Source organism: Canis lupus, chromosome 24 (assembly GCF_003254725.2).
Source record: "Canis lupus dingo isolate Sandy chromosome 24, ASM325472v2, whole genome shotgun sequence".
NCBI lineage: Eukaryota > Metazoa > Chordata > Mammalia > Carnivora > Canidae > Canis > Canis lupus.
The window spans coordinates 11,103,122-11,247,300 of record NC_064266.1 but is presented as its reverse complement, the minus strand read 5'-3'; the positions used below and the strand labels follow the sequence as shown (position 1 = coordinate 11,247,300).

At 37.9% G+C, this 144,179-nt stretch overlaps 2 long non-coding RNA genes and 1 pseudogene across 7 annotated transcripts; 1 reads left to right on the top strand and 2 right to left on the bottom strand.

The window, feature by feature from the left end:
• Positions 1-33,373: 33,373 nt before the first annotated feature.
• On the bottom strand, positions 33,374-33,503 carry LOC112674306 (U4 spliceosomal RNA; annotated as a pseudogene).
• Positions 33,504-36,109: 2,606 nt separating this feature from the next.
• Positions 36,110-137,740, bottom strand: LOC118352252 (uncharacterized). Of its 2 annotated transcripts, XR_004809099.1 has the most exons (4): positions 137,610-137,738; positions 50,278-50,334; positions 37,160-37,307; positions 36,110-36,306 (listed from the first exon to the last, which is right to left on the bottom strand). It is a non-coding gene; the product is annotated as an uncharacterized LOC118352252 (long non-coding RNA). The 2 variants fall into 2 exon arrangements; XR_004809098.2 differs by lacking the exon at positions 50,278-50,334 and having other exon boundaries at positions 137,610-137,740.
• Positions 55,509-89,560, top strand: LOC112673361 (uncharacterized). Of its 5 annotated transcripts, none has more exons than XR_003144747.3 (5): positions 55,509-55,561; positions 56,302-56,499; positions 59,159-59,260; positions 85,680-85,721; positions 87,152-88,071. It is a non-coding gene; the product is annotated as an uncharacterized LOC112673361 (long non-coding RNA). The 5 variants fall into 5 exon arrangements; XR_003144750.3 differs by lacking the exons at positions 56,302-56,499; positions 87,152-88,071 and adding exons at positions 88,272-88,327; positions 88,855-89,560 and having other exon boundaries at positions 55,514-55,561; XR_003144749.3 differs by lacking the exons at positions 56,302-56,499; positions 87,152-88,071 and adding exons at positions 88,272-88,343; positions 88,855-89,559 and having other exon boundaries at positions 55,514-55,561.
• Positions 137,741-144,179: the final 6,439 nt, after the last annotated feature.

Genomic DNA, 144,179 nt, shown 5'->3' with positions numbered 1-144,179 from the left:
GGCATTGTGATGCCCCCAGATATGGTTTTCTTTTTTAAAATTCCCCTGGCTATTCGGGGTCTTTTCTGATTCCACACAAATCTTAAAATAATTTGTTCTAACTCTCTGAAGAAAGTCCATGGTATTTTGATAGGGATTGCATTAAACGTGTATATTGCCCTGGGTAACATTGACATTTTCACAATATTAATTCTGCCAATCCATGAGCATGGAATATTTTTCCATCTCTTTGTGTCTTCCTCAATTTCTTTCAGAAGTGTTCTATAGTTTTGAGGGTATAGATCCTTTACATCTTTGGTGAGGTTTATTCCTAGGTATCTTATGCTTTTGGGTGCAATTGTAAATGGGATTGACTCCTTAATTTCTCTTTCTTCAGTCTCATTGTTAGTGTATAGAAATGCCACTGACTTCTGGGCATTGATTTTGTATCCTGCCACGCTACCGAATTGCTGTATGAGTTCTAGCAATCTTGGGGTGGAGACTTTTGGGTTTTCTATGTAGAGTATCATGTCATCGGCGAAGAGGGAGAATTTGACTTCTTCTTTGCCAATTTGAATGCCTTTAATGTCTTTTTGTTGTCTGATTGCTGAGGCTAGGACTTCCAGTACTATGTTGAACAGCAGTGGTGAGAGTGGACATCCCTGTCTTGTTCCTGATCTTAGGGGAAAGGCTCCCAGTGCTTCCCCATTGAGAATGATATTTGCTGTGGGCTTTTCATAGATGGCTTTTAAGATGTCGAGGAATGTTCCCTCTATCCCTACACTCTGAAGAGTTTTGATCAGGAATGGATGCTGTATTTTGTCAAATGCTTTCTCTGCATCTAATGAGAGGGTCATATGGTTCTTGGTTTTTCTCTTGCTGATATGATGAATCACATTGATTGTTTTACGGGTGTTGAACCAGCCTTGTGTCCCAGGGATAAATCCTACTTGGTCATGGTGAATAATTTTTTTAATGTACTGTTGGATCCTATTGGCCAGTATCTTGTTGAGAATTTTTGCATCCATGTTCATCAGGGATATTGGTCTGTAATTCTCCTTTTTGGTGGGGTCTTTCTCTGGTTTTGGAATTAAGGTGATACTGGCCTCATAGAACGAATTTGGAAGCACTCCATCTCTTTCTATCTTTCCAACAGCTTTAGGAGAATAGGTATGATTTCTTCTTTAAACGTTTGATAAAATTCCCCTGGGAAGCCATCTGGCCCTGGACTCTTGTGTCTTGGGAGGTTTTTGATGACTGCTTCAATTTCCTCCCTGGTTATTGGCCTGTTCAGGTTTTCTATTTCTTCCTGTTCCAGTTTTGGTAGTTTGTGGCTTTCCAGGAATGCGTCCATTTCTTCTAGATTGCCTAATTTATTGGCGTATAGCTGTTCAAAATATGTTTTTAAAATCGTTTGTATTTCCTTGGTGTTGGTAGTGATCTCTCCTTTCTCATTCATGATTTTATTAATTTGAGTCTTCTCTCTCTTCTTTTTAATAAGGCTGGCTAATGGTTTATCTATCTTATTAATTCTTTCAAAGAACCAACTCCTGGTTCTGTTGATCTGTTCCACAGTTCTTCTGGTCTCGATTTCGTTGAGTTCTGCTCGAATCTTTATTAACTCCCTTCTTCTCTTGGGTGTAGGATCTATTTGCTGTTTTTTCTCTAGCTCCTTTATGTGTAAGGTTAGCTTTTGTATTTGAGTTCTTTCCAGTTTTTGAATGGATGCTTGTATTGCGATGTATTTCCCCCTTAGGACTGCTTTTGCTGCATCCCAAAGATTTTGAATGGTTGTATCTTCATTCTCATTAGTTTCCATGAATCTTTTTAATTCTTCCTTAATTTCCTGGTTGACCCTTTTATCTTTTAGCAGGATGGTCCTTAACCTCCACGTGTTTGAGGTCCTTCCAAACTTCTTGTTATGTATACAATGGAATATTACTCAGCTATTAGAAATGACAAATACCCACCATTTGCTTCAACGTGGATAGAACTGGAGGGTATTATGCTGAGTGAAGTAAGCCAGTCAGAGAAGGACAAACATTATATGTTCTCATTCATTTGGGGAATATAAATAATAGTGAAAGGGAATATAAGGGAAGGGGGAAGAAATGTGTGAGAAATATCAGAAAGGGAGACAGAACGTAAAGACTGCTAACTCTGGGAAACGAACTAGGGGTGTTGGAAGGGGAGGAGGGCGGGGGGTGGGAGTGAATGTGTGACGGGCACTGGGGGTTATTCTGTATGTTAGTAAATTGAACACCAATAAAAAAAAAAATCTTTAAAAAAAAAAAAAAAAAAGCCCCAGGGGAGGAGGGCGGGGGGGTGGGAGTGAATGGGTGACGGGCACTGGGGGTTATTCTGTATGTTAGTAAATTGAACACCAATAAAAAAAAATAAAATAAAATAAAATAAAAAATAAAAAAAAAATAATAAAAAAAAAAAGCCCCAGGCATGATCATGACCTAAGTGGAGGTCTTAAATACCTAAGTATTTATTACAATTCTCATGAATCCTATGCTTCTTTATGGTCCCTGCTCTCTCCTGCCTTGCCTTGGAAATCTAGGTTATTTTCTTCTCCAGATTGTGAGATTTTTACCTAGGGTGCAACTCCCACATTACTCACCTAACAATAGCATTTCTTTTTTCATCCACCATCCTTACCATCATGACATATACCCAGACATCTGCACGTCGCCCCTGATATATCCACCATTCAGCAATCAGAAAGGATTTAGGTGACTCATTAAAGAAGATCCAGTGGCTCAGTGTGACAAGGATTTGCATTTTAAAAGAAACAATACTCAAAAGTAGGTGACATTTGAAGCATTTAGGGAAGGCCACTGTGAGTAGATTTTGTACAGGAAACTGTTGGGTGGTTAAGTATTGATCAGAAAGGAAATGTAAAATAGGCACTTACTGTGTCAGATCAAATAAAAGATATCTCATTTAGTTAGTGTGGGTTTAAAAAAAAAAAAAAGTGAAGGAACTCTGCCAGTCAGACTGTGGAGAGAGAGAGTGCCCACTAGGGAAGGGAAGAAGAAACAGAATAGTGAATTGTTTTGCATTTGTGCAGCCACAATTATAAAAGGAGCCAAGAACAGAGTCTGAATCTGAGCAGAGTAGAGTGCCTGGCAAGAATGAACTGTACACTTTCACTGATGATAATGGCCTGAAAATGAGAGCATCACACCCAAAGGAAGGAAGCAGCAATCAGAGATGCTGCTATGCACCCAGAGGTGGGACTGAGGCCCAAGGCCCCACAACTCTTCACAGAGACCTCTCTTTACCCATCACTTCTAAGCTTAGCTCTACTCTCTGATCCTTCTCATGTCCTTCATCTTGCTGAGTGGTTGCTGAGTGGGGAACAGGCCTTCATAGCCATTTCCTTTGAAACTGGACACATGCTGGTTTGGCTTCCAACCAACAGTACCTGAGCACCTTTTTGGTTTTGCCACTAAAGAGCTGTATGACTACAGTCACTTAATCTATTCAGACCTCATATGTAGATGAGGGCGCTGGGATGTAATGAAGGACACTTAGATCCCTTCAACATAGGATATATGTTTAACAGATTCCACTGTTTAGAACATAAAAATACTTGAAAAATATCTGGAAAACATAGATCTGTAGCAACCAGATCTATGTGACAAACCCCGAGGTGGTCCAAGAAGTTCTGCTGCTTTGACTGAAATTTGTCTTCAGCCATAATGATTTCTGGGTCACTGGAGATCACTTGCCTCTAAGAATCAGACTAAGCCCTATCATTCAATATGTTCCTGCTATGATAGCATCCAAAGACGTCAGCACAGGGATGACTGAGGACGAGCAGCACTAGCCAGCAAGAGAGAGAAATGGGTGCCAGTGATAAAGCATTTGTCTTGATTTTCTCAACTTGTAGGGTTTCAGTTCACACTAACAAGCAATAATTTTAACCTGTAACCTTTTTATATAGCACTTATAGTGTGTCAGACAATGTTCTAAGCACTAGACATATAGGAAGCTCATTTAGTTTTCCCAGCAACCCTATAAAATAGGTGCTATTATATCCCCTCTTTACAGATGAGGAAGCTGAGACACAGACTAGTTAAGTAGTTTGCCCACAATTACACAACTATTAAGAGATGGGCCTTGAATTTCAAACCAAGAATTCATGTCTTTTTGTGATGGGCGTGAGACAACATCAAGGTCACTTACTTCTAAATCTCTTGGTCAATATATTACCAGGCCAGCAAAGTTTCTCCTACATGCCAGTTCCATTCAGATCAGGCTATTGAGCCTCCAGACTAAATTCCCAAAAGACACTAGAAAGAATCTGGATCTCTAATTAATCTAAGAGTTGGCAGTATGTGGGAAATTAATGAAAAGAGTTCTGGTAAATTCCACTTAACTTTTTCTGCTCTTATAAGTACCTTGGCATGGGAAGTGCTTATAGAGAAAACCATTTCACAAATCAGTAATACACGGCATTTATTAATGCTTTTAACCTTAACAAGCACCATCCTTCAAAGGATTCCCTTTGGACAGAGATGAAAACTGAGGCCAGAGGGTTGCAGTTAAGTGACTTATTCAAGCTCCAAAGTAAATGATGTCAGAGAAGGATCAAAATTCCTATTTCCAGATTTCAGACCAAGGATTTTCAAATGAGACCAGATGGCTCCTATATTTCAATCTCTGTCTTTTTTCTCTCTCTCTCCCTCTGAATTTCAAATAAATTTTATCTTAGCATTTGTATAAGCTGGAATACCCACTGGACTTGAAGCGACTGCCTAAACAAGCAAAGGATTAAACAATCATGTCCTATAGATTCCCCTTCTAATGCCTAGAACTCCATTTCACTGTCGTCTTGACTTACCACTTCATCAATTCACCCCTACGTTGTTGCCTCTGGTTTCCCTGGCTCTTTTCTTCCCCTTTCCAAAATCTATGTCCCTGCTACTTGTGATTTTATCTTTTCAAGGCTTCATTTAAAAGCCCAAGTCTTTGTTTAAAATATTCATGGGTTTCTAGTATCCTGAGGGGTTACTGCATAGGTGCCTGATGTGTGTAAAGGCATCTGGGGGTTCATAAGCAAGGGAAATTTCTGCCTGCACTTCCTTGTCTGCCAGGCAGTCTTTGTAGATACTTTAACAACTATTAGCCTCATCAACCTTCTGAGAAACAGTATACATTTTAGGGAAGTCAGTACAGTGTTACTATTAAGGATATAAGCTGTGAATATGAGAACATGGGCCTGACTCCCAGCTCTGCTCCCACTAGCTGGGAAGGCTGGAAGGTTGGCTGGAGGATGCATGATCTAGGATCACCTCTCTCACAGGCCTGGGAGTTAACAGGTGATTGGCCAAGGGCTGGCTGATTCTCAGCTGCTGTTCACCTTGGATCTCTGCCATGTGGGATCCTATCTTCCAGCAAGGCAGCCTGCTTATTCATTCGGCACCCAAGGATCTCATGAGTAGCAGGGGAAAAAAAGCCTTAATGTCCAAGTGTGTTTCAATCTTTTGCCTGCATCACATTTATTATGCCCTTGGACCAAAGCAAGTCACCTGGTGGAGCCAAGATTTAAGGGATGATGACATAAACTCTACTTCTTAATAGACAAAGAGAAATCTTGAGCAATCTACCTTACATTTTAAATTCCAATCATATCACATTAATAAGGTAGATGCTAATGTTCACTGGTGAATCATAAATTCACAGTGAGGATTAAATGATATGAAACACATCAAATGTGCAGTATAGTACCTGGCACCTATAATGCACCCAACAGATCTACTTCACTGTTCAAGTTCAAATACAAATCCTGTAACAGTTATTAAAACATAGGGAATATTCTCTGACATTTTTAGGGAACCAAAATTTGTTCCTGCATTCCTGCTGTACAGTTTTAATTCATGTAACCTTTCTTTCTTTACCAGATGTATGGTAGAATACCAATGTGTGAGCCTAAGAGATATTACTTGATTTCCAATAGAGAACAGGTTTAAACAGCTCAGGAGAAAAAAGGGGGGGGGGGGCTCCTACACATGCAGCATACACATTACAATAGACCACAATAAGTTAAAAACTATGCCTGGACCATGAGGATGAAAAGTACTTCATAATGCCCTTTGGAATTCTTGACTTTGTTACAGATTAACTATCTGGATGGGGGTTTTGGTTGAGCTCACAATGCCCATATTTTAATTTAAATCATTTCATTAGAGTTGTGGGTGTCTGCAACTAGCTATGTTCTAAATGTTGTAGAAGACATCAACCAGTTTTCCTTATTTCAGAATGGAAACATGTCTCCAATCATTCTTCTTTCTGTATCCAGATTCTTCCAATGGAATTTTGCAATTTCCTTAGCAAGAGAGGCAGTCTATTTCCCCACTCCTGGAACTGAGCTGGCCTTGTGACTTGCTTTAACCAATAGAAAACAATACAAACAATGTTGTGTGAGTTCTGAGCTTCCATCCCAAGAAGCCTTGCACACTGTTACTCTTGGAATGCTGTAGCTTCCACATGAACAAACGGATTCCACTTGCTGGCAAATAGAAAGTCACGTAGAACAGAAGCAAGGCTTACCAACCAGTAGTCAGCCAGCCCCTGGCAAGTGGCCTGCCAACCACAAGACATGTGAATAAGACCACCCACACCAGTTAAACCAGCAGTTCAACACAGACACATGAGGCAGCACAGCCAGGTCAGCCTAGACTACTGAGACTGGAAGAGTTACCTAGGCAACTAAATTTTGGGGTGCTTTGTTATACAGCAGAATCTGACACAAAACTAATGGTTGCAACGTTTTGCATCCTCTTTGGCAGGCTTCCTGAAAAGTCTAACACTTCAGGAGATCCAGATAGCCCAACAGTCTATTTGTTGGACTCCATGTGCCTTGGTAGGTGGGGAATGAAAATTTTTGCTAAAAAATTCTCCCATCTTTCTGTCACAAGCTGGGAGAGGGGTTTCCACTCATTGCCTTCCTTTCCCATGGATGTACACAATATATCTGTGCACTTATTACATAGATGCATTCCATCTGTGAACAAACCATGAAATGCTTCTCTGTTGTCAACATGGCATAATGAAAATGGCATAATTTTCACAGACCAACTTAAGCTTTACCTGAGCTTTGATATTAGTTGTGTGATCTGAGAAAATTTTCAACCTCTCTAAGGCTCATTTTTTCAACTGCAAAATGAGATAGATTTATTTATTTATTTATCTGTCTATTTATTTATTATTTATTTATTTATTTATTTAACAAATTAAACTACAACTTGTGGTTACTACGTTAAAACACAGTATTTGTGTTGGGGTTTAAAGTCAGTCTCAAGTTTTTTTCACATTCCTCCCACTGACAAGTATAGTCTATGTTCTATTCCCTTTACTCTGGCCGGGGTTTGTGACTGCTGTGACCAACAGAATATATCAGAGGTGACACTAGCAGTTTTTATGCCTAGATGTTGAAAGACTAGCTTCCTATCCTTTAGCTTCTACCACCTGTCTGCCAGAACTCAGAACCCTGAGCCAGGTGAGGAGTTGGACTGCCCTGCTAAAAAGAATACCTGGAAAGGATGAGAGACTATGCAGACAGGGATAGGGGCCCAGCAGAGATCAACCTTTTAGACATCTTCACTGATATGCCATGCATGGAAATGAAGCCATCCTGGACTCTCCAGTCCAGCCCAACCACCTACTGAATACCAAGGATGATACCAGGGGACATCACATGGAGCAGGGAAAAAAAGCCAGAGGAGCCTTGCTTGAATTTCCAACTCTAGAGTCATTAGATACTATGACTATTGTTTTAAGACACTCAGCTTTGGGTTAGTTAAGGACAATCTGCACATGGTAGGCACTCAGGACACAGGCTGCCTGGGACTGAGAATTTTCTGGGGTTCAAGACATCAGTGTTCAAACCAGGAAAGTCAGACTTAATATATATGGAGATTATCATTGCTATTGTGTACTACAGCAAAAAAAAGAACAGTATTGTGGAGATTTCATTTCTTAGTAGAACTACCCTAAAGCCACCATGGGATTTCATACCTTCACAGGACACAAAAAATGTTTCTGGATGGAAACACTGCATGATGCTCTTTTATAGAAGACAACGTGTTGAAAATCAGTTCTAAATGATTTTCCTTATTTATGAGACATTTTCTTTTATTTAAGAAAGGCTTTCTTTAGAATCCTTCTACAGGTGTAAAAAAAACAGCAATGTGAGCCCCAGAGGCATTTCAAACTTCATTTCCAACAAAAGCATTTTCACTGAAGTTTTAAAATAACTTTAATTATCAAAGCATTGATAGATATAGCCCACATCTTACTAAAATTAGTTTCTTTTTCAATTGTTATTTGGGAAAGATATAAAATGTATATAACTACAACCTTAATTTTTACCCTAAGTGTAAATTGTAAATTTATTCATATTGTAAAATAATCTAAATTGGATTTCTTTTCCTAGTGGAAAAATAATGATCTGGGTTGAAAATTTAGAAAATCTAAAATAGAAGAACAATGTGAAAATATTTTTGATAAAATAAAGGCATTTTTCTCTCTAAGAGCTCTTGGTTATCACGTACATAAATGAAAAAAAAAGAAAAGAAAAGAAAAAGAAATGAAAAAGGAATCTGCACTGCCAGTGATGTCAAGAGTTCTTAACAACCCAAAATGAAGAAAAATGAACAACAGAAAGGCTAGTAGAATGATACTTGAAGAACATGGAGAATAGAAGCCGCATACCAGCCCCCACCCCATACAAAATCTAGAAGCAGGTGCACCTGAATTATGTGCCAGTGTCTTTTGACTGGAAAATGGGAAGTCAAAGTTGTGAGTGGTCCAGTCACAGTGTTCAACATCCCTGTACACCTGGTTCCACACTGCTCAAAGGCAGGGGGCTGAAGGTGAGACCCTTCTTCATAGTAGAATTACTAGGTACAAGTATATAAATATTTTTTATTCCTATCATCAAATTGCTTCTCAGATGGTTTGCAGCAATATATATTTCCATTAGCCTTATTTTATGAATTGCATTTGGTATTATCATTCTCTAAATTTGCCAATTAGGGAAAAAAATGGTACTGCTCTTTTTCTTTAGTGTTTTAAATTAGTAATGACTAAATTAATTATCCACATGTATGAGATATTTATACACTTTTTTGGATTGGTCTATTTATAACTTTTATTTATCTTATTTTGGGGTATCTTAGTTACTTTTTTGTTTACATATATGCTATTTGTTCAAAATTACTTCCAGGTGGATTTTTTTCCACAATGAGTTTTATATATTCATATTTATAAATCCTAATTGCTCATTCTTTTGGATGATTGGAGAATTTGGGAGAGTAGTAAACTCTTCCAAATGATTTACAGAATGTTAAGGGATTCTGCAGTCTAGGCCTCAGCTCAAATTTGTGACAGGTGTCTCTCTTGATGTCAAAACAAACAAACAAACAAAACCCCTCTTGGAATTACTATTTTCCTATTCAATCCTATTATTTCAAATCGCCTATTTCTGACCATTGTCATTACAAGGATATCCTTTTTTTCCCCTCTATTACTTAAAGTATTTCACACTGTTTCAGCAAGCACTGCCACCAGGCCTTTTGAGTTGGTGCTGCGGCGCTGCAATGCACCCTCTTTGGTTCTGACCACAGGATCCCCCCTTCTCCTCTATCCGTGCATATTCTAAATGCCACGAAGCAGGGTGTGGGACTTTGGTACTGAGGACCTCCGACTGCAGCTGGATTGGGTGTGAGGGGTTAGTGAGACTCAGCTGATGTCTGGCTTTATCTCCCCTTGAGTCCTGGGCTGCACATAAACATTACCCAGGCATTCCCAAGAAACAGTTGGCCCAGCTTGCCCGACCCTAGGGGAGTCTGGCGAAACCGAACCCCTGGCGGTTGCTAAAGAACTACTTGCTTTCCCACCTGGGTTCCCCACCCTCAGCTGGTAGGGTTTGAGGGTGGGTATGTATTTCAGTTTGTCATAAAGAGATCAGTTCCTGTGCTGAAAGGCAAACCTGGGGCAGTGTTTGACAGAGCTGGGGGACGCCAGGAGGGACAATTACTGCGTAAGTGGTTCTCACGCTGGGGCTGGCATTGGGTGCCAGCTTGCACATTAACTCCTTTGACACTATTTTCCCCAGTTTACTCAACATTCTCAAGGGATGGCTTTGTCGATTGTTTCTCTGGCTGCTGTTTGGACAGTCGATAGCCCCTTGATGCCAGGTTCGGCTGTCTAATAAGAAAGAGGCCAACGTGAAATTTTAAACTCAACAACCGCTGGTCCTGGGATGGGGTGGCTCCAGCTCTGTTCTTTCTCTCTTCTCCCCCTCTCTTTAATGGTAATGGGCTTTTATCAAATGCCTGTCTTTCCTCATTCTCCCAGGCTTTGGGGTAGGAGGATCATTAGCAGGGATGGGTCAGAATCAGGGGGAGTTGAAACTTCCAACGGAAATTAACAGGAGATGATGCTAAGCCCGAATGTAAGCAGATATAATTTATGATATTAAGGTGATTCCAGACAAATGCCTATGATTGGGATATTTTCGGTGTCAATTTCCAACCCGAGTCCACGATAGACTGGACAAGAGTCAGGCTCTGACCTAAAGCAAAGTACGTGGCTTAGAGAGCAGAGGGGGGGTGGATTTATGAACACAATCTGGTCCTACAGCCACATCAATAAGACGTGTAGACATCACAGCTCCAAGGTATTTGTAAACAGTTGCAAAAGAAAGGTACAGAAATAGGAATTGCTTTCTCCTCTAAATCCCCTGGTTAGCATTCCAGCGAAAGCACATTCCTGGCATCCCTCTAGCACCCACCTACCAAGGTGTAAATACAGGTCAGATGCTCTTTTTAAGAACAAATCTACAGTCTATAACTAGCTATCTTGGTATTGTCATGATCTTTCTATGTTGCTCATGTTACAAGTTCTGTCCAACTTGTAATTTTAACCTATTAAATCAATTTCCCTTTTAGCTGCCACACTAAGCACCTTTGAATTTTACCAACTGAAACAACTTAGAATAAGCAAAATGTTCGATTTTTTTTTCATTGACTCTATCTTTAGCCCAAATTAAAGTACCAAAAATGGAATAAATTTTTACTTAAAAAAGTTTTTGCTCTTTCCAAATCAAATGTGCTCATTTCCCATGCCTTTATTTAGTAACGAAATTTCTTAAAAGATTTCCAACTTGGTTCTATAGAAAGTTCTTTCTAAGTTCTCTAGAAAGTAAAAAAAAACACCAAGTGGGACATTTCTGTATATGATTATCAAGTATCATTTCTATTTCAATTAACAGAATTGTAATTTTTCCATAAATTCTTCATTAGTTCAGAAATCCCAACGTCTTAATTTTTGTTTCTCACAAATACAAAAGCAACAGAAAAGTAGAAGTGAGATGGTGACTCCTTCCAGAAATTAAAATGTCCCTCTTAATTGGTCTTCTTAATTGCCCTGACCACACCCTCTTTTGGGGGCAGGGGAGGGATAAGAAGAATAACCCACAAACTGGAGATTGAGTTATAGTCATCTGATATTAAAGGAGAAGAACATTTTAAAAATGCATTTGCTGATCATTGCCACTTGCTTTGCAGAACCTAATACATCCCTCCCTGATAACATCAAAGGAATTAAGGCCCTCTTTATGTAGCAAATGCTTTTCACAGTTCAATAACCATTCCTGTTGCTGCTATAATGTTTCACCCACATTTCCCTGTGCTCAGAGGGGGCCTCGGAATTGGAACGGTTTCATTTCTATTGAAAGCACCTTCAGCTCTTCTTGCTGCATTTGACCACCCCTCTCCAAATATTTGCAGGTCATAATCATTCTATTACTCAGCACAGAGGAAAAATAATTTCTCTGCTTTGGAGCCTAGTTTCCGAGACAGAATAAAAATGTCCTGCCCTGGAGTTATCACTCATTTTCCTCTGACTGTCTAAAGAACTGAACCAAGAGGTAGTGAGTGAGTGGCTTGACACATGAACCAGAAACAAACAGCAAAAGACAGGAATCAAGAGCCCTAATGTGCCTGCAATAGAAACCATTGTGCGAGGCACTTCCTGGGAATTATTTAGGGATTATGGTGTCAAAATTGCTTAATCTGTAGGAAATACCCCAGGCCTTCAATTCACATCAGCAAAAGTGTATTAAGTGCTTACTCTGTGCTCAGGACTGAGTTAAGCACTTAGGGGAACAAAAAGAAAATATAAGTGTATGGCTGTATAAGCAAAAGTGTGAGTGGATTCTATTGAAGGAGGTCAAAGGTGGGGGGTGTATATGCCTCTGTGCAAATAGTATTTTCTTCACACCTTAATAACACTGGAGGTGGGGCTTCTCACCTCCTCCTTAGATCTCTCTGAAACAAAACAAAACCAAAAAAAGTTTTACTGTGGATTGGTTGTTTTAATTTTTAGTTACAAGAACAAACACCCTGATGGTTTTGAAACCCAAGAAGGAGGAATCATTAAAATCAACATCTGTCAGAGAGCAAAAGCGGGAGGAGGCAGCACTTACAAAGGCTCTCAGATCCTTAAAAGGCCTGCTCTGAAGACATCAGGGGAAGAGGGATGAATGGGAAAGAAAAACTAACTGGGATGTGTTCTTTAGCATTTATTTTAGCAAGACCAGAGAGACAAATTTTGAGGGAGACCTCTGAGTCTCTAACATTTAGGAATGTTTTCACCTCTTGTTTTTGTTTTACTTTTTTACTTTGCAAAATGAAAAGACTCCAATTTAATTTTTTCATTAACTCACCTAGATAGTTCTCAGGTTTCTCAATCCACTCTGAACCCTCTTTTAAGGAAAGATTCGGCCATGCTTGTTGTTTTAAAAAGGTTTCTAATCACAGGAGAACTACATTCAACTCTGCTCATTTCCTGTGCCAATTAACAGACAGGAGCGGTTGTCTCCCCACTGTTACCACAAGGAATTCCGGGGACTGACCCTTTCAGACTTCACTCCCAGTGCCTGGGAAAGTGGCATCAGTTTGGGAAAGAGGCAGGAAGTTGGAAATCCTGAGAGTCACAGTCCAAGAGCCTGAGAACCAGGAGGGCAGACGGGCTCATAGGCAAAGAGGGTGGAAGCCCCAGGAGTGAAGGAAACTTTATTTTTATTTCTAATTGTATTTGGTAATGAAAGTCTAGGTCCTGGGAATTAAACAACAGCAAAAAATACCTTGTTTTATTGGGCACTCAAGGAGATTCCTAGGTCTGGTGAGCACTATATAAATCTGCCAAAAAGGTCCAAGTGTTCCTGTCCCCTGAGTTTAGATGAAGGGAATGGAAACCACTGAGGTTGGCCCAGGAGGCTTAGGGTTCTTGTGGACTCTGGGATCCGGTGCTTATAGCCGCTCTGACTTCCTCAGAAACCAGGAGGCTGGATGGCATGAGAAAAGGCGCCAAAGAGAGAGGATGAGATCTATCTAGGAAAACTGGGACTGCGATTGATCAACTGGAAAGGCTGAAACCAAATCAGGAAAATCTCCTTCCCCTGCCTGGAATGATGACCCAGTCTTCCCTTCTTAACTAAATTTTTGAAGCCCCTCCTCCTGCAAGAACCTGATACATTGACTCTTCTCCTGTATTACCTACTGATATACTGACCTTGTAGAACGGATTACCATAAAACTCAGTCAGTAGCTTAAAACCACCACCACTTATTATTTTCCAAAGTCTGTGGTGGCCTGGGAAATTCTGCTGGTTTGGACTAGGCTTGGCTGATGCCAGCGGAGCTCCTACAGATGATGAAGGTCAGCAGGAAGTGGGCTGGGTGCCAGCTGGTGTGGGGTGGCCGAGTAGGGAAGACACAGCTCTGTGCCATGTGCTGTCTCATCCTCTGGCAGCCTAGCTCAGGCCTGTGCTCATGGTGGTGGAATAGTTCCAAGAGAGTACCAGTGGACGGGACCTCTTGAAGATAGCCACTCCCCATATCAGGTTCAGCAGCTAAACTCTGTGCAACTCCAAGAAACCACATGGGCTTGAACGGGGACAAAATAGAGCCCAGAGACCTTTCCATAACTTTCCACAGATACCTGAATTCCCCCAGGAGGGTACCAGAACCCCAAAAATGGCTCTGAAATAATTTCAACAGCTCAACAGGATAGGGATACAAGGATTAAGACTCTTTTAAAGAAAATTATAAAGAAATGTACTGCTGAGTTTTACACATCAAAATTTCTACATAAGTTCATGGTTTCTTAAGCCCAGGAACATATTTCTTAACTGTAAGTAAACCCAGATAAATAGTAACTAGATACATAATGTCCCAGTTTTGTGGGCATCACTTTTTCACCTCTAATCGTAGAAAAAGAATTATGATTAGTATGATACTTACTTCTGCAAATGGTGCAGGAATAAAAAAAAGCTCTTGTCCTCCAGGTATTTGTGTTTAACTTGGACATAAGTTCAAAGCAAGGGGCACCTGTGGTCAATCCAATACAGGAGTTCTGGCCTCAACAAATCTGCAAAGCCTCCATGTATTACATGGATAACTGATTGCAAAAATGGCCCCCATCTTCCAGGCCACGCTGTATGCATGCCATATGCAATATCACTTTGTAGCTTGCTTCTCTTAAGAGGCATGGTCTACTTTAATACCTGTTGAATCTGGGCTGGCCTTGGGATCCATTCTTACAAACAGAACATAGTGAAAGTGTCATTGTGCCACTTTTGAGCCTTGTCATCATCAAAGGCCTGTATTACTGGTTGCCCCCCCTCCACCCCAGGATACGCAAGCTCAAGAGAGGAAGAATCATGATCTTCCTCTAAATGTTGCTGTCAGCCTGGCAAAAACTCTTGAGGCATGCAACTACACAGCACAGCTACCTGCTTACAGTGTGGGAACGAAGAAATATAGGAAGAAAAAAAGATCACAATTTCTATCCCAAATTATCTTGCCATGGCTTAATTGTTTTCAAAGAAATTTTGGGTATTCTTCAAAGTGTGTACTAGATCTAGATCTTGTTCACATCTCTTTAGCTTCCTTCCTCCCATAACTCTGCTCAGAAAGAGGCAGATGCATTCCAATCAGCATTGGCAGCTACCAAAGGGAAGGTCACAGACGGTAATAATATAGGCAGGCTCAATAACAAGATGTTTGAAATATGCCCCAGAGCTATTAGATGAAGTTGTGGATACTAAAATTTACTCCTAAACCCAGCTCTTTGTGTAACGTCAAGTACAAGCCAGCTGTTCATCAGCCTTAGGAAATAAATGCAAGAATAATTAATTAAGGGAAGATGTTTCAGAGCTGAACAAGAGGGGAATGGTGTTTTGATGCATAAGTAGTTGGCCTCCATTGTAAAATCTTTCTTCCTCTCTGTGTGCCATAACCATATTGATCAGCTTCACTCCAATGGAATTTCTGTACCCACTCAAAAATTTGTGAGGTGTGATTCTGACTCGGTTGTCTGGGAGTCCTTGAAGCTGACCTGGCTAGGGATATATGTTGTAAGGAAAGCTCACACATGATGGTACTGTGGCTTTCACTGCTTCCAGGAACATCTCTACTGAGGGCTTCCCATGTACCATGGCCTTACCACTTGCCAAACACTAGTAGAAAAACAACATCTGGCCATTGCCCTCAAGAGCTTACAGTCCAAGGAGGACACAGGTGGTTGAACCATTTGTACGAAACTTACTTGCCAAAATAGTTTGAAAGTTTATTGTCAAAAGCAGACATGAAACTGGGATCCTGCTTTTAGACCCTCAAATATTGAGAAAGCCCCATCTGCCCTTCTCTTCAGGATAGTTTATCTCCCCATCGAAGACCCACACTCTGACACTTCTGTCATTATGAACTAATGGCTTTTATGCCTATCATCATTCCATCAAATTACTACAATATTATGATGGAGAAACAAAGAAGCCTTTGCCTTACTTTCAGCACTATGGACCAGACTGTAGTGGTCACTGGATGTATCCATCATGATGACATCACTCCTTTTGTTATTCTCAATACTGGGGGAAAAGAAACTGGGTGACAAGAACAAGATAATGATTTAAAGGAGCAATCATAAGAATCAATGCCTACAGAGGCCAAACAGGAAATGAGACTAAGTAAGGTGACTAAATGAGACGTAACAAGGGATGGTGGGGGGGCGGGGGAGGGTTGGGCACAACAGGGGGCATGTGCCCATGTAAAGAAATCATGTCAAGGCCCAGCCAATTGTTGCCATGATGGAATGTGGTGGTATAACTGCCAGAGCTTTTCTGAGAGCATGCAGAAATCCAGGTTTGAACTGAATTCCCTCAATCTTGCAATTATGAGTAGTTGGGCTTTTTTTTTTAAATAATGTGAGGGCCATACACAGTATCACATTGGGTAGAATGTGGCTTTGGGGAAGCCAATTGGGTGTCCAGAACAAGGAATATAGAGCTACACTAAAAGAATGCCACCACACTGGGGATCCACGTCAGCTTAATCAAATGTGAGGTTCCTTCTCCAAAGTTTAAAATACAGAGAAAAGCCCCTGTAGCTTTATCATCAGTCTACATAAATCAGTGGAGGAAGAAGCGAACCATCCCTCAGGTGCAGATGTCAATATGCCAAAAATCTTGCCTTGGCCCTGCTCTGCATGTTATGGTTTTCATTGAAGCCTTTGAAGCTTATGAGAGTACATGCACCTTGGTCCTGGACAGACTACCTGTGTACCCTGGGTTGAACCACCACAATGTGCCTCTGGAAGTGGGAGGTGCCTGGGTCTGTCTTCAGTAAGGGAAGCAAACAGAATCAGTTTTGCCAGAGGTGAGCTGGGGAGGTTGGCTGTGCCCCAAGGAGCCAGGCTTCAAGCTGGCTTCTAATTCAGTTTTCCAAAGCAATAGATCTATTCAAAGACTCCTTCTGGTTCAGTTTAATGAAACCACAGAAAATTTGCAAACTAAACTCACCAAGATGAGACACTAATAGAAAGCAGATTTTTCTTCTTTGGATGCCATAGCTAATGAGAGCATCTTCAGGGAGGCACTGGAGTAAACCCATTCTCTGTGTCCTCAAGGTTTGAGGGGAATATGGAGCTGGCAAGGCTCTGCTTTGTGGAGCACACAACATGCATGCTCCAGGGCCTTTTATAAAATGCTCTTTTAGTCTCATAATTATAAAAACTTGCTCCTTCAAGTTTTTCAAATCTCCACATAACCTCTTCACAGAGAGCTTCTTTTACCAGCTTAACTGCATTAACACCCACCATTACTCTTCTTTCTCTCACTGTCTCTAGTTTTCTCCATAAAACTTCTCACTGCCTTTTACTGACACTATACATTTATTTATTGTCTTCTCCACTAGAATATAAACTCAATGAGGGCAGGGATTTGTCCATAAATTCACTACTGTTGCTGTTGTCTAACACCTAGCACAGTGTGTGGAAATATTTAGATGCTCCAAATATGTGCTGAGTGAATAAATGACATGACTTTTACATTAAGGCAAGATGCACTTTAGGTTAGAGACGCTGGCTGGATCTCTCCAAACATCCTTACTAATACTCCAAACCTGTAGTCCACTGGAAATCTTTTAAACATACTTCTTTTTAATCTTAAATTTTGCCATTTTTATTCAGCTACTTTTGTCAAAATGATGTTTCCCATATATAAACAAAAAAAATATTTTTCTCTAAGCTGTTTAAAATATACTTGGGCCATCAAAAGATCTTTGTTCAATTAATTTGATGGTTTAAGTGTACATGGATTGAATAATATTTCCTTTCCTAGATAAATAGATCCAAAAGAAGAGGGAGAAATTTGTAGTCTCTGGTTATTATTTGGAAAATAACAGCTTTGGGCATTGGATCAGCTTCCTATCTGTGACAACTCACCAGTGTCTAATACTGACACTTAAAAAATTTGTGTCATTTATTTTACCCATTCACTGGAGCACCTTTAACACAAATTCCAGTTATTTTTTCTTCTCTTTTATAACTGAGGTATTTTTTTTAAAACCTCATTAACAAACTAGGAAGAAATATTTGTCCCCTGGCACTGGCTACAGCTAACATTCCAAGTTACTTGACCATTAGGCTATGTGAAAAGATAAACAAGTGTATTATCCCCTTCACTTTATCTTCCATGTAAAAGTAATTTTTAAAAATGAATATTGCATTCTAACACACTGCAGAGAGGTGGTGGTAGGAAGAAGGGAATCACTGGGTAGCTGGAATTAAGCAAACATTTGACTACTGGCTTGTGGACACCCTGTGTCAAATGATATTGATCTTTGGTTACAATCTCTATTTACTAAAGAACCAAACTAGATACATTTGCTTCAAATGACTCCCCTTGTATTTGCATGAAAAAAGGAGAGGGACTGGAAAATATCCAGAGATAATTGCCAATTCATTTCAGTATGTGTTTGGCCCTACGATTGCACCAAAATAGTTCGTGTCAGGGTGACTAAAGACCTCCTCACTAAATCCAAAGAATATTCCCAAATCTTCATCTTTCTTCTCGTTTCAGCATTATTTGACACTAATGACCCCTTTTTCCTTTTTGGCATCCTATCTGCCTGTGGCTTCCAAGGCACAATATTCTAGTTTTCCTCTTGCCATCGTGGAACCTTTTCTGTACCTTCAGTATGGGAAGCTGTTCTACCTATTCACTAAGTGGTTATTACAGGACATAGTCCTAGCTCTCTTCTTTTATTCCATAATATTCTTAGAGGGTCTCACCTATACGCCTTGCTTTAATCACCCACTCTGTGAACTAGAGTCTAATAGCCAACCCACATCCTTAAACTTTTAAACTTGTAAATAACCACTCACTTTCTCTCCTCAATGTCTCAAAGATATCCTAAATTCAACTGGCCCAAAACTAAGCTCATGATCTCATAATCTGATCTTCCTCTGGGCTTTACTTCCCAGATCAAGATACTAGCATTCATCCCATTATGCAAATCATCCCTGAGCCTGCTCTTTCCTTTATCCCCTCTCCAATCCAACTCCAATTTTGTGTGCTAATAAATCTCAATTTTGTTCGTTTCTTTTCAAAATTCTAACCATTTCTCTAAGGTACTATTTTCTCTAGAAAACTGAAAATCCCTCTGTACCCATTCTAACTACACTGCCCCCCTCCCCCCGCAATGTACCCTCTTTAGAGTAGTACAGAAGAGGCCCATCACCAGTAGCTTCAAACTCTTATGTGGCTTCCCATTGGTTTCTTAGCAAGTGGAACATATTAACAGCCCACAGAGCCCTTCTCTCCCTGGTCTCCACCCACCCCTCAGGCTTATAGTGCTCCATATGGGCCAGCCATACCTAGAGATCTCTTTTCCTGTTCCCTAGGGCTCCCTCTCAACACAAGGTCTTCCATGTGGTGGTCTATCCTCCCAGAAGGGTTTTCTCCATTTTACTTAGTTGACTTGTACCCCTTAGATCTCCATTCACTGGCTACATCCTCAATGAAATTTTCCCTCATTTTCCTGACCAGATCAAATCTTAGTCCCTTTCCTTTTAGCACTTAAATCAAATGCAATTTTATATTTACTTAGGCTATTAATTATTTGTATTGTTTCTCACTTATTATTCATGTTTACTGTCCTCATAGCTGCAAGTTCATAAAGGTAGGAGCCACATCTAGTTTGGCCACCATTGTATGTTTGCAGCTTAGCAAAGTGCCTGTCAAGTGACAAGCATATCATTAATATTTGTTGAGTGAAGGAATAAAAGGAAATGCAAAGTGGTATTTACCTCTGAGCTACTTGTAAAGGTCAGATTTGAGGTGTGTGTATATCTTTGGGTCCTTTAAAAACAAAAGAAAGAAAGAAAACTAGGTAATGGTTGCAGCCTGGAGTTAGTGGCTCTAATTTCCCAATTTGAAGATGCTCTGGAGCTCCAATCAGCAGACTCCAGATGAGAAAGGAATGAAGCTTCAGAAGGCAAGGGAACTGAAGAAGGACACTGCAAAATGGCCTCCACCTTCTTCTTTATCAGGAACAAATAACCCTCATCTTCCAGGTAGGATAAAACATGTTCTCTTATGAAAAACTCTTCTTCTGACAGCAATGATTATAATTTTAAAGCAGGAAACATATAGGTTGGTGGTATGGATGGAAAAAGGAAAGGATAGAGAAAGGGAAACTTTGTAAGGAAAACTCATTCCTGTATCCAAAAACTGGAAGAAAAACAGCATTTCACAAAGGGAAATATGAGAAATAGTTCCCCTGAAATCTTTAGTATCTAATGTATAAACTCTCTGTGAGCACATACACACACAGCCACCATGATTCTGGATTCTGCTGTTCCTGTAAAACCATCCCAGAATTTCCAAAATCACTGGCATTCAGTGGCATTCAGATGGGCTCTCCCAGAGTATTTCTCACATTCAGAAGTGATATAAGAAACCTCTGGCCGATTACGTGTTTAGATTTTTGGCTCAAAATATAAAGTCATTACATATGCACTGCATTTTCCAATTTTAGATAAACAGCAGTACTGTTAATCTTAACCATAATAAATTGAAAGCAGTCCAATGTGTCAAAATAGGAGCATGTCAGTACCCAGAAGACATTTTTAAAATGTAGAGAGGTGTGGAACCTTAAGCTAGGGCTAAAACTCAGAATACAATCCTTCTCTACGGTAGGACTACACATCTTGAAAGCTTTTCACAGAAGTTCTATCTGATACTATATGGATTCTGATAGGACCAAAGACTCATTTAAGCTCTAGCACTAGTCTCAGTAAACGCCCCTTCACTTAGTGTTTTTGCTTTCGACCCACTTGAATCACCTTGATAAAAGGGCATGGTTGAAATAAAAATTACACTGAACAGCTGGAACATGTAACCTTAAGTTCATAAAGTGGTAGATGGTAGCCCAAATTTATTTCAAGGTCATTTTTTATTTAACTGGTCCAATATTTATAAAGTGCCTTTTTATTTCAAAAATAAAAAAATAAAAAAAAATAAAGTGCCTTTTTAGCTACCAGTATTTAAAGACTAAGTGATTTAACATAAAATTCCAGATTCTCAGCCTCTTTTTAATAATTATCCTGGTAAGGGACACCTGAGTGGCTTGGGATGCCCGGGTGGCTCAGCAGTTGAGTGCCTGCCTTCGGCCCAGGGCATGATCCTGGGGTGCCAGTATTGAGTCCCACATTGGGCTCCCTGTGAGGAGCCTGATTTTCCCTCTATGTCTCTGCCTCTCTCTCTCTCTCTCTGTCTCTCATTAATAAATAAGTAAAAATCTTTAAAAAAATTAAAAATAATAAATAATAAAAATTATTCTGGTAAGAACCTGGGTTGGGTTGTGCGTTTCACTAGGTATGTGCCCCTCCAAGGATACTTCAGTCCCCACCATGCCATCCACTGACTTATTTGGACTACCAAATTGATCTCTGTAGGCAGATGAGTTACCAACCCTTACCTATAATACCCTTAGGAGTAATTTCAATCCAGACTCAAACTCTCTTCTAGCTCTGTTTACCACCATGAATACTACTTCTTTTGGACTGTGAACATTCATGTTTTGGTTGCCCTAGGACTAGACTCTTGCCTTGAAAGTCCAGTCCCCATGAGTGTGTATGCACTATTTGAATATTCCTGAAAACAATGTGTTCCACCCATGACAGCAGTTCTCAACCTTAGCTACATATTAGAATCACTCAAGTTACAGTACAGACCAGTTAAGTCAGAATCTCTGAAGGAAGGCCCAGTATTCAATATCTTGTAAAGTTCTCCACATAAATGAATGTACAGCCAAGGCTGCAATCCATTCCAGGGCAAGTGAGATAGATTATCTTGTTCCTCCTATTAACCTGTCAGAGTCATAGGGTCTGCCTTTATTTTCATAACCATCTGTCAATGATCCCCTGTATATGATTACTTCTTCATATGTTTCAGTGATTCTTAACTCTGGTTCTACATTAGAATCACTTGAGGGCTTTTAAAAATACCGATATCTGGTCCCTAATTAGATCAATTAAATTAATGAAATCAGAATCTGTTAAGATTGAGAACTATAGCACTAAATTATTCAGTCTAACAATACGAGCATTTCTAAGAAGGTATATCAGTCAGCTATTGCTAAAATAATCTGTGTAACAAACAACCACAATAATAGCGACCTACAGAAACAATCAGTGTATTATTGCTTATGTGTCTGCAGGTTGACTGAGCTCATCAGGGCAGCTCTACAGATATCAGGTTGGATTGTTCACACAACAGGGGGTGGCTGGTAGTTCACCAATTTAGGCTGGACTTGGTTGGCACAACTCAGCTGTTTCACACAGCTCTTCTCCTTCTCAAAGGACTAGCAAACAAGCTTGGATGTGCTTTTCTCATGATGCTGGCTGAGGTATAAGTACGCAAGGGGAAACATGTATGCTCATTTTGAACCTTTGCTCTGCCATTTTTTTAACATCCTATTGGCCAAAGTAAATCACATGGCTAAACCAACACCAATGGAGCAAAGAGTTCTTTTATTCCTATGGAAACGAAGGGAGACAGCTGTTTTGGAATAATAATCTAATCTATCATAAAAGATATTTGTATCTTTTTTTCTTGAGTGATAAATAGCTTACAATATAAGATATAGGGAATATGTTCTAAGAATTCTTAGTTGACTTCACAATAGTTTTTGTGGTCTTTTCAGCATGCAGCCAGTGCTGAACACTCCACTGATCTACTGCTATATCATATCTTTGATCCCTGACTGGATCTCTAGATCACTGGATCTCTGCTTGAAGCATGTCTTACGAGCAAACAGTTCTCTTGTGCTGCCCATCACTGAATTTAGAAAATAAAGCAAAGGGATGATAACCAAGATAACAACTGTCCATTTAAAAGTGGAAATCATGGGCTTGTCCAATGGCATAGAACATACTTTTCTCATTGTAAATTTAGAAAATCTCTTATATAACAATAAAGAGTATAGCTACCATAGAGAACAGAATTACATACATCTCAGGCTGCAATCTCAAGAATTTATCTAGCAATAGTAGTCAATGCAATCTATAATCACCTTTAATTTGTACCTTTTTTTAGACTAAGTTCTCTCATTCTTTGGTAGATTATGTAGGGTAAATGGGTATTTGCACAAAAGATATTCAAAATATCTAGACTCTTCTTTGAAATTAAGTGAAGGAAGCATCTGATCATGGAACTTCGGTAACTGGGCATAAGATGATACACATTCTTTTTTAGTTGCAGCCAAAATCAGGTTTGGGGTATTTCTGAGGGCTCTTTTGATGGTGGTGGTTGTTACAGAAAAATGGATCTTTTGGGTGCATGCTTATAAAACCAGACATTAACACCATTTGATTATTCACTTGCTCATATCTCTTGTTTTATTCATTAAAGACAAAGTTAAAAATTGGATCTATGCAATCCATGTCAGTGACTTTATGTGTTTGTGAATAATAAACAGACTTCAGTGTTCAGGGCTGATGTTCTAAGCTATAAACTTGATATCATTTGGATTTCTCCTTTGATGAGCCAACGGCATCACGAAGTTTTTAGCTTTAAATAGGGAAACATTTATGGGAGGAGAAGCAAATGTTCCCTTTGGAAGCAGTAGGGGAGGAGCAAAGAAGGGGAGGCTTTGCTCAGTCACACAAAAAAATGGACATGTGTTTCACGGTGGCCACAGCTTAAGTAAACATAAACTCTGAACCAGAGATCATACCCATCATTTCCTCAGTGCTAGCAGCACTAAACCAAAATATAGTTTTATTTGGCTAACCCCAAAGTAGGATGTGGGTGCCAGCCTTGAAAACCACATGATCAGGTTTCAAGCAGACACCACTAGGATTGTGCTTTTGTCTTAAGCAGGAAAGTCATAAAGGCATCACTACTCATAGCACCATCATTGTGTTTAGCAAACAGATGCAACCATAACAACAGTTAACTTCAAAGAGGTCTGCAGGGTCCTTGGCCCTTTTAGAAAATGTGATCCCTCTATGTTTTTCAAGGACGGGAAGAGAGACGGTAGGATCCCAGGGCCAGGCTGGTAGAGGAAGAAAGGACGACATAGTTTCCCGTCCTCCTATGAGCTCAGTTCTGGAGTCAACTGACCTAGAACACATGTTTAGAAGCATCATTTGGACTTCTCCAGACATTCATTTTTTCAAAATGGTGACCAGCAATGAACAAAATAGCAACCTGTGCTTTTGACATGCCACCATTTTATCTTTCTTTTGTAAGGAAGATTCTTCAGGGCCCAGGATCATTCCATTTGTCTCAAGTTCTGCAAGCCTCAAGCTTGGGCTTTCTGCTTCAGAGATCTTCACAGTGTGGAGTTTGATTTATTTATTTACCATGGAGTTGTTGTCCCCCCCACTCTAAAGCCCAGGAGGGATGGGCAGATGACAGACCTGAGTGCCCCAAGTTAATGGCTAGCCCTATATTCACAAGCTCATTTACTTTTGTTCTCACCTGACACCTCAATGCTGCCAATGAGTGGGAATTAATTTTATTGAGGACCACTCAGTTCCTTAAAAGAAAAACTGCTCACTTGGCTGGAAATGCTTTGACAGAAGGCAGAGCAGCCGGTCACACTTGAACACTGTCTTCTGGATTTGGGGGCAGAAGGGGAGTGGTGGATTTAGATAGGGGAGGAGACCAAGCAGTTATTTCACATGAGCTATTATGGGGTGGCCCAAATCACAGCAGAGTCTATCAACAGGCTCTTGTGCTAAAGACAGAGCCTGCTGCCTCCTTTTATGATACTCCCCACTGAATCTGTACGTGACCCCCCAGCACCCTTCCCAACAATCAACTGCCCATAAGAAGGTAATCATCTTATGGTGAATTGGAGAAGAAGAAAAGGCACTCTAGGAAAATGTTATGATAATAGAAAACTCTTCAGTGTTGTAACCATCTGGTGTACTGCAGTAACAAAGAGGGTGATAATTGAGTGCCCAGTAACTTCTTTTGGCCTCAGATAATGGGCACTCACCCTGATTTGTATTCTTCACAAGAGTAATTCACCATCATTTCACATCACATCTGTACCACATTTCCTCCATCAATACAGCCTTACACATAAGTTACCACACTTAATTAAGTCCACATCATTCTCCTCCAAAGAACAGAAAGGTTTGCACGGAGGCTCGAGTGGCAAAGAGGCCCAAATGAGATTTTAGTGACTCTCATTTTGTGGGAGGGATTGAGATGGATGGGGGGGCTCATGCCACCAAGGTTCAGCTCCGGGGTGGGGTGGGTGGGGATGCTCCTTGACAGCTTTAGGCTGGGCAACAGCTGTGGATAAGCTTAGGCAGGCAGCCTTGCGGCCAGGCCTGCTTACGGAGGGGCTGGCGACCCCATTGTCACATAATCTTGCTTTTGAAAATTTGCTACAATGGATTCGATCTGATTTCTAAGGTGCTGTCATCAAAGCATCATTAAAAGTCCTTTAAGAAACTAGAGAATAGACTAGATCACCAAAGGCAGCTTTGTCCCCTCCTCTCGGCCTTGCTTTGAGGCGCTTTCCCTTCCAGCTGACAGAAGGGGCACAGCCTGTAAGCTCTAAACAATTAACACGGATCATTTTGTTTTTCTTTAATCAAGACCAGGTTACTAGGAGAAGCAAGGCAACACTCTTTGGAAGACAGGAGTTTAAACTCTTCTACACCACCTTCTTGGCGTGAGAAGAATACTTCAGCGTTGCTCCAGTTAGCCCAAAGGTTCGCTTCAGGGAAGTGTGCTAGCTGGTATGGGTGTGTGGGGTGTGTTTCTCCCCACTCTTCAAAACTACTCTTAGAAGCTTAACAGTTCGCTCTTCCTAGAGGCTGTGCAAGCAGCAAACAGAAAGGAAAGCGCAGCCTAATGAGAAGGACATTAATCAACAACCTAAGTACCAATGGATGAAAGCAGAGACTCCCCCAGTCTCCCCACAATCTTAGTCATAAGTAAATTAGCAACTCTTTTTCCTCTCTTTAAATGATAAGGAGGGAGCCAGTGTGGGGAACTTGGAGATATTTCTCACAACAAGTGTCAAAATACCCTGAAAGCTCTGGGGGTGGAGGGAGCCCACCTCCCACACACAGTATGCCCTTCATTTGTTTATCTAAATGCTGACAAATTGCAGTATTTTAACAGCCTATCTTGGGTTTGGCTTCATTTGCATGGCGTGCCCTCTATCTCTGAGCCGATAATGAGGCTCAACATAAAGCCCTTTTGAGGGCTCTGCAGAGCCTGACAGTGATGAATACAGAGCGGGAGAATTAGGTGGTTAGGAGAAGAATATGCTATTGTGCACAACTCCTATCCTTTTATCTTCCCTGCTGCTCATTTTCAGGTCTTTCAAGGAAACTGCCTCCCTACCCTTTTTGGCCAGTGTCTTTTACCTCTCTTTCACTTTGAATGGGCACCATCTTCCAAATTGTCAGCTCAGCCTGGTGCTATTTTAGTCACATAATCATCGCCCCGTCTTATCCTATGAAATGCTAGAGGCTTCCTTTCACTATGTGAGCCACTGAGAAAAGCGGTGAAGCATTGTCCTGGGAACAGTCGGTCCCTCCACCCCCCCCACCCCCCCCACCCCCGGATTCTCAGATAGTCTCCTCTGCGATGTAGAACCCAACCAACCACCTTTTGTCGGAAGCACTCAGCTACCGTTACCAGAGTTGTCACTGACCACACCAGCTAAAGTGGGGAAATTACACAAGGTCAGTATTCTTCAGAAATTCAGTATTTTGAGGATTGTGTGCTCAAGCATCTATAATTTCATTTGATGGTGCTTACACTTTAAAATTGAACAGAGGGGACTTAGCTTGGTCAGAATGAGTGATGTTACATTGGGGGTTTCTCCAGCAAAGAGTAAATGCTTTCCCAGCAAAAGGCATTCCTCAGCGTGATACGTGGGAAAGCAGCTTCTGCCAATGAGACAGCGAGCTAATGAATGTGTTTGGAAAGGATCTTGTAGATGGATCTGGCTGATCATTTTCAAAATATGGGAAGAGACACAAAAGGTGAAGTGGTTTGTCCAATGTCACGTAAGTCTGTGAACTAATCCCATCTCATACAGAGGTCCAGGAAAGAACACAAACTACCTGAGTGAGCTCACAGGAAAACAGGCTAGTGCATTCCACTCTGTTTCAATTTCCCTAAGCAAGGGCTCCCAATCCATAAAATGGAATTTTTTTTTTTTTTTTTTGCTAGGATTCCTTACAAGGATCATCTGGAATTCCCAGACCCCAGACTCCCCCCACCCTGGTTCTTGGATCCAGGATTCATTCTCTGTAATTCTCTGAAAATGAAACTGATAATTCTCATTTCATCTGCTTTCTGCCTGTTTTCCTGGGTGAGGTGGCTTTTCAGGTACACCCCGAAGTCCTAGCTTCTTGGGTTTCACTATTTTCTTCTACATTCTATTCAACAGAATAGGCAAGACCTTGGATCCACTGGAAGTAAAGAAATGATCAGAAAAACTATCAAACTGATGGGTAAAGAGCCTGCTAGATAATGACTGAGATTCCACACAATTATTTTGTGATGCCATGAAATTCTGAAAGCTTTTGTTAATGCTTAGATATCTGATAAATTTATGTCTAGGTCCTCACCTTTCATAAATGATACATTTCATTCTCTTCACTTATTAACTTAATACTTGCTTACCATGGAACATATAGAAACTAGAAAAGTGTATTCCCCACCATCTCTAGTTCATCCTTTCTTCATTATTAATGTATTGCTAAATACGTTCTTTGTTCTTTCAAATACATTAACATCATGTTCTTCTTTTTTAACATCATGTTCTAAGTTTCAGGGCCACATATTTCTTTCCATTGACATATCTTATTTTTAAAAAGCAAATAATATTATATTTATATATAAATATAATATATATTTATTGCTCTCTATATATAACAGAGCAAAAAAAACCAGGCCCAGGGACTCATTCCATATATATAATGATATATATAATGGTCCTAAGAAGTGCTGTTTACATAACTGGTAATAAATGGCTGGTAAGTCCCATGAAAGATAGTGAATGATAATAATTTAACGTGTAATGACAGGTCATTGTGCAAAAGAAATTGTGGATTGTTATTACTGAAAAGTACTGTTATATAATCTATTAAGTTGCAAGGTCAAATGTTTTCCTTGTTTATATTTTCTGGATGCAAAAATCCATAGGACATGTATAGGACAGGGTTGAACAGGCTTTCAGATCTTGATTCCATTCTTTACTATCTGTGTAAGGTAGGAAATCTGCTTTGCCTTTCTGAGTCATCATTTCTTCAACTGTAAAAGACAGTAACAATGCCTCTCTTTTAAGATTGCTGTAATAAGATAATGTATGTTAGCCATTTAGCACAGTACCTAGTAAACAACTGTTTCTTTAGAAGTAGGGACCTAATAAAGATACTTATGAAATCTTCTGGAATTCATCTCTGATATATTCTCAGGACTCTGGTAGTGCATGTGTGTACTCTGAATCTTCCTGGTAGCTTATAGGAGGAGATCAGCTGACCAGTTTCTATTGTGAGGATATATTTGCCACTCCTCTGTATAAAAAAACCCAGAGACCTTCCCCCGCTGCTGCTTCAAGGCCCATTGAGTGAATGGTGGTAAAAGCCATCTGTTCTGCTGGGATGGAGAAGTGATTGATAAAATTTTATGTATGTGTTCCTTGCAAGTCAACAATTGGGTCTGTCTGAGTCTGGATATGCTGTCCCTATGGGCATTTAAGAGGACATATGTAGTGGCATTTGAGTGCTAATTTTTGCTTTGGAAAGAAAAGAAGATTTGCATTGGAGACCTTATTAAAAACACTTATTGAGTCTGTAACATATGGAAAATAATAATAATCCTCACAGTTCAGCATAATAACACCAGTCTTCACTGTGGAACTCAGGAGAGTATGTACATTTACTGGTCCCGGTTTAAAAAAATATTCAAATTATGTGAGTGGGCAGCAGGGCAGAATGCATTCTAATGGTCAAAAAACTAGGGTGTTAATTCAGATTAATCCTTCATCAATTATGTAATAAATCAATCTACTTTGAATTTGATTTTTAAGTAGTTCACTTAAATAGCATATTTCTAATGTATTTTGCAATAAAATGAAGCAAAGATCAACAACATATTTATGACAGCTTGAATGGCAAAGTTTTTTTTTTAATTGAAGTTCGACTTGCCAACATATAGTATAATCCCAGTGTTCATCCCATCAAGTGCCCTCCTCAGTGCCCATCACCCAGTTACCCCATCCCCTTACCCACCTTCCCTTCCACAACCCTTTGTTCATTTCCCAGAGTTAGAGTCTCTCATGGTCTGTCTCCCTTTCTAATTTTCCCACTCATTTTCCCTACTTTCCCTTATAATCCCTTTCACTATTTCTCATATTCCCTGTATGAGTGAAGCCATATGATGATTAAGAAAGAGGCTTGAGATACAGCTCTGTTCCCCTTAATTACATTTGTATGAGACATCCACATTTCAGATGGCAGACACAAAGTCTTGGGCAAAAAGAGATGCCTTTTCCTGCTGAATCAATTCTACCAATTTCCCCTTACTGTTTTCACCTTCTTCCTCAATAAGAGAAACCCCATTTTAGCTAGGCAAATGATTTCTTGGATAAAGACTACATTTCCCAGCCTTCCTTGTGGCTAAGTGACCATGTGACTCAGCTCTGCCCATGAGATGTAACTGGAAGTAGTATGTGCCCATTACAGCAGTACCTTTTGACCTGCCTTTCAGCATGCCAGCTGGAATATGACAGGAAAAATGGAAGCTCCCACAGTTCCCATTATGATTGTGCAAATGGCGTCCATATATAACAGAGGAAAAAACCAGAAAACTCTTGAGTCTCTGACATGATGGAGCATCATACTATAAGGACTTACTAATGTACAAAATTTATAAATGTTGAAGAAAAATATACACATATATATACACAAATACATATACATATATCCTATGTTTTTAAGCCACTGTTTATTAGGCTTGGGTTTTTACAAATTGTACTAATCTTACTTTATGCATCCATACCCTGCATGCCCCTTTGAAATTCACATGATTATCAAGTTTTCCAGAATCTTCCTGTAGCATATCCAGAAGTATTATGGGGATATATCTGCTACTGCCCTGCTTGAGGCCCAGGGACTCATTCCCAATATTACTGTCAGAGGGATGGGAGGTGCAAGGAGGTACAAAACCAATTACCTTATGGTTTCCAGCTTGTACGAAATTCCACTGTGACCCTGAGTTCTGCACAGGGATTAGGTATTTAATATTGGTGCTATCCCAAACAAAAATGGCAGAAGTTCAAATCACTCCTCACTAACTGCTCAGTTAATAAGCACTGTTTGGAATTCCTGGTTTCTGGTGAGTTCTTTGATACGCAGTAGTCAAAATATATAGAAGACATGGTTTCTGTATTAATGGAGCTTTCACTGAGAAAGCCAGATAACAAGACTTAAACTTAAATTGAATAATAGGATGTAACTTGTAGCAGGAGCTTCTGAAGTAGGCAGATATGGGTGGGTCACAGTTGTTAGGAGTGGTCCCAGGCAGAGGAGGAGACACGATAATGGGATAGAGAGAGCTAATACAATAAACTGGGTAAAAGACAGTAAAAATATAAAGGCAGTATGAATCTATTTATTCAATAGCCACATGTGTGTGAGGCTGTGTCAGGTGCTAAGGATGACAAAATTAACCTTGGACAATTAAACTGACTTCATTGTAGTTTAGTTTCCTCATCTGTAAAACGGAGACAGTAAGAGAGCTCTATTCAGGACTAAATTTGTTACTGCATATAAAGCACTTAGAATAGTACCTTGTACATGGTACATCCTCAATAAGTATAATCACTATTTTTTAATATTTATTTATTTTAGAGAGAGATGGAGACAGGGAGAGAGAGAGAAAGAGTGAGTGTGTGGGGGGAGGGCATAGGGTGAGAGAATCTCAAACAGACTCCACGCTGAGCTCAGAGCCTGATGCAGGACTTGCTTTCACAACCCTGAGATCATGACCTGAGCCAAAATCAAGAGTCAGACGCTCAGCCAACTGCACCACCCAGGTGCCTCTCTAGTTATTATTTTTAAAATTTATTTATTTTTAGCAATCTCTACACCCAACATGGGGCTTGAACCGGTGACCTCAAGATCAAGAGTCACATGCTCCCTGTGACTGAGCCAACCAGGCGCCTATTATTTTTTTTAGAGGGGCTCAAAGTTTAGTAGGAGTGACAAGATGTAAATATTATTAATGCTAGTACAGTGTAATAATTAATGTAACAGAATGGATGTAGCACTCTGAAAAAGACAGGAGGAGGAAATAAAGAGCTGGGAGAAGGCAACTGTGAATCCTCCCCAGAAAAATCCTACTGGAACTCAGACATGAAAGAGGACCTGAGAAGTTTCTCCAGATATAGAATAGAATTACAGGCTGGGGCACCATTTGTGCAAAAGCAAGGTGGACGTGCTGAAGTTTGACAGGTTGAAGAATGCTGCCAGTGCTTGGAAGACCGCCAGAATGGGGTCTCCCGGCACACACTGGCACAAACACAGCAGTCATTTACAGCGAGCAGCCATCCTGAGAGGGCCTGTTCTGTTCGACTGCCTAGTCCCTCTCTATGCCAAACTGGTTATTATTTTGAATATCATCCTCCCTGTCAATGGTGTGGGAGATGATGTGGGAAGTGTCAACACAGGCTGTAAATGTCGGTAAAGAATCAAAAATAAGCCCTGCTGGTTAGTTCACTACTCCCTGAACATCAGACATCTACTTCACAGAGAAAACTGCTACAGTTCTCTGTTCTCCTTATTAGTGATACTCTTGTGTAAAATTTTCAGTATCATCTAATTGATATTTAATAAGCAATTAGTACTGGTATATACATATTATATTTATATATATATTATTTCTATGTAATTGCTGTGTTACAGAAGGGTGTAAACTAAGTCCTATGCCACTTAAAAGATGTGGATGCACCTTATACAAATGTGACAAAAGTGGAGGTGCTCATGGGATTCCCACACACTTTCCCACATTGACTAGCCCATACCTGAGCTGTTTTGACTGATGATACATATGTAGAAGTGATGAGTATCACTCCAGCCAAGTATTAAGAGCTACTGAGTGTTCCATGTACTTTCCTCCTCCATTTTCCACCACCATGGGATGGTGTGTCATGAACTCCTTTGCTGGACATGTAGCATGAGTAATAAAGCTCTTCTATGTTAATAAACTGGGTTTTAAGGATTAATTTGTAACAACACAAGCTAGCACTACCCTAATGTCAGAATTGTTAACAGAAGTGGAGGATTGCTTGCTCTTATGGACTGAATGCTTGTGTCCTCCCAATTCATACTTCAGAACTTTACCCTCCAAAGTGATATTAGGAGGTAGGACCTTTGGGAAGTAATCAGGATTAGATGAGGTCATGAGAGTCGAGTCCTCATTCATGAGATTAGTGACCTTATAATTATGCATCAGGAGAACACTTGCTTCCTCTCTGTGCACTCTGCCATGTAAGAATATGGAGCAGTCAGAAGTCTGTGGTCCAGAAGAGAGTTCTCACCAGAACCTGACCAAGCCCTAATCTTGAACTTCCAGAGCTGTGAGAAATAAATTTCCTCATTTATAAGCAACCTAGTCCATGGCATTCTGTTACAGCAGCCCCAACTGACTAAGACATACATCAAAATCTAAAATGTGTAGTTTTGGTTTAGTGACTGGTGGTATATAGTGATGAAACATATCAGAGGCAGGACGCCTGGGTGGCTCAGCTGTTGAGCATCTGCCTTTGGCTCAGGGTGTGATCCCGAAATCCCAGGATCGGTCTCACATCAGGCTTTTTGCATGGAGCCTGCTTCTACCTCTATGTCTCTGCCTGTGTGTGTGTGTGTGTGTGTGTGTGTGTGTGTGTGTCTCATGAATAAATAAATAAAATCTTAAAAAAAAAAAAGAAAGAAATGCATCAGAGGCAACAAACATGGCAATCTGTGTTTCTCAGGAACAAAATATTGGTAAAACTGTCATCTGAGGAAGCCTACTTGGTACCAGGCCATTTGGGTTCTAAGCCAGATACTCAGGAAAGACATTGAAAACCTGGATCTTAATTTTGCTATTACTTTTCTGTGTCCAGATTTGGCAAAGGGTCAAAGATTTAAAAGGGGAGATTTCAGAGAGAACCACAGAGGTGCACATACAGAACTGAATGATAGAGAACTAATGCAGAAATCTGGGGCCCTGAACTGTGGGAAGAGTTGGCTTTGAAACCCCCTCAACATAGGGGTTGGGATTTAGAAGGTTTTTTTTTTAATTTTTTTTTTAATTTATTTATGATAGTCACACAGGGAGAGAGAGAGGCAGAGACACAGGCAGAGGGAGAAGCAGGCTCCATGCACCGGGAGCCCGACGTGGGATTCGATCCCGTGTCTCCAGGATCGCGCCCTGGCCAAAGGCAGGCGCCAGACCGCTGCGCCACCCAGGGATCCCTAGAAGGGTTTTTATTGCCAGTTTTATCTGTAAGATCTTTCAAAGCAAAGCTTTGTTTTCTTATCTTGTTGTTGTTTTTGTTGTTGTTGTTTAATTAGCAATAATCGCGCCTCGGACAAACCTCATCGGCTATGATACTGCCACTCTGCAAAGCTAAAGTTTTTTTTTTTTTTTTTTTAATGTGTAATCTTCTAACTAGAGCCAATAGCCTCAGTAAATTAAAAGCTAGAGACATGCTGAGAAGGTGAGGAAGTAGACATTTTAGATGGCATTTAAAAGAACTGTATGATTACTGATATGTAGAACTTATTGGAAGCAAGTGAATTAGAGGCCTACTGAATTTTTTAGAAAATTTTGCTGCCAAAGACTTATAAATCCTGAAGTTTAAAACAACTCTTGGTCTCCCAATCATTCATGGTCGGGAAGCAGGCTGAAAAAAATTGTGCAAGCTCAAAGGGCAGTATATTCCCCAGTGCCCATTAAATGTGGCCAAGGAATATAACGGACAAATAAGAATATCCTGGAAAGAGATCCAAGCATCTTGGAGAACAATGGGCAAGGAGTCTCCCAGAGAACAGAATGAGTGTCTAATCAAGTAATATTCTTCAAGTCCAGATCCTTAAAAGTGTCCCCAGAGAGAGGAGACAAATGGCTGTTATGTGTCTTCCATTATTCCATTTATTGTGGTTAATTTTATTTCTTTTGTACCATTATATAATGGGGGCAAGTAGAAAATACATTTAGTTCACAAGATTCTGGACTAAGAAAAACTATATTTGGACACAAACAGTTGTGTATCATATGGATATTCTGTATTTTGAGCAGGATACATGACAGATGGAATCTTAGATAATTTCTCTTGGGGAATCATTGAGTATTTTCTATATGTGAGAGTATCAAGAGGGATTCCTACAGGAAACAAGGCAAATCTCAACTTAGGAAAATTTAAGTAAGTTTATTGATAAAGGAATTAGTTCTAAAGAGGTAGGTGATGTGTTGAGGGAATAGTAGGGATGGTGCAGGAACTTGGGGCTGTTGTCATCCGTAGGCTCAGAAGAATGAAGGGAGCAAATGGTTTCTAGGATCTGGAAGGAGAGCAAGAATGAGTCATTTAGGTCAGTTCAAAAGGCTCAGAAAGCCAAGGTGATCTCACAAAGAGAGACTCAGGAACATAAATATCCTGACCTAATTTTCTACCTCCTCTTAGGTCTCCTGGGCCTTCTTTTTTAGTCATCCCAGCTGGAAGCCAGTGGATATTGAAGCCTTTGGACATAGTCCATGTATGTTAGCTGCAATGGGCAGGGAGCTGGCTAACAAAGGGGCAGAAAAGATGTGGAAGGGCAGACAAAATACATGGAAGTGGGAAAGAGGGAAAAGAGGGTTATTGACTGACCAGAATAGAAAATTCAGGCATGTAGTCCTACTCCAACCCCCTTTCACATATTCACAATTTGGAGTTTTCAGTGAGGGAGGAATAAATACATGCTTTGAGCAGCAAAGCCCTCATGATGCAGTTGCAGATGGGTGAAATTCATAGCTTCAGCACTAGATCATTGATCTAGACCAAAATTCAAAGTTCATGACTCCTTGCAAGGTGCCATGCTGATGGCCCAGGACTAGTCATAGCCTGATTAAAAGTAAGTACCAGGGAAAAAAGTTCATGAAGCATGGCAGTGTATCACTACCAGGAGATGATAACCACATTCTCCACGGATGACTCTACTTACCTCTTGATTGATACATGGCCTTAATGGTGCCAATCCTTTTTTTTTTAACGGTGCCAATTCTTTACCTCTCTCTATTCCCATGTCCTTTACCATGTGACTTTGCAGTTCCTTTCACTATAGAGATGGAGTCTGTTTTTTACTGATCTTTGAATATAGCTGTCCTTGTGATTTGCTTTAGTTAATAGAAGTATATTAATTAGAAGAGATAATATGCCAGATCTAAGCCAAGGCTCAAGAGGTCTTGTGTCTGCTCATGCTCTGTGCCTGTGTTGTCATCATGAGAACAGGCTCTGGTTAGTCTGCTGGAAGATAAGGAAAATCTAAAGCACAGCCAAGTCACTCCAGCCAATGGAGCAACAGCCACCCAACCTCACACATGGGAACAATCCCCAGCAAAGATTAGAGATTAATCTGCTTGCTGTTGACTCAAGACACTTGAACATAGTTACTGTTGTATGCTACTGTGGTTCTATGGCTGTTTATTACAGCAGCTGTGACAAGAGATAACTAATACTCTCTCTCATTTCTCTCCAGCCATACTATCGCTTCATTGGACTATTATTCCACTTTAATGACAGCTTTGACTGCATAATGACTGTAAGTCCAACTCATGAACAGCAATTTTCACAATGTCTTTGACCTCAGTCCTTGTAAGAATTGTGTTAGGCCTTTATTTGGCCTCAGTCTCTTTAATCACACTTTAATCTAAATCAAATTTCCCTGAGTTTAAATTCTAGCTTTGCTTTTTAACAGCTGCAATCTTGGTAATTAAACTTGCAAAACTTCAAACTCCTCTTCTTTATAATGGGAATAAACTGTCATCAGAACTAAATGAGAACATATGAAGCTTTTAGTATTTAGCATAGCGCCTATGCTTTCACTCATTGGTAAGATTAGTCACAAGAGAAGAGATCCCATCTACTCCTTGTTATTATCACTTAGAGCTGAGGTGTGGCATGTAAATCACAAAACTGGATGGAAGGAATGAGATGGACTGTCTACAACCACAGTTTTAACTTCTATCTATTGTTTATTGCATCGTTTTTTAGGGAAGAAAAATTTTAATGAGGGCCAGTAACTTTATGAATAAAAACCAAGAGGCCAAGAGTCCTCAGCTTATATGTGGTTTGTGTTTACATATTCCCATGAGGGCTGCACTGCAGGTCACTTAATTAAATCAACAAAGTCTGGAGCAGATGATTCCCGGTGGCGTGCTGAAGCCAGTCTATACCTGTTGGTGAGAGTCATTCATTCAATTTTCAGCATTTTTAAGCCAGTTTTTATATACAATTCGTATTAAAAATTAAGCTTATCAATTTACTGTGCAACAAGTTACATTGGATACAAAAGTAATACATACTCAAACCTAATTAATTTATTATTTGTGTTCTTGGGCTTATTGACGTTGATTGTATGGTAGAAATACTACAGTGGTGTGCTGCTGCACATCTCTTCCCCACATGAGTACAGTGACACCACACTGGCTCACTGAGGTTGGCCAGAGTGGAAAGTCTAAGTGACTACAACAGGGCCAGCATACAATGAGTGACTCCATTAGTACCTAGAAGGCACTGCTGTGTTTGTACTTGTTTAGAATGACATCCCCTGACTACTTTTGCCGTGTTATAATATTTTGTTATGATAATAGGAAGTTGCCTATAGCTTTCAGTATTCCTCCAAGGAAAAGTTTTCTTTTTCAACAATATACTGGTGAGTCAATAAACTTTAGAACAAACCATCAGAATTAACTACAGAATGTGGTCAATGTCATTCTTAGCTACCTCATGCTCTGGCAAGGGGTAGAATGAGAAAAGGAGAGCAAGGATGAGGCAACCTTAGAAACCCGGGGCAAATATTTTCTGAGGATTCTGTGACTGATCTGTTTTCCTGGCTGACTGTGGTGTGTGGAGAGAAGAGGGAATCGTGGGTACGGGTGAAGGGGATGAGACTTTCAAGCTCAGCTCCATTGCCTACCATATCTCTGACCCTGTTCTAGTCACTTAGACTCTCCTGGGCCTCAATTTTACCCAGAAAATGAGAAGATTATATGAGATTATATGTAATATCTAACTTAGTTCTCAAACCTGATGGTGTTCAGTTCACAGAAGAAAAAGGAAAAAAGAGGAAGAAACAGCTCTGGAAGACGCTCCATTTTATCTCCTCCATTCTTAATAAATCTTTGGTGGCCAGGACAATTTCAGAGAAGTGTGTCCAGTATGAGTAGAGCTCTTCCTTAAAAGGAGAGAATTTAATGCAATGAGAAACAGTTTTCATAGGGAGATTGAGACCTGTACTTCACAGCTTCTGATTTTGTTACAGGTCATGTGAAGAAAAAACTTGGACCCTTCATGTACCTGGATAATTTTAAAGGAATGTTACAGGCTGTCCTGGAGCAGGTACCAGAAATAGGCTGCTTTGTCCACTTTACAGATAGCTGGTCTCTGGAAATACACCCCAGTGGGGAGGGGTAGGAGTGGCAGACAGGAGATATGGGGCCTCAGATCTTGTTGGGTAAACAGACCCTTTGGAACTGGTCAGCTCTGGCCATCCCCAGCTCATTTGTGGAGTCCTCCACTGCCCCCAACTTCTTGCTCTGAGGCCAGCAGCCACCTCTGCCTCTGCCTCCACTTTGGTGAGTGGGAGCTAGGCTCCCACTGCCACTGAGCAAAGCAGGGGACACTCATCACCCTGAGTCAGACAAGCTGGAGGGTATGACCTATTAGACCACAGCACCCTCACCACACGCACACTGAAGTCTGACTCAAGACCACAAAAGCAGGACAGTCAGACTTCTGCGGCTAAGATCCCTTCACCTCCTCAGTTCCCAAACTCCCTGGGTGTCAGTCCACCCATCCTATGAGCATTCCTGGTGGTGAGAAACCTCAGGGCCCTGGGAGGATTGCAGGAGAAAAAAAGCAGTTTAGGGCAAAGTGATTTATGCTTTTAAGAGCAAGCTGGCACTGGGATTCCATGCTGGGTATGGAGCCTACTTAAAAAAAAATAAATAAATAAAAAATAAAAAAACAGAGACCAAGCTAGCACCATACCATCAGATGAAAATTTTTTTCAGAATTTACAAACAATTCTTTACATTTAAAGAGGGCTTTGATCTCTTATAATTTTATAATTTTGTTTTCCAACTAGATTTTGAGTACTCAAAGCCTCCTTAGTTTATGCTTTTTCCAGTGCCAGTCATAAGGGGCGCCTGGGGTGCTTATGATTTGATGAATGTTTCCCCAAGGAGGGCTGTCGTTTCAACTCTTGACCCCTCTAGAAATGGCCATTACCTGCCTGGCAATATGACAGCTTTGGTCAGTGCTGCCAGCTCACCTCCCCACCACAAATTATATCTTGTCTTCTGCAAACTCACTTGACAAAACAAAAAGCTTTAGTGGCCAATATAACCCCTTTTCTCTATTTGCTTTAGTTCTATGGTGGAACATATTCCATATACATATATATGTGATTTTTTTTACATAAAACCTATCTACTCCTGAAAAGTATTATTAGCTGATCTACTTGTTTTGATATGTAGATCGATTTTGAGGGTCTCTCCTAATCTAAAACTGATTTTTTCCTAAATACTTCATTAATAGTTCTTGATCAAGCCAGATATAAAAGAAATCAATTAATCTGAGCAGTCTTAGTCCCTTACGATGGATTTGAAGAGCCACTGTATTCTACTCCTACATATACACTGAAGAGGAATGAAACATATGTTCACATAAAAACCTGCACGTAAATAATCACAACAGCATCATTCATAATAGCCAAAAGGTGCAAAACCCCCAGACATCTACCAACTGATGAAAAGATAATGAAAATGGGGTATATCTATAAATGGAATATTATTCAGATATGAAAGGCAATGAAATACTGATATGCTATATAGCACAGATGAACCTTTAAAGCATTATGTAGGCAAAGCCAGACTCAAACAGCACATATTCTATTTATATGGTGTCTAGAATAGACAAATCTAAAGAGGCAGATGGTAAATTAGTGGTTGCCTAAGGGTTGATAAGAGAGGTCAAGGGATGTGCAAATTAGTAAAGGGACACCTCACTAGAGTCCAGAGGCTGAAAGTGGGAGCCCTACCACTCAATGTCAATTAGAGGAAGAATTGTTACAGACTTAAAAGAAGAATCTCAATTAAGAATGAATCATTAATTATAGGCCCCCCAAAGGGAAAGATGTACAATGTACCTCCTATAAGAAACTGACTACCCCTACAACTCAGCCAATGAGAAACCAACATCACCCTGAACTGGTGTTTTTCCCCCATTGGATTTTAGTTCAAAACAACTCCTCTCAACTCCATTCTTTTTCACCGTAAAATAACATTTCTCTCCTTTGTTGTCCTTGCCTATGGTTTTGCCATAGCTTGCATTTCCTGAACTGCAATTTTCTATTCCCAAATAAACCCATTTTTGCTGGTAAAGTAAATGATTCTTATTTTTAAATCTGACAGAGGGGAAAAAGGCCAACATGGGAGATAAGGACTGATTATTAGTGGGTATAGGGTTTCTTTTTGGGGTGGTGGAAAGGTTCTAAAATTGATCATGATTATGGTTGCACAACTCTGTGAATATACTAAAAACCACTGCATTGTGCACTTTAACTGGAAGAACTGAACGGTCTGTGAACTAGATCTCAATAAAGCTATTATTAAAAAATTAAAGTTAAGAGCCAATCTTTAAGCCTCAAATTTTTTTTATTTTTTCCTTTTTGTATTGTCAATAGTAATACTTTACTATTGTGTAATTAAAATTATGGTAACAATCATCTTAAGTAACAATATAATAATTATCAAAAATAGTGCTGACATACTGTGTTTTCATGGAATAGCCTTTTATATGGAACAATCAGGAAATACGATTTAGTTGAATGGATTGGCAACAGCTACTATTTTATCGCCTTCTAAAAATTATTGGCCTGTGTGAAAATCAAAGTTCTTTTAATGCCTCCAGGGAACTGTGTGACCTACATTGTGTTTCTTCTAGGTATCATCTCCTATCACTCTTCCTCCTTGCTCCTCCTTGTTCAGTGGCCTCTGACTTCCTATGTCCGTGCACAGTTGGCATGCTCCTTCCTGTCTCAGACTTCTGCCCTGGCTATTGCATGAGCATGCCCTGGAATGCTCTTCCCACATATATGAACATGGCTTCACACTCAGTCATTCAACTTTTGCCCAGAAGTCAGCTTCTCAATGAGGCCTTCTATGACTACTCTAGTGTGTCCTTCAAACATACTAAATAATTTCCTTATTTATTATGTTTATATTTTCTTCTGTTTCCCCCTTCAAAATATAAGCTCCATTAGGTTAGAGATATTTGGCTACGTGTTTTCCAATTGATCCCTCGCATGTACCACAATGCCTGGCATACAATGTTAAGTTTATGTCTGCTGAATGGATGAATGGACACAGATGCTAGTAGTTCACTTTGGGGTGCACATTGTTCTTTGCCACTTTTTCAATCAGTCCATCTCCAGTTTTAGACATTCACTTGGGACTGAATACCAAAGGAAAACAACAACAATAACTGTAAAACAGGGAATATGTATCTTTGGAGAGTAAGGGGTCAATCCTTTAAAAAGATAAGAATCCAAATATAGAAATAAACAATATAAAACACATCTGGACTACATATTAATTATTATTCTGGTGAAAATATTGATAGATCACTCTGAGATCTTTTTAAAGTTAATATCATATATTCAGCCAGCCAAACAGTTACTAATTGAGCATCTTCTGTGTGCCAGGCACATGATGACAGTGAAGTAATGGTGGAGTTTACATAGTAGTGGGAAGACCAACAAAAAACCACCAAAGTAGTACATGTGATGTCAAGTGGTGCTGACTGCTATAAAGAAAAACCAGGGGATCCCGGGTTGCTCAAAGGTTTAGCACCGGCCTTTGGCCCAGGGCATGATCCTGGAGTCCCGGAATCGAGTCCTACAATGGGCTCCTTGCATGAAGCCCGCTTCTCCCTCTGCCTGTGTCTCGGCCTCTCTCTCTTTCTCTCTCTGTGTCTCTCATGAATAAATAAATAAAATCTTAAAAAAAAAAAAGAAAATTCAGTAAGGTAGGCAATAAAAATTAAAGGGGTGTTGGACTGGCTGGCAAAGGCCTGTGACATTTGCACAGACTTGAATAAATTGAGGCAGAGACTCAGGCACATCTGCAGAAGAGTGCTCCAGGCCCAGGGAAAAGTGCTCCAGGCCCAGGGAAGAGCTAGTGCTAAATCCTGCAAGTGGAATATGTTGCCATTTTCTAAGAGCCAGGAGTGAAAAAGAGTGAGAGGAAGTGATGTTGGAGTGGTCTCTAGGAATCAAGTCACCATGAAACCTTGCAGACCATGGTCAAAATTTGACAGCTATATTCTTAGGGCCAAGGGAGCTTATGCCAGGTTGAACGGACATGATCACTTCTACATCGAGTGACATGATCTGACCTACATCTCAGGAGGACTGTTTTGACTTTGGCAATGAGAATATAAGCAAAGCAATAGGATGCATTGTATACGAAAACCAGAGGGAAATCTGGGGCTATACTCTATCAGGAAAGCAGAATTAGGCCTTATGGCTAAAAGAAGTAAGTGGGGTCGTCTTCTCCTTGGAAAGATCAGAACCCCACAGAATGCTGACTTCCTTCTGGGACTGCTCTGTATGATGGACAGGCTGGCATGTGTGTAAAGGCAAAACAGGACAGTGAGGAGGATGTATCTCCTGTGATGAGGAAACAGCCAGCTGTGTTGTGGTGAGTTCTGTCTCCTCAAAGGCAGGACCCAAACATACCATGGGATGTACTCCCAGTCAGAGTAGAATGTCAAGATGTTCTACCAGTTCCCCCAAGTTACATAAAACAGAGGGTCTTAACTGAGTTTGCTCCTCTCTTAGAATGGGTTCCCCAAAGGCAATCCCCGAGATAATAATTCAATGGCAAATAGATTCGTCTACGAATCTGCTGTGAGACTTAGTCCTACTGGAGACCACTGGGAAATGGTGTGAATCTATGGCTCTCTTGTATCTCACCTGAGTGGCAGCAAGGGCATGGCGGAGGTATGTATGTACCAAGTCCTGTGTGTCATTCACTGAGCGCTGCTCCTAGGAAGTATTCATTCCCCTTCACTTCCAGCCTAAACTGCTGTTAATGTTATGTCTGAGCTGCTGGCTGTGGGGGCCAGAGGAGGCCCTTAGGCAAAGAGGAAGTTGGGATTCTATGCCCTGAAGGAGTAAGGGTAAGAGGTGTGGATGGGATATGCACAATATACTCTAAGCACTCCTCAGGACTAAGCCATTCTTGGAAGCTACACATAGTGGCACCCCTTGGGGATTTTGCAACCAGACTCATGTTCATCCTGGCCTCCCCAAGTCCAGTTTCTATGCCTGGTAGTGCTGGGAGGGAGTACATCCTCTTGTGTCTAAATCTATGGGTCATCTTTTGCGGAATTCATAGTTTCTGCAGGGCTGATGGTATTAGCAGTGATGAAAACTTACAGTGAACTGATCATGGGTCAGTGGTAATACCCTAAGTGGCTCTTTGGGGAACTCAATCATGGAAAAGCAACAGTTTATAGATTATTTTCTATTTGCGAGTATTTCCTTAGGGAAGAAGCTTATGAGGCCAGCGGCATCTTTCCTGGATACTAGCAACCAACATTTTTGTTTCTGTCCTCATTAAATAGTGTGTCCAGGGTACATGTGTTCTACAGGATTTAACAAACAGCACTCACTCATTGGCAGGCAATGCAAATACAGTATGATTAGCTTAAAGCATTTTCCTTCAGAGCTGAAATTTTTATCTGATGCCAGCATTAATCTGGGTGAAAATGATGTATGACTGAGTTTTAATTAGACTCTGAAATGTGTGTGTGTGTGTGTACGCATGTGCACACACTTGCATGGAAATGATGACCTGGTTTTAACTCTAGCGGTTAAAGCAAGGTTGCTGTAAAGCAGAAATGACATCATCAGGACCTCAGGAAATCCTCATTCAAACTTCCAAATATACAAATAGATTCTTTTTATTCTGCTATGAATCAAAATGATGCCATGTCCTGTAATAAAGGATGTTGTTGACCAGGTTGAATGGGAGCCAGCCATGCTTTGCCTTTGTTTATATGTCATTTCAAAGTTCAGCATCTTAAGGCTAGTGATCACCTTATTTGGCAAACATTCAGCAGTTCTGTTTCCAGAATTATTCTGGGGTGACAGGATTTTCATTTAATCTTTACCCCAGTGTAGAAGACATGTTAACTGCTTGAGGCCAGATGCACAAATATTTGTGTACTTTACTCAGGTTACTGTGCAGCCAAAATTAAAACAGAGAGTAATAGCTGAAAATAATTCCTACCTTAGTGACTTGAGGTAAACTGTCATTGAGCCAAAGAATTTTTTTAGTTGTCAAATGCAAATAGATGTGGGAGTGGGTCAATAGATAACATGGGTTTATTATTTCTTTCATGCAGGAAACCATATGCAACTACTAGATTCTCTAAATATTAACTTCTCAAACTGACCAGGTAACTCACTCCTGGGGATGCCAGGATGGAATGGTCTATTGAACAGGCACACAGGGATGGAAGGGAGTTAGTTTAGCTGTAGTGCAGTTAGGGCAGTGATACTAACACTTCTGAAATCAGCTACTCTAGAAGGGAGAAGAAATGGGTAGGAAATATCAGAAAGGGAGACAGAACATGGAAGACTCCTGACTCTGGGAAACGAACTGGGGGTGGTGGAAGGGGAGGAGGGCGCGGGGTGGGGGTGACTGGGTGGCGGGCACTGAGGGGGGCACTTGAAGGGATGAGCACTGGGTGTTATTCTGTATGTTGGCAAATTGAACACCAATAAAAAATAAATTTATTATTAAAAAAAAGAATTAAAAAAAAAAAAAGAAAGAAACACAAAGGTGTAAGTCCCCTATCCAGCAACATAGAGCCCATGTGGTATCTCCCCTTTGAGATTTCAGAAGGGGGCATGCAGCCCAGCTTCCCCAGCTGCAGGAAAGGAGAAATCACCATAAATGCTGAGATAATGCCTAAACTTGTAGTGTCTTCTGTACCGCCTTCTGGTCCACCCCCATCACATTCTATCTTTGTTTCAGGCCATGACTCATGACCCGCCCCCACCCCTCAGTCAGCTGTGACTCACAGCTGAAGCCAGATAAACTCAAACTCAACCCTGAATGATGGCAGGAGTGGGAGAGAGCTACAGTGTTTTTTCCTTTTTTTTTTTTTTTTTTTTTTTGGCCTAGTGAGAAAAGTTAGGTCAAATGCAGGTGGTGGGAATCATCTTTGAGATTGATTATTTATTTATTTATTTATTTATTTATTTATTTATTTATTTATTTATTTATTTATTTATTTATTTATTTTGGTTCTGTCTTTTTCTGTTTAATTTGGGGGAATTCCTGCCTGCACTGAATGAGGGATTCCATTGGGTGTTCCCTTTTAAGGTAACTCAGTAATACTATGGCTTACACTTCTACCATTGGGAATAATCTATCTTTGAGTGTGAAAACAGTCCCACATTTTTTTACTGCTCTCTGTATCCCTGCTCTTTGCAATGTGACTTTTCTGATACTCCCATAAAGGGTGGGGTGTCTTTCCTCACTTTCAAATGTAGGTTTGGACACGTGGCTTGCTTTAGCCAACAGCATGTTGCAAAAGTGATCCTGTGCCAGTGTAGGGTCTGGGCCTCAAGAGACCATACACTCTCTGGCTCTCTTTTTACTCCTTTGCTTTCTGTGATGGGAAACACAGGCTAGCTTGCTAGTGAGTGACAACCATGTGCAGCAGAACTGAGTCAACCAAGTGGAGGCCGTCCTAGAGCTATCAGACCCCAACCCACCTGCCAGCTGACCACAGACAAATGAATACATCCAGCAGAAAGCAGCCAACTTTCGTCCAAATTAACAGAACTTCTCGACTGATCTGTAGCTCCATGAAAACAAAAACAAAAAATTATTGTTTTGGGTCACTAATATTTGCAGTTTTTTGTTGTTGGCAGTGCATAACTGACATACTACCTTTGTGCATTTTAACTCAACTATATGGACTGACCTTTTTACAGTAAGAGAACTCATGCCATATGTGTTTTAGGAGACTATATTTCTGAATACTGAGTCCTCTTAAAACACTGCAGCTTAAAGGCCCTTCCAAAATTGGAGAAATTTAAGGTCTTAAAGTATGTTACAAGAATTCATTAAGAGGAAATTTTACCACTATCCTGCAGTACACAGGTAATCAAATCTGGATGCAATCAGTGCCACTGCATTAGTTTGCTAGAGTAGCAAAGTACAAAGTATCATAGACTGGGTAGCTTCAACAGCATAAATTCATTTTCTCATAATTCTGAAGGCTAGAAATACAAGATCAAGATGTCAACAGGCTGGGTTTCCTCTGAGTCCTCTTTTCTTGGTCGGAAGATACAGGTCTTCTCCCTGTGTCTTCACATGGTGCTTCTTCTGTTTGTGTTGGTGTCCTAATCTCTTCTTCTTATAAGGACACCAGTCATACTCTGTTGACCTCATTTGAACTTAATGACCTCCTTAAAGATGGGATCTCCAAATACAGTCACATTCTGAGATACTGGGGGTTAGGACTTCAACATATGTATTTGGAAGAACACAATTCAGCCCATAACACCCATTCATGTGCCTGTTATATTCCTAAAACACAGCTATGATTATTTGAGCTCTACTTATTCAAAATCTTTCTGTGTTTCTGAAATGTATGTAAGAATAAAGTTCCATTGCAGTCCACCCTCACCCCTACAGTTTCACTATTATGCAAATCTAATATTCAGAACTACCCCAAGCTTAATTCTCTTTTAACTATCTTTCTTTCCAGTTATTCATTGCACCCTAACCCACACATATTTGGGACCCTAGTCTACTCCCAATCCCCTAAATACACACAGTTCTCCTATTTCTGTGCCTGGCATGCAGCTCTTCGCTAAGTCTAGAATGGCTTTCCCCCCATAGTCCTGCTTGTTAAAATCCTTTCAAATTCTATAACCTCCAAAAATTCTTCCAGTTTAGTACTCTAATCAGATTGAATCTCTTGCAAGCATTCCAGCCACACACTGTGCCTCTATTACTCCACTTTTTATAGTCTATGTTGTGACTATGTCAGTTGCCCACATTAGCTGAAGTGACAGTTTATTCACTTTTGTATTTCTTACAATGGCCACTATGGTACTGTCTGTAATGTAGTTGCCTATGGTAGAGACTGCCATGGCCACTATTTTCTATACTACCTTCTTCTTCTTGGGCATGCAGCCTCCCTTATAGATAAGGGGTGGGTGGTGGCACATGACTGAATTTTGGCCTGTAAGATATGTGTAAAACAAATGTATGAATGATCTCCTATGTGTGGAAATGCAAGTCAGCTTCCTGTCTACTCCAGTAGATGTATCTACTGCCTTTTTCCTTTTCTGGTATGTATTACAGGACTCATTTCCCAAGTTCCCTTGTCTTCTGTGTTCTAGATGCTTCCAGCCAATGGGAGAAGCCAGATGAAAGATGAAGTGTGGGAGGGAAGGGGAAGCCAGGATCAGTATTTCTTTCCCCATAATCCCCCTATTTTACCCCAATTCTTTCAGCAGTCATGTCTCCTCCATGGCTCCTGGTCCATCAAATAAGATCCTACTATGAATTTCGCTCCTGTTGGGTATTCAAAGATTTGAGGTTCTTAGTCTCTGGCAAAAGTACCATGTCCCCATTGTCCCACTAGCCTTAGGGTAAAAGCAACTTCCTGATGTTGCTCTGTTTGGTCACTTCCCTGTCTCCTGATTGACATCTGTAGAATAGAAACCATAACACCTGCCACACAGTGCTATTATGAAAGCAAATAAGCTAAGATATGCAGCACTAATAACTGACCCAGCACATGATAGAAATCAAACCTTGAGTCTCTCTAGCATTTCATAGTCATATATCCTTCTTGGAGTCCCCTCCTCCTTCAGCTTCTGAAACTCTACCTCGTCTTGTCTTCCTTCCTACCCCTCTGGCCACTTGTAGCTTGTATGCTTTGCTGACTGTGTGTCCTCCCTTCAGTCCTTGCCCTGCAGAGACATGACCTCATATGACCTACTTTATTACATCTCTTTTCTCCACTCCATTTTGATAGCACTTCCTCACTTTCATAGCTTCAAGGCTGGTCTTTCTTCAGGAAGGGCATTCCATGTGCTTTTCCTTGCATCCCATGCATCTGTCATCTCTCTATCAAGTTTCCATCCCATTTCCCCAGTTGGCTCCTGGGCCCTTTCGGTTGGCAGGCCTGGTACTGTTCAAAGAAGGAGTTTCAGGCAGGAAATGAGAGGACTAGTCTCCAACCCACCACTAATGCATTTCATAACTTTTAGCCTTTTTGGGACTTAGATGCTCCTTTGAGAAGGCTTTGGACACAGACAGTTCCTAACTAATACCTCTTTGTAATTACCTTGCTTTTGGTTTTGCATCAAAATTTAATTCATCTCTGCTTCCCAATCATTGGTGACTTTTACTCCCAACTTCCCTCTATCTGTCAGTATTATGTCATTAAGGCTCAAAACCCTAGGAGTCATATATGAATTAATTACTCTCCCTTCTTCTTCCTCTTGCTCCACTGAGGCTGTCAAAGAATTGAGAACTTGGTGATTAAGCCAAATTACTTGGTTTTAAATATTGACTTCTACACTTATTATAATGCTACATGGATATATCTATTTGTAGAGAGCTCTTTTTCACCTGCATAAAAGAGGTGAAGTGAAGAAAACAGTGCAATACTTGACATACAGGACACAATCAATAAATAAGTATCATTATTCATCCATCAAGCATTTAACAGTACATTACTTTCCTTTGAAATTTATTTTTACTTATTTTTAAAGTTTTACTAATTTTATCTCCTGAGGGTTTAGATTCTTTTTGAGGGAGGCCTAATTTCTTTTAAGTCACAAAACAGCTAGCATAATAACTCTACACAAAACATAGAGGGGAACTTAACACTCCTATGAATAAAGTATACAGGTAGAGTAACGCATGCGTCCAGTTGTCCAAAGATAGTCCCAGTTTTTACCTATCATTATAGCTTAATTATAAATACCACCCCATTTCTCTGAGTTTGGATAATAAATTATATGGTCCCTGTATATATAAGTGATCTGTTTGAGTCTCGGGCACTATTACCATCAAAGGGCTCTTAGAATAAAGCCCCATTTGTAAGCAACATTAAGAAAAGAGTATTTAAAAATAAATGATTCTTAGTCATTGTTATCTTTCAAACTCAGTGGAATTTATGTTATGACTCACTTTATGTTTGATTCTGGACCCTTACCACATTCTATCCTATATGTTTCAATAATAAATTCCATCTGATTGGTGGTTTATTTTTTTTTTTAATTTTTATTTATGATAGTCACACACAGAGAGAGAGAGAGAGAGAGAGAGAGGCAGAGACATAGGCAGAGGGAGAAGCAGGCTCCATGCACCGGGAGCCCAACATGGGATTCGATCCCGGGTCTCCAGGATCGCGCCCTGGGTCAAAGGCAGGCGCCAAACCGCTGCGCCACCCAGGGATCCCAGATTGGTGGTTTAAAATTCATTTTCTAACTGAAACTCACCTGCATAAAATAATAACTAACTAAACAAATAAATAAATAAAATATGTAACCGTTCCTTCTTGGATACTAGACACAATTAGGGACATTCTCACAAAATATGTATCCTTAAAATTTTTGTATAAAGGTTGATTATATCTCCCAAGGAATGAATGAAAGCTTAACATCAGAAGAAAGGTTCTTTACAGTTTTTGTCTTCAGAGAACCAATGAAGATAGATAGTTGGCCTTAGTGGAGACTACAATGTTCTCTTTATTGTTTTTTGCTTATGTTTGCATACCTTAATATCCTATCCAATTAACACATTTAAGCAATTAATTTCAGATCAGACATGGAACAGAACTGCCAACTCACTTCTCCCTACAGCTGGGGCAGCCCTTGAAGTTGCCAACAGGAATTCTAGGGACTTGGGCCATGCTGAAAAATGACATCAGCCCATTTCTTAAGATTCACACACTCAGTGTCTTCAATTAAATAAAATATTGGGGATTTAACTGAGGTGTCCTAAATTCTATGTGACTTGAAGAGTTCAAATATTTTTAATGTAATAAAGGAATTCAATTTAATTCAAAACACAAACTCTTTTCTCCTACCTATTATGCACTATGCAATCATAAATATATGATTGAAATGTGATCTTTGCCTCTGTTCACATAAAACAGCAACTTTCCTCAACCCCCTTCACTACCCTTCAAAATAAGTAAAACCATGGTTACCCCATAGGCAACAATGATGGGGATTACAGTAAGTTGCCAAACATATTCTCCATTACAATACACGTATATCAGTTAACAAAAGAGTATGATCAGATCAATGGGAGCACTCAGTGTCAACCTCAACCACTGGGTCTTATTGCTGTGTTGAAATGGAAACCTATGAAACACACATACCTATTCTGTCCCTTGCATACACATAACTAAAATGTAGATGTTAAGGTTCTTCCTACAGAAGTTCTGCTTTAGGGGATCCAGGTCGGTTCCCAGAAAATCACTTATTCAAACACTCCAAGGAATTCTGACAGGAATCTATCCAATCTCTAGCAGGATAAAATCCACCCTGCCTTTCAAGATGAAGAGCAGGAAGATGGTACTCAGAGCACAAGAGGGAGGAGGGACATCTTCTCCACTATAATAGGAGAGAGAAATGATGCAGATGCTTGATTAGAGTACTGGTTCCAAGTTGTTCATGCTTTCTTATATGAGGCCCCTTTGTAGCTCCATCCTGTACTGACAATAGACTTGCCCATGTGACTTGTTCGGTCCAATGGAACAACTCTATTCGTTAAGATGTATTGTGTGTATTGTGCGTGAACACACACACACACACACACACACACACACACCATGAGAAAAGTTCCCATTGTAGACAACTGGTGGTAGAGCCTGGGGTTACTCCAGAAGACAGCAAAGGGTGAGGAAGCTAGGCATTTATTCACTAACTCCCATCAGTGATGGGTTTAGGGCTGCTTTTGTGTGCATCAGCTTTCCAGCATGTTTGCTGTGGGAATGTGCCATGCATGCTCCCCTGCTAGGAAAAAAACAAAAAAACAAAACCTTCAGGCTGAATGTCTCAAGAATAAAAAGCCTTCCACACATACCTGAGCACCAAGAGGGTGTCGTCAGCACTACTATTTAGTTTGGGTAATGGGTGGGACCTGCAGAAGAGCACAAGGAGAGTGAGGGCCAAAGATTATTCTTAGAGTATTATCATCCCCTCACCTCAGTGTCTACCCCCTCTTCTAGTCACACATTGGCTGCTGCCCCTCTGAAAAAGTACACAGCTTGTGAAAGGATGTACCTTCTCCCTGAAGCTCCCTCCCTGCTTTCCTGTAACTGCTTCCTGGTTTTAGCCCTTCAGCCCTAGCAGATAACAGCTCTGGGATGTCACAAGCCTTGCAATATTGCACAGATTCCCTCTTGCTTTTCCTAAACCCTGTCTGCAAGTTTGCAAATAGTCCCCTTATTACACAATCCTCTATAACCATAACAATGTACCCTGTTTCCTGATATAAGATATACCTTTACAGTGGGAGTAATTTCACTAATACCTTGCAACAACCCAGTTGTTACGGATGTTCCTCCTTTTCCAGATGTAAGAAGCTGAGAGAAGCTGCCTGTGGCTTCTGGGCTAGGAGGTAAGTGAACCAAAACTGAAAGCCATTTTGCTGACCATGAGCCCACATCCTAAAACCATGTAGTCTTGCCGTCTTCTTCATTAGAGATCCTATTACTAACCCTGGCCCCTTGCCCAAGACCAAATCCCACCGCCTGCTGTCCAGCCCTCAGCCAGGACCCCGATGGGTACTGGGGCCATCTGATGCAGGGGAATGCAGGGTGGTGTGCAGTCAGGCAGGACCAACTGGCCAAGTGACGCCTTGCCAGATGGTCTCTCACCCCAGAGGCCACTATTTAAAACCTGAGAGAGACAAAACGCCTGTGGAATCCTTCAAGAGGGACCAGATGCTACTTAGGGAAAACTTGTCTACCCTGCAGCATCAGGCAACTGATGAACAAAGCAAGGAGTGAGGAGATGCCCTGCTTTATTTCAAAATAAAATAAACTCCTACTAGCCTCCTTTCCCCCCATTAATTGTTATTCATAGGTTAAAATGATCTCTATCAAAAGATTAATATTAAAAACAACCTTTAAGAAATAAATTCCCCAAATCTACCTTAAAGATTTCCACGGAGAAGTATCTGAAGGGGGAAAATTAACAAGAAAAGCCTTCCTGCTTACTGCAAGACCTGGGTGTGTATTTTTTTCTAGTATTCTGTGGGCGAAGGGTGCATGCTATTGGAGTGTATCCCCCCAGGCCTTAAGTAGGGGCAATGGGTCGTGTGGGATGGCGCCTTATCAAATGGAGCTGGACAGTGGTTTTGTGTGCTGTGACCCTGGGGTGTGCGCTGGGACCTGGGAACAGACAGGGTCTGCTGGAGTGCCCTCCGCCTCCCTTTATTCCACCTAGGTCCAGCCTGCAGCAGCTGATCTGGTTATTATAGTCCTGAAAAGAATTTCTAGGTGGCCACAGTGACCATAAGGAAGCAAGAAACCACGAAGGCTGAAAGCCACGAAGAACAACACAGGGGCTGTTGAGTGCTAATCCCACCCAGAATGAGAGGGTCCCTTTCATCCCTGTGATGTCTATGGAGAGAGCTGCTGGAATTCTGAAGACCACCATCTATCTACCAAATGTGCTGTCATTACCAAAATTCTCTTATTTCATGGGACACACCATTTTTTAAGGAAAGTCAGAAGGCTATCTCAAGAGCAGATTTGGGACAAGACCTGACCACATTTAAGATTTAATTAATGGGCAGCCTGGGTGGCTCAGTGGTTTAGGGCCTGCTTCTCCCTCTGCCTGTGTCTCTGCCTCTGTGTGTGTGTGTGTGTGTGTGTGTGTGTGTGTGTGTCTCATGAATAAATAAATAAAATCTTTAAAAAATAATAAAATAAAATCATTTTCATTTTCACAACCCCCCCTCCTCATCACTCCATTCTTAAAATCATGTGTGTTTTAATGGAAATTTAATCAGTATGGATCTGATCTGTTTACCTTAGACTCATCAAAATGCTATTTTGTGAGAAGAATTTCATATCCAACAAGATTTACATAACTTTCTCTTGGGTCTCTTGGGGTATATTTTTTAGAAATAGAAACTGATGAAGTCCTCAATTAACAGGTTTGCCTGTTCTGAGACTTGACATGACTTCAGCTGTGGCAACTATCCCCTGAATGCATCTCCTTTCCACACTCCCCAAATCCAGCCCTGGCATCTCAAGGTCTGCACTGAAATAAAGATGATCGGTGCTGTCACCTGAATATAATCTACATGGGTGGCCAGGAACATGCCACCATGTTCTGTGATGTCATCTTCTATTTTAATTTGTCAGATACTGCCTGTTGGCTGAGCATAGGAAAATGAATATCTCTGGTCACAAAGTTCCTGATCACATTTAGTTATTGGCTAAAATATTACATAAACTTTAAAAAAAAAGAGAAGAAAAAAACTACAGATAACTTTTGAAAGTGATATAAACTGATTGCTGTTCTAATTTTATTTAAAACATGTGTCACCATTTAAATTATCAGAAATAGGAAGAAAATGCCATGAATCTATGTAGCAGTTTTGACTTTTTTCAAATCTATTATCCTGTTTGATTCTCCCAACAACATTGTAAGGTAGACAAAGGTAGGTTTTCTTAGTTCCCTTTTTTGATGAGAAAACTCAGGCCCGGATTTCTCACAACCAAATAAAGAGAGTCAGGATCATAACCTGGGTTATATGTTAATATCTTATATGTGCTTATTTAATTAAACCAGATCACAGGCAGGGGTGTAGGGCTTTAACTTAAGGACCTGCTTGTCCAAGTTCCAGTAAGATATCTGTTCACATCTGGTTCTGCTGCTAAGGAGAGGGGGAATTCTAAATACTAGATGCCTTGGGTAAAATTTCTGCCTGCCGTGGGATCTCAGTGAATAAAAATATGAAGGTGAAATTCCACTAATGACTCAGCAGGGTCTTCCCCATAAGAATGTCACAAAACCTTTGGGGGTTGGGAATAAGAAGAGAAGATGTCAATTACTGTCTCCCTAGAAGGCTGCAATAGCAACTTGAATTAATCTCTTAAGTGAGGAGAAATCACTGGACTGGGGCCTAACCGAGCATGCCTTTGGCCCCCAAAGATGCAAATATCAACCTGAAATTTGAAAGGACACTGGATAGATGAATTGTAATTTTAATTAAAGTTTCTTAACTTGAAGCAGATGCACAATGTCACCAGCTAGCAAATAGGCTGTTTGGAGCCAATTTTGAACATCTATTAAATGTTTCACTCTGATTGAGAACAAATTGGCTTTTTAACAGGATATAACCCTGAATTAGAAGCAGCATATAAGTAGCCAATTTGCATCCTGCCCATAATTCCACACCAAAAGAAACTCTGAATAAGATACATTTACCACATATGACCCCCCCACACACACACACAAAGGTCCTTTGAATGACAAAAGATTTGCACACATTTAAATTACATTTCACACAATCTATAAAATGACAGAGCATTAAGGGGATTAGCCTAATTAAACGAGGTTGTGGGAATGCCTCAATGAGATCCAAAGCCCAGATATCTTCCAAGTAGATCAGAGGGAAGGCATCCAGAATCTATTTTGCCTCTTTCCCCTGCTCTCAGGGCTCCCATTACCCTCTGCCACAGTAAGCACGCTGTGTATGCAGTGACATCTAGTGACAAAGAAAATAAAACCAGCTCTAGGGACACTTTCTTCACCTGAGAGGGCCACAAAAATGACCCTCTCCTATCAGCACAGATTTGTGTACAGTGGTCTCTATTATAACACAAATACATTCGTTTCTACACCAAATATGTTTGCAGAGGGGAATAAAAGTATCAACAATGCTGGGCAAACTGCCCTGGTATCAGAATCCAAACAGGCATTTAAAGTAGATTTCTTTCTGTCTACCCACACAATGGAAAACTGGTGGTCATGCTGCTGACACACAGTGGGGGATATTCTGAAGGACTACTGGCATCCTCCAATGAAAGAATACGCTATGATTAATAGAACGTGTTGTCTTATACATTCAAAAGTTCAGAAAAAAAAATATATACTTTACACAGGCAAGTCCTGTGCAATTAACCTTAACCTATTGATATCCATTTTAGATTGAGTTATGCCATAATAAAATATTTCTCCTTTCATTTTGTCTGATTTTAGGATTTTGAGCACAATTAATGGAATATATATTAAATATATAATTATATCTATATAATCATAGCTTTCTCAGTATTACAAGGAGTTCGGGGTCTTGTCTTGGGAGAGCTATAAGAAAATAAAATCCAGAGAAGTCTACGGGCTTCCCTCAATCACACAGTAGCTGGTTAGTTCCATCCTGACTGGCCCAGTGCGTCTAGGCCCCAGGCATCCTATCCATCAGGAGGCAACGAGAGTGCATCCCAGTATTCTACCAGCCCAGACACTCTGTTGCTTTACAGATTCCTGGGACTTGCAGTGGGGCCTTAAGTATGAATTTCCAACAAACATCCAGGTGATTCTTATCCAATTATGCTCCAGTCCACATTTGCCTTACATGCTCTAATGAAGAAGGTAAAATGCCACTGGAACATGGAGAGGGTTCAAGCTCCATCAAGATAATTTATAGCCACTCAAGTTGCCTGGGACTGAGTCCATAAATGTATAGTATCATAAACCAAATTGTCCATTTTTTGCTAACATTTTTAAAAATTAATTATGAAATTGCTAGGACATTTTCAGGTGAGTTGCAAAAAGGCAGAAAGGATAAAACTGATTTCATTTTTTTCCTTTATATTTTCTACTTTTGTTGTCATTGTAATTGCCATTCCTATCCTGGAGACTCGTTCTCCTTATCTCTATGGAGCAATTATAAGCTCTATAAGCAAACAAACTCTTCAAAAAATTAGGTATACAATTATATTTTTAAAATGTTAGTCATAAAAAAATAAAATGTTAGTCATACCATGACTGGGGCCTGATGAAGGGATTTTTCGGGATAATTCCCCAAATTATTGTGATTAAATGCTTGCAAATTAAATAATCATTGATATAGCAAAGGAGATGGCTATTTAATGGATATCCATAGCTTTTTAATAGTCAACTGTTTTTGTGTTGTTTTTTTTTTTTCTTTTGAGAGACACAGAAGGAGAGAGAGAGAGAATGTGCTTGAGTGGGAATGGGGGGTGGAGGATAGAGGAAGAGAAAGGGAGAGAATCCCAAGGAGGTTCCATGCCCAGCATGAAGCCTGACAGGGGCATGATCTCACAATCCTGAGATTGTGACCTGAGCTGAAATCAAGAGTTGGACACTCAAATGAATGAGCTACTCAGGTGCCCCTCTACAGCAAACTTTTATAGAGAATAATCAACTATTTAGGGATAAAGTGGGATATTAATATATATTGATATGTTTGTATATATATACCATATATTTATATATACCATATATTTATTTATACCATATACTATATATATACACATATACATAATATAAGTATATATATGCTATATATATATACACATACATATACATAAACATATATATATATATTTTTTTAACCGGCACATCTTGTGCACAACAATAAAAGCTAATTTTTCTGTTGGTTTTAGACATCATTTACACTCTTAGACTTTAGATTCTGGTGCTTATTGCTATTGTTTGGATTTAGATTTGTTCTTAGATTTTTCTTCTCATTTGTATTGGTTTTCAATTGTCTTTCCTTTGAAGTTCTGAATGTGCAGCAACTTTGCCAGGTGATTTTTTCACATATAATCCTAATATCTGAAGGACCTAGGTAGAGCTCTATGAAGATAATTTTCTCCTACATGTCGATTTGATCTTGGGTCCCAGCCTCAGGGATCTGGGACCTTCAGGGACGATGGGCAATGAGGGTTGTTGGGAGGAAGTAGAGAATGCCAAAGTGGAGACTGATATTTTGTGGGAAGAAAAGTTTTTTCCACTTCAAGCAAGCTTGCAAAATGATGATTTAGAGATTTCCAAGGAAAATGTTTCCTTCTCTATTCTCCACTACTTTCTCCTTTCATTAACTGATAATTTAATTTTGTTCCAGAACCAATTATTTGTTTAAGACTTCCCAGATCCACGCAATGTGAAATTCCAGAAACTGTTTGTAGAGATTGGAACAACTGAACCCATCATTGAGGACAGCATTTCTGCACTGCACTGAAATGCTTGCTTGGCCCCATTCTGCAGATTTTCTCTTGCTAACATCAGCCTTTTCACCTTCATTTTAAAGACAAGTGCTTAGGTAAGAGTAGGCCATTAACCCCACTCCTTTCCTTTATCCCTATAATAGGGAAGTGTTTCTTAAAGATTAATTAAATCATACAACTTTCTGCCTCAAAAATTCTTATGGCTTCTCAGTTAGAAATGTGAGGCTCCTCAGATCAGCATAATTAGCACTGCAATTTGCCCCCCACCCACAACACAGCATTCCTGATACTCTGCCCTTGTTTGCTTTCCTACCACTTTGTCACTTTGTAACATACTATTACCTATCCATCCATCTATCCATCCATCCATTTTTTTTATTATTGCTGGCGCCTGAGTTGGAGTCACTTCAATAACTGCAGATGGCAGCATGGCTTCCTTGGGGCCATGTCCTGAGTCTTAGTTCTGTCAATCAGGTTCTTCCTTCTCTACAGGTGTCTTCTGGGGCCAGAATGTTCCAGAAGGTTGCTTTGCTCACATCTCTGACACCTCAACTGGCATGGCTGAATTAGTAAGGCTGGTTGGGTATTTCTCTTTTCATGCTACTCCTCCATGTGGCTAGCTGAGTTTCCAGTCTCAGGGTACTCATCACTCTTACCTGGTCTCTACCTTTTGGCAAAGTAAATTGGTAATTATTGGGGGCTAAGGGAATGAAGGATAGAAGTAACTGCTTATTGGGTAGGATGTTTGGTTTAGGGATGATTACAGTGTTTTGGAACTAGATAGAAGCAGTAACTGTAGAACACTGCACTATATGCTACTAAATTAATCACTCTTAAATGATTAATTTTATGTTATGTGAATTTCAGAGTAAAAAAGCAAAATAAAGTCAGTCACAAGTTTTCCCAGACTGAAGGAAAGAGAACTACACAGGATATGAATACTGGGAAGTAGGGTTCTTTTGGAAGTCATCCTTGGAGACTAGCCACCATACCTGTTCTTGTATATAAGTCCATCAAGGGCAGGGAGTTCTGTGGCTCCATTTGAAGCATTCTGTGTCTCTGTTTCAGCTTATTATGTCAGGATCATTTCCCCCAGCAGCCTTTCTCACAATGATACAAAACAAAGGGATACAGGATATCATACCATTTTAACTGTCCATAACCTGTTTCAAAAGATCTTTCTAAATGGTTGGTTGAAACTCAAAATATGCTTTTCTCTCGGGGCACTTTTAGAAGTAGTCATTAAGATCCAGTTGTAGTTTAGTACAGAGAGCACTGGCTTTATATTCAGAGAAGCCATACCCACAAACTTTATAGTAATTCCTATGTGCCAGACATTGTTTTAAGGCTTCAGAGTAATATTATGAGGAAGTTACTGTTTATAGATGAGGAAACTAAGGCACAGGAAAGCTAAGAAACTTGCCTATGGTTGCATAACTAGAAGTAGCAGTATAGGATTCAAGTCCAGGCAGGGTGATTCCATAGTTCATGCTCTTAACCAGTTTGCTATCATGCCTCTTTTAATGTGTAACTGAAACTCCCTAACCTTTTGTTTCTTCATCAGCAAAAGGAGATAACATCTTTCTCTAAGGGTCAGTTCAAATTTTAAATGAAAATACATATTGTAAATGGTTTGTAAAACTTCAAAACAGTATATAATTCTTGGTTTAATGCATCACTGTGTTTCTTCCATTTGTTCATTCAAGCATATTAATCGAACACTTTCAATGCAATAGGTGAAATAAGATTGAATTCTTGCTTTAAAAAAGCATGCTATCTACTCAAGAGACATAATCAAACAACTAATTATATTACAGAGTGATAAACTTTCTGTAGCAGGGAGATGGGAGAAAGGCTTGGGGTCTTGAATTCCAGTCTATCATTGAATCTAGACATAAGAATTCCAGAGGGCCCCTGCTGCTTGGCTGTAGAGTAGGGAAACCTCTACGACAACAACTGTAGTTAACAACTGATGTAATTAATGCCACAGAAGTTCCTTTGACAAAAGTACTGTCCCCAAACCACAGAGGTTGAGGTTCTAGCCTCTGCCAAAATTGCCCACAGGCACTATTAATCCTGAACTTGATGGAGAATGATAAGTGACAAGTGCTCGGGCAGAAAAAGGTACCTATCTTGAATTGGCAATTTTGGGCACTCTGGTTATATTTCAAAATGTGAATTTTTTCTTTACTATGTTTTGTATCTGGGAAATGACAGAAGTTGTTTCATATGAAAAATTGAGATCATTATAACATTTCTTTAGTATCTTTGATTCAATGAAAATTATAAACTTCAAATTACCTTTGAACTTTTAATATTCTTTCAAGTTTTTATAGGAGAAGGAAAGGTAAAAAGTTGCTGAATTATGTCATCCTAACATTTCATCAGTTTCCACTTCTAAAATGGCAAACATAGGATCTTATTCTTTTAGAATAAGGAATACTGTTCAGAATGGGGCATAAGGTCTAATATAAATTACGGATGAATGCATGATGTTTCAGGGGATTGTCAAGTATTTATTATTTAAAACCTTTATTCAAATACTTGATAATATCCTTCCCTATTAGAAGTCAGGGAAAGGTAAGATCACAATCAAATCTTTATTGTACAACAAATACATACTTCCTCAGAATGCATGCTTCCATTTCATTTGAGGTTTATATAGACCAAGGTATGCATTTTATGATATTCCATTTGAAAAACAAAAATAAGCAACTTGGTATTTATCTTCTTGTTGATTGTTTTATCTTTTAGTGTTTTTTAGGGAGAGCCAAGGGAGGGCTTCAGGTGTTTCCCTAGAACCCATCTGAATCATGGAGATCCACAGCACTGTGCAGAACCAAGACAGAAAATGAAGTAAGTTTAAAAGGATGAGATGATATATAAATCCTCCAACATATGAAATACATGAATAGGTTAGATAAAATTTCCAAAGCTAGATCTCTGTTACAGGCATATAAGGACAACTTGTAGAGGTCATTTCCTACTCATGATGGCCCTTTTTTCCAGTGAGATTCTATTTATGAAGGAAGAGTCTGCAATTCTAAGAAATTCTTATGAAGAAGAAAAACCAGATCTAGGTTATGTATGATTTCTAGTTCATTGAGTTTTGGGAATTGACGATTATTTAAATCTAGCATTAACATATATCATGTTGATAAAGGCATATGCATTTTTCCTCCTACTTTGATGTTTTAGGAGCATTTTCAGCAATATAAAGACATACAATAGATAGATATCAAAGAAGGTGTCATTTGGGAAAAATTCTAAGATATGTTTTATAATTAAAATAATAAGATATATTTAAAATTATTTAGCTATAGATGACTGGTTTATTAGTAATTTCTCTTTATCTGATATGGCCATTCATTTGGAGGGCAAGGAAATCTGTGAACTAGTTTTGAAATTAGAAAATTGCTAAGATACCACAATACCAAGTGCATCAGTCACAGACCAAATTATTATCCTCAAACTCAAACCATTCTGGGAGTTTAGAGTCTTTTCTTTTCTACTATGCACATGAAAAATAATATCTCCCAAAGTAACTCTGATCTACTTTATCTTTTTTTAGAAATACATTCTTGTTCTGAGATAACATGTCTTACTAATAGGCTTCCTTTGCACTGCTCACAAACTATTATATCTTTCTTAACCAACCTATTAAGTGGGAAACATTCTGGAATTCTGAAACAAGCCATTTGATAGAACTGCTAGAATATTTGCTTCTACTGAATATTTTCTACATAATCCCTTAGAAGAAAAGTATTTTTCACTTTCTACAGAAGAACAAATGTGATTGTACTATTATTTCATTGACTGCATTTGGCCTGAATAAAATTTGTATGATGCTCTATTAACTATCACATGAAATGAAGGGAATAAAAGTTTTATCAACTATCACATGAAATGGAGGGAATAAAAGTTTATCAACTATCACATGAAATGAAGGGAATAAAAGTTTTCCTCTAATAATAAAGAAAAATCATGTATAAAGAGAATAAGTGAGTTTGAGGACTATAAAAAGCATCAAAACATGATGGCCATACTAAATTGCTGAGAAAAGTATTCTCATATTTGTAGGCTACTGATCTGAGCTTTTGAGAGCAGATACTACTTAGAAGCCACAATCACATTGCTAAGAATGTTTGGGGGCTGCTTCAAAAACTGTAATGATCAGTGTGAAATGACTGGTTTTTAAAATCCTACGTGTTGTTCAACCCAATAGGAATCCAGCCAAATTCTTATTCCCAGGTCTTTCTTAAAAATAGATTAAGGCAGAAGATGGGTAACATTTATTCTTGCCCCACTATTCAAGTAAAAGCAAGTAAAATAAAGAGCAAGAGCAGTTTTGAAGGGTAGAGGAAGATGTAAGGCACCTGTGAAAGGGGTGTGTGGGAATGGAGAGTAATGGCAGAGCAGCTAGTACTCTAGTCTCACCAGAGAGAGGGAGAGTGCTCAAACCAGAGATATCATATTGTTACTGAATCCTCAACGGGGTTTCTCTATTTTCAATGTGATGGCAACCATGTGTTTGAAGAGTGCCTGGACAGAACTTTAGAGAATATGTGTGTTTAGCAGAATGTATACAGAGAAATGTCTATGCCTTAATGTTGTTCATAATTGTAGATCTTACTAATGGAGAATTAGACTGAATCAACAGGAAGTAGCAAAGTAGACTTTTCACTACTTAATGCTGCCATATATGAAGACAGTGCTGAAGCATCACACAGATGGGAAAGAGACAATGAGACACTTGTACCTACATTTCTGGTATACAATAGAGAGTGAAAAAACAAAAAAGGGAAAGACTGCAACAGAAATATCTATTATATATGAATCTATATAAACTATTGTTTTATTCAAATTATTTCTGATTGTATTTTAAACAAGTTCTATCAATTTCCTTAAAAGTTCAAAATTCACCTTCTTGATTAAGCTTTTCTATGCTAATTCAAAGCTTATGATACCCTTTCTTGCATCTCTAATGTCTAATTTAATGCAATTATAAATATAGACTAACAAGACTGACTATACCAACAGATGTACCTATATGACAATTTTCCCCTTCCTATCTAGTATCTTAAGAGTTTTTCCCAGTGGTGTTGCCATGCGCTGAAACATTCACTGAAGACTTTGGGAGATTCTAGTAGTATATTTAAGTCACATATTTGAATATCTTTAATGGTGGAAACTAAAATAAATTTGATATTTAGCGAACAACTCAAATCCATTCAGAGACAAATCTAATTAATAAAACAAATGACCACAGTATATAATATAACTGAATTTATAAATAAAGATGGCTTAATTCCTAGAATACCATGGAGGACTTACCATAGTCAGCTAACTTTGCTTCCCTCAAAAACCCTATGGAAAGTACAAAAATGGATTTAACATAAAAGACATATCCATAAGAATGGAGAGAACAGCAGAAGAGACAGGAGCTATGCAATTTTGAGAAGTAACTCTAACTTAGCAGATCCAAGAAAGCTGAATATTTTGTTGTTGGTTCTCTGAAAACACAGAACCAAACTGATAGTTCATGTGGTCATAAAAAGCCTCAGAAACCTGCAACATTAGATGCTTCTGAGCCTGGAGTGAAGAGGACATTGGCAAAATAGAAGAAAGTGATGAAACTCCTGAAAACATTTACTAGATCTCACCCCACTTCTTCCACTGCAGTGGAAGTTACTAGGAATAAAAATTTAAATGCAGTAAGACAGAAGAAGCCAGTAACTTACAAAGGAAAACCCATAGGCTAGCAAGGGAGTTTTCAGCAGAAACTTTCCAAATCAGAAGAGAATGGTGTGATATATTCAAAGTACTGACTGGGGAAAATCTTCAGGCAAATGTACTCTACATAGGAAGGCTATCATTCAGAATAAAGATAAAGAGTTTCCCAAAACAAAAACTAAAGGAGTTCATGATCACTAAACCACCCCTGAAAGAAATATTAAAGGGGCCTTTTTGAGTGGAGAGACCAAAAGTGACAGTATAAAGGCAGAAAACACAAGAGCAGTAAAAATGAGTATTTCTGTAAACAATCAGTCAAGGAACTCACAAAACAGAAGGATGTAAAATATGACTACATATAGCTAAAATGTGGGGAGAAGAGGAGTAAAGAAAGAGTTCAAACAAACTACCATCAACTTAATATAGACTGCTATATGCAGAAGAGGTTATATACAAATCTAGTGATAACCATGCATCAAAACCCACAATAAATATGCAGAGAATAAAAAGAAAAAAATCCAAATATATCGCTAAAGAAAATCAGCAAACATGGGAGAAAGACAAGAAAGGATCAGAGAAAATCTTCAGAAAAAAACACAAAACAAATAATACAATGACAATAAACATATAAATCAATAATTATTTTGAATGTAAATGGACTAAACGCTTTAGTCAATAGACAGAGTGACAGAAAGGATAAAAAAAAAAAGGCCCATCAAAAAAAAAAAAAAAAAAAAAGGCCCATCTATCTGCTGCCCACAAGAGCATTATGACCTAAAGGCACCTGCAGGTTGAAAGTGAGAGGGTGGAGAAACATCTAGCAATCAAATGGATGTCAAAAGAAAGCCAGAGTAGCAATTCTTATATTGGACAAAATAGATTTTAATGCAAAGACTACGACAAGAGACAAAGAAGAACACTATATAATAAAAGGGGCAATCCAATAAGAGGATGTAATTAATGCAAATATTTATAGATCCCACATGGGAGCACCCAAATACAAAAAAAAAAAGTTAATAACAAATATAAAGGAAATAATCAAAAGCAATATCATAATAGCAGGGGATTTTAACACTCCCAATTACATCAATGGACACATCATCTAAACAGAAAATTAAACCAGGAAACCATGACTTTGAATGATAAACTGGAACAGATGGATTTAACAGATGTTCAGAACATTCCATCATAAAATAGCAGAATATACATTATTTTTTAATGCACAAGGGTACATTCCAGAACAAATCACATATTAGCCCACAAAATGAACCTCAACAAATATAAAAGTGAAGTCATACCATGAATATTTTCTGACCTCAATGCTATGAACATAGAAATCAACCATAAGCAATAATCTGGAAAGACCAAAAATACATGGAGGCTAACTAACATGCTACCAAACAATGGATGGGTCAACCAAGAAATTAAAAAAGAAATAAAAAAAGTACATGGAAACAAATGAAAATGAAAACACAATTGTCCAAAACCTTTGGGATGTAGCAACAGTGGTTCTAAGAGGACAGTTTATAGGCCTAGCTCAAGTGGCAAGAATCATCTCAAATGAACAACCTAAGCTTACACCTAAAGAAGCAAGAAAAAGGACAGCAATGAAAACCTAAAACCAGCAGAAGGAAGGAAATAATAAAGGAAATAAAGGGCATGAATAACACAGAAACAAAAAAAAAATCATTAAAATTGATAAACCTCCAGCCAGGCTCATCAAGAAAGAAAGAGAAAGGACTCAAATAAGTAAAATGACAAATGAGAGAAGAGAAGAGAAATAACAACAAGCATCATGGAAATATAATCATGATAATATGAAAAACTATATGCCAACAAATTGGACAACCTGGAAGAAATGGATAAATTCCTAGAAACATATAAACTAGCAAAACTGCAAAAGGAAGAAACAAAATTTGAACAGACCAATTACCAGCACTGAAACTGAATCAGTAATTTAAAAACTTCCAAGAAACAAAAGTCCAGGACTGAAAGGCTTCACAGGTGAATTCTACCAAATTTTTTTAATTTATTTTTTATTGGTGTTCAATTTACTAACATACAGAATAACACCCAGTGCCCGTCACCCATTCACTCCCACCCCCTGCCCTCCTCCCCTTCTACCACCCCTAGTTCGTTTCCCAGAGTTAGCAGTCTTTACGTTCTGTCTCCCTTTCTGATATTTCCCACACATTTCTTCTCCCTTCCCTTATATTCCCTTTCACTATTATTTATATTCCCCAAATGAATGAGAACATATAATGTTTGTCCTTCTCCGACTGACTTACTTCACTCAGCATAATACCCTCCAGTTCCATCCACGTTGAAGCAAATGGTGGGTATTTGTCATTTCTAATAGCTGAGTAATATTCCATTGTATACATAAACCACATCTTCTTTATCCATTCATCTTTCGTTGGACACCGAGGCTCCTTCCACAGTTTGGCTATCGTGGCCATTGCTGCTATAAACATCGGGAATTCTACCAAATTTTTAAAGAAGGGTTAGTTAATATCTATTCTTCTCAAACTATTCCAAAAAATAGAAAAGGAAGGAAAACTTCCAAATTCATTGATGAGGCCAGTATTACCTGATACTAAAACCAGATAAAGACACCACAAAAAAAGAGAACTATGTGAATATCGATGGAAAAACCACAAATAAAATATGAGCAAACTGGGGTGCCTGGGTTACTCAGTCAATTAGGCATCTGCCTTTGGCTCAGGTCAGCATCCCAGGGTCCTGGGATCAAGCCCTGCATAGGGCTCTCTGCTCAGTGAGGTGCCTGATTCTTCCTCTCCCTCTGCTTGCCACTCTGCCTACTTGTGCTCTGTCAAATAAATAAATAAAATCTTTATATATATATATATATATATTAGCAAACCTATTCCAAGAATATGTTAAAAAATTATTTAGCATGATCAAGTGGGATTTGTTCCTGGGATGGAAGGGTGGAGTTCAATATTCACAAAGTGATCAACATAATACATCACATCAATAAAAGATTAAAAGCTATATGATCATTTCAACAGATGCAAAAAAAGGCATTTGACAAAGTACAAAATTCATTCATGATAAAAAGCCTCAATAAAGTAGATTTAGAGGGAACATACCTTAACATAACAAAGGCCTTCTGTGAAAAACCCACAGTGAACATCAAACTCAATGGTGAAAAATTGAGAGCTTTCCTCCGAAGGTCACAAACAAGACTAGGATGTCAGCTCTCACCCCTTTTATTCAACATAGTACTGGAGGTTCTAGCCATGGCAATTAGACAACATAAAGAAATAAAAGCATCCAAGTTAGTAAGAAAAAAGTAAAACTCTATTTACAGGTGACATGATACTACATATAAAAACTCATAAAGACTCCACCAAAAAACTACTACAACTGGATAAAGGAATTCAGTAAAGTCGCATGATACAAAATCAATGCATAGAAATTTGTTGCGGTACTAATAATGAAGCAGCAGAAAGTGAAATTCAGAAAACAACCCCGTTTCCAAGTGCTCCAAAACAATAAAATATCGAGGAATAAACTAACCAAAGACGTGAAAGAGCTGTACTCTGAAAATTATAAAACATTGATGAAAGAAATTTAAGATGATGCAACGAAATGGAAAGACATTCCATGCTCATGGGTTGGAGGAACAAATATTGTTAAAATATCTGTACTGACGAAAGCAATTGATAAATTTAGTGCAATCGCTATTAAAATACCAATACTATTTTTCATAGAACTAGAACAAACAATTCTCAAATTTGTATTGAACTACAAAAGACCTCGAAAACCCAAAGCAAACTTGAAAAAGAAAAACAAAGCTAGAGGCAACAGAATTCCAGACTTGAAGTTATATTACAAAACAGACACACAGATCAATGGACCAGAACAGAAAACCCAGAAATAAACCCACAACCTATGGTTAATTAATCTTCCACAAAGCAGGAAAGAATATCCAACAGGAAAAAGACAGTCTCTGCAACAAGTGGTTTTGGAAAAACTGGACAGCTACATGCAAAAGAATGAAATTGGACCATTCTCTTATACCATACACAAAGACAAACTCAAAATGGATTAAAGACAGGAATCCATCAAAATCCTAGAGGAGAACATAAGTAGTAACCTCTGACATTGGCCATAGCACCTTTCTTCCAGATATGTCTCCTGAGGCAAGGGAAACAAAAGCAAAAATAAACTATTAGGACTGTATCAAATTAAATAGCTTCTACACAGCAAAGGAAATAATCCACAAAGGCAACCTACCGAATGGGCTAAGATATTTACAAATGACATATCTGGTAAAGGGTTAATATCCAAAATATATAAAGAACTTATGAAACTGAACACCAAAAAAACAAATAATCTAATTAAAAATGGGCAGAACACATGAACAGACACTGCTCCAAAGAATAAATACAGATGACCAACAGACACATGAAAAGATGTTCATCATCACTTATCATCAAGGAAATGTAAATCAAAACTACAATGAGATATCATCTCACATCTGTTAGAATGGATAAAATTAATAGATGTTGATGAGGATGTGGAGAAAGGAGAACACTCATGCACTGTTGGTGGGAATGCAAACTAGTGAAGCCATTGTGGAACAGTATGGAAGTTCTTCAAAAAGTTAAAAACTGAACTACCCTAGAATCCCACAATCACACTACTAGGTACTTACCCAAGAATACAAAAACACTAATTCAAAGGGATACATGCACCCCTATGCTTATAGCAGCATTATTTATAATAGCTAAATTATGGAAGCAAATTATCAAGATAGTGTGTACATGTGTATATATACATACAGTGGAATACAAAGATAGTGTGTATGTGTGTATATATACATACATACATACATACAGTGGAATATAATTCAGCTGTAATAAAAAATATAATCTTGCCATTTATAACAACATGGATGGAAGTAGAAAGTATAATGATAAGCGAAATAAGTCAGAGAAAGACAAATACTATATGATTTCATTCATGTGTGGAATTTAAGAAACAAAGCAAATGATAAGAGGAGGATAAATTAAAAAAAAAACAGACTCAACAATGGAGAACAAACTGATGGTTACCAGAGGGGAGATGGGTGGGGGGATATGGGAAATAGGTAATGGAGATTACGGGCTGCACTTGTCATGACGAGCATTGGATGATATAGGGAATAACTCAATCATTATGTTGTACACCTGACACTAATAGAACACTGTATGTTAACTAACTAGAATTAAAATGAAAACTTAAAAAAGTGTACATCAATTAATACTTACAAAGTTGGTGAACAAATCTATTCAGCTCTTAATCTTTTTATTAGTTTTGTAGATTGCATATCAACTTATAAGGAACTGATAATTGGTCATCTATTATCAAATTGAAAACTGCACATATAGATTGCATAATGATATTGATGATGATGATTAAAATGTCTCATATTTAAAAATAATAATAGTATCAGAAATTATAATGATAAACAATTGTGGCATATTCCTACAATGTAATGTTGTATACAGCAATTCAAATGAACAAATGAGAAACCTCAAAAAGTTATAAAAATATAGTATTATAGCATTTCTGTAAAACTTAGGAAACAAAATAGTACCATGTAGATTTCAAAAGTATTAAATAATGGTATAAAATTGAACCAACTACTCACATATGCCACAGCATGGTCAAATCTAAAAAACATGTTGAGTGAAAAGCCTCACATAGGAATTTATGAAAAATTATTCTGTTTATAATGAAGCTTTAGAAGAGGTTAAGTGGTTGCTGCCTATGGCATATGGTGACAGAAAATACATCAGTGGTTACTGGAGAAGGTGAACCAAATGGAAAAGGACAGGAGGAAAGCTTTGGAAGGTAATGAAACTATTTCTTATCTTTACTGAGGTGGTGGTCACACTGGTCATCAGTTTAAAAATCTGTATATTCTAATTGTATATAGTTTATACTTGACAATCTTTATTTCAAACAAACAAAAATTATAGTAGTAATAATAATAATAGTAATAGTAATAATATAATCCTTAAAGTATTGCCAGGTATCCTCTATAGCAGGTAAAGGAGTGATTAATTAAAAAGTCTTAAGCAGTGATAATTTTTTTGTAATGGGAGCAGAGGTTCTAAGCAAACCTGTTTTAAAGGGCTACCTGTATGGACCTGTATCAACTCTGCATTTTTTATTACAAAAAGTACAGTCATATCACTTTTCAGTTATATAAATGAGCTCTTTTCACATTTGATCTATTGACTTTATTTAGCGCCATGTCAATCTGTACAATTTCTCTTTTCTATTTCTGGGCCAATGGCTGTTCCTAGAGTACCTCTTGAATCTCCGTATCTTGATCCAAAATAGCATTCACTGTGAAGACACTGGTGCTATTCTGGGAATATGTTTCTCTCAGATTATAATTAACTGCTTTCCACTTGTGGCCTTGACCTATCACACAATGATAAGCCTCAGTTTTATTTTGTTTATTGATTATCCATACTCCAACCTCTTACTCTGCAGACCTGGATAGGTCTCAGGCTGTGCTTTCTTTCATATAGTCCCTGTAACTCACTAGCTTTGGACTCAGATAAACACTTCTCTAGTGAGACAGAATGTCACCTTCCCTCAACTGTCACATACTTTGTACTTGATAAGAGTTTGTTCCCATCTCCAACACAAATAGTCAAATAAAGGGGCTCTGCTGAGGCAACAGATCTCACGCTCCCCCTGAAGTGTGGGAATGGTAAGGTGATGGACAGCTGGCTGGGAACAGCTTTCACAATAATCCTCCTACAGGGTAATGCCATCAGCCATTCTGAGGTTCCCATAAGCCACTGATATAGCCTTTAATTTTATCAATGGCTTTAATGTACTTTGAAGGTTTTTTTTTAATATACATTTTAAAATCTTTCATATGCAAAATTAGACAAGGTAGTACAATGAAATTTCATATATCCATTATCCAGATTCAAAATTTATTAGGAGTTTGGTACATTTATTGTATTTATCATAAAAAATGATTTTAAATAAATTTTTATTCATCTTGCATTCCTCTCTTACATATTTCACCATATTTCCCTAAAAATTGTGGACTTTCTTTTTTAAGCATCGCCACTGTGCAATTACTAAACCTAATAAAATTACCAGCAATTTCTTGGCATTATCTAATAGCCCACAATCACTTATTCCTCATAGTCTCAAAATGTCATTTTGCAGTCTATGTGATTAAATCGGGATCCAAGTACAGTCTATAGGTTCATACATGTTTTTTGGTTGCTATTCTCTCAATCTAGAGCAGTACTTTATTTTTTTCTATTTAATTATTTATTTATTTATTTATTTATTTATTTATTTATTGTATGTTTTTTATTGGAGTTCAATTTGGATACAACAAATGTTGGCAAGGATGTGGAGAAAGGGGAACCCTCTTGCACTGTTGGTGGGAATGTGAACTGGTACAGCCACTCTGGAAAACTGTGTGGAGGTTCCTCAAAGAGTTAAAAATTGATCTGCCCTATGACCCAGCAATTGCACTGCTGGGGCTTTATCCCAAAGATACAGATGCAGTGAAACCCCGGGACACCTGGACCCCGAAGTTTATAGCAGCAATGTCCACAATAGCTAAACTGTGGAAGGAGCCTTGGTGTTCACCGAAAGATGAATGGATAAAGAAAATGTGGTCTATATATACAATGGAATATTCCTCAGCCATTAGAAATGACAAATACCCACCATTTGCTTCAACGTGGATGGAACTGGAGGGTATTATGCTGAGTGAAATAAGTCAATCGGAGAAGGACAAACATTATATATCTCATATATGAGACTCATTGGTCTCATTCATTTGTGGAATAGAGCAGTACTTTCTATTCTTCTATTTTGTCTGTTACACCATTGGCTTATGGACACTAGGGCTGCTGCCCCCCTGCAGGTCATACCACATCCAGAACTGTCTGCTTCCTCATGGATATCTAACTTGTTTCTCTGCCTCCTGCATTTCCTGTGTATTCAAGGTATGATTAGATTTAGATTTCTTTTTTTCAAACTATCGTTTGTTGGTGCAGTGTGCTTCATCAATACAAAGCACACAGGAAGGGACATTCATCAGTTGTGACTCATCTAGGGATGCTAAACAGAATCATTATCATTAGGTTCAGGTCACTAATGATCTGACCTGTCCATTGTAAACATTTGTATCACCCTTTCATCCAATAGTGATGATCGTTCCTGATCAGTTATTTCAATAGTAATTGAAAATGGTGATTTTTCTAATTCTTTTCTTCCCATATTTCAACAACTGGATTTCTCATATAAATACTATTTCCTTATCAACTAGGAATATTTGGCTACCATGAATATAGTGCAAACAGGAAAATAAGGGTAAATACTTTCCTAATTGCTATTTTCTGAGTAAAGAATTAGTGATCTAATGACCTACAGTAGTATATAATACATTGCTTGCTTTTGCCGGGAATGCGGAGGGAAAAGAGGAGGAATGTGGATGTGGAGAAGGTGGCTTTTTCTTTCTCTTTTTTGAGTATTTAAAAAATATACACACACAGCTTTTATGTGTGTTTCAATAAATTGTATTCAACATTTTGTTATTCCAACTGTCTCAATAATCTTATTGGTATCTATATCCCTTTGAGATGCCATACGTGGTCTCTAATCTCTTCCTTGTTTTCTGACAGAACAGGACCCAGCATTATTTTTTTGTGTTATGCCTACTCCCAGAAACACCATTTATCCAAGGACCCTGGTTCTTTCAGTAGTGAATGATATTTAGGACCTGCCATCAGGGCACTAAGTATGCACACTGCTATTGTTTGTCTTCTAAGCCTTCTAGAAGACAGTGCTTTTGTAGGTTGAAGATGTATTAGCTCTTGGTCATGGTATAAACTGCCTTTTTCCCCCAGTTTGTCATTTTCATTTTATTTCTCATAAGGTTTTTTTTTTCTTTTAATAGTCAATAGTGTAAATATAATTTTTAAGCTATAGTTAAATATATCATATTTTATATGTTACTTCTAGATTTTGTTAAAATTAGAAAGATTTTCTCACCATTGAGTTACAAGGGATTTCGCTTTTTATGCTCAGATCTTGAATCATAAGGCATTTACTGTGGATTATGGTATGGCAAGTGAATTGAATTTTATCTTATTTTAATGGCTAGCCAGTTTTGTCAATACCATTTTTTAATTTTTATTTATTTTTTAAAGAGTTTATTTATTTATTTATTTATTTAAGGAGAGAGAGAGAGAGAAAGAATGAGAATTAGAGCACAAGTTGGAGGGGCAGGGGGAGAGGGGGACATAGGCTTCCTGCTGAGTAGGGAGCCCCACACTATTTTTTTTTTAAGATTTTATTTATATATTTGAGAGGAAGTGAGAACTAGAGTGTGAGAACACAGAGGGAAGAGAGGGAGAAGCAGACTCCCTACTGAGCAGAGCCCGATGTGGGTCTCGATCCCCGGACCCTGAGATCATGACCTGAGCTGAAGGCAGACTCTTCACCGACTGAGCCACCCAGGGGCCCAGCCCCACACTATTTGAGCTAAAAGCAGACACTTAACCAACTAAGCTACCCATACATCCCTCAATACCATTTTTTTAAAAACTTAATTTCCTCTCAATTGATTTAAATCACAATCTTTTTCATATTTTCTGTTTCATATCTATTTGGGTCTATTTCTGAATGTTCTATTATGTTCCTTTTGTTTTTCAAAATGTTTTTATTTTTATTTTTATTTTTTATTTTAAGTAGGCTCCATGCCCAACATGGGGCTTGAACTCATGACCCTGAGATCAAGTTTGCATACTTTACCCACTGAGCCAGCCAAGAGCCCTCTTCCTTTTGTCTTTCCATCTTTCAAGTCAGACTATTAATTATGTAAGACTTATGATGTGTTTTATTTAATATCTATGTCTAAACTCCCTACACTGTACATTTGTTGTAGCATGTTTCTGGTTATCTTTATTGTTTAATATAAACTTTCTCTTCACTTTGTCAACCCCTCCAGAAAAAAATCATTGCTTTTTTATGTTAATTTTATAAATTTGTTTAAGTGACATTTAAATGATATTGAGAGTTCCTATTAAAGGATAAAATGTCTTTTTACTTTTCTCTCATTAAATTTTCAACATTTTTAAATTCATTTATGTCTAGGTATATTAACTTTTTAGTTGCCTATTGTAAATGAGGACTTCTATGCTGTATCCACTAACTGGTTCTTATCTATGTATATGGAAACTATTGATTTTTGAATGTTAATCTATATCCTGATATTTGTCCATTGATTCTCTTGGGTATCATTTAAGGCTTTCATTCAAAATAGGGTTAAATGTCTCTATCCAAGGTACCATGAAAAAAGCAAAATGCATTATGCCTGCAAATAATGCTTTGCATACATTCAACATCTGATAATTTTTTAGTTATCATTGTTAGTTTTTGTTTATTAAATTATTCTTATAAGGCAGAAAGTGGTAAGTGCTACTGAATTTGAGAGGAGGGGACTAAGCTGACTATAGTCAGTGGTACTGCAGCAGATTCAGCTGGCTGGGGGACATATGAAGAGGGTATTATTGCAGAGCATAATGCAGAACAGGGGAATCACAGAGAAAGAATAATTTGTCAACTTTGAGCATAAAGAAGATTTTACTCAAAGCTAAATGCAAAAATCAAAATATTATGAAAAATATTATGAAATGCTTGTATTTACATTATTGCCTCAGCAATTGTCACACTCACTCTTAGGACAGCATGTTTCTTCCACATATAAGCCACTTGGCATTCAAGAGAATGAAGTACTACACTTTTGAGAGTACATCCAAGGCACCTGGTAAAAAAGTGACCATCATATCTTACAGACACCAGCTATCCTTTAACAGCAGTTTTGCATCATGTGTGCTAGCTGAGAATCAGTTACAGTATCAGAGTTAACCCAATATGATAAGGAAGTGCAGATAATACTCTAATACTCATTAGAACTGCAAAAGGAGTTGCACTCAGTGAGCAATTCTCTTCAGAATTCTGTAAAATAGCAAGACTACATTGAATTAACCCTGAGCCATGAGTTGCAATATCATGTCCCTTGGATGGGAAAAGGAAAATGTTTTATATTCATTAAGAAGGATGCTGCTATGGGATTAGGACTAGGGAAGAGCAGGCTGAATGAATGCTTATCACCAATGAAACAGTCACACTCATTGTTTTTAGCATGTAAGAGCAAAAATTATTACTGACATAAGTGTTTTGCATTTAGAGATGAGAAATCAAAATTTCAGATGCCCTAGTGAGTATGGTAATTCTAAAGAATATCAAGATCTGGGCAGAAGTTATCAGTTTCCAAGTGTGATAAATAATTTCACTAGGGATGAATCAGAGGGTGGTAAATCACTGTGGCTGAAATTGAGCTACACTGATAAATGACCATGTCCTTTTATCCTTCCTGTTATTGTTGTGATCATCAATAAATACTCCAAAAATTAAAGTTCTTTGAGTCACTAACAGCATTAGAATTTGTTAGAAATGCAGAGTCTTGGGCCCCACCTCAGATCTACTGATTAGAATCTTTGAGATGGGTCCCTAGAGTCTATGTTTTAATAAGTCTTCCGGATGATTCTGATATACACTGAAGTTCGAGAAGCACAGCTTTTAAAAATATAGAACCATCAGGGATCTGCTTTCTAAAAGTAATCAGTGACTTGGAGAAAGCAAACAAGATGATTCTTGGCAAATTAAATGAATCCTGGTGAACTGGTGACTATAGTAATCCATCTAAAACTTCTTGCTTTGTGGATTACATGTTAAAGAGTAGAATCCCACTAGTGTGACCAAGTATTCACGAAATTATTCTAGGTTTATATTATAAAAGTTGCATAGAATCAATATAACAGTGGTTAAATGACTGTATGTTTGATAAAAGGGTATAAAATTATCTTTGCATTTACTAGATTTGTGCCTTAGGTAAAAATGAATCCCGAGTTTATGTATATTATAACCAAAATTCATTTTATACTTCTCATTTATTGGGTTTGAATCAAATGTACAGAGGTATACTTTAGTTTTGATTATATGAAATACACATCCATATGTATACACACACATATCTGGAAAAGTACTGACATAGCAAAATCACTAGAATTTTTATTTGCTGGAAACTTTCTTGACTCAGTGAAGTTTTATCCACTTATCACTGAGTCATACATCATGTATGTAGTAGTGAACAAAATGAACACAGTCCACAATCTCATGGAAATAAGGGTATAATATGGGAGCTTGACAATAAATGTCATGCTTATACCTATATAATTACAATGGAGAGATGATTACTGTGGGGAGGCAATTCTTCATGGGTTTCTTGTATTTCTATGTGTCTTGTGAGCAAGAGCACCAATGCCCTTTTTTTTCTGAATTGTCTTTTCAAGGTTGTGTGTACAGTTAATAGCTTTGGAAGATAGAGATGGTATCTCCCTCTATGGCATAGCACAGGCATATTTACTGTCCAGTATAATAAAGACATCTCCTGGATAAAAGGGCAAGCAAGTATGTCCATTATAAAAGACTCAGGTTCACTAAGCTCAGGGTTTCTTCCATAATGCAATGCTTTGCGTTAACAGAGGTCATCTGGCTCTCTCTGCATCATTCTATGGGAATTAGGGCTCAGAAAAATGGTGCAAAAATATCAATATTCTGGCTACTGCTATTGCTGTGGGTAAAAATCTATCCTTCATCTCTGACCCAGGAGCCTACAATTTTTCATGAGATTCAAGAAACTGTGGCAGGATAACTTGTTTGCTTGTATATGGGGTAAAATTGGATTTTTACCTTAGGTTTACTGGACAAGTCTGTCTCTATCTCCCTCCTCTATCTCTTTTCCTCTCTTTCTTCTCTCCATCTCTTTCTTTTTTAGTAATAACATTAAATGTAGGACAGCACAATTTTTAGACCAAAACTTCTCATGAGAGCTTATAAAGATTTTACATCTCATTTATAATGTGAAACTTATCTTTCTGACAAAGTTTTACTAATTTCTTGGTGTAACTGACTCTCAAGTAACATTTAACAGAACAAATGTTCTATTCTCACAAATATCCAAAATAGAAAATAAAGAATTAGTGAATACATGTTGAGCTTCAAAGAGTCAAGCCTGTGGAGGAGAACTGAAAAGCCAAAAAAGCCTCCTTGAACACTAACAGAAAAATAAGAGCAGCTACCCTCTGCTGCTGTTGTTCTTGATTTTAATCAGAAGGCCCTGCTGTTTCATGGTTATGTATTGAACTGGCTCCATGATTTAGATTTAGATTTTTAATCAGGTTGAAGAAACATTCTACTTCCTAGTTTACTGTTTTTATTAAAAATGGATTTAAAACCTACCAAAATTCCTGTTAGCAGTTTTTGAGAAGATTTCTTTCTTTTCTCCAGTCTTAAATAACATGTTAAATTATACTAATAGATTTCTAATATTAAAACTTCTTTGCATGCCTATTTGTTTCCATGAACTACTATTTATATGCTATGAAAAAGTCCATGAGAGAAACAGAATCAGAAGAGCCAGGTTATAAGCAAGGAAAGATATTCTCTATTTATGGTTTGATATTAAGCTGACTTGAGTCTAGAATAGTTTTTGTTGTATTCTGCAGATGTACTTTGAAGAGTCTAGAGATTTTTTAAAATTCTGTTTGCTTTATTTTCAAAATTTTCTGGTTATTTTATATAAGCTCTTACTTTTTAAGCGTTTCAAATTTGATTTATTTCTTTAAATGCAAATATTTTGAATTATTATTTTATATTTGGTAAATCAATATCTGCCTTCCGTGTAGGTTTGATTTTGCATTTTTTTTCTTTCTATCTCTTATATCTTGTTTCTGCTGGTACATTATGAGGGTGTGTGTGAGAAAAAAGAAAGAGAACCAGTAAGTGTTGGAAATTTTTCTGTGGAAATTCTTTGAGGAAATATTTATATTTACTTGTCCAGTGCCTGGGTACATTAAGTACTCATAACCACTTTAAATTATAATTCTTTGTGTGTATGGAAGGGGGTATGCCTTAAGAAATATCTTTTTCAATATCATTTTCAGAGCTCTTGGTCACCCACTCTTTCTCTTCATCTTGTCATGCAACTGCCTAGTTACTATTGGTAGAATAATTGTAATTTGTATCTGTATGGTATGTCTCTTCACTCCTATACACCTTTTCTGCCTATTCACAGTAATAGATGTGGCTCAGGATGTACTCAAATGTCCTTACAGTGGAGATATCTCTGGTCTTTCTGTTTATAAGCACTACTTTTGGGTAAACATGTTTGTCAGAGTTGTTTGTCAACTCTTGGGTTTATCCCTCAGCTAGATTTCCTTTACCTTGCATTTTTCCTTGCATTCAACCCTTTTCATAGGTTGTGGTCTGGAATTTTCTTGCCTTCTAATTTCTTTGTAAATGTAGTTTAATAATAATGATAACAATAAAAATAATCATCATCATTATCACTTTGATGTTGATTTCAGAAAGAAGAGAGGGGCAGAGTTGCCTTCACCAAAGCATCTTTAACTGAATTTGGTTAAGCTAAGCTCCATCAAATTCTGGGAGTCTCTAGACTCAACTTGGAATTAGATTACAGAATATCTGGCATTATGTGGAGTAATAAGCACTTTAGATCTCCAAAGATTCATTCTGTAATTCTACCTCAACCACTTTCTAGAGTTTCACTACTACCTAAATCACATCTTTCAATCTTACTATATTTTTGTGATTTCATGCCTATCTTTAATGATTATTCAAAATGTGTTAATTATAAAGCTGGAGTGCTAGAAAACAGTCCTGGAACTAAATTTAATTCGATTTTGGAAGTGTTTTGTTATTTCAAAGAAAAAATTATGCTTTATAAAATTTTCTAATGTTTGGATATACAGAATAGGTTTGTCTCTGATAATGTGGATGGCTAATGCCTAGCCTAATAGGAAGAACACTGTCTATCAGCCCTTTGGAAATATCTGGAAATTCCAAATTTCAAGAAATTTTGTTATTTAAATTGAAAAGTTAAGAACTATAATGTCAATATGAAATATGAAGTAGTGAATTATTTTGAATAACTGTGAAATCATTTCTTAATACTACTGAATTATTTTTAAATATACTCAATTGAATTTTGTAAACTCACCAATTCCCAGGACATTAAGTACCTAAAGTTCTATAATTATAGGTATTCAGATGGATAACTGAGCTTGGAGCATTCAACCCAGTTTTCATCATGAAACTGCATCTGTCATGCATCATAATTCACAGGCAAAATCTAGCTCAACACAAAAGCCACCTTCTATTATTGTCTATCCTGTTTTATCTCTCCTTATGGTGGAAAAGATATCTCTTTGTCCTGACCAGCACCTGGAAAACAGAAGGATTTAGAGAACATAGCAATTAACCAGGGTCACCATAAGAGTAAAGAAATTCCCTATGTCTTAGAGGCTCACAGAACAAACTATGGTTTTCATTAAATGGGGTTCTAAAATAATCTACTAAGGGACACTTTCCCTATTTCTCCCTCAGAAAAATATGTTTGAGTACTGTATTTCCTTAAGATAATGGGTTCTCCTATTGATGATACTATTGGTTCTTCTAATGGGTAACTGTGGGTTTATGTGTGGAAATGTCAAGATAAAAAAATACAAAATAAGCTGGACTAAGTGAGTCTATGGATGGTCAGAAAAGAAGCAAACTCTAAATTTCTATATTCTTTATATGCTTTTCCAGTCCCCTCACTGAAGTATTGGTTAAATCACCTGATTGCAATGTGTCTTAGTGTCCTTAAAGTCTCCACTGGCGCAGTTCTTATTAAAATACAATATGACAGAATAAGGTGACACTGAAACTTGACCTCTCTTGTTGAGTCATAAGGAACAGAACCCAAGATCAGATAGGGACTCTGCAGGAGGATATGGATGCAGATATGGAGGGCATCTGCTGAGTCTGACCATAGTCCTAGATAAACAGTTTGAAGAACTGTGAAAAGAGAGGCACAGTGCAATGGAGATTGATTTGGATGAGTGACAAAAACTAAGATCCATTATTATTATGAGTCAGGTTAAACCAACAGAGCAGAAGTCCCGGGAAATGGGAATAGTTTATTAAAGTCTGAAGGTAGTGAGTGATTCAAGAAAGGGTAAAGGGGACCAGTGCCAAGATTCCAAGCAATTACTCTATTCAGATCTAGGCCCAGCTATTATGTGGGAATAAAAGGAGTAGATCCCAGGGCTGTAAGGAAGGGCTTAAAAAAAAAAACTAAGCATTGCATCAGAACCCTGCCCAAGGAACGTAGCTGACAGGCCTCCTGGACCAGCAGGGGTACAGAGTGCTAGGTGGCAAATAAAGTTCAAGCTTAAGGATCCAAATTGAGCCAACACCACAGAACCAGGAATATGCAGTTGGAGGACTCATTTGACACCAGAGTCAGAAAATTGCAATGAATTCCAGAAAATCTACATGGGAATCTTCTGATCGATTACATCTCAGAAAAAGATGAGCAAGGCAGACAATCACTGAGTCAAAATCAGTGGTTCTCAAATTGGAGCGTGAATCAGAATAACCTAGAGGGATTGTTAAACAAAGATTCCTGCAACTCCCAGATATTCTGATTCATTATGTCTAGAATGGAGCAACAATACACATTCCTTTTAAGTGTACATGAACACTCACCAGAACAGACCATATATTAGGCCATAAAACAATATCAATATATTTAAAAGAATTGAAATCACACAAAGTATGTTTCCTGACTAAAATGGAATGAAATTAGAAATCAGTAACAAAAGAAATTTGAGAAGTTCACAAATATGTAGAAATTAAACAAAATAGTCCTAAATAATCAATGTTTCAAAAAAGAAATCATAAGCAAAATTAGAAAATACTCTGAGATGAATGAAATTTTAAAAAACATACTGAAATATGTAAGATACAACTAAAGTAGTACAGAGAGGAAAATTTATAACTGTAAAAATCTACATTTAAAACAAAATATCTTGGAGCACCTGGGCTGCTCAGTGGTTGAGCGTCTCTGCCTTTGGCTCAGGTTGTGATCCTGGGGTCCTGGGATTGAGTCTCACACTGGGCTCCCTGCAGGGAGCCTGCATCTTCCTCTGTCTATGTCTCTGCCTCTCTCTGTGTGTCTCTCATGAATAAATAAATAAAATCTTTAATTAATTAATTAATTAATAGAATATCTCAAATCAATGTAAACTTCTGCCTTAAAACTGAAAAAAGAAGGGAGGGCAAACTTATTCAAGGTTGGCAGAAGGAAGAAAATAATAAAGATAGAGAGCTAAATAAAATAGAAAAAATATAGAAAAAAATCAATAGAAGCAAAAGTTCTTTTGCTTTTTAAAAGTCAACAAAATTCATAATACTTTAGCTAGGCTGACCAAGAAGTAAAGAAAGAAGACTCAAATTACCAAAATCAGAATAGAAGAGGGGACATCACTACAGACCTTACAGAAATAATAAGGATTATAAGAAAATACTATGAACAATTGTATGCCAACAAATTGTATGCAGATGAAATGAACGGTTCCCTAGAAAGACACACACTACAATAATTTACTTCAGAAGAAATCAATAATCTGTATATACCCACAAGTAACAAGCCTAAAATAGTAATCTAAAACTTCTCACAAAGAAAAGCTTAGATATAGATAACTTCACTGGTGAATTCTATCAAACTTAAAGAATTAACACTAATCCTACACAAACTCTTGCAAAAAGTAGAAGAGGGTAACAGTTCCCAGCTCATTCTTTAACATCACCATTACCCATATACCCAAACCAGACAAAAACAATACAAGACTACTACAGACCAACATCTCTTATGAAGATAGACATAAAAACTTCCATCAACTTAGGAGCAAGCTAAAACCAGCAACAAATAAAAAGAATTGTATCATGACAAACTAGATTTATGCCAGGAATATGTCTGATTTAACATTTTTAAAAATCAAACAATTTGACACAATTTTATAAAATAAAGAGCAAAAAACCACATGATCATTTCAGTAGATGGAGAAAAAAACATGTGATGATATCTACCACTCTGTCATGATAAAAAGACTCAACAAATTAGGAATAGAAGGGAACTTTCTCAATCTGATAAAAAGGCATCTCTGAACAACACACAGCTAACATGATGTTAAATTGCAAAAGATTTAATGCTTTCTCCTTAAGATCAGGAATAAGATAAGGATGTCTGCTCTCATTATTTTTTTTTTTTAAGACTTTATTTATTTGAGAAAGAGAAAGATCACAAGTAGGGAGAGGAGTAGAGAAGCAAACATCCCTCTGAGCAAGGAGCCCAATGTGGCACTCAATCCCTGGGATCATGACTTGAGCCAAAGGCAGATGTTTGACTGAGTCGCCCAGGTGACCCTGCTCTCACCACTTCTATTCAACATTTTACTGGATATCTAGCCAGGGCAACTAGGCAAGGAAATAAAAAGACATCCAAATTGGAAAGGAAGTAAAATTAACTCTACTTTCATATTACATGATCTTATATAGAGAAAATTCTAAGGAATCTACCAAAAATTATTGTGACTGCTAACTGAGTTTAGCAAGGCTTTATGATACAGGATTAATATTTTAAAAAATACTATAACTCTATGCAATACCAATGAACAATTTAAAAATTAAATTACAAAAATAAAATAATTCCATTTAAAATAGCACAAAATACCTAGAATTAAGCAAAAGTGCATGACTTGTACACTGAAAATCATAAAACACTGTTGAAAGAAATTAAGGAATATCTAAATAAATGGAAAGATATTCGCTGTTCAAGGACTGGAAGACTTAATATTATTCAAATGACAATGGTCCTCAAATTTGTTACAAATTTAATGCAAATTCTATCAGTATCCCAACTGGCATTTTAATGAAAAAGATTTTTGCCAAACTGAACATAAATTTCATATAGGAATGTAAAGTATCTGGAATAGCAATAATAATCTTGAAAGAAAAACAAGTAAGACTCACACTTTCCAATTTCAAATCTTAGTACACAGTTGAATAATAAGGACCAAAGAGTACTAGCACAGGTATAAACTTATAGATAAATAAAATAGACTTAACAGTCCAAAAGCTTATGGTCAATTGATTTTTGAAAAGGGTGTCAAGAAAATGAGGAAGGAGCAATTTTCAAGCAAATACAGTTGGGATAACATGGAAAAGAGTTAATTTGGACTCCTACCTCACACCATACCAAAAAATAAATAAATAAAAAACCTTAAAATGGATCATAGATTTAAATTTCAGGGTTAAAATTTTTTACACTCCTAGAAGAAAATATAAAAATAAATTTCTGTGACCTTGAATAGGAAATGGTTTCTGAAATACAACAGCAAAAATGCAAAAGCAAAAATAGATAAACTGGACTTTATTAAAACTAAAAACTTTTGTGCTCAAATGATACCATCAAGAAAGGAAAGGAATCCACAGTCTTGGAGAAAATATTTGAAAATGATATCTTTGATAAGGGTTTTATATATAAAAAATATTTTTAAAAAACCTAACAATAGTGAAAGGGCAAGTAATCCAACTTAAAAATGGGCAAAAGATTTGAACAGACATTTCTTCAGAGATCTACAAATAATAAAGACATGAAAGTATACTCAACATCATTAGTTATTAGTGAAATACAAGTCAAAACTACCATGCAATACCGATGTACATCCATTAGGAGGGTTATAATAAAAAAGACAACAATAACTTTTAGTGTGGATACAAAGAAAATGGAACCCTCATACAATGCTGGTGAGAATATAAAACAGTACAGCCACTTTGGAAAATTTGGAGAAATATTAATAATAGGGTTTCTCAAGATATTAATAATAGGATTACTATATGACATAGTAATTCCATTCCAGGAAATGAAATTTAACCTTTGGTACACATGAAGAGTTGGACATGAAAATTTAAAATAGCATCATTCATAATAGTAAAAAAGTAGAAACAATGCAAATATTCCTCAATGAATGAAGGATCAACAAGTGTGGAATATCCATTCAATAGAGTATCATTCAGCTTTCAAAAGGAATGAAGCACTGATAAATGCTCCAACATAGGTGAGCCTTGAAAACATTATCCTAAGAAGCCAATAACCAAAGACCACATTTTGTATGATTCCATTTATAAAAAATGTCCCAAATAGGCAAATCCACTGAGGCAGAAATTATAATAGAGCTGCCCAGGGCTATGCTGGAAGAGGAAGATGTGGAATGACTGCTGGTGGGTATAAGATTTTTAGGTGATGAGAATGTTCTAAACTTAGATTGTAGTGATCATTACATAACTCAGTGAATACACTAAAAACTTTTGAGGCATACTTTAAATAAATAGATTTTGGGAAGCCCCGGTGGTGCAGCGGTTTAGCGCCGCCTACAGCCCAGGGCGTGATCCTGGAGACCCTGAATCGAGTCCCACTGTCAGGCTCTCTGTATGATGCCTGCTTCTCCCTCTGCCTGTGTCTCTGCCTCTCTCTCTCCGTCTCTATGAATAAATAAATAAAATATTAAATAAATAAATAAATAAATAGATAGATTTTATGATATGTGAAATGTATCTCAACAAAACTGTTTTTGTTAAATGACCTTATGATTTATGTGTACTTATTTAAAAGTAAGGTTTGTTTTGTTCTTTGGGTACTTGGAAAAGGGGGGATTTTGGGGGCCATGGATTGAAAGTCTGGGTTGAAAACAGAATCTTACACTAACTAGTACATGCAACTCTTCTAATATTAAGGAATTTACCAAGGAAACTGAACTAACACTGCTCCTCCTCTAAACTCCCAAAGCCAAATCATCTATCATCTTTCCCTATATAAAGTTTCACTTAGGAGCTAATTTTCATTGCTTAGATAAAAGGAGATTTATTCTGGAGGCTCCAAGAGATTCTTTTCTAAAAGAACTTTTGCTCTTTAACTTAGGAAGACTTAACTCAGGGATTAGGAGATGGAACACTGCAAAACTATTCCTAAAACTGTGCCCTATATGTGGTTTTTCCACACTGAGAGAGGTAAACTTAGAACAAGGTCACATTTCCTCTCCTGGTTTCTCTTTGGCACCAGTTGTGTAGGGGGAGAAGCAGAGAGGAGTGCTACACAAAAGACTGGTCTCTGGCCTCTAACAGAATGCTGAAGGCTGGCTGTGACTTAGACTTCCCAAGTGACCAGCTCACCTGTGGGGCCGCCTGGGCCCTGGGTGAAGGGAAGAAAGTAGAGCCGATCAGGTTTCCAGCTTTGAAGTAAAGAATGAGCCAGAATGAAGAAGCTCCTGATCAAAGGCGGCTAAACGATAAGAAAGGCGACAGTGCTTCTCCAGGGAAAGCCTGGGCACCTGTGGCCAGCAGGGGAGACAGCATCAAACCCTCTGAATGGGCGTTTTTGTTTCTGTTCCTTTTGACAACAGGAAACATTTGAAGCAATTGGAACCAGCGATTTGTAAGTCAGATCAGCCTAGTGCACTGGTTCTAAAAATTGATATGCATCAGAATCACTTGGGGAAGTTTCTGGAAATACAGTATCTGGGTTTCACCTTCTAGATGCGCCTACAGTTTAATAACCATTGGCTCAATGTTGGGAATTACCACCAATCTGGAAGGGGAAACTATTTAGGGGAAATATATGTCCTTTGTATTACTGTTATCCTAGATTTTCAAATGTTCACCAAAACCCTCAAGGAAGAAAGAGGTTATATTCAGTAAATCTAATCTACCAATTCTCTGAATACAGCATAGACAATTCAGAGGACTCTCTCTGGGGACCCAAATGCCCTTGTTAATGTTCCAGGCACTAGGCTAGGTACTAGGGGTAGAGATGAATAACACAGACCTGTTCCCAAGAACTCAGCACCACCTTGTTGGAGAGACAGACATGTAAACAAAATAAATGAAGTATTATAAGAAGAATGTATGAGGCCCTGTTCCAGCTCAGGAAGAGAATGACTAACTCTGCCTGGAGGGTAGGAGAGGCAACAGAGGCTTTCCCAAAAACACAAAGTTGGAAGCTAGACTTTGGTGTTGGGGAGTGGCTTGCCTCCCTGGCATTGGGAAGTGCAGGTGGCCTGGCAAGGAAATGGGAAGATTCAAGTCCTAGGGGAAGCTGTGCAGAGACACAGACCTGTAAACCCTGGGAAGTTCAGGATGGCAGGAATACAGAGGAAGCCGGTGATAGGGTGGTTGGGGACAAGGTAGAAAAGCAACCTCCATATGAAAGAACCTATAAACCCCATGAAGGAGATCTTTGGACTTTGCCTGTAGGGGATGATCACTTAATGTAGGAATTTCTCTCTGTCTATGAACCTAAAGAACCCAGAATCTTGGACACAAAACTGTTATTCAAGTCCAGTAAGTTTGAATTAGGAAAATTATAAGGGATGTGTCTCCAGAATTATAACAACACAGTATTTATTTTTCATTTGATTTGGCAAGTTCCAAAATAAATACTAATTCAATCAGTATTTGCATACTTCATAGTCTAAGAGAAAAATTCATAGGTATTTATCACATATGCTTCTCATGGCCTCACAGCAACCACACAAAGTAGATGCTACTGCCTCAAACTTCTAGAAGAAGAAATTTCTTAGAAAAGCCAAATAGCTTATATTATATAGCTTATTTAAGTAGTAGACCTACAACTCTAGCACACATTTTCTGATTATTAGTCTTACAATTTTCCTATAAGATGTGGATTGAGCAAAAGTGTAACTCTAAACAAATACACAGAATTAAAGACCAGAGTGTATACCATGAAGCCATCTAAAAGAGATATTAAAGGGAGAAATGTTAGGATTTCTCTATATGTCAGAATCAGTCTGGCTAGGCGAGGTTTATAAATATCCAACCACAATCCTAAAAAAGAACTTTCAGAGGCTTACTACAATAACAGGTAACTTCTTGCTTGCTTCATAACCTGATGAAGTTTAGGGGGGATATCCCTGGCTGCCTTTCCTCACCCTGCTAACTCAGGGTCCAGACTTTCCATGTTGGGGCCATACCTTCTATGATTGTGAGGTTACCTTGGCATCCCCCAATCCAGCAAATAGGACTTTGTAGAACTTTCTCACTCTGACTCTTGATTCAACCATGTGACTTACTCTGGCCAATGAGATGTTAGAAAATGTGACACCAGCAGAGGCTTGAAAAAACACCACACACTTGGCCTTGCTCATCCTCGCACCTCTCCCATCTGATACCCACATCCCGCTGTTTTAACACTTGAACACTATGTGCTGTGGGGGAATAAATATGTCCATTATTAAATGACATCACCTTTCTTGTGACAAAGTATATATGTGATCTACAAAGCTTTGTACAAATGTCAATTGCCTATCAAATTATAATTATCATCCTAATAATTACCATGTCCAGGCCATCCATATATTACTGGAATAAACTGGAATAATATTTTAAACTCAGGAATGGCTGATACAATCTGATGAAGAGTGACAAAAGATAAACATTCTTAAAAATTATGTGTTCTTAACCAAACTAAACTAATTATGCTCTACTTTAGGTTCTTTTGGTAGATCATGGCACAGCCACTAAAGAGTTTGAGGTAAGTGAGTTAGTTTCCCCCAACTTCACTACAAGGTTAACAAATTCAAGTCTCAAGCCAAAGTCCACCACATATATGGACGTTAATTTAGCAAAAAACCTGACTGTAAATTTAATGATGGTATAGCAGTCTATATAAGTGCCTTGACTACTCCTTGCATGATAGTTCACTTAAGGTGGACACAGCATTCCTTTTGGAGTTGGGCTCAGGTAATCATCTATCCCCTAAAATAAAAAACTAGACAGCATCACTTAGGAACTGGTTAAGACGTATTTGCACTAATTGAATCCTAATTCCCTTTTTATGTTTCATTGGGAATATCTCTAAAAAAATTGTAGCCTTTAATTTTGCCCATTTCTGATATTCATTACACTTCTCAACAAGCCACTCAGTTTCACCATTTGTGAAATTTGTCACATTGAGTATACTAACTAGAAAAACCATGATCAAGGGAGGAGTAAGAGATGAGTTCATGATAGGTGTTCCTATACTATGGCATTCTCTAAGTAATACCAATTGGCTGCCCAGATTGTGCATTTTTGATGAAGAGGACTGACACTTGAGTTAAAGCTGAAGCTAACTGACAAACACATGATGCTACACTGACTAGGCTGAGGCACTATGACATATCTCAGAGGGATGGTAATCCCATGTCACTGGGGAATCAGGTCATTGCTTGTCCCACCTCCAAACACTGTGGATGTCTCTTCTCTGAGCTCTTTATTATACCACTATTCTCATGGTGATGTATCTGATAACATGGTGTAGAAGTGTTTTATGCTTGGCACACCTGAAGATTCGCACAAAAAAAGTCATTCAATTTTAGCTATGTCTCCCTATAGGCTGTGGATATTAGGCAATATTCCTCTAGTCTGTAAAGACAAGTTAGACAGAACTGGGGGTACATTAATTTCCAGAGGTTCACAACCTTGCTGGAGTTCTACCTGTAGAGTTAACTGCTTCCCTGGCAAGAAGGAAGATATTTTATGAGATTGACTGGTTTGGATCTCACTATATAGTTCACTGTCTGGGAGAAAACAGAAAGCTTTGTCTGGCTTTCAGGTATACTCCCTTAGACAAACTCCCTTGCCTGACCCATGGAGATGTGGTAACTTGCAGCAGTGCTAAAGCAGGATTATGACTCCCACGCTGACATTAGCAACTGATTGAAGTGTGGTTTCAGGCACGGACAGGAGGAAATAGCACAGAACAATACAGCCAAGTTCATTGTGCTAATTCGGAGCTACAGCTCCCTGAGAACCAGATGTGAATTGAATAGAAAGGATATTATCGGCTCAAGGTTCTATTGGTTGGTGTAGAAAAGAGGGCTTGTGGTGTATCTGTCAACTTCATCTGACTCAACCATCATTTCAATTTTTTCTTAAGTTTAGTCCTCTCTCCTTTCTCTTTTTTTCCTGCATGACTGGCAGATGCTTTGTATTCATTAGAAAAAAAGAAAAAAAATGGGAAAATAGTACTCCAGATCCAGACTGTGGCCTCCACTTCAAAGAACAAAGAGAAACAACGAACTAGGGGTGGTGGAAAGGGAGGAGGGCACGGGGTGTGGGTGAATGGGTGACGGGCACTGAGGGGGGCACTTGACGGGATGTGCACTGGGTATTATTCTGTAAGTTGGCAAATTGAACACCAATAAAAAATAAATTTATTATAAAAAATTTAAATGAAATAAAATTTAAAATAAAAAACCAAAAAACAAAGAACAAAGAGGGAAAAGATGACACTGATAAGCACTTTATGTTTACTAGTACATCTGTCTTACAAAACCCCTGGTTATTAGGGATTATCATCATAGTTCAACAGATGAAAAAACTGAAGATAAAGGTGTTTCAGTAATTTGCCTATGGTTACCAAGGTAGTAACTGATGGAAATAGGATTCAAGGCCAGATTTATTCATTCATCCAACCTACTCCAACCATCCTATTTCATCACTCCCTCTCCTGACATCAACTGTCCTGATTTACTTCATTTGTTCTACTAGTATTCACTGGGCAAGAGTTATATGCTAGTTATGTGCTAGGTACTGAAGAATTTCTGATGCTTTTTCTATTCAGCATTTATTTCCCTTCTTCTTCCTCTTCTTCCTTTGGGGAGTGCCTTTTCCTAAATTCCTGCTCATATGGCTTGAGTAAGCCTGATCCCATCATTTGGCTCTGGAAGCAATCAAGCATCCCTGGCCCCAGTAGTCTGTTGAGGAGTGGATGTGATCCAATATGTGTCACTGAGAATCAGACTGGGGGCTTTCCCTGGAACAATTAGCAAAGAGAAACATCTTTGGTTAGAGCAGGTGGTAGAACTTAAGCCTAGAATTTTTCAAGCCATCTTTCTGAAACATGGCAGGAAATTCACTGAAGATGAAGTACTTGAAGAAAGCTGAGCCAAGAGATGAGGAGAAAACACCAGTCGTGTGCCTGACTCCTGACTTACTTGGAACTTGGACATGAACCTCTAAATTTTTCAATTACATTACTCCAAAAGATGTCATTTCTTTCTTTCTTCCTCTCCTCTCCTCCCTTTCCTTCCCTCCCTAGGTTCATGAATACTTCTAAGGAGAATCTGGTAGGAAAGGAAGCAGAGAAGAGGGAAGGTAAACTGATTCTCAGGTATCTGGCTTGTACAACCTAATAGCAGATTTTCTCATTTAATGACATAGAGATCAATGGTTGAACAGAACATAGGCCAGGGAGGTAAAGAAATGAATTCAAGCTCAATCCTATTGAGTTTGAAGTATCTTTGAGATATGTAAGTGGAGATATTGAGTAGGCAGATAGAATTAAGAGCCTATGTCTGGAGCTTAGACAATGAGGTTTTAGAGAGAGAGAGAAAAAAAAAAAAAAACTCTGGGAGGCACTGACTGAGGCTAATTGAGGCTGTGGGTGTGAATGACATTGCTTAGGAAAAAGAGTGTAGAGTAAGGAATGCTGAAAGGCTAAGGCTGAGACATGTGATACTCCACAATTTAGTATCTGCTGTTAAAAATAATTTTTATGAAAATATAAAGCATCACTGTCATAAACATTTAAAATGTGCATATTTAAAGACTTCTTAATTAATTTTGAATTATTGAAACAGACAGATCTGACAACTTGGTTCAATCCTCATTTTGATTTACAGATTCAATACAATCCCTGTCACAATCTCAGCTGGTGCTGTTGCTAAAATTGACAAGCTGATCCTAAATTCATATCAAAATGCAAGAGGCAAAAACAAAAAAAGAAAGAAAAAAGAAAAGAAAAGAAATGTAAGAGGTCTAGAAGAGTCAAAACAATCTTGAAAAAGAAAAAAAAATTGAAAGACATATTTTGTAATTTCAAATCTTAGTACAAAGCTATAGCAATCAAGACGATGTGGAATCAAGACTAGCATGAGGATAGACACAAGGATCAAAGGGATGGGATTGAGAATCCCATTGTCAATGTAAACTCTAACATTTATAGTCAATTTTCAACAAAACACAGATAGTTCAATGAAGAAAGAACAGTTTTCTCAACAAAGTGCTGAGATAAATGGATATTTACATACAAAAGAAGGAATTGGAACCTTTATTTTACATCATACACAAAAATATCTCAAACGATTGTAAACTTAAATGTAAGCTAAAACTATTAGAATAACACATCTTTGTGAGCTTATGTTAGGCAATTATTTCTAACATTATACCAAAAGTGTAACTGATAAAAGAAAAAATAAATTGGGTTTCATCAAAATTTAAAACTTTTGTGCTTTAAACTACATTATCAAGAAATGAAAAGACAGTCATTGTAAGTTCCTTCAAATGCCAAATATACATTTACCATTTGGCCTAGCTATTCTATTCCTAAGTATATACCCAAGAGAAATGAGAACATATATCTACACAAAATTTTGTACACTTCTGTTCACAATGCCATTATTCATAATAGCCAAAAAGTGGAAATAACCCACATGACCATTAACTGATGAATGGATAAACAAATTGTAGTTTATCCATATGATGGAATATTATTTATAATAGTATAAAGTATAATATTATAAAGTAACTGAGTATTGGCACATGATACAACATGTATAAATCTCAAAAATATTATCCTAAATTCAGGAAGACAATCAGAAAAAAATATATACTGTATGACTTCCTTTATATAAATTGTCTAGAATAAGTATATCTGTAGAAACAGAAAACAGATTAACACTGACCAATTGCCCTTGGAGGGTGGGAGGACAAGAGGGTGGTCAGCAAATGACTGCTAATTGATACAAGGATTCTTTTTAAGGTAATGAAAATGTTCTAAAATTAGATTTTGCTGATGACTACACAACTCCATAAACATATTAAAAACTGAGCTGTATATTCACTGAGTTGAAAATGGATGAACTTTATGCAATATAAGTTATAAACATATATGCTGTATAAATATAATAAAGTTGTAATAAAGAGTATGCAAATTGAAACTAACACCTTTATAGATCAAGAATATTGAGGTGTGCCTGGGTGGCCCAGCTGATTAAGTGTCTGCCTTCAGCTTAGGTCATGATCCTACGGTCTTAGAACTGAGTCCCACATCAGGCTCCTTGTTCAGCTGGGAGCCTGCTTCTTCTTTTCCTCCATGCTTGTGCTCTATCTCTCTCTCAAATAAATAAAAATTTTACAATAATTTAAAAAAGAATATTGAAATGAAGTTGCAATGGGCTCAAAACTGGCTTTTCCACAGGGAAGAGGGTTGTTCCTCCATAAATACAATTCATTTGCATATCTACAGATAGGAATCATTTGCACTGACATCAGTTCTGTACAGCATAGAGAATTAAAAACAGCTTAAAGCAATGAGAGACCCAGAATGTCCCCATGCAGAATCAGAATCAGAAAACTCAGAAGGATACTTAATTCTAAAGTACAGATTTTTCCCTACTTTGATTACAACTATCAATTTCTTTTGTTGCATAAAAAAAACACTTAAAACCCAATGGTTTAAAATCAAACACTTTTTTTGCTCTGGATGTCTCAGGTAGGTGATTTGAGCTCAACTGCACAGCTCATCCAGTGTCAGCTGCTCAGGGATCTTGGTTGGAATGGTTTTAGCTGGGATAATCCATCTCTGCTCCGTGAGGTCTAACTCACATGAGACAAGTCATCCCAGCTCACATGGTCAGATATCCTTTAGCACAATAGCTTGATATTGTTCACATGACACTATCAGGTATTACTCAGTCTTGGAAAAGACATAGTGTCACTACCACAACATTCTATTGGCTAAAGCAAGTCACAGAGGCCAGCTCAGATTCAAAGAGGTAAGGAAACAGACTTTACCTCTTACTGGGAAGAACTCCAGGGTCATGTTGCAGATTGTACAGGTAGAGTAAGTAGATTAATTAGGGCCATTTTTGCAACCAATCTACCATAATACTCTTTTGTAATATTCTATTCTTCTGCTTCTTTAGAAAATTTACCTAGATTTGCAACCACATACTGATTAATGTGTTTATTTGTAAATGCCTCACTTCTAGTAGATGAAAGCTACATAGGGGCCAAGACTATGTTGGTTTTTACTTAAGTTGGATGTTTGCTCCTCACATATTTTTTGGCATATAATAAGCACTAAGTGAATGAATAATTAGTTGCCCTGTGGCTAATTCGCCAGGTTGATGCAAGCACTGGGAATAAAGTATTGGCAATATGACCTAGACAGATCTAGTAACTGACTATCTGATACCCAATTAGAAAGTTATGGCTGGTGACAGCTCATGTATCCATACCACCCATTGCTGGAAAGGACAGGACAGCTAAAGACAATCCATAGACATATTAAATCAGTTGAGAACATCTTAGAACACTTTGGCAAAGAGGGCAAAGGTACAGTAGTCCCACATGTGTTGACAATGTCAACTAGCAGTTGGAAAGATTGTTAAAAATTATACATGCCCATGCCTACTCTAAGATTTTGAGTCAGTGGGTAAAGAATGGGGCATAGGCATGCAAACTCAAGACAGTCAGTTGGTTCCAGTTTCCAGTTTCCTTGAATTCCCAGCAATAGCTCACTGCAAACTCTTCCAGCCTCCAGTAACAGCCAGCCAGTCATGGTTCTAATTACCAGCTCTGCAGGGTCACTCTCTTGTGTTTCTGGGATATCAGCTTCAGTTTGGAAGCTTCCTCATCTTAGAAGTCAGGGTCACCACTGCAAGACTTTTTTTTTTTTTTCAAGCTTTCTCCATTTTAGTAATGCCCAATGTCTTCTCTTTTCTCCTCAAATCCCAGGGTCATAGTTCTTCCTGCAATTACTTGTTATATTAGTTTTCCAGTTTTGCCTTTTCCTACTCACTATATCTCCTACGTTAAATACTTTGTGTTAAAACAGCTGGTGTGTCTTTGGTTTTCTTGACCAGGTCTTAACTAATGTACACATTAGGGTCCAAACACATTCATCCTTCTCATAAACACCTGGCACTTTCCTCCATGCAGCTCTCCTACTGAGGAAAGAGCTAAGGAGAGCAAAACCTTGCCAGCAACACTCTCACCCACACTGATTGTTTGGAAAACCCCACCCAGAATGATGTCTCTACACACCCTGAAGCCCAGAATATCCCCACCAACTTGTGGAACATGTTGCACACATATGACAATTCCAATAGCAAACATCTGTTTCAAGATATCAGAGGCTAATCTATTTGGCCTGCACAAATGGACCCAGATGCATAGAGGGGAGAGAAGCAATTTAGTTTCACTTGTTAGTAGGGGTTTTGCTGGAATGTGAAGGGTGATCCAGGTCCCACCCTGCTGGCTTCTGGAACAAAAGTAATTACATTGGCCACTCAGGAAAATATCACTCTTTACTTATACAGCATGTTTGATTCCACAACAGTAGATGGCAGAACCTGATTCTAAGCATGTATGATTTTATAATCTTTCAAGATTATAATCTTGATAGGGATTATACTCTAATAGGGAAAAGTAGTATTGAATTACTCCTTCTGTCAACAGATACTTCTTTGGGATCAATGCTTCGTAAAGAAAGTGGGTCAGAAAACAGGACACAAAAGGACAACTGAGATTTCTTCTCTATAACCACAAACAATTTCCTTGCTTCCTGATGGTTCAGTTCAATAATATGCAAACATTTCTTTACCAAAAATATTATATACAATACCCATGCCCAGTATGAAATATAACTCTTTATGAAAACAGAGTCTAATGGGCAGCCCGGATGGCTCAGTGGTTTAGCGCTGCCTTTGGCCCAGGGTCTGATCCTGGAGACCCAGGATCGAGTCGCATGTCAGGTTTCCTGCATAGAGCCTGCTTTCTCCCTCTGCCTGTGTCTCTCATGAATAAATAAGTAAAACCTTAAAAAAAAAAAAAAAAAAAAGAAAACGGAGCCTATTAAAAGTCTTTACATGCACCAAATCCATCTGTATTTTAGGGCCCAGTTCAAATAATATTTCTTCCAAAAAAACCTTGTCAGATTCCACAGCTAGAGGTAAGATGTCCTCCCCTTCACATCCCACAATACTTAATCTATTCTGTCCACAGGCATTCACTTCTTTTTTCCTTACTATATATTTAATGTTAATGTCCTATATCCCCTACCAGATTATAAGCTCTTTAAGATCAGGATAAATGGCAAGCATAACATACAATTAACAGATATGATTTATGAGTCTTGCTAGGACTTTACACCCTTTGTATTAATCTTCTGCACAGAGTTGTGATGAGAAATAAATCTAATTATTATTATTTTAAATATGAGGAAATCAAGTCTTGAGAAAGTTAATTTTTTCAAATTCAGAGAATTGATGAGAGGGAAGAGTTAGAGCCCAGTCTTACTGTCTCTAAATGCCATGCATCTGTCCATTATGCAATACCATTTGTACAGCTTTCACAGTTCCTAGCATGATACTTTTCAAAATAGAGGCACTCCATAAATATTAGATATGTAAATGCTGTATTAATTGAGAGAGTTTTGTGTTTTATCATTACATGACTATAACCATGTGATCTGGCAGGAATATGGTACAGACAGAAGATGAGACTATAGCTCTAGCTCTGACTCATAGACACTGATTTCCTGTGCAAGACTAAATCAGATGTATTAACTCTGCTCAGCTTTATTGCCCATTATGGACAGATGAGAAATTTAATATCTGCTGCACCTACCTTACAAGGTGGGTGGTAATAATGAAAGCAATCACTGTTTATTGGGAGCTTTCTATAAGACAGGTACTCTACTGGATACATTACACATGTGGCTATTCCATGACAAGATAGTAGTTAATATTTACTTTAGGATGCCTGGGTGGCGCAGTGGTTTGAGCATCTGCCTTCCGTTCTGGGCATGATCCCACGGTCCCAGGATCGAGTACTGCATCAGGCTCCCTGCATGGAGCCTGCTTCTCCCTCTACTTCTGTCTCTGCCTCTCTCTGTTTCTCATGAATAAATAAATAAAATCTTTTAAAAAAACATTTACTTTATATATGAAGTCACTAAGGCTTAAAAATGGTGACAAGTTACACCTACTGACACCCACTTGAGCATTTTATGCTGCAAAATGAGGAAAGTTGTAGTATACATACTAAGAAGGACATTATTCAGAGATATCCAAATACCAGTTTGACCATTCAGGGTTTAAAGCTCATCATATTTTAGAGCCTCAAAAGGGACTTTAAAACCTCTCTGAAAATGAGGACATGACTTCATTTTCTAACTGCTCCTTTTTTCTATAAAATTGGATTTCAAAGCTGAGATCATCAAGTAGCAAATGATGTAATTATGTAAGCAAACATCAGTTCCCATTTTTAGCAACTTTCCACATTGTTTGACTTTAAACTATGGGGAAAATCAAGGACATAATTTGTAGAAATAATTGGAAAATATTCAAATTATTAACGGTTGAATAAAGTATATAACATTCATGTTACTGTTTGAGGTTGGCCTTCACACTTGTACCCCATCAGCAGATCAATTTATTTTTATTTTTTTCCTTTTTCAACCTCAGTAGGGATTCACCAAATAGGTTAACTGGGTAGCCATGAAACAGAGTATTGGGGGAAATGATCTGGATTTCTTTCAACCTTATTAACCCTAATCTTTTGGGCAAGTCACCAGATTTCTCTACAGTCTTTTTTTTTTTATTTTCATCATAAGGAAGAAAATGGATATTTAAGTTTATTGGGAGATTTGGGGTATTAAATAAAACAGTACATGTAAATATTTTATAAACACAAATATTTTATTAACCCGTTGCAAAAATAAGGAAGGTGAGATGAGAGTCACTAAATTTGACACTGATGCCCACTTTGTGCTACTCTAGATGTAGAGCTGCTTCAACTTAGCTTAGGTCCCTCATCCACTAGAAACAGAAGAATATCCCTTGACACTCAGTCATAAATTTAATAGTGCTCAGAAGGTTGAAGGATACATAGGTGAATTTTATTTCCTTTTTTTCCTCCCTGTGTATCATTTATCAATTGCTGCATAACAGACCATACCAAAAACAGTGGCTTAAAACCACCACCATTTTATTTGCATAGGATTCTGCAGGTCAGCAATTAGGGCTTGGCTCTGCTGGGCACTTCTTTTGCCAGTCTCCGCTGAAGTCACTATTAATGGCTGCAGTTGCCTGACAGATCACCTGGGCTACAGAGACTAAAATGGCCTCAACTCACAGGTCTGGTGCTTGGGACTGGCTGCTGGTTGGGCTATCCATCATTAGTAGTCAATTTGGGCTTCTTCACATGACGGCAGCATTCTAAGACTGTAAGCCCCAGGAGCAAACTTCTCCCTGCATCATGTTTGCTGTCTTCCCTCGGCCAAAACTAGTCGCCTGAGCAATCCCAGGATCAAAATGGAAAGAGACTACATAAGGGCGTAGACTCAGGGAGGCATGATTCACTGGGGGTTGCTACTGTAACAGTCTACCACAATCATGAAATCCATAATCATTTCAAGGCCTAGTCAGGTTTTCTTAGAGTCTAATTAAATCCATTTCTTCTTCCTTCTTCTTCTATGTAAGCTATTCATGGGTGACTATTACAGACTAAATATTGATAATCAGATAAATATTTTAATCTCTATAGTATTTTGTGTTTTCCAAAGCCCTCTTTATAAACCTTCTTTCATTGGAAAATGGCATTTTTCTTCATTTATACATGTAGTAGAAGTTAGGGACAGAATTCAATCTACAAAATATAGTAACTAAACTTGTAGCAAGGTTATAATTTAATTATTATTGTGACAATAATAATCACAACAGCATTTATTGACAATATACTATGTTCCAGGAACTTTATTAAATGATTTGTGTGCAGCGCCTCATTTGGTCTTCACAACAGTCTTACAAAGTTAGGCACAAATATATTCATATCATATTTGAAATTAAATTGCTAATACAAATATGATGGGATTAGCTAGGGTCACTATTCAGTATATACCAGGGCTAAGATAGCCTAAAGCCCACACATTAAATACCATTCATGTTATATGGTGTTTATATATGTGGTTATATATATATATGTATATATATAACCTTATATATAAGGGCTTGATTCTTTGCTGTTCTCACCCTCTGTGGAAGCTAAGTATCTGTAAAAAGTGAATCTTCACACTTTTGGAAATAAACAATACCTTTGATTATTAGGCTAATTTACATTTTCTCCCATTTGGTATAGCAGATGAAAACTTCTTCATCTCAACCATTACCACCACAGTGTCCTTTGTGCTGATAGCAAAGCATGTTACAGTAAGAAGGTACCATGGAGATCCTGTTTTTGTCAAGCTGCAGAATATTTTTTTTAAGGAATTCTTAAACACAAGCCAAACTGATAAAACGGATAGAAAATGAGGAATTCTTGAAATTCACTAGGTTTATATCAGTAACTTAACCTTGTGGAACACACAGGCTTCAGGTCAACAGAAAAGTGAGTTGTTTGTTCATGGTCATATGGCTAGCCAAGGTAGATTCAAGGCCAGAATTCTTTTCTGGATACCAAAACCATACTCTTCTTTTTAAGCCATACTCTTCCTTCTTTTCCTACAGCCTCTCCACCATCAACTCAAATAAAACGATAGGCTGAGGGATGTCCTGAGTTTTTCTGCTTGTCTTCTTTGAGCCTATAAACACTATGAATTAATGTTTGTAAGAGTTCTTTCTCTTCTCCAAGACTTTTTGTTCAATATGGCATGTTATTTCATTCAACAGTTCCAGCTCATAGTTTTATGTATGTTTTCAGAGAATTCTCCAAAGCTGTAGATTTTTGGCCTTTGCTTTTGCCAAGTATTTTGGTGTAGCAAAAGGATGGAATGTAGGTTTAGAGATTTGTGACGTAGAATGTCCTTTTTTTTTTTTTTCTTTGCAGGTCACTGGTGTTAGAGCAGCAGTCACCTTGAAGTCTATACATTTTTGCTGAACAAAACAGAGACCTAACAAAATATCTCTAGCAAAAACTACCCTAGGCATGCCCTATGGGGTTTGTAAAGCTTCGAATTTACCACTCAGGTGGTAGATCTGTGTGGCTACATTAGATGCCTGGTAGATCTGTGTGGCTACATTAGTATTAACCAAAAGGTGAATTAGTATTCACCTTTTGGTTAATACTTAAGGAAAAGAACATTTATACTTTGTCCTAAACTTTAAATCAAGGGCTTAACATAAGTTTATAGATGAAGCTGGGGATCCTGTCCTGTATCTCAGTCTTCCTTTCAATTCATGAAAAAAAAATATTAGAGAAGGAATAAAAGTAAGAAATTAGCAAAAGAAGTATCAAAGTTTCGGGATAAGTAACTAACATTTGAGTAGTGTGTTAAGCCAGTGCTTCTCTAACAGCATATGAATCACCTAAACATCCTGTTAAAATGCAGATTCTGATTAGGTTTGGGTAAGGTCTGAGAGCATGCATTTCACATAAGGTTCTAGAGTGATACTGATTGATCTACAGACCACACTTCAAAAAAAGTGGAAAATTCTATTATTACCCAAACTGTGTTGCTTAACTCTGAGATGGTTGATACTTTCCCCACCTCTTTGATGTCAGGCTTGGCCATATATGTTTTGGTCATTAAATGGGCAAAAATGATATGTTTTTTTCTAGTAGAGGCTTTAAGAGGTAATATATGAGCGTCCATGACTTTTTTTCCTTCTACAATAAGATCAGCAATGATCTAGGCAGATGTGTCTCAGTCAGCCTGCATGTGGGAATAAAGACACGTGGAACAAATCTACAGTCTGCAGAAGAAATGAGGTAGCATGGATAAGAAACAGAAAACCTTTATTGATGTAAGTGACTAAGATTTGGGGTTATTACTACAATATAACTTAGCTTCCTCTGACTGATAAAAGCCATGTGAATGGGGTGTGTGTGTGTGTGTGTGTGTGTGGTGGTGGTGGTGGTGTATATTTCTAGCTTTAAAGAATCATCTTCTATCACTTATTTGATTAGGGACACTGGCCAAGATAGCTCAATTTTCTAAACCTCAGTCACCTCATCTGCAAAATGGGAACAAATTTTGCTTTACTAAAAAAAAATCTGGCTCTCTTGAAGTGTATTCCTTCTTTGTTAAATGAAGCTGAAAGCTACCCTGGTTCAGGATTACTTCCAAGAAAGAAAAATCACCTCCATTGGCAAACATAGTCTTTATCATAGCAGAGTCACTATCTAATAAGTTACAACTGCCTAATCTTGCCTGTAGAAACAGGGAAGGTTTCACCATCAACCACCATATCCAAAGATTGCAGGGCAGGGGAGAGGGAGGGGCGGGGACAGGCGGATCAGAATTAATGAGACACATGGCCTTGAGCTACGGTCTTAAACAAAAACTAAATCATACAACAACTGACATAACACCAGACATGGTTTTAGTTTTCTCCTTTTATAGGCATATTCAATTGGAAAGAAAATATTTATATTTGGGAATTTTTTTTTCTATCAGACTTTGGCCAAAGACTACAATTACCTCCTACGAAGCAGGGTAGTTGTATTCACCATAAGACATCTGCGCATGCTCCCTGCAGCCAATGCTAGAACAAATTTTTATAGACACAAGACTATTACACTTCAAGGGATGTTTTCATATAACTCTTCTTGAAAAATCTGGCCTCTGGTCCTTCTAATACCTCACAGGTTGCCATACAAGATAGATCTGTCTGGGTGCCAATTTGATCAACTGGAAATACTTTGGTTAAACACCAATCCAGTCTCTTTCCAGAATTATGCTTAATGGGAATTGGGCCCGGTGCCTATACTTTAGTTCAAGTAAGGTTACTTTAGGTAAAGCTTCTCTTCTGGTAGCACCCCAATGAAACTAGTTTTTAATGTAATTTCCATACTTGTAAAATTAAAGTATTTGCCAAAATTATCATGGTGGACATTTCTGGCTTTGGTTTCACATCTCCCTCTTCCTCCCCCACCATCCCAATTTCTTTCCCTCCCTTCAGAGAAAAGCCAGATTTTAATGATATACATATGAGAGTTCACAAACACAAAAAAGGTAACTCCTCACCCATAAACCTTTCATGTTCAGAAGGAATATCACTAATACATATGCCAAGGGTATATGCATATTCCTTTTCATCACTTTATGTCTTCTAGGGATTGTGCTTGGGGATTAAAATGTGGTAAACAGGAGACTGACTTCCAGTGGGGACTGTGAATCTTCAGAATGTGATGGAAAGGTACAGGCTCACAAAGCCATTATGGCCACCATGGCAACGGGGATGTGATGTAGCAAGTTTAGGGACATAGCAAGGGGTCAGTGGGCTTTGCAGCACAGAAGCAAGTATATAGAGCAGCAGTGACAGAGCAGTGGGGCAGGTGCGGGTGTGCTATCCAGAGGTGAAGTACAAGGCAGCCATGATAAAAGTTGCCTTTCCTGGAGTTGGGTCTTGGCTAGGCTTTGCTCCTCTTGATGGCTAAATAAGTCTACTTTCCAGAATTCCTGTCTTTTCTGAGAATACATTATATTTTTTTCCTACTTGAGTTAAAAAAGTAACATTCTTTTGCTTGCCACCAAGAGCCTTTGGTCCAATAAAATGCTTTATTTCTAAAATTCTCAGGATTAACTTTTAAGAATTTTAGTTTTATAATTCTTCATGAATTATTCTCCAGAATTTGTTCTTTTCTTAAAAGCTTCTTACTCATAACTATAAGTCTTGTCAGGTCCTTCATTCAGGATTGAGACATTAAGTCATACATATACTTTACTTGATATGTCATCATAGAAATTAAATTTTGTTTTATGGGTCTATTAAAGAAGTTCATATAAACTTTTTGAAATAATACATAGCATCTGAGTTTCAAATTACTAATAGTATTTTCAGAAAATTATGCTGGAATAATTGAACATCTATCTACATACAACAAAAAAAGAATTTCACCATATTCAGAAATTAACTTAAAATTTAGAACCTAAAACTATGAAATTCTAGAAGAAAACAGAAGAGGTCAGAGGAAAGATGGTGGAGTAGGAGGACCCTAAGCTTGACTCATCCTACAAATACAAATAGATAGCACTCACATCATCAAAAATAACCCAGAAAATGATCCAAAGACTGGCAGAACAAACTCCATAACTAAAGATAGAGAGGAAGCTATACTGAAGAAGGTAGAAAGAATTAAAACATGGTCTGGGAGTGAAATGGATCCTGACTTCCACAGTGGGGTAGCTGGTGGCCCAGAGGAGGGTGAAAGATAGCCTTTCACACTCGGGAGCCTCAAAACAGGGAGGATGAATCCTCATAAGACTTGCCTCTGAAAGTAAGAGGAGACAAATTTCATGAGTTCTTACAACCAGGAGGACTTAGTCTGGAATTTAAAAAATCAGTGGCTGAGAGGGCATTTGGAATTAGAGTCATGCCCTTAAAGAGACAGCATGACAAACAGCTCATGCAGATAAAGCGTATAACTAGCAGTTTGAAAAATGCCAGGGGCAGAAAGGAGGACGAGTGATTTGCTCATCTTAGAGCATGGCATGGGAGACAGGGATCACAGGGAAACCCCTCCAGGAATAAAGGAGCTGGCAGGTACTAGTTCCCTCCCATGTCCCTCAGCATAAATGGCCACCTGTGGGAATGAGCACAGCACCAATACTCCTTACTAACTTGCCTGAACCAAACCCTGCTCACCACACTTTGGTGGTCACCCTTCCCAGGCACCATCACCTTAGTCCTGGTACTATGGGCCTGCTTCCCCTGAAGACCAGCTCAAAACCTGCCAAAACCACATTTCCTGACCTGCATGTTTTATGAGACCTCAGTTCTAGCAGCAGCGGGGGAAGGTCTCATTTTGCAAGCAGACCACTGCACACCATGTTAAAATATGCCCCATTCTTGCTGGAGACCAAATAGTGCCTACAATAGGCAAAAAGAGTCTTTGCAGACAATTGGACTAAAGGAAAAAGAGGCTGAGACTAATAGCAGAACACATGCAACTTACACAGAAGATATACCCTGAAACACCAGGCCCCAGGGAACAGGGAACACTGCACTGCAGGGCACTACAGGACCTCTTCTTCATAAGGCTATTATCATTAAGAGCAAGAGAAGTAGCTGACTTTCTCAACACAGGAAAAAAACAAAACAAAACAGAGAGTCAGACAAAATGAGGAGACAGAAAAATATGACCCAAATTAAAGAACAGAACCAAACTACAGCAAGAGAGCTAAGCAAAAAGGATATAAATGATAGAGAATTTAAAGTAATGATCATAAATGTATTCACTGGATGTGAGAAAAAATTGGAGGACATCATTGAGACAATTAACACAGAGACGAAAACAAATCAGAGATGAAGAACACAATAAATGAAATTAAAAATACCCTTGATGGAATAAATAGCAGGCTAGATGAAGCAGAGGAATGAACTAACAACCTGGAAGACAGAGTAACAGAAAGTAACCAAGATGAGTAAAGGTGAGGAAAGACAATATGCAAACTAAGAATAGTCCTAGGGAACTCAGTGACTTGTCAAGTGTAATAACACTGTCATTATAGGGATCTCAGAGGAAAAAAGAGAGAGAAAGTGGGGCAGAAAAGTTCTTTGAAGGAATAATAGCTGAAAAATTCCCTAATCTGGGGAAGGAAAGAGATATCCAGATCCAGGAGACACAGAGATTTCCACCACCCCAACAATATTCAACCCAAGGAGGTCCACAGCAAGATATATAAAAATTAAAATGGCAAAAATCAGTATGAAGAAAAACTTTCAAAAGAAAGAAGAGAAAAGAAAACAGTTACATATAAGGGAAATCCCATCAGGTTATCAGCATATTTTTCAGAAGAAAATTTGCAGGCCAGAAGAGAATAGCATGATATAATCCAAGGGAAGAAAATCTGCAGCCAAGATATTCTATCCAGCAAGACTACCATTCAGAATAGAAGTAATAAAGTGTTTCTCAGACAAACAAAAACTAGAGGAGTTCACGACCACTAAACCAGTCCTACAAGAAATACTTTGAATGGATAGATCATTAGTGAGAGTATAAAAAGTAAAAAACCACAAAAACAGTAAAAATAAATATTTCTATAAAAATTACTCAAGGGATTCATAAGATAAAAGGATGTAAAATATGACACTATATATCTAAAACGGGGGGAAGGGGCAGGGAGGAGTAAAGAATGGGTTCAAACTTAAAAAGCCATCAACTTAATACAAACTGCTAATATAGATGTTACATACAAACCTAATGATAACCATAAGTCAAAGCCAGTAATAGATGTGCTTAGAATAAAGGGAAAGGAATCCAAGTATATCTAAAGAAAGCTAACAAACCATGAAAGAGAGAAGAAAACAGAAAATCTATATAAACAACCACAAAAAGGTAACAAAATGACAATAAATACATATCTATAAAAAATTAAATGGTAAGTGGACTAAATGATCTAATCAAAAGACACAGGGTGACAGAGTGGATACAAAAAAAAAAACACAACTGTATGCTGCCTATAAGAGACTAATTTCATACTGAAAAACACCTGTAGATTGGAAGTGGGGGGGATAAAGAAACATATATCATACAAATGGATATCAAAAGAAAGCCAGGGTAAAAATACTTAGACAAAATAGATTTTAAAACAAAGACTGTAACAATAGACAAAGGATAATATATAACCCTAAAGAGGACATTCCAACAAGAGGATATAACATGGGAGCACCAAATACATAAAACAGCTAACAGTGAACAGAAAGGAAATAACTGATAGCAATACAATAATAATAGGGGACTTTAACACCTCCACTTATATCAATGGACATATCAACTAAATAGAAAACCAACAAGGAAACAATGCTTTGAATGACACACTAGAACAGATGGATTTAATATATTCAGAACATTCTATCCTAAAATCCTAAAAGAGCAGAATACACACTCTTTTCAAGCATACAATGGAACATTCTCCAGAACATATCACATATTAGCCCACAAAATGAGCCTCAACAAATTCAAGATTGAAGTCATATCATGCATCTTTTCTGACCACAATGCTATGGAACTAGAAATCAGCTACAAGAAAAAAATCTGAAGAGAACATGAATATATGGAGATTAAATAGCACGCTGCTAAACAATAATGGGTCAACCAAGAAATCAAAGAAGAAATTTAAAAATTATATAGAAACAAATAAAAATGAAAACACAACAGTCTAAAACTTTTGGGATGCAGCAAAGTGGTTCTAAGAGGGAAGTTTTGAGTAATAGAGACCTACCTCAAGGGAAAAATCATCTCAAATGAACCACCTAACCTTACACCTAAAGGCGATAGAAAAAAAAAAAAAAAAACAAAACCTGCACCCAGCAAAAGGAAGGAAACAATAAAGATTAGAGTAGAAATAAAGAATACAGAAATTTAAAAAACAGAATAAGACAGATCAATGAAACCAGGAACAAGTTCTTTGAAAAGTTCAACAAAATTGATAAACTTCTAGTCAGACTCAATAAAAAGAGAGAACCCAAATAAACAAAATAACTAATGAAAGAGAAGAAATAAAAATCAAAACCAGAAAAATACAATTATAACAATATTGTGAAAAATGATATGCCAACAAACTATACAAACTAGAAGAAAGAGATAAATTCCAAGAAACACATGATCTACCAAAACTAAATCAAGAATAGAAAATTTGAGAAGACCAACTACCAGCAATGAAATTGAACCAGTAATGAAAAAAAATCCCCAAAAACAAGTCCAGGACCAGGTGGCTTCAAAGGTGAATTCTACCAAACATTCAAGGAAGAGTTAATACCTATTCTCCAACTATTCCAAAACTTACAAAAGGAAGGAAAACTTCCAAATTCATTCTATGAGGTCAGTATCACTCTGACACCAAAACCTGATAAAGACAACATACAAAAAGAGAACTACAGGCCAACATCTTTCATGAATATAGATGTAAAAAACCTAAACAAAATATTAGCAAACTGAATCCAACAATGCATTAAAAAACACACACACACCATGATCGAGTAGCATTTACTCCCAGAATGCAAAGGTAGTTTAATATTCACAAAACATTCAACATGATTTCTCACAACAATAAGATTAAAAACTGTATGATCATTTCAATAGATGCAGAAAAAGCATTTGACAAAGTATAATATCCTGTCATGATAAAAGCCCTCTGCAAAACAGATCTAGAGAAAACATACCTCAACTTAATAAAGGCCTTGTATGAAAAACCTATAGCAAACATCATACTCAATGGTGAAAACCTGAGAGCTTTTCCCCTAAAGTCACAAACAAGACAAGGATGTCCACTCTCAACACTTTTATTCAACACAGTATTCAAAATCTTAGCTACAGCAATTAGGAAACATAAAAAATAAAAGGCATCCAAATTGGTAGGAAATAAAACTCACTATTTGCAGATGACATGATACTATTTATAAAAATCCCTCAAGACTCCATCAAAAAACTACTAGAACTGATCAAAGAATTCAGTAAAGTCACATGATACAAAATCAATATCCAGAAATCTATTGCACTTCTATACACTAATAATGAAGCAACAGAAAGTGAAATTCGGAAAACAATCCTATTTACTATTGCACCAAAACCAAGAAAATATCAAAGAATAAACTTAACCAAAGACGTGAAAGACCTGTACTCTGAGAACTATAAAACACTGATGAAAGAAATTCAAGACAATGCAAAAAAAAAAAAAAAAATGGAATGACATTCCATGCTCATGAGTTGGAGGAACAAAAATTGTCAAAATGTCTGTACCGCCCAGAGCAATCTACAGATTTAATGCAACCCCTATCAAAATACCAAAAGAATTTTTCACAGAACCAGAACAAACAATTCTCAAATTTGTATGGAACCACAAAAGACCTCAAATAACCAAAGAAATCTTGAAAAAGAAAAACAAAACTGGAGGTATAACAATTCCAGACTTTAAGTTGTATTACAAAGTGGTAGTAATCAAAATAGTATAGTATTGGCACAAAAGCAGACACATATACCAATGGAATAGAACACTCAGAATGTATGGTTAATTAATCTTTGACAAAGCAGGAAAGTATATCCAATGAGAGAGCCTCTTCAACAAATGGTGATGGGAAAACTTGACAGCAACGTAAAAAAGAAAGAAACTGGACCACTTTCTTACAACATAAACAAAAATAGATTCATAATGGATTAAAGACATAAACGGGAGAACTAAAACCATAAAAAATCTTAGAGGAGAATAGAGGCAGTAATTTCTTTTATATCAGCCATGGCACATTTTTCTAGATGTCTCCTGAGGCAAGAGAAACAAAAGTAAAAATAAACTACTGGGATTACATCAAAATAAAAAACTTTGGGGATCCCTGGGTGGCACAGTGGTTTAGCGCCTGCTTTTGGCCCAGGGCGCGGTCCTGGAGACCCGGGATCAAGTCCCACGTTGGGCTCCCGGTGCGTGGAGCCTGTTTCTCCCTCTGCCTGTGTCTCTGCCTCTGTGTGTGTGTGTGTGTGACTATCATAAAAAAAATAAAATAAAATAAAATAAAAATAAACAACTTCCACACAGCAAAGGAAGCAATCAACAAAACTAAAAGGCAATCTACTGAATGGGATAAGATTTTTGCAAATAATATGTCTGATAAAGGGTTAGTATCAAAAATATATAAAGAACTTAGGAAACTCAATACCCCAAAAAAACAAATAATCATATTAAAAATGGGTAGAAGACATGAACAGGAATTTCTCCAAAGAAGACATAGAGATGGCCACCAGACACATGAAAAGATGTTCATCATCCCTTATCATCAGGGAAATGCAAAATCAAAACTACAATGAGATATCACCTCACACCTGTCAGAATGATTAAAATCAACAACACAAGAAACAAGTGTTGGTGGAGGATGTGGAGAAAAAGGAACACTCATGCACTGTCAGTGGGAATGCAAACTGGTGTAGCCACTCTGGAAAACAGTATGGAGAGTCCTCAAAAAGTCAAAAATAGAACTACCCTACAGTTCAGCAATTGCACTATTGGATGTTTACCCACACACAAAAGCACGAATCAAAGGGTTACGTGCACCCTTATGTTTATAACAGCATAATTTACAATAGCCAAGATAAAGAAGCAGCCCAAGTATCCACTGACTGATGAATATATAAAGAAGATGTGGTAAATATATATAAAAGAATATTATCCAGCCATAAAATGGCATGAAATCTTGCTATGTCCAACAACATGGATGGAGCTAGAGAATATAATGTTAAGTGAAACAAGTCAGTCAGAAAAGACAAATACTATATAATTTCACTTGTAAGTAGATGTTAAGAAACAAAACAAATGAGCAAAGAAAAAAAGAGAGAGAGAGAAGCCAAGAAACAGACTCTTAACTACACAAGGAACAAACTGATGGTTACCAGAAGGGAGGTGGGAGAGGGATGGGTGAAATAGATAAAGGGTATTTAAGAGTACATTATCATGATGAAGGAAAAAAAAAGAAAAATTAGAAAACATTCTTTGTGACCTTGATTTAGGCAAAGATTTTAAATGTCTCACAAAAGCACAATCCAGAAAAGAATAAATAATAAATTAGACTTAATAAAAATTTAAAACTTCTGCTCTTTGAAAAATGCTTTTAAGGAAATATAAAAATAGGCCACAGACTTGGAGAAAACATTTGCAAATCATGTATCTGATACAGTACTTGTAGCCAGAATGGAAAATGAACTCTCAGAACTTAACAACTGAAAAAACATAGTTTTAAAAAATGGACAAAAGATCTGAACATAAATCTCAATAAAAAGATATTCCTTAAACCACAAAAAGACTGTCAGCTTCATTAGCTATTATAGAGATGTAAATTAAAACTATAAAAAGAGACCACAACACAACTGTTAGAATAGCTAATATCACTGTCTTTGTTATCATCATTACCATCACGTCATCATCATCAATTGAGAATGAAAGATGCTGGCAAGAATCCAGAACAATTGGGATTCTTATAAACTGTTTGTGGGGATGCAAAATGGAAAGTACTCTGGTATTGTTTTTTTTAATGTTCAACATGTATTTATCATATGACCAACAATCTGACCCCTAGGTATTTACCGAGAAATAAAAGTTTTCATGCAAATGTCTGTATGTAAACGTTTATAGTGCCTCCATTCAGTCACTAAAACTAGAATAACAAAATGTTTTTCAAGTGGTGAAGGTTTAAACAAGTTGTATTATATCTCTACAATGGAATACTACACAACAGGAAGGAACTATTAATATCTACAACAACATGGAGAATCAAAGGTGCCATATGGTAAGTTAAGAAAGCCAGACCCAAAGAGCTATACTATATGATTCCATCTATATAACATTTTGAAAAAGGTAAAAGTATAGAAACAGGAAATATCAGTGATTCCCAGGAACTGCATGTGTGTGAGCAGTATGTGGCTCCAAAGGGCTCCAAAGGAATTTTGGTGATAATAGGCTCTCCCATGTCTTAATTGTGTTAGTAGTTATACAACTTCAAGCATTTATAAAAACTCACAGAACTATTCTCTAAAATCATGAATTTTACTTATGTAAATTATACTCAAAACTTAACCTTAAAAATACTAACAGTGAATTATTTTCTCTGAAGTACTAATTTATTTATTTAAAAACTGTTTACTGAATGCCTACAATGTGCCAGACCTATTCTAAATGCTGAAATAGTGAACAAAAATAAACAGAAAACTTTGGCTTTTTGGAACTTATATTCTATCAGGAGATGTAGTTTAATACTAAGTGTGGCAAGTAAGTTAGGAATATAAAACAAAACAATGCTTTTTAGACTTTACCATACATAAGAATCTAGAGAGTTTATGAAAACATATATCCCTGCACCCTGCCCTAGTAATTCAGCAAGTGTAAAGAGGACCCTGAAAATTGGAGTTTCTAACAGGTTCTTAGGTGATGCTGATGTTGGTCAGAAGACCACATATTGGGTAGTTCCAGCATAAGATGTCAGAATGTGGTATTATGGAAGAAAACAATGACTAAGAGTTGGAGAGGACATCTGGGAAGGCGCAGACTACAACTTTAAATAGTAGATCTCATTGAGCAGCTAATTTGAAGCAGAAGCATGAAGGAGGGGAGGGAGTTAGCCGTGAAGATATATGGGGAAAAGCACTTCTAGTGGAATGAACATCTAGTACCAAAACCCTAAGGCAGGGGACATGTCTCTTTTTTCCAATAACAGAAAGGCCAGTGTGACAAGGATAGAAAGAGTGAGAGAACGCAGTAACAGATACGGTCAGAGGGATAATTATAGTGTGATAGTGGACAAAGCAAGTTAAGGCCTTTGACTTTTGGTCCACATAAAAAACATATATCTATTAGAGGGTTTTGAACAGAGTAACATCATGTTTTAAAAGGTCTACTCTGGCTACTGTATTGAGAGTAGACAATAATAGAAGCAAATCAACCATCTAAGATATTGTCTTAGTAACCTAGATGAGAGATGACAGGGCCTTGAATCAGAGTGGTAGAAAAGGCCAAGGTGAAAAGTGACTGTTTTTAATCTGTATTTGAGATAAATCCAGTAGGCTTACTTGATATTAAATGTTGAGTATGAGAAAGAAAGGAATCAAGAATGACTCCAATGTCTCAAATCTGAGCAGATTCCTTAATAAATGATGAGGCCAACCATTGAACAGGTCATATTAAACTCATTTTATTTGGCCTGCCATTTTCCAATCCAGAAAAGAAAAAGAATGAAACAGAGTAAAGAAAGCCTATTTTAATTATAGGATACTATTCAGAAAACAAGTTATGCATTACTGGAGTCCCAGAAAGAGAGAAAGCAACAGAAAGCCTATTTAAGGAAATAATGGCTACAAATTTCCCAAATTTGAAGAAAGATTTGGAAATCTAAGTTCACAAAGCTCAGAAGTCCCCCAAAGGATTTAATCCAAAAAGATTTTTCTGATATACATTCTAATAAAACTATCTAAAATCAAAAGCATAGAGAGAATCTCAAAAGCAGAAAGAGAAAAAAAAATCCTCACATAAAAGGAAACTGCCATAAGTCTATCAGTAGATTTCTCAGTAACAATCTTGCAGTACAGGGGAAAGTGGGATTATATATTTAAAGAACTCAAAGAACAAAAACTGCCAAATAAGAATACTTTATTTGAAAAACTGTGTCCTTCAGAAATGAGAGAGATAAAGATTTTAAAAGATAAACAAAAGCTGAGGAATTTCACTACCTCTAGTCTTGCCTTAAAAGAAATGCTAAAAGGGAGTTCTTCAAGCTGAAGTGAAACATAAATATAAAGCCATGTGACAATACAAAATGCGTTGCTAAAGGTAAGTATATAGTCAAATTCAGAATACTATATATTAGAATGCGGTTTATTAGTGAATTAACTCTAGTGCAAAAGTTAAAAGACAAGTGTGTAACTATGTCTTATATAAGCCTTATGGTAACCACAAAGCAAAAACTTACAACATATACCTAAAAGATAAAGAGAATCAAAGCATACCACTACAGAAAATCATCAATTCACAAAGCAAGACAGTAAAAGAGGAAGGAACAAATGAAGTACAAAACAGCCAGAAAACAGTAAGATAGCACTGGCAAATTAAATGTGAATGGACTACATTCTCCAACCAAGAGACAGAGTGGCTAAATGGATAAGAACAAGATCACTATATGCTATCCACAGGAGACTCATTCAACTTTATTGCATTGGCTAAAAGTAAAGAGATGGAAAAGAATATTCCATGCAAACCAAAGAAGAACAGGAGTAGCTATACTTTTAACAAATTAAACAGACTTTAAATAAAACAAACAAACAAACAAAAACCAAACCTGTAACAAGTACTATAACTGTTCATTATGGCAAGCTTAGGTATGAAAATAGAACATATCCAGTGGGCTTGGCAATTAGGATAACATTCATGATATTGGCAAGTTAGGTAGAGCAATGGAAGCATGTGACTGTAGAATAAATAAACAGCAAAAAGAGCACTAGTGGGGAGGACAGGCATCTCTTGTAAAAGCCTTGCAAAGAAGTTAAAGAGAGAGTCTCCAGAATGGTAAATTTTTTTCCAGAACCCCAAGTGTACTGTCATCATTACAGTGCACGTTTTTTCCCTAGCTGCAGTATTAGATAACCGAGTAAAGCAATAGATTTCAATGTGTAGCCTAGGCAATTTATGTATTTTTGAAATTTTACATAAAAAGAGTTTTCCCTACACTAACACTACAAATGCTAATAAAAACAGTGACCTTTTATTAAGCTCTACCATTAGTTTAAAAATATTATTTTTCATCCTCTCACTGCTTTTGCCATGCAGGTATTATCATCTCCCTTGACAGATAAGGAAATTGAGGAACTAAACTCCATGATCACAAGCAAGTATCTGAACATCTTAAGTAATTCAAAACTAGTGTTTCTGAACTCAAGAGTGTGGTTACAGAGTAATAATCCTTAGATATACATACTCACTGACAGGTAGGGACATGAGACAATGCCATTTATCCTGGTAAGGCCCACCAATGCTCTGTGTAAGGCACAAATAGGGTCTAGGTGAGTAAGCACCATAGGACCAAGAAAAGTGCTGAAGGATTAAGGCAACATGTGAAATAGAAAAAAAGATGGATGAGCAAATACCCACTGAATCAGACACATATATTCCTTTATGGTTTAAAGAAATAAAAGAAGCTATGAAAGTACCAAAGACATGACTTTAATTCTCCAAGGAGCACAAATGTAGAGTTGCTTTGGGTCTCTCCAGTTTCCATGAGAAAATTCAGGCTGGCAGGCCCCCTTGATGAAATAGAAATGACTCTTTGTGTGAGATTTAAAGCATTTCTAATTTGAAAGCAAACTTAATTGCACATACTACACATATATACGCCATGTGGAAATAATAAATGTATTTATGATGGAAATGTTTGCTTCATTTATTATACTAGGAGTTCTTCCAAGAAATGGAAACAACTGTAAGAAATGACATTAAATATTTAACTGAGTTTCTTTTTTTCTTAGTGTTTTTTTATTAACATATATTTTAAAATGTTACTACCACAATAACACATATGGCTCCTGATTTGTGGGAGTATTTTATTAAAGGAAGGAAATCAGTCTCCAAAAAACATGCAATATCAAAATATGACACAGGTGAAATCTGATTTTTGAAATTGTGTTCAAGAATTTTGAAATCTGTGGGAAGTATCCTTCAATTCCTCCACCTTCAGATAGGTTAGTATTTTCAGAGTGACCTAACTTATTGGGTGGTTGTTTTCTACAGTGGGTGGTCAAGTGGCTTTAAATTTTCAGGGTGAAATTAGTGTAAGTCCAAACTTTGATGCACACACTGTTAGGCAGGAAGATGTGAACATCTAAATACATTTGTGAAGATCCCACCCATTCATGAAATTTGTGAATTCTATGTTAAAATACTATAAAATCCTGTTGAGATATGAATATTGTTTAACTACTCCTGCATCACAAACCATTCTAAAATTCTGTGGCTAAAAACAATAAGCTTTCATCATTGTTCATAATTGAATTATCAATTTGGGCTGACTTCACCTGGGCTTCCTCATACATGTGCAGTCAACTATACGTCACAAAGAATTCTGCTGATATCAGTTGGCCTCTCTTCTATTTGGTGGTTGGCTAGTGGCTGGGTGGTCATGTATAGCAAAGTTTTCTTCCACTACATCTCATCATTAATTTGGCAAGCCACACTTGTTCACAAGGTGGCTGATGATTTCAAGAAAATAACTCTTCCTTCCTTTACTGAAGTGCCTTCCCGCCAACCTGATCTCCATCCTCACACATGGATTGAAAATTAGAGAGGGTTGAATATGGAAAATTTTACCAAAAATAAGTTAAATGATACTGATATGCTAAAACTCATGCATAGACAATTTTACTACATCTCAGATAGAAAAAACACCTCAGATAGATAGAAAAAACATTCTCAGAAAAAAACACGAATAAAATTAAAAGAGAAGTGAACAATTGAACAAACTTGACCATATGTAGAATACAGTACCCAATAATTGCAGAGTACACATTCTTCTCAATCTACATGGAGAATTTATAAAAATTTACCTTCTACAGTACCACAAAGAAAGTTTCAGTTATTTCAGAAAGGTACGGTTAAGTTTATTGCTTACATTTGGGGTTAAGGTAAAAGATTTAGGCTGGAATGCTTTATGCTTATCTTTAAGTTGAAGGCTAGCTTTAGATGTAAAGTTCGAATTTGGTTTAGGATTAGTGTTAGACTTTATTAGTTTGCTAGCTTTGGGGTTAGTGTTGGCTTTAGGGTTAGGAGTAGAGGATTAGTGTTGAGTTAGGGGTAGAGCTACAGTTAGGACTAGGTTTAATGTTTGGCATCACACTGAGTTTACAGTAAAATTAAAGATAGGATTTGGATTAAGATTAGGATAGATGAATAGATCAATGATGCAAAATTGGAAATGTAACTGGTTTTTATAAAGGGTGATACTAAAGAATAGTAAGGAAGTATTTTTTCAATAGAAGTCATGGGACAAGTGGATAGGTACATGGGAAAAAATAATTTGGAAGCCCTACTTCATATTATTCTTAAAGATCAATTTAAACTACAGTATAGTCATTCATAAATAGGTAAATAAATAGGATTTTAGAGGACAATAAAGGAAAATGGGGAAGAGAAAGATTTTTTAACATAAAAAAGATATATTGTACTATGAACAACTATGTTTAATCAAATGTCAACTAAACAACTATGTTTAATCAAATGTCACCATTAAAAGAGTGGAAAGGCAAATCATACCTGGGAGAGGATGTGTAAGCACACACAGCCAAAATGACTTGCCTTGAGAATATATAAAGAATATCTATAAATTAATAAAAGAAAGCCAACCCAAGAAACTGAAAGATTTAAATAGATCCTTAATAATGGTATGCATATCTGGTGAAAGTATTAAGCAGCAGGAACTTTCAAACCTGCTAGTAGTAGAATAAATTATTGCAGTCACTTTGGAAAGCAGCCTGTCAGGACAGAGCCTAGCTGAAGATCTATGGACCCTATGACCAAGTAATGCCTTAGACAGAGGCAGCTATGCAGATAACAAAATTGTGTGCTCATGTGCACCAGGACAGAAGTTCATGAATTTTATAGAAGAATTATTTTGTTTTTAGTAGCCTGAAACTTTGAAATAACCCAAATTGCATCATCAGTAGAATGGATAGTGACTGAAAACAAAACAAAAAACACCAGATACAATAGAATACCTACAAGTTAAATTCCATTTATTAGAGCTCAAAAACAAGAAAAAATAAACTATCTTCCCCAGTCAGACAGCAAGGGGATGATGGGGGAAAAAAAAAAAAAAAGGTCAGGAAAGAAACAGAAATCAGGAATGTAGGTGACAGAAGTCTAGAAAGAATGTTGGTCCATTTTGAAATCTACAAAATAGATACACAGATATTTTCTTTACAGTCTATTCATTAAATTGTACTTTATTGTAGACTCTTCTATAAAAGTAGCTACATATCATGACAAAAAGGTTAGAACTATTTTAATGGATATACTACATTTTAAGAGTTGGATTTATTGTATTTAATGATTTACTGCATTGCTAAACATTTCTATTGCCTTCTGTTTTTCCTGCCCAAAATAGGGTTTCAAGAGACAAATATTTGTGTAGGCATTTTTTACTGGTTAGAATAAATTCCTGGAAGAAGGGGGACATGGTCAGACCATATGGAGTTTTAAAGTGTTTTTGACAGAATATGAAATTGTTTTCCAAAGTGACTATGCAAGCTGTACTCCCCATAATATAAGGATCTCTGCATCACTGCACGTTCATTAGTGTCAAGTACTATAATTTGGGTAATATCGGATTGCTTTAATCTGCATTTATTTTATTTCGACCTAGTAAAATGAAGGTATCACAGTGTCAGATGAGAGATCAAGAATCAAACTGCTGAGGTTCAAATTCCAGCACTTACACATGGTACTGCTTTGAGTTTGTTAGCTAATCTCTTTGAAAGTACATTTTCACACACATAATATAGCAAAATGTGCTGTGACAATGAAATAAATTTATCCACATAGTAAACATAGAAGGCTACTTGTCACATTTCAAATCCTCTTTAAATCAAATATGCAGCATGAGGATAGTGTTGGATGAAGAATTAAGGATATGGGGGTCCTCAAGGAAGGAGGAGCAATGGAGGGAGGGGGGATGAGAGAAGATGGAGAAAAGGGAAAGAGAAAAAAAAGGGGGTGATGGAAGGAAGGAGATTGATGGAAAAATTACAGATGTTTGGGGGCAGGGAAGAAAAATAGAGGGAGATGTGGAGGTGGGAAAGTAGGGCTGATGGAGAAAGGTCTAAGGGAACAGTGGATCTAATGATGGAGAGTCTGATAGAGGTTACCAATGATCAGAAGTATCTGGGCCTCCATTCCTTCTGGACAACTTCTGATCACTTTGGGAATTCAGTTTTCAAAGTTTAAAGACCAGTGTGGAGAGAAGCTAAATTGTTATTAAGTACAAGTGATCAAGGATTTGGAAGTGGGCAGTCCTGGTTCTGTCAGTTTAGCTATGTCCTCTGAGACAAAGTCCTCTCTGAACTACTTACATAAAACAGAGCTAATGTTCAATGTCTGCATAACAGCTAATGTTCAATGTCTGCATAAAAATTAAATAAGATATTTTATCTAAAGCATGTGTTTCCAGGCCTACCTCATGGTATCTCTAAAAAAATGATGAATGTTGTTGTTGCTGTTAAACAATGGCTAAGAAAGTATTAAAATGTTGTTGACCCTAAAAATAGTAAATGTCAAACAACAGAATGTGATTTAAAAAAATCATTACCGGGATGCCTGGGTGGCTCAGCGGTTGGGTGCCTGCCTTCAGCTCAGGTCATGATCCTGGAATCCAGGATCGAGTCCCACATCGGGCTCCCTGTAAGGAGCCTGCTTCTCCCTCTGCCTGTGTCTCTGCCTCTCTCTCTCTCTCTCTCTCTCGCTCTCTCATAAATAAATAAATATTTTTAAAAAATAAAAAGCCCTATAAATAAATAAATAAATAAATAAATAAATAAATAAATAAATAAAATCTTAAAAAAAAATCATTACCTATTAATGGGTGATGGAACATGTGCCTACAAGTATATGTACATGAGTCTGTGTTTGTCCATTTAGGGTAGTATCTGGAACAAAAAGATAGATGCCATGGGAGAAATGGAGGAAGTGTTCCTTGACTCAATCTGCATGTCAGGAAAGTCATGGAAATCTCCAGTGTTGTTTGGCAGTTGAGTAGAATGAGGAAGAGACAGAGGCACAGTCTATGGCTGAGAAGAGCTATTTCTGGCCACCATCACCACATCCAAGAAAGATCTGTGCTTACTAAAGTCTATAAGAGCAGGTTAATAGTGTTAGACCAAGAATCCCTGGGACATGAGGCTTTTTCCCTCAAATATCACACCCAGCAACATAGGCCATAGGTTACCAAGGTAACTGCATGTAAATATTATGTGCAACATGGCCATTTGGTTCTACAACTTCAATTTCAAAGCCAAATTCCATGGAAGTCCTTTAAAAAATGACAGCATGTTCAAAAATTTGGTTAGTCTCTTTATTTTCATCAGGCATAACCATAAATGAGACATAAGGTATACCTTGCTATCTTTCAGTGCTATTCCAAATGAGCTGAAAACTAACCAACTTTTAAGAAAGCAAGTAGAGCACCAAAATTATAAAGGCAAAGATCAGTGTATTAGTAGAAACAGGGACTTTACTTAATGGTGTCAACAATACTGGAACCACTGGATGACTTAGACCTGTCAACAGGGTCAATTAATATGTCCCTATAGATCATTAAGCCTAATGGAAAAGACTCTGGGAATCAGGTTATATAAAAGAGTGGACACTCCAGGGAACATCAACAGTTTATGAGCAATGGCGAATTATGTCATGTAAAATATGTATTAAATATAGAAGCTTGTCAAGTTCAACGAGCCTGATAGATGAGCCTCTTTTCCATAATTACAAAATCCTTCCAAACAAGTGACAACTCTGGGGTCTCTAAAAATCCTTCCTCTGTTTGGCCTAAGAGAGTATCAGACTCTAAATCTCAAATATTTTCTCTCCTGAGACAAATCCCTCCCTCAGCTGTATTATGACCTCCCCTTCCCCTAAGTCTGGAAAACTGGTTACTAAGTTAGCTTCCTTTGAACATGTTTCCACAGAAGTTACTGAATAACTTTATCCCATTGATCTGACAACAATATTTTCTCAAATGAAAACACAACAAGAAAAGTAAAATCAAGGGGGATTCTTTAGTCTCAAAAACAACTTTTGTCTATGGTCCATTGTCCATTGTTTGGTCTTGGTTCATAATGAAGACACTTCTTGAGATGTTAAGAGCTTTCACATAATGGATCTCCAGTTGCTAAATAAACCAATTTTTTTTTCTTTTTAGAGTGGCAGTACATGGGTTTGAAAGCATATGTAACAAAAGTAGTCCACACTTTATTCTGCATAAATCCTATCACTTGCATTACAATTGAGTTTTAAAGATTTTTCCAAAAAAATAAAATAAAATAAAATAAAATAAAATAAAATAAAATAAAATAAAAGATTTTTCCCTGATACTAACCCATGAGTTCAACAGACATCCAAAGTTAAATAGAAATCCAAGCATAAAATAGCACTAACTCAGAAAAGAAATATGTGAATGCCCTATGTACACTGATTTATTTTTGTAAAAAGAGCTGGCAAAGTCAATTTTGAGAAAAGAAGACATATTTGATGATAACAAAGTAATGGGATATCCTGCCTTTCTACACTGTGACCAAAAGCAGAACAAAGTCACACACACACACGTGTGCATGCATGCATATACACACACCACCGCCACCCCCAAACAAGTTTCAGCCTGGAAAGTCAAATTATCTGAATAGGGGAAGGCCATATTCTCTGACTCCTGAGTTCATTTATAAGTGTCCTTTATGAAGTGCTGAGGTCATTTGTGTTCTGGCCTATGTTAAGAGGACTGTTACCTTTTGAAAGATTACATGTTCTGGAACCAAACTCTGGGCTTGAATCCTGGGGCTAAGACTTAATGGCTCTGTGACTTTGGGCATTATTTTTTACTTCTCTGGGATACATTACTGAACTGTAAAATAAAGATAATAATATGCATATTCTGGAGTGTCTGACAATAAGATAAAATAAACCATTGATATGAGGTTTTCTTGAGCTGACTGGATATAATTTACAAAGTCCAGGTGAGAGAAAGTACAGAACAACTAAGGAGGAGTGAAAAATTAGGTCTAGGGCAGATTTACTTTAAAAGCAACCAGGGCTGGGAAATTCTTTCTGAGTCAGAATCTCTGGATCAGGTTCAGGAAAAACAAAATAAAACTCCTCATAACTTGTATGGATGCACATACCTCTTCCCACACATACCAATCAGAGGGATTCCATGACCAATTTCTCGAAGAACCACCATCCCAGGCCATATACATTGTCTGATTGGTATATGAATAAAAAGGCTGGATTCTTAAACATCTGTTTGCTGAAACTATAGGAAGGTGAGCTCTAATCACAAACTGGCCCAAATCAACCTGCTCTGGTCTTGAAAGAATAAAGTTGGCCAGAAATAGATATGCTGAGCAACTATGAATTGTGTTTCTGACAAGTTTATTGACTCAGAAAATTTATTTCTCCCATAAATTTGGGCAAAACAAGCTTGCTCTTTTGTAATATGAAGAGGTTGAATGAGATAATCTCTAAGGTCCCTTCAAACTCTAGAATACTGTTATTAAAATTACATCAAGGGACTAGACATCATTCATATCCCTTAATGGACATTCACCCTACTGAGTTTATAATCAAGTATAAAAGTTTAAAAAGGATTCAGCTCTGAAGAGGTCTGGAAGCCAGCTATCAGACTGTTGAAAGTGTATTTGTTAAATAAAGCAACATGATTTAGTTCAGTGCTTCCCAAAATGTGATCCACAGACCAGTAACATCAACATACTGGGGAGCAAATACTTGGGGCTCACTCTAGACCTGCTGAAGCAGAAACTCTGGGGTTGAGACCCAGTAATATGAATTCTAACAAGCTCTCAAGGGTGATTTTTATGCTAAAATTTGCAAAGTGATGTCCTAAAATGCAGTAAAAATGTGGACTGTGGACTCCAATCTAGATTTGAACACCAGCTCTGCCTCATACTAGCCAGGACCCAGGCTAAGTTCTTTAAGCCCTCTGAGGTTGTTTTTCACCCACAAAGTGGAGATAATAGTAACTTACCTCACAGGGTTGGGTATGGACATAATGAGAGAACAACAACTGGCATATAACCAAGAAAAGTTTACTGCCTTTCCTCACTGAGGAGCAATTTCAAGCAGGACTTAAGAAGCATTCTTTCTGGAATATGGATTTTATAAATCCTAGGGATACAAAGGTCAAGAGCCTCTGGAAGGTAAAAACCACCCACTCAATGAGAATATGCATTCTGGGCATCATAGGCAGCACTGCCTCTCACAGTGTACACCAAGGAAGACATCTCTGAGACTGGTGGTCTCCGGCTGAGTGGGGCAGAGACCATTCTCTAGGGTGAGCTGCACACCCATATAGGGCATTTAACAGAGAAGCTGAAATAGATGATTGGAACCACAAATAAATAGCAGCCTGTTGTGCTGGCTGCCAGGTTTCTGTAAAGCAAAAACTAGGAGTCCTTTCAGTAACTGAAGAGTCAAGTAGATACACAGGGAAAATATACCAGGAAGAAGAAATGAAGTTTTCTAGGAGACTTTCTCATTTCAGGAATAGACAAATGAGCCTGTGCTGAGAGTCTGTGGGTGATCTGGGATCATTCTTATTACATGGATCATTTGGGAACAAGGAATCTGACAGTTGTATACTTGCCAACGGAGGACATAAAACTTCACAGATAAAAAGGGACAATGGAAGAGTTTTCAAGATCCATCTTAAGACTTCAGTCTGCCAGGAACACAGATACAGAAATGATGATGCTCGGCATCAGTAACGCTAAGGCATGAATAATCTCTTAAAATAGAATAAGACTACAACAGCCTAAGAGACCTTCCTAGAAGAATAGGAGGCACCACTGGCTGCACCAAAGGCCCCTCTGTTCCAGGATATTTTAGGAGTCCTACAAAACTTATGTTTGCTCTCCCACCCTGATGGTATATATCAAGGTGGTATATATGTATGTACATGACAGTACCCAATTAAATGGGAGAAGAATCTGTAGTAATTACATTTATTGAATACCTACTGTGGGAAATTTGAATATATTGTTCAATTCCTCACAAGTCTGCAATGTAAGGATTATAATCCTGATCTTATTGAAGAGAATATTTCTATCTCACTTGATGCCAAAGGTAGATTAAAGAAGAACCTTGGCTATGAGACTGTCTGATCTGCTCCTCCCCAAACTCCTTACATTGTTCAATGACAAGTGGCTTGCACAAAAGCCATCTTCTAGCAAAAGGCTTTTTCAAGAGGATCTTATTTTTTTTCTTTTCCTCATGAGGTAAATCCTGGAGATTGGAAGGATTGTAGAACATAGTAATGTTGAGTATGGAAAGTAAAACAAAAAAAAAAAAAAAGGAAAGTAAAACAACAAAAAGCTGAGCTATTCGATTTGTCTTCCAAATCAATTTCTGCTTGCTGAGGCTTGAAAGGAAACTTGCTTATTTTTTCATCATCACTGAATGAAGCTATTTGTTAAGATGTGTTTATTAGACTTACATAAGAGCTCTTGCCCAAAGAACTCAAACTGAAGTGAAGGGGAAACAATCTTGACAATCTCTGGCCCTACCATTTTAACATCATAATCAGAGGGTTCATCAACATGTATATTTTTTAATTTTCATAGATGAGGAGGTAGCAGAAAAAATGGATTTTAAAATAAGATATATTTTTTTCAAATCACAGTTCTGCTTGTGTCAAAGTATAATTTTCACAAACTTAAGAACACTAATCTGATACAAATATATAGTGAGCATGAGTCAGAAATTTATTTGATTCAGTAATGAAGAAATCATCAAGATAATAAAGCTGGTTCAAAGATAACTTGAGAGACCAAATGTATACAGACACTGAAAGAAATAAAGACACTAGAAATAAAATTGCTAGGTTAGGTGCAAAACCAGCTATTGTTCCCCAAGTATAAAGACTGAAACCTGTGGGGTTATTATTATCTTTTTAACCACACAAGTCATTTATATCTCTATCAGATAAAACTATGAGTTAACAAGTAACTTCAAGTCTGATCCCTAATTAGGAGCACATAGTAATTCAGAGGTCAATAAACCTTTTCTCTAAACTGCCAGTTAGTAAATACTTGAGACTTTGTGGGCCACATAGGTATCTGTTGCAACTACTCATCTCTATACCACTGTAGCACAAAAGTAATCATAAACAACATATAAACAAATGAACAGGGTATGTTCCAATAAAACTTTATCTATAAAAACATGCTATGGGTCAGATTTGGCTGGCAGGCCATAGTTTATCAACCCCTGTCTTAAAGAATTAAATAATCCTGGGTGGGCCTCTTAGAGAATAGTCTCACAGGACTTTGAAAGGATACATAGCGATCTTTTGTATTATCTCCAAGTGTGGGATACTTTCTCTTAGATCATGACTAGTTTGTAGGACTTATCCAAGTTACTCGTTTTCTCAGTTTAATTTCCTCATTTGTTGAATGGGGTCATTTTTAGAAATCCTTAGAGTATTATAAGCATTTAGTGGGTTAGTATTCTAAGGTATTTATCCCTTCCAACCTCTGCTTTATTCTTAGTCAAAAAAGTGAGAGATGATCTCACATTGTTTCTCACAAAATCTGAGAAAACAAGGCCATTTGCTTAAGATGGAGGTAGAGGCCAGCTGACTTAAACAGCAAGAGGCTCAGGAGCGAGTGACAGCTTGTCTACAACTTTTTTTTTGGGGGGGGGGTCCAACATAAGTCCTGTCTATAATGTTCAGTTTGGTGGGGGGGCTTCTTTGGCCAGCCAAACATGGAGTCAGGAATGGCTTTATATTCTCTTCCAGACATGGCGAGAACTGTGAGAACCACTCTAAAGACTGATAAAGCAGCCAGTGGCTCAGTGACTCTCAGCCACCAAATCTACCAGTCTACTTCATTTCCCCAGTTCTGGGTAAAGTTAACCAGTGTGAGTGACAAGCTGAAGATATAAGCATGTTGGTAGGGGTGAGGGTCGTGCTGACAGTAATAAAGAAGGTTGAGTTGGGTTTTATCCTGAAGAAATAATAAACCCATTGAGCTTTCTGTGATAAATATATCTACTTACTTAGAAAGATTTTAGCACATGATACCCTGCACAAAGAATTCAACCAGAAACACAATGGGAGATATATGTGTAAGAAAGTAAGGAAGATTGGGCAGAGAGGAAATATGATCCCTTAATACAGTGAACAACAGAGGCCTCAGCTGACCCCATGAGTAGCTCTGGGACTGGCATGGTCTTCTAAAATGTCTTAATTGAGGCAAGGGAGCCAGACTTTTGTGTTCCTGAATTAATTTGTCATGCTCTCGGCAAGGGTAGTTTGTTCCCTGAGGGAAATTCTTACGAGGAGGAAAGCTATGAGCCACCAGTATGTATTAGTTCTCAACATCTCGGGTATGGGTACATTACTCTTGAAGAGTATCCACTATGCACTTTCTATGTGAATAAGACTTCATATTTGTTCTACTGAATTTCACCTATGCAGCTAAAAAGAAAGTACATGTATTTACACTAATTGTTGATGCTGATTAGAGCTTTGCCTGGCTATGCTCATAGCAGAGTCTATTAGTTATCTATTGCTATGTAACAAATAACCTTGAAATTCAGTGGCATAAAACAAGAAGCCTTTATTATCTCACAGTTTCTCTAAGTCAGAGGACCAGGCATGCTTAAGCTAGATGCCCCTGACTCACAGTCTCTCATAAGGCCAAAATCAGGGTGTTGACTAGGACCGCTGTCACCTCAAGGCTCTACTGGATAAGGATTTGCTGGGTAGCCTGGGTGGCTCAGCAGTTCAGCGCCTGCCTTCAGCCCAGGGCGTGATCCTAGAGACCCAGGATCGAGTCCCACATCGAGCTCCCTGCATGGAGCCTGCTTCTCCATCTGCCTGTGTCTCTGCCTCTCTCTCTCTCTCTGTGTTTCTCATGAAGAAACAAATAAAAATCTTAAAAAAAAAAAAAAAAAAGGATTTGCTACCAACCTCACTCTCATGAGAGCAGGTAAGAATTCCTCACTGGCTGTTGGTCAGATATATCAATCAGTTGCTTGTCATGTGGGTCTATATGTAGGACTACTCAACTACTCAGTACCTGACAGTAGGACTACTGTCAACTACTGCCCCAAAAGCACAACGATCTGAAGGAAGGAAGTAAAGAGGAAGGTAAGAGAAAGAGAGAGAAAAGTAAAATCAAACTTAATTTATAGCAATCTAATAAATGATATCTCATGGTTTCTAATGTATTCTAACCCTTAGAAGTGAGTTAATAAGTCCAACCCACACTCTTGAAGAGAGGATTTGTACAGGGCCTGAATGTCAGTAGTTGAGAGTCATCAAGGGACATCTTATGTGCTATTCACTATATAGGAGATTAAAAACATTTTCTAAGGAGATTCTTATGACTATCTCCAAACACAATAAATCAGATATAGATATTTGAAGAAGAAAACCACTGTAGAACACACTATACTTGTATTAGAATGATATCCAACTTTTAGACATTCACTAACTTAAAAAAATACACACACACACACACAACTTCTATTGGACTATGTGAGATAAATGTGGGAACTGAAAGCAAGCCTTAAGAAATCTAGTATTGCTTGACATTTAAGTGGCATGATCACTGGACTCACTAACAGGATATAGAACAAAGATATCAGAACAAAAATAGTTTAAATAATTAAAAAATAAAAATAATTAGACCAATTTTTTAATCCATTAGCGATATTGGGGGGGATGGTCTTCACTGCAGAATTTAAGAATGCTACAGATAATTTAACATCTTTGCCAGATGGACCATGACTGAGGAAAAAGAGTAGGCTTAAGTTTTAGGGAGAAGAGCACTAGACAATGAATTGGGGGCTTTTTCTTAATTCTGCCTCTGATATTTCCTAAGAACCAGAGATAACTTAGTCGGCCTGGATTTGCATCCTGATCCGCAAAAAAGTGCATTTAATAGAAGGTTCTTACCACCTTGTCATTGCTTCTTAGATGGCTCCAAAGACAATATGTCAGAGATGTAATAACCAACAGACACAACAGAGTGATGGTATTTTCATAATATCAGAGATTCTTTTTTCTCTAAGCAACATGGTTTTAATAAAATTATTATGACTTGTTGGCAAATTGAACACCAATAAAAAATAAATTTATAAAAAATTATTATGACTTTTTAAATGCTTTATTCAAAAATATTTTTATACTTAATATTGCTTCACAAATTTACTATTCCAGTTTTCCAATTACTTTGATCACTAGACTCAAGGAATAAGTTAAATTCTACTTGGTGGAGAGAAGTAGAGTTTTTTTTTTCCCATCTTGTTTCTATCCTTCCCTTACATGGTAAATAAAAATGGCTCCAGGAAGCAAAATAAGCTATATATTTCAAGCTAAACATTGTCATTTACATTTGGTTCACATGACTTATGTAGAACTGCTCATTGTTTCCATGATACTGACTTTAAATACACAGCCTAAATATCTGCCAGCAAAGACTCCCAGGTTGGTGGTATAGACACCATCCTAAAGGTAAGTATTTTTAGATGTGGATTATTTTTAGGTTGGCATGACTCTTCTGTGTATATGTACATAATCTAGTGACACATAATAGAAATTATTCTAATAATAGCAGTGACATCCATTGATATTATAGTATATGCCCAGTGCTATACTACATACGTTCTATGTATAATCTTATTTACTCTTCACGAAAATTCATTCACTATCTCTGAAGTGGGTATTGGTATCACCATTTCACAGATAAGGGAGTTGAGACTTTGAAAGTTAAATTGACTTGACCAAGGTGAGGCATCTAAATCATGGCCAGAGCGAAAGATTTAAACCCACTGGCTGATTCCAAGTAGGGAGCCCTAGCACACACTGTGTGCTCTGGGAATTAAAATGGTGAAGAAATTTTTTTCTTCAGGAGTCATCAGAAGAAGCTTCCTCTCAGAAGCTCTAATTAAACTGTGCATGTATGTTAGTTTGGGTTCCTCCAGAAGTAACCTTGATACATATAAGTAGTCAAGTGCAAGTAATTTATTTAGGAGGTAGAGGAAACACCAGTAGAAAAGTACAGAAGATAGGAAGGGAAGTTAGTCAATAAAGGATAAATAATAAGAGCACCTGGGGCAACTTATATCCCAGTGAGAAGCCCTGGAAAGCATGCTGAAAAAGTGCCTTAGACAAATTCTCCCCAAAGGATGAAAAAGCTGTTGTTTTTTGTACCCCATTCATGCCAATAGGCTTAGCTTGCCCCTGAGGGAGATAGTATGAATTCTCTGGCACTTTCTGCCTGCTTGTGAAAAGTTAGAACAGGCTTCTGGCCAGAGAAATCCCTCAGACAAACAGAGGTAGGTGCAAACAGTTGGAAGATGAACCAATGAGTGTGAAATAGCAAGGATAGTGGGGTGGAGTGCCATATTTAGTGTGTATGTGTACAAACATACACACAAAGATACACAGATGGAAAAGACCTTCTAAGCTGAGAGAATGACCATTTAGCAAGAGCAAAGTATATATGAAAGGATGCAAGAGAAATTAGGTGATAAGGATGCATTAAAACCAAATTTCCAAGGTGCCTGGGTGGCTCAGTTGATTAGCATCCAACTCTTGATTATGGCACAGGTCATAATCTCAGGGTTGAGAGATCAAGCCCCCACATTAGGCTCTGTGCTGAGCATGGAGCCCGTTTAAGATTCTCTCTCCTCCCCACTCCCGTGCATGTTCTCTCTCTCAAAACAAAACAACACACACACACACACACACACACACACACACACACAAACCACAAAAAAACAAAACAAACCATTTTGCTCTTTTATCATTTCCAACTGATAAAATTTCCAACTGAAAACAGTTTCCTATTTTCACAATGAGATTAAGAATTAAGATCTCTTGTCAGTGCTGACACAATACTGGCCATGCTTCCTTCAAATGAAATAATAAAACTAGAACTGGTATGACAGTTAGGATTTCCCATCCACATCCCCAACCTATACAGAATTTTGGCTGTCAAGGTGGCAAGAGAAAACGTACAGTTCAAAATGTCCAGAAGGCATTTTGCTTCTCTCCTGGACTCAGCTAGAAAGGTAAGAGTACTATGGGTAGAAGGCAATCTGTTTATGGCCAATTAAATATGGTTTCCTATTGGTATTCACACCTTTTCGCCCAAACGCTTCAAAATCTAGAGTTAAGAATCCAGAGCCCATATCCAGTAACACAGTTGCTATTTGATATCCACTGGAAAGCACTACTCTCCTAAGACACTAAATTACAAGTCCTTTGCTACTTGGAGAATAATATTTGTATTTTATTAAAATAAAACTCTGTGATTACAATCCTGTATGTTTATATGTATGTTTTCAAAACATTTTTCAAAACTACACTGTCTAGATAGGAGAGCCAACATTTGTAATCAACAGATAAAACACAGACTAGACATTCCTCTTAGAATGCTTCCACATTAAGCTTTTTGATTTAGAATAATTCATGCTGTATAGCAAGTTAGGTAGTTCTCTTGATAGCACTGGAGCTTAGGATGACAGAGGGTCCAACTGATGTAATGAGTTAAGTAGATGTCCAATGAGAATAGACAGTAGTGGCAGCACACAAAAACTGGCATTTTTTTTAAAAAAATGGCATCTTCTGGAGAGATGCCATTATGGCTAGATTTGGAGCCAATCCTTCCTGGCAGTAAGTCACGTTTTCTCTTTCTACACACTACGTTGATCGCATCCATGGCTCCTCTAAAACAACTTTGACATCATCTTTTCTCAGTGGTATCTTCAACTCACTCTTGACAAGCAGTAGATTGGTCTTTCTAAATATAAAACTAATCGTGGTACAATCAACTCCCACTAGAAGCCCTTCATTGCCCCTATTTCCATCTATATTCTAGTTTAATGAATAATGTTGACCTTAGCTTAATTTGAAATCAAATGAAAAAATATAAGACATATGGACTTCTTTATTGTATTAAACTTATTGAATTCAAAGGATTACCCATTATTATAGGATTATTTTTTTCTGGTTTAAAAAATTTGCAATTTCTCTTTATAAAACTACTGTGTATTAGTCGGGAGAGGCTTGCTCAGGTGTAGTAACAAACTCCCAAATTGTAAAGGCTTAACATGAAAGTTGATCTCTTACAAAAAGTTTGCTGCTGACCTAGTGGGCATTCCCAAGATCCATATTTCCAAGCAGTGATGTAGGACTTTAGATTATTGGCATACATTGTTTTGTTGTACTTCATCGATACTATCTTTTTTACATTTTTTTCTTTTTTACATATTGAAAGTTTGTGGTATCTTGCATCCAACATGTCTATTGGTGTCATTTTTCTAATAGCATTTGCTCATTTTTTGTCTCTGTATTACATTTTGATAAATCTTAAAGTATTTGAAACTTTCCCATTATTATTATATTTGTTATGGTTCTCTGTGATCAGTGATCTTTGATGCTATTATTGTAATCATTCAGGAATACCATGAACCACACCTATATAAGATGGCAAACTTAATTGATAAATGTACATGTTCGGACTGCTCCACCAACTGGCATTTTCCTTGTGTCTCTCCCTCTCCTCAGGCCTAATCTCTGAGACACAATGATATGGAAATGAAGTCAGTTAATCACCCTACAATGCCTCTAAGTGTTCAAGTAAAGGCAAAAGTCATATATATTTCAATTAAAATCAAAAGCTAGAAATTATTAAGCTTAATGAGGAAGCCATGTCATAAGTAGAGATAGGCTGGAAGCAAGGCTCTATGTCAGTTTTCCAAGTTGTGAATGCAAAGAAAAAAATTCATGGAGGATATTAAAAGTGCTACTCCAGTAAACATATGAATAATAAAAAAGCAAAATAGCCTTATTGCTGATACAGAGAAATTGAGTAGTCTGGAGAGAAGATCAAACCAGCCACAACATTCCCTCAAGCAAAAGCATAAACCAAAGGAAGGCTCTAACTCTCTTTAATTCTACGAAGGCTGCAGAAGAAAAGACTGAAGCTAGCAAAGATTGGTGCATGAGGTTTAAGTAAAAAAGCATCTCCATAACATAAAAGTTCAAGTAAAACAGTGAGAGCTGTCAGAGAAGCTGCAGCAAGTCGTCCAGAAGATCTAGTTAGTTAATTAATAAAGGTGACTACACTAAGCAAGAGATTTTCAGTGTAGATGAAATAGCCTTATATTAGAAGAAGATGCCATCTAGGACTTTCATAGCTAGAGATGAGAAGTCAATGCCTGGCTTCAAAGCTTCAAAAGACCAGGCTGACCCTCTTGTTAGGGACCAGTGCAGGGGGGACTTGAAGTTAAGCCACTGATCATTTACCATTAAGAAAATCTTAGGGCCTTTAAAAATTATGCTAAGTCTACTCTGTGCTCTATAAATGGAACAACAAAGCCTGGATGACAGCCTATCTGTATACAACATGGTTTACTGAATACCTGAAGCCCACTGTTGCGATCTACTGCCGAGAAAAAGATTCCTTTCAAAACATTACTGCTTATTGACAATGCAGCTGGTCATCCAAGAGCTCTGATGGCAATGTTCAAGAAGATTATTGTTGTTTTCATGCCTACTAACACAATATCCTTCTGCAGCCCATGGATCAAGCAGTAATTCTAACTTTCAAGTCTTATTGTTTGGAAACATATTTTGTAAGGCTATAGCTTCCATAGACAGTGATTCCTCTGCTGGATCTAGGCAACATAAATTGAAAACCTTCTGGAGGGGATTCACCATAAATTCCATCAAGAATATTTGTGATTCATGGGAAGAGATCAAAATATCAACATGAGCAGAAGTCTGGAAGAAGCTGATTCCAGCCCTCATGGATGACTTTGAGGGGTTCAAGACTTCAGTGGAGAAAGTAACTGCAGACGTGGAAATAGCAAGAGAACTAGAAGTGGAGCCTAAAGATGACTAAATTGTTACAATCTCACAATAAAACTTTAATGGATGAGGAGTCACTCCTTAAGATGAACAAAGAAAATGATTTTGAGATGGAACCTACTCCTGGTGAAGACACCATGAAAATTGCTGAAATGACAACAGGTTTAGAATCTTACATAAACTTAGTTGATAAAGCAGCAGAGTTTGAGAGAACGGACTCCAATTTTGAAAGAAGTTGTGCCATGGATAAAATGCTACCAAACAGCACCAGATGCTACAGAGAAATCCTTTATAAAAGGAAGAGTCAGTCAATGTGGCAAACTTCACCAATGTCTTATTTAAGGAATTGCCACAGCCACCTCAGCCTTCAACAACCATCACCTTGGTCAGTCAGCAGCCATCAATAACAAGGCAAGACCCTCCACCAGCAAAAAGATTACAATTCACTAACCTCTAGATGATGGTTAGCATTTTTTTCAGCAATAAAGTATTTTTTAATTGAGGTATGTACACTTTTTTATATAAAATGGTATTAACACATTTGACTACACATACCTTTTATATGCACTGGGAAACCCAAAAAAATCATTTGATTTACTTTACTGCAATGTTTGTTTTATTGTGACACCCTGGAATCAAACTCACAATATCTCCAAGATACACTTGTACTTACTTAAATATTGTAGCAATGCCACCTAAAACATGTGGCCAGTCAGGGTCACTGTAGAGAGAGTTGCAAGATACACTAGAACTATTTTCTGTCTCAGCCGTGAAGTGGCCTGTAATCCAGATTATTGGCCAGAATAAGATACACAGCCTGATCTAAATTAAAGGAGGCTGCAAGTGTAGTTTTAAGTGTGTTCAGGTAATTAAGAACAAGATATGAGATATTCAGTAGGAATTTTTATTACATATTATCATGGTAGATGGCAAATTAATTTCCTAATCCATGAAATGACAAAAGAAAGAAAAGACACCCTATGTGAGCACCCCACTTAATTTGGGACAATATATCAGCACATAAAATGTCAAAGTTTGGAACTACTGACACATTCTATGAAAGCAAAATGTCATACCCCGGAATATATGGTTCTTCAAGCTCTAACCCTGCCAACATCTCCATCATCAACCCCTGATAGGAGTCATGCTTCTCTGTTTCTGCAATTCATGACCACGTGCCCTTGTGCTAGTTATTTCTTGTCCTAAATCTACTTTCAAACATCATCAATTCTATGATACTTCCAGACACAGTCCATGCTCTCATATCCCTGTACTAGCACTTATCCCACTTTAGGTCATTATCTATAGACATCCTTGAATCCTCATGAATTTTTTTTGAGGATAGAAGCCAAGTTTTTTCATCCCTATAATCCCAGAATCCACTAGATTACAGGATTTAGTGCTTAATTAAACACTGACTTAAGTCTTGGTTCTACTTATCAAGACTGTCCTTGTTTATGTTATAATCAGATTTTTGGAAAGAGTCTCAAAGAATGGCTTAGCTCAAAGAAAGTCCTTTGGCTTAAATAAATTCTAAAGGTCAATAATCTATCAGCTCTTAAATTTGGTCCTACTGCCATCCTCACCCACATTGATTGTTCAAGCTCCACACTCCCTAGCACACAGCTTTTTCCTCCCACAGCAGAGACTGAGGAAATCACTCTTACTTTTTACTCTGCACTGTGAGGTTTGCTCTGATCCTGTGACATTCCACTGAAAAGGCTAATGGGGTCTTCAGACTTCAAAAAAGTACAGAGATCTATGGTAAATGTGGCTTTGATTATGACCTGATGGCATAATCCAGCAGCAGTTTTCAAATTACTGGTGGCACTGAGAGTATAAGTTACATAAGGGCAGGGGCCATATTCATTTCCTTCCAGAAGTGTTCACCAATTATCTCTGCACAGATGGCAGAAAGCAAGGAAAGACTGAAAGTGATGAGGAGAGCTCTCTTGAGAAATGCTCACAGAATTTAGTTCACCTGGTTACATGGCACACTCTTTGCAAAGCTACAACTTGGAGCTTTAAGGCAAGATCTTCTTCTCTCTGGACTCACAATCAGAGTATGTGCTGGGCTTACACAGGAGATGAACAGAATAGCTGAATATTCTGAATTATGAACAGTTCATAATGAATGAATGAACATAATGAAAAAAAAAAGAATGAACATAATGAATTCATTATGAATAGTTCATAATTCATGAAGCTACAAAACAAATTGTTCTCTAAGAGAGGCACCAAGACCAAGGTGTGAGCATACAGAAGAAAAAGAAACCAACAACTTATGCTCACAATGTTCTGTAACAGCTACTGGTAAGTTGGGTTTTAAATTAACCCTGATAATTTCAGAGAAATTGTCAAGTACTGAGCAAGACACAATTTGTAATTCTTGGCATGGTTTGCTTTATTGGCTCCCTGGGTCCAGGACAGTATTGAAAAGGGAAGTATCTATAAACAGAATGAATAATGTGTAACCATAATATATTCTTTGTTTATTTTTACATCAGGTATTTGGAATGTTGGCACTATTAAGACACTAATTTAATTTTGATTCCCTTCTGAAACCGTGATGTTATAATGCAAACCCTCCAAATGAGCCATATATTCTCAGTAATGAAAATTGGGTGCTGGTGCCATAATTATACCAATGTTGTATTTTTGATATATCTCTTTTAAGTAACAAAATCTTTGATGTTTGCTGGCAATTTTTATTTTGTGAAAAGGCTAATAATAATAATAATAACAAAGTACCTATTGAAATTAGCCACCTAGTTCTAATTCTTGAAGCTTTTCATCTTTGGATTGATTTGCACGTCTCAACCAATTATAGAGGTGGGCAGATATTATTATACCCATTTTGCAAATGAGAAAACTGAAACTGGGAGCTTTGGAGACTTGCTCAAGCATGTGAGAATGACTCCCTCATCAAGACTCTTAAGACACCTCAAATCACCAGTAATCAAAGTGGTTCAGTTCCCATAACACAGGATTTCTCAAACTGGGCTCTATAAGAAACTTAGGGACAGATAATTTTTGGTTGTAGGGGTCTATCCTGTGCATTGTAGGATGTTTAGTGGCATCCCTGGCCTCTACCCACTAGGTGCTAGTAGCATCCCTAACCAAAACTATTTCCTAGAGGACACAATCATCCGTGGTTGAGAACCACTGCCATAAGAGAATCAGGCTCCATAACAAATGGGTTCTCGTGTTTACATACCTTCCTCTCTACTGCCTTTGTGCTAACAGGCTCCTCAGTCTCTTTGACAGACTATTAGAAGCAATGGTGAATTTGCCCCTCTCTACGGCCTGATGGCATGAACAAGTCAGTTTTCAGCTTACTGAATGCACAGTGAGAAGCTACATGAAGGCAAGCTACATGAGTGTAGCAGGCAAGTAGAACCACATCTACTTCCTTCAGCGAATCTTTAATAAATAAAAAAGTCAACCACTGATGTCAACCATGGGCCAAGCACATTACACACTTTACACACATTGTACAAGTTCATTCTTCAATCATTTAAGGTTTAAATGGCCCATTTTACAGATGAGGCAAAATTTAGAGAATTAACTCAATCTTAAGTGGGTCAGCCTGCATTTAGGACTGAGGTCAATCTGATAAGAGAGTCTATATGTATTATTTTATGCTAGTGTTGTTCAAATTGTAGGTTTCATGCCATTATAGACTGTGAAATAAAGTTAGGGGCTTATTTTTCCAATTATAATGGAATGGAATATATCAAAGTGAATTTATGTAATAAGGTTAAGGTGTTGTTTGATAAAACTTTTGTTTCTCTTTGTATGTTCATAGTTATAACGAAAAATATGTATTTTCCCTGTGGGTTAAAAATATTTGAAAAGCACTGCCTTAATACCTGTTATTTGTCTTTTAATGGCTAAAATATTTGACTGGTATTCTTAAATTAACTCCTTTTTGTAACTGGAAGTTTGTTCTTTCACTAGTCCAGCCTATTTATAACTTTATCCAACTGGTATGCCTGCCTATGCTGATATCAAATCTGGAGAAAGTTAAGGAATGTCCCTAAAAAGACGATGCCATAGATACTTCCTGGGTTTGGGAACTGGGAAGATGATTGTTGCACACACATCTATTAGAAGTCCAGCATTCTGAACTTCTGCTGGTGTGACTTCTGTTTTAAAGGAAGCATTATCTCTACCATCATAGGCTCCAGTCTTATTTCCCAAAGAGAACCATGATGAGTGATCTATCACCAGAATTTAACAGGGAGCCAAACGGCAAAGGAGAGCCGTTTTGTATGTTTTGAAGTATCCCAGCTCCATGATCAGAGCAGAGTATAGCAGGATGGGTTTCTAGCTAAATGACAATCAAATAATAACCAGTAAAATTTCTTATCTATTTGTCCAGAATATGTGGATATTTTCTTTTTAATACGGTTTTTAACACAGTTCCTATCTTACCTTTTTCTGATATTCCAGATATCTTTCTATGTCAACATCCACAAAGCTACTTCCTTTGACTGTTGTGTATCATTCAACTGTGTAGATAAACAGTCTCTATAAATGAACAGTTAGAAGCTGCTGCTGCTTCCTCTTCTCCTTTATGTCCTTTCTCCTCCTCCTCTTTCACCCTTTCTTCTCTTCCTCTCTCTGTCTCACCATTATCATGCTTTTGTATACATGGAAGTATACATAAGAGATACTGTACAGCAGTTTAGTGGGACTAAGGAAACCTGCTTTGATTTTCATAGATGTTGCCAAATTACCCCCCAAAAATCATAGAAATTCATTTTTATACTTAATGCTTGAATGTATATTTTTCCCATAGCCTCATCAAACATCACATAATGAAAACCTCCAATTTTTTCCTGTCATTTTTAAGGTAAGAGATCGTATTGCTATTTTGCATTTTTCAATTACTTACATATAATATTGAACTTCATTTATTGTAAACTCTTTGTATTTCTTTCCCTGTTTAGCTCCTTGCTTCACTTTTCTATTCATTTATGTTTCTTATTAATAAAACTTCTTTATATACTGAGGAATTTATCTCTCTATAATACATATTACAAATATTTTCCCTGCTGATTATCTCTTCTGACTTTGTTCTTTAGATATTGAAATCTTGTTAAGAAAATACTGTAAGTATCCCAGCACAAATTACATTATAAATTACCAATGTTCTCTTGTAGAATTTAATTTTAATTAAAAGTAATATAATGTGTAACTTGAATTGGGATAAAGAGTAAGAAAGAGATAAACTTTATTTTAAGAAAGATAAAATTTTCATGGTACTTTTTATTACTTTTTATTAAATAGTCTAACACTTCTTCACTGCCTTAAAATGCCTCCTTTGAGACATATTCAATTCTCACATGTATTTTGGATAATTTCTAGACTCTATCATTTTCTATTGACTACAACATGTTATTGCCAGAATATCATTTTGATTAAAGAGTTAGCTATTGCTTTCACAATTATTTGAGTTCTTTCACAAAACATTGATTTGAATCCAAAAAAATACTGGAAAGTTTTAGGAATTGGGGAGAGTATTCTCCAATGGTCTTATTCTAAAGTGATCTTTTAAAAATTTAATTCCTATAGTAATCTAATGATTTTTCTTACACATCTTTCACTTACTGTTTTACAGTTTTCTTTTTGTTTATGATATTGTATCTGAACAGGAAGGCAGTAGGATGGTTTGTCCTATCTTCATTTCCTTAATAAACATTTTCTTGAGATGCTATTATATACGGGCATTGTTCTAAAGACTGGGGATACAACAGTGAATAATTCAGACGGTCTTTCACAGTAATGGGTATTATTAAGAAAATGACACAATTCAAGTCTATCAAGGGCTATGATGGAAATAACCAGGACAGAGAATGACAGAGGTAGGAAGAGGTAAGTCTGAACTGTCAGACAATGACTCTCTGAGGAGGTGACATGTGAATTGATGTCTGAGGACTCTGAAGGGAGTCATCATGTTCTTGTTCCTTAGACCTGTCCATGGCTGTGCTTGCCACATACTGTGTCTTGATAGATACTTCCTGAATGAATGAATCAATTGATAATGGCCAGAGGTTCTGGCCTTGGCTGTGGGAAGCACTTGAGTTTATGCTGTCTTTCAAAAGTTCTGTTATAAGGAGCTGTTTAGACAAGTTCTATGGTAGGTTTTTACTTTGGGGAGGAAAGAGATTTTCTTTCAGTTTTTATTCATTACTTATTGCAACAGCTCTTTTGCAATGACTGATTTCAACATTTCTCTCTGGGCTTCTAAACCACCCTGGTCCTGAGCAAGCCCGAGCAAGTTTCCAAAAACAGGGTTCTTCCTTCAGTCCTACCTTCCAATCTACCATGAGGAAGTTCTGCATATCAATACCTCTGTGGAGAAGAGAATGGAAGGAAGTGAAAGCAAGCCCAGCTGGGCACAGGTGATGCATTTTCAGAACACCACTTCTCCCAAAACACACTCCGCAGATCATAAAAGCTCATGCTTAGACATGGTCTCTGATGCCTGATTTGTAGTGGATTGTACATGAACCCCATCTTGTGCTTCCCCAAAAATACTTCCACTTTTTTAAGGCAAAGAAATATAATTTTTAAGGCAGACATTCAAGCACATTTAAGCTTCCTTTTCAATGATTAGTTGAATAACAAAATAGACAGTGGGAAAAAATCAGAATGGATGAAATGATGAAGTTTGAGTCACAGACCAGTTTCTCCTGTTTTTAAGATTGAAAGCCATCAGCTTTCTTGTTGTTAGTTTCCTTCTTTTATGGTTGCTGAGTTCTATTAGAATTAGAATTATAAATACTTGATATGAATTTCTCTCTTTGATCTGTCCTACTTGTCAATCAACAGTCTTTTAAACTCTGTATTCTTTCTCATTCTTGACATTTGCCATTGTTCTCTGCCCTGAATGCCTCGCCTGCTGTTCTCAAAAGCTGCCCAGAATCACTGAGAGTATATTGCAGTATCAAGTACCATGGCTTCAGGCTCTGCCGCAGCTGCCCACTTTCTAAAAGCTCCCTTTATTCTTTGCAATTGAACTTATCCAATTCAGACTGACAAATATCAGTTCTTTCCCCCTTACCTTTCATGAAAAAAAAAAAAAACACAAAAACAAAACACAACCTTGAAAGTGTAATAAATCCCTCCTTCTGGGTAGTATACATTAATACACCTTGTAAATTGCCTTTCCCTGTTGGTTTTAGTCCTTTGCCCTTTTATTCTTTTCTTTTGTACTCTGGCTTCCTTAGCATTACTATTCCCAGCCTTGAAATCCAAGTTGCAAATGCAGAAAACCTGCCCACCCATTTAGGACAAAATGAATGGCCCACATTAAAGAGGCGATAGCACCACATCTGGTAGTACTGCTCACTAAAGCACCCATCACTTGGTTCATGAGAAAGCAGCAGGTCTTAGATTCAAGACTAATGATCTATGGACTAGAGAGCACACTGTGAGACTTGGTGGAAGTACACTACATTGGTATTACAGTATATGTTATACACACACACATACATATACAGTATACATATGTAGTGTACTTTCCTACTAGCCACTGTTCTTAACTACATGGAGAAATCTAGAGTCATCCAGCTACTGGGGCAGTCTCACTGGTATATGATTTTGTGCTGCTTCTCTGTTCACTTGCCAATTTTAAGTAAGAATAGCCATGGGTGTTATTCTGTATGTTGGCAAATTGAACACCAATAAAAAATAAATTTATTATTAAAAAATAATAAAAATTAAAATTAAAAAAAAAGAATAGCCATGGTATTAGGAGTACCCATATTTTACTGTACAATTAACATTTGAAGAGAGTGGCCTTGGGAGGTCATTTAAAGTAAATGTAAAGATTAGTCAGTCTCTACTGAGTGGAATATAGGAACTGTAAGAGCTCTTCACTTCATATAGGCCATTAGACAAGAAGCAAACCTTTCCTTACAAGGAAACTGCGAAGTTACTCTTAAGTCATTTTGTTGTTTTATACAACAATTCAAAAGACTATTAAATTCTTACAGAGCCTTGGGCACTAGGGCCCCTTTGCTAATGGGAATGGGGCTTTTCTCCAACCTCAGGGATTCTAGGAGCTCTTAGACAAGACCTTAGAGACAAGATTGCAATAAGGAATTTGGAAGGGTCCTTTCCGTGGCAGGCAGTATTCAATGACTCTGTGCCTGAATTCTTTCCTAGTCAGAGAGGTCCATGGACCAGAAGCATCAGTATCATTGGCATCACCTGAGAGCTGGTTACATATGTAGCATCTCAGGCCTCAACCATCTACTGTACCAGAATTTATATTTTCACAAGATCTCCAGATGATTCATGCACAAGAGTTTCAGGGGCCTGATCTAACTCTCATTCTCCTCAAGAATCAACTAGTGCTCAAAGAAATAAGTTGCCTAATGTCACTGAGTGAATTTGTACTTGGGAGAAGAGGGCCACACTACATGAGTCACAATGTCCATTCTGGACAATCATCTTTCTCTCAGGTGTCTGGAGTTGGCCAGCGTCCCACCTGAACTGGCCCTCTCTCTCCAGGTCAGGTAGCTTTAGACCTAACCTTCTCCAACAGCAGAGGTGTTCTATATCTCCACTGTTCAATGGGCACTCATGCCCACTGAGCCCTGGAATGGGGTTAGTATTACTAGCTGGAAGAGGGCAAGTAGGGAAGAGAGAGGCCTTCAACACTAGGGGATACTGACCACTAAGGTTTAACATGAAACAGGAGCTTCAGGGCTTTTGTTTGGATAGCTGGCATAGTGGCAGTTTTGCAGCTCCTGTTCTGATATAGTTAGTTGCATCTGTCGCAGTTTCCAGGGAAGACAGCGTTAGAAAAAAAGCTCTGGTTGTCATTTATAAACTGTGGAAAGAAGCAAAGAGCCTTTAGGGTCACCAGGGAAGCTAACACTTCTTTTGAAAAGATATAAATAAGCCAATAATCTGCTATTCCTTAGGCAAATGGCATGTCTCTGTTATGTTTGTTCTGAGGATTTTCTAGAAAGATGAACAGTCTACTACTATGACTCTCCTGACTTTAAGAAACTTTAAACTGCCTAACTTGAAAATATATGTTGCAAAATGTTTCAGAAAGAATCATATCGGCCTATCTAGCTACCATTTAGTGGCCAAAATTTCCCCAATTCCGCATTATTACCTGTTTCCATGGATTCTGCAATATTTTGTAGCTCTTCACATCAAGAAGTGAAGTCTACTTCCTCACCTGTAAATGTGCACTAACCTTATGGTTTATGTTGGTCAGAAAAATGCCATGGAAGTGACAATGTGTCAGTTCTGAGCCAAGAGTCAAGAAGTCTTACCTGCTCCCATTGTCTTTCTTGGGAACTTCCACTGCCATGTGAATAAGCCTGGACTAAGGAAGATCAGAGACCCCAGCCCACCGGAGAGAAGCCCTGGGCCCTTCTACCCGTCCTAGCTGTTGGCAACACAGACCAGCCACCACCAGCTATATACACCAGCACACTTCAGAAATGTGAGTGAGAACAGGTGCAATGAACCAAGCCCAGGCCATGTCAGCCAAGTGACCCAGGCCACTTACAGACTTGTAGAAGAAAAATAAACAGTGGTTGTTTTAAGCACCAAGTTTGGGGGGCGATTTATTACAACAGTGTCATGACAACAGATCATGCTATACCAACGTTATCATGTTTAACATTTTTTAATGTTACTTACCATTTCTGAAGAGAGAAATAGCTTTTGAGGCCATGATCACATTAAGTTCCTTGGAATGCGTATGCTAGAGAAGGAAAGGATGTTAGCACTAGTCCTGAGCTACAGACAGTATTACAGTTGGGGAACTGGAGGCCTAGCCGAAGGAAATAAATAACTTTGCATCAGGCAGCCAGAGAGGAGCAACACAGGACACAGGCCTCTGGTCTTCAAGTGCTCAGTCTGTTCTTTCATGAATGTGCTCTGAGTTTTGCTTGTCTGCCAACCAGCAAGATGTTGAGAACACAGCTTTTAAAAAGGAGATTACATTTACAGAGACCAGTGCTTCTGAATTTATGTTTTTTTTATTTATTTTTATTTTTAAAGGCTCACTCTTTTGTTAAAAGGAATCCCAATTTTGTCACTAACCTTTTATGAAATGATTAGTGGATAGGCTTTCAGTTCACTCATAGGGCTGCTTGTTCAATCATTATTATAACTTTATAATTTGTCAAAAATTTCACATGCTATAATAAAAAAGCCTTCTTGAATGCGGCATGTTTTCTACTCACTGAGTGAACTTCTTCACAAGAGTGTTATTACTTCCCTAGCATATTAGTGACTAAGTTTGCTTGCTTACTTCTTTTTAAGGTCCAGTGATCATTCTTTCCATCTCTGAGTTCGTAACATATTTTCATGTTAATTATCTGATTTGGATTTCCTTTTTTTTTTTTTTTTTTTTTAAGTAGACTCCACTCTTGGCATAAAGCTCAATGCAGCGCTTGAATTCACAACCCTGAAATCAAGACCTGAGCTTAGGTAGGACACTGAACCCACTGAGCCACTCAGGCACTCCCCTATTAACCCATTTTTTATCCCCAGGAAGAAAACTGGGGCTTATAGCAGTTTTATGATTTTTACCAGGTCATGTGGACCACAGGGAAAAGGATTAGGTCATGCTTTGAGATTTTTGTTCAACAGTCTGATTTCAATGATGTCACCTTCCCAGTTTATATATCTGCATCCGTTGGATTTTTTTTAAGGTTTTATTTATTTATTCATGAGAGACATACAGAGAGAGGCAGAGACATAGGCAGAGGGAGAAGCAGGCTCCATGCAGGGAGCCTGACGTGGGACTCGAACCCAGGACTCCAGGATCACACCCTGGGCTGAAGGCGGCATTAAACCGCTGAGCCACCTGGGTTGCTACATCTGTTGGATTTGTCTAGGGGCCAATCATGCCCAATTTCTCCTTTCTTACCAAAATGCCCTGGTCCAAAACTACTTCCAAAGGAAACAGCTCTGGGCTCCTCTTGACAGACGTGTCTTCTGTAAGGGGTGATCTTCCACAATGGGCCAGAATTTAAACTGGGAGGTATGAAAAGACAGAGTTCTGTCAATCTGAAGACCGTGAAAGGTAAAACTGGAAGAGACATAATAGCCAACCTCTGGTTCTACTCTGTTTTGGGGTGTGGGAGTGTCTTTCTGTTTTTAAATCTAATCCATTTGTGCCCTTAAATTATTTTCCCTACAGAGCTTAAATCCGATTCATACAATCACCTTTACTTTGAATGACATTTCAAATTTTTCAATGTCTTCAACAAGTAAAAGTAGTCTATCAAGTGAACTGCAATCAACTACTATTATCACCATTTCACAAGAGAGAAAATTACAGCCTTGAAGGAAGGTTAAGTGACTGGTTTAAGGTCATACAGCAAGGTTACAAAATTTAAACTCAGTTCTTCTGCTTCCCAATCCTAGGATCTTTAGGGTTTTCTCAAAATTGAAATTGGACATCTTTAGTAATATATACACAGCATGTCTTTTAAAATACCTTTTATTGAAAAATGTGCAACAATCTCCTCTAGGACTATGTCAGAGTTTACTGAAAGAAACCTCAGAGAGCTGCTCAAAAAATCCTAACTGCCAACAGTCTGTTGACATGACAACGCTTCACATTGTCTCTATCACATTGGTCTTCTTGCCTTCCTGAAGGCTATCCAACAACACTCAACACTTTAGTCAAGAATGACAATTCCATTGCTCAAGTTTTACAAAATTCTTATTCCCCAAAGAGAGCATAAAACCTTCATGCAAATACAGAGTTGAGACTGTTCTAATAGCATGGAAAGTCTGAACTGAGGATGCAGATTGGCTGTATTTCATATTTATAAAACCCTCCATGAGATGCTGAATGGACTGGCATATGGCTAAATACTAGGCACCACTGAGCATTTTTGATGAGGTGAAAGAAGAAAAGATATGGCTTTGAGACCTTGATGGAGGCTCTCACCTACTACAGACACTCGCTGCCTTCTTGGCATCAAAGCTGCTCCTAGTCAGTGACTGAACATGGTATGAATATTAAGATAGGCCACTTTTGGGGAAAATGAGGCTCCTGTGATAACCTTACTGACCCCCCTTCCCTAGACTGCAAAGTGGTCTTGGATGCTTCCTCCCAATCTTCCTTTCTCCCTCTTCTTCTCCATATAAGGAAGACCTGCATCATGGTCAGACAACTCTCCAGCCTTCCCTGGCTCACTCCTCATTTTCTCTCAGGCATTTCCTTTAATATCTTTACATAGTTAATTGCATCTTGGTATCCAAGTATGCGAGGACTTGGACAAGGAAGCAAAGGGTTTTAGATGCTTAAGTCAGCAGCTGCTATATATGTGTTTGTAAATAACATTGAAACCAAAAATGAATTTTAAAATTGTTAGACCCTCTGATAATTGTTCCAGTACTAGATCTTGGTCAGATACCAGCTTTCCCCATATTTATTCCTAAAAAATCTAAGATGAGCCTAGGCATGGTGGCTGGCCTGGACTGATGGGACAGCCCTTTGCAGTACAAATAATGGGCAAGATTGGGATCCCTGGGTGGCGCAGCGGTTTGGCGCCTGCCTTTGGCCCAGGGTGCGATCCTGGAGACCCGGGATCGAATCCCACATCGGGCTCCCAGTGCATGGAGCCTGCTTCTCCCTCTGCCTATGTCTCTGCCTCTCTCTCTCTCTCTGTGACTATCATAAAAATAAATAAAAATTAAAAAATAAATTAAAAAAAAATAATGGGCAAGATAAACAGTGATGTGTTCCACTGAAATATCGTGTCCAGAAGGTTTTATCATTATCATCATCATCATCATCATCACCATTGAAGTTTCTTTCTATACCTAGGGACTCAAGGAAATCAGAACTATGGGAGGCAGTCATTTTTAAACCTAGGGCACTGAATAAAAATTGGGGAAAGAATGCCTCACCAACACCCAAAGAACAAAACCACTTCCTCCCTTCTGCTGGCTTATGATCTGAGTTGAACAGAAAGGGAGCAGGAAATCCAGGACTCTTTTTTTCTTTTCTTCCCTATTGCCAATATGGTAATTGTTCTAATTGTCTTCCAGCAGGAACACAGTCTGTAACACACTTCAGTCCAGTACATCCCAGATCTTGGTTAAGCAACCCTGTAAATGGCAGAACATTAAAGCCTGAAGCTTTTATTCTTTTTTCTTTGTTTCAATATAATGCAAAGACAGCACTATTTGGACTTTTCTATTTTTCCAATAATTTATTTGTATTTTGTCTGATTCTACAACCTATCTAATCACTTCCCCAGAGGGCAGACTGGGCCTCAGGTATGCTCTAGGCTTAAGAATTGTTTCCCAAACTTTAGTGAGCATACTAATATTCTGAAAATCTTGTTAAAATACAAATTTTAAGTGTAGCTTGTTGGTTAAGGCCTGGGATCTTATATTCTAACAAAGAAAAACGAATAAATTGATGCTATTGGTCCAAGACCCTAAAGCCATGCAAACTTTAACATGCCTCTGAATCCCCTGGAAAGATTGTTAAAACACAGATCCCTGGGCCCCATCCCAGAGATCTTGATGTAGTAAGGTCTGGTGGGGCACTTGTGATTCTCTATTTGTACTGAATTCCCATATGATGTCAGTGCTGTTGGTCCCTGAAACGTACTTTTGAGCAGTGAGGGTTTAGTGAGCATATCTAATGGAAAAGTCTCATTAAAAAAAAAAATGGACTTTTTTTTTTTTTGCTACTTTATTTGCATGGGTTAATGAGTTTGGAAAACTGCTGAGAATTTTTACTAGGGGCAGATTCATTCTGCTTTCAACTTAACCTTACAATATTAGGGTAAATGCACAGAACTAAAAGCTGCATAGGTCCTGGACATGAACGAAAACTACAGAAGAGGGTAGACAGCATAGGTTTTAAATCAGGGGATACTGACTCACTGTAACCCCTCTATGATCCCCACTTGAACCTTTTTCATCATAAATAAGACTCCCTACCTTTTCCATCATAAATAAGACTCCCTCAGCAATACCTAAGTTCCATAACCTGTACTTTACCTCCTCTTTAGGACTGCCTCCAAGGCTGCCAAAACATGAACATGGGGCTCAAAAACACTGACAGCTGCCTGGCACTAGGCCCATGAAAATTCTGAGAATGGTCAAGATCCATTTTGTAAGAGACTTCATATTAAATACTGGACAACTCTCCATTCTCTGCATAAAACAAATTCTATATCCTCCACATGTCCTATGTGCTAGGGGCTGGGATTAGTCCTTTACATGCAGTCTCATATAAATGTTATACCAACCCAATTAGCAGATGAGAAAGCAGAGATGATAAGCCACTGGATCACAGACCTATTTGTCCAAAACCTGTGCTCCAGATCCTTGCTACTGAAAGCATGGCCCATGGACCAGAAGCATCTGCATCACTTAGAAGCTACTAAAATATGCTGCATCTGAAGCCCCACTGCTGACCTATTTGACAAGAGTCTTAATTTTAACAAAATGCCAGGTGATTCCTGTGCCTCTTAGTGCACGGTTTGGGCCCTCTCTGCCATACACTGCCTCTCTACCAAGGAAGGATTTTTTTGCAGAGTCATTTTCTTTATTGGAAATGCTTCAGCACAGACCTGGTGAGACATCAAAGGCAGTCATTTTCATCACTGGCAAAGGGATGGTTTGATTGCTCTGGGAGTAGGACTACTTGGCAGCACATCAGAGTTCAGGGGAGCTACATGTGCTGACACAGGCAGTCCTGGCTTTTCTGGGCTGCACTTGGGAGCTGATGTGCAACCATCGCCAGAAGTCAATTAGATTATACAGCAGGGCCTTCTCTCCTTGCAGCCTGTTTTTATTGAAGGATTGCTCCAAAAAATCTTCAAAAGGGTCTTCAAACTAGTAGTTAAACTAAGGAAGAGAAGGAGCAACTATCACTTGGCTTGTAGGGAACACAACCAATTCAAAACTAGTTTCTTTCCCAGGAAGATGAGATGATATGGGGCAGAAAAAAATCAGTATCAGACTGAAGCAGGGGCCTATGTTTGGAGAAATGTGTAACACAGGACACTTTGTCAACCTGTCAGTATTTAGGGATCAAAACAGCAGCCATGTGCAGCTGACCAGTGGTCTGCTCACCTGGCCCAGGCTTAGTTGATTCTCAAGGAAATTTCTCATGAGTCTTCTTCCAGGACACCAGAATGGTTTCAGCTGGGCAACTCTGATCTGGGCCATGTGTCCCTCATCCTCCTGCAGGTTAGCCTTGGTGGTTTAGTGGAATTCCAAGAAAATAAATGAAAGACTCAAAACATCTTGAGACCTAAGCCAACCTGGCATCCTGTTAGTTCTGTTGCATTGTACTGATCAAACTGAAAGGCCAGTCTATATTTAAAGGCTGGGGGAACACACTCTACCTCTTGATTGGAGGAGCAGCAAGGGCACCTTGCCAAAAGGGCATGGATATAGGGTGGAGATTGGGGGTTATTCTGTAATTTGTCACACTCCTACTAACTGGTTCTTATCTGTTCTTTTTTGAAACAATTATCAGTATATTTGTTCTCACCTAAAGAGTCCATTTTGTTGTTCATGGGCTTACTTCTTTTCCTGGCTAGATATATCTGGGATCCACAGCATGCATTTAGGGCCTCTGGTTGGCTACCTCCAAAATGCAAGACATCAAGTACAATGGAGACGGGTGGAAGAAGAAAGTGAAGAAAGTACTGAATTTTGATATGAATTAAAATCTCAATGAGATATCAATACACTGCTAAAATGTGCTGAATGAAAAAGACAATTACTTGGGATGTCTGGGTAGCTCAGCTGTTGAGCGTCTGCCTTTGGCTCAGGGTGTGATCCCAGAGTCCTGGATCGAGTCCTACATCGGGCTCCCTGCATGGAGCCTGCTTCTCCCTCTG